This window comes from Muscardinus avellanarius (assembly GCF_963383645.1).
Source record: "Muscardinus avellanarius genome assembly, chromosome: 7".
Taxonomy (NCBI): domain Eukaryota; kingdom Metazoa; phylum Chordata; class Mammalia; order Rodentia; family Gliridae; genus Muscardinus; species Muscardinus avellanarius.
Window position 1 is genome coordinate 32,572,005 of NC_137793.1, and position 118,830 is coordinate 32,690,834.

General features: G+C 44.6%; 3 protein-coding genes across 6 annotated transcripts; 2 read left to right on the plus strand and 1 right to left on the minus strand.

Moving 5' to 3' along the window:
* Window positions 1-2,145: 2,145 nt before the first annotated feature.
* On the plus strand, window positions 2,146-6,837 carry SLC26A2 (solute carrier family 26 member 2; the record flags this gene model as incomplete). The annotated part of the gene is made up of 2 exons (XM_080699223.1): window positions 2,146-2,826; window positions 5,317-6,837. 2 exons carry the CDS (start codon window positions 2,146-2,148, stop codon window positions 6,835-6,837), a joined length of 2,202 nt encoding a protein of 733 aa, XP_080555349.1.
* Window positions 6,838-33,789: 26,952 nt separating this feature from the next.
* HMGXB3 (HMG-box containing 3) lies at window positions 33,790-86,286 on the plus strand (the record flags this gene model as incomplete). Of its 4 annotated transcripts, XM_080698285.1 has the most annotated exons (20): window positions 33,790-33,926; window positions 35,288-35,462; window positions 38,945-39,442; window positions 41,196-41,294; window positions 46,239-46,370; window positions 53,645-53,791; window positions 53,888-54,063; window positions 56,129-56,301; window positions 56,439-56,536; window positions 60,227-60,325; window positions 62,755-62,904; window positions 67,844-68,145; window positions 68,617-68,744; window positions 74,511-74,642; window positions 75,557-75,741; window positions 78,032-78,251; window positions 80,130-80,263; window positions 81,647-81,763; window positions 83,690-83,899; window positions 85,819-86,286. In XM_080698285.1, the coding sequence occupies 20 exons, from the start codon at window positions 33,790-33,792 to the stop codon at window positions 86,284-86,286; spliced, it is 3,780 nt and encodes a 1,259-aa protein (XP_080554411.1). The 4 variants fall into 4 exon arrangements, with proteins under 4 accessions (XP_080554411.1, XP_080554409.1, XP_080554410.1 ...); XM_080698283.1 differs by having other exon boundaries at window positions 53,645-54,063; window positions 56,129-56,304; XM_080698284.1 differs by having other exon boundaries at window positions 53,645-54,063.
* Window positions 86,287-88,115: 1,829 nt separating this feature from the next.
* CSF1R (colony stimulating factor 1 receptor) lies at window positions 88,116-117,640 on the minus strand (the record flags this gene model as incomplete). Its single annotated transcript, XM_080699134.1, has 21 exons — window positions 88,116-88,247; window positions 88,319-88,427; window positions 88,958-89,057; window positions 89,696-89,807; window positions 89,886-90,008; window positions 91,151-91,248; window positions 91,353-91,444; window positions 93,335-93,497; window positions 94,404-94,514; window positions 94,927-95,031; window positions 95,145-95,271; window positions 100,434-100,549; window positions 102,088-102,278; window positions 102,378-102,498; window positions 102,651-102,766; window positions 106,526-106,712; window positions 109,135-109,294; window positions 110,150-110,286; window positions 111,603-111,887; window positions 112,289-112,546; window positions 117,592-117,640. The coding sequence occupies 21 exons, from the start codon at window positions 117,638-117,640 to the stop codon at window positions 88,116-88,118; spliced, it is 2,892 nt and encodes a 963-aa protein (XP_080555260.1).
* Between the last annotated feature and the right edge of the window lie 1,190 nt (window positions 117,641-118,830).

The following is a 118,830-nucleotide window of genomic DNA, read 5'->3' on the forward strand; positions in this document are numbered from 1 at the left end:
TTTTTATCTGTCTTTGATTCTTTAACTCTGTCAAATTTACTAGTGAGCCTTATGAAGGTATTCATCTCTATTATTTTATGTTTCACTTATAGCATTTGTATGACTCTTAGTTTATATTTCTCTGTTATACTTTTCTAGTATTAGGTTTTATCTTTTTCTTCTCAGATAACAACCCCATAGAAGGCAACATTTGGATTTGGTTAGTTTTGTTGAATGTTTCTTTTTTTTTTAATCTTAGGTTTGGAAAAGCCTGTTGACCCAAGAGTCCTCAAGAGCTGCTCCAAAGTAGGACATAAGAAGTACACTCAAGCTAGCTCAAGAAAGCTGGAAGCAAGAAGACTTGCTCAGGGTCAGTACTAATCTAAATCTACTCATTTTAGCCAGGTGGGGTGGTGCACACTTGTAATCCTGATTATACAGGAGGATCGCAGGTTCAAGGACAGCCACAACAATTTATTGAGGCCCTGTTTTCAAGCAAAAAATAAATAGGCTTAGGTATAGTCCTGAGGTAGAAGGCCCCAGGGACACACACACATACACACACACACACACACACACACACACACACACACACACTAAATCTATTCATCTTTTTTTCTTTCACTATTTCAAAAAGCCATCAAAATCACTGTCATTTTACCTTTTTCAATCTAAATAAATTAAAAAAGGGTTACTTATATATTTGTATTCTTGAATAGGTCATGGGTTCCTAGATTGGTACTCTTTGGCACTTTGGTAATATTAGGTTTATAGAACCTCATTAAAGGTCTATTTTTCTGTCAGTTACAACACAGGAAATTCTCTTTGAGTCTCCATCTGTTTTCATATGGCCACAGTTTACTCATCTTTCATTCATTTTGTGAACCTGCTATCTCAGGTTGCTGTGTTATGCTCAGTGAAGATGCAGAATGCCATGGGACACAGAGGACATACTAATTCACTTGGTCGAGGGGAGACTAGGTAATGCTTTTTAGCAAAGCACTGGGTTTTTAGAAATAAGATTTTGATAGGTAGAGAGATGGTCATGGTAAGCTAAGCACATAGCTTATACAAAAGTACTGATTTGTAAAATATTTGCTAAACAATTTAGTCCTTTGAGAGCCTGTGTTTTAGAGTACTCAGAGTAGTCAAGTGAGTCTCTTTTTATATGAGTGTAGGCTCTGCCCACAAGGCAAATGACTCCATACTAGAATCCAGTGGACTGGAGCAAAGCCTTCTATACAGCATATAATATATTAATCACTTGCCCCATTAGGCCTTTCCATGCTCTAAATGTTAAGATTCAGCACCTTTATCAGCTTTTATTTCTTCTTCCATCTAGGCATGGGAGTACTATCCAAAGATCCAAATGATTCTGCCCTACTGCTTTTTATGGTCAAAAAGACATATTTACTCTAGCCAGGTGTGGTGGTGCACGCTTGTAATCCCTGATTTGGGAGGCTGAGACAGGAGGATTGCACAGGTTCAAAGCCAGCCTCAGCTACTTAGTGAGGCTCTCAGCAACTTAGTGAGACCCTTTTTCAAAATAAAATATAAAATAGGTTGGAGGTGTAGCCCGGAGGTAGAGGCCCTTGAGTTCTATCCCCAGGACCACAAAAACAAAAAAACAAAACAAAACAAAAAACCCTTTACTCTGTCACATACTTTTTCTTTTATTATTCTCAGTAATAAGTGGGTTATTTAAAGAGGGACACATACCCAACGACCATCTTCCTTTTTTCAAGGGCTGGTAAGTAGAGGTAAGAATTTGAGACCAGATCCTATTTTGCAGTATACCTAGGAAATTAAATACCTGAGAAGATGACCATTGGTAGCATATGGAAAGAGGAGAAAGGTTGCCCTGCTACTGTTTCTGGAGAAAAAGCTACAGGGGGAGCCAGGCAAATATAGGAAGACTCCTTAGTGGTTTATACCATTATTTACGTAGACCTAACCTGTTGATGGTTTGGTTCTGGTCTTTTCCTTTATCCAAGACAAATGAAGCTTAATTAAGAAAAGAAGATATAACCACCCCCAAAATGAATGCCTCTTAACTCCCATGAAAGACAAATAGGACTGCTAGCATGTGTGAGCACTGAGAATTATTGTATCAGTTAACACTGATATTTTCTCTGGGGTAGGAAGCTGAACCATCTATCTTCAGAAATGTCTTCAGAAAGTCAAGAGCAGCATGACCTTTCGCCCAGAGACTCAGCTGAAGGAAATGACAATCTTCCATTTGGTGACCTTTTAAAGCCTCAAAAGGAATCAAGTAGTGACTTGAAGCAATCTAAGGCTAATGATAAATGCAGACCTTATACTAGGATCCATATGGACCTTCAAGAGAAATCAAATACTAACATCAAGCATTTTGTCATCAAGAAGCTACAGAAGAGTTGCCAGTGTAGCCCAACCAAATTAAAAAAATATATTTTTGATTTCTTTCCTGTTTTGCAGTGGCTCCCAAAATATGATCTAAAGAAAAACATTTTAGGAGACGTGATGTCTGGCTTGATTGTGGGCATTTTATTGGTGCCTCAGTCCATTGCTTATTCACTCTTGGCTGGCCAAGAACCTATTTATGGTCTGTACACCTCTTTTTTTGCCAGCATCATTTATTTCCTGTTTGGTACCTCCCGTCATATCTCGGTGGGCATTTTTGGAGTGTTGTGCCTTATGATTGGCGAGGTAGTTGACCGAGAACTACACAAAGCTGGCTATGACATTGCCCATATTCGTTCAAATGGAAGCACATTAGCAAACTGCACATCAGATGTATGTTGTGACCGAAGTTGCTATGCAATTAAAGTCGGCAGCACTGTAACCTTTGTGGCTGGAGTTTATCAGGTAAGAAATTATGTAATAATTGGTTGTTTTGGCAAAAGTAATCACTATACATGACATCTTAGTGATCATAGTAATAAAGCTATCATTTGCTAAGTGCTCAGGATAAATGAATGGTAACAACCAGAATTCAAGCCTTGGATTCCACAGGTAAGATAAGACTGGTTTTCTTTCTTGTTTGTAGGCTGTCCCTTAACCAATGATTTTCAGACACCAGACTTTAATTATTTGGTTGTAAAAAATTAGGTAAAAATGGGTTCTTAGACTACCCAGTACAACTCCTTAATATTCCATGGCAGGAAACATCAGGTTTTCTTTTTTTTAATTAATTAATTAATTTATTTATTTATTTATTTACTTTTTGCAGTACTGGAGATGGAACCCAGGGGCATTCTACCTCTGAGCTACACCCCCAGCCCTATTTTTAAAAATATTTTTATTTTTTGAAATAGGGTCTCATTGAGTTGCAAAGGACCTTGCTAAGTAGCTGAGGGTGTCCTCGAACCATGATCCTCTGGTCTCTGCCTCCTGAATGCTGGAATTAGAAGCATGCGCCACCACGCCTGGCTTCAGATTTTCTTGAGATTATATGTCTTTCAATTTTTGGCGGGGTCAGCATGAACAGTCAGAGAAGGAGGGTAACCATAACAGAATGAGGTAGATAAGGAGGAATACAGGAGATGTTCAACTTATAAATTCCCCCTACCCTCATTTAGAATCACTGGTCTAGTAAGTGACTCTTAACTCTAGTACTTATCTTGGATTGTTGGGGAAGGGGGGGAACAAGCTGAAGTAATACTACTATTTCATAGGATCAGCCAGGAAAAAGTATTAGAAATGAAGTCCTTCTTGAGTCTTCCATAGACTCCACCAGTCCGCCATTATATCTTGCTCCTACCTTTTTGACATTTAGGAATCAGCACCAACAGTAAACCTCTTATCTTGTAGGCATTTGAACCCATCAAAGGAAGGAGAAGAGCAGCTCATTTTATTTCATGCCTAGATGAGGTGGGGAGGAAGAGGGAAGGTGGTGTGCTAATGAACTTTGCAGAGTCCACTTATGATTTTTTTTAGTATGCCTCACCAAGAAGGAGGATGCTGTAATAGAATTCTGAAGAATTGGAGAGAGGAAAAAATAAAAAGGTGTAACTTTGAGGATAAAGATTTATTTATTTATTTATTCATTTATGCAATACTGGGGATTGAGCTCAGAGGTTTTCTACCTCTGGGCAACACTCCAGTTCTGCTTTACTCTTTTATTTTGAAGCAGGGTCTCATTAAGTTCCTGAGGGCCTTGCTAAGTTTCTGAGGCTGGCTTTGAACCTGTGATTGTCCTGTCAGCCTCCCAAGCACTGAGACTATAGGCATGCACCACCACACCTGGCTACAGAATTATTAATAATGAAGGCAGTATAGTATAAGTATATAAATAGTGAATGCGAACAGTTTATAGGTTAAAGAGAGTTCTACAATAGGGTTTTTTGTTTGTTTGTTTGTTTGTTTGTTTTGGTGGGGTTTTTTTGGTGGGGTTTTTTTGTTTTTTGTTTTTGATAGTACTGGGGAACCCTTCTATCTCTGGGGTACGGGCTGCACTCCCAGACCTATTTTGTATTTTACTTGAAAGGGTCTCTTAAGCCAGTGAGGCTGGTTTCAAACCTGCACAATCCTGTCTCCGCCTCCCAAGTGCAGGGATTACAAGCATGCACTACCACGCCTGGCTCTACAATAGTTTTATTAAATGTGATTCTATTTTGATGTGAATCTAATTTTTTCACCATTTAAAATTTTACTTACAGTAATGATTTAGAATTTAGAAAAAAATATGTAGCTTCTTAATTTGAAGAATCTTTTTGTGTTTGTGTTTGATGTGTTCTTATGGGTCCCTGAGAATTTTTTTTTAAAGAGGTCTGAACCTTATCCAAGTTTAAGAAACATTATATGAGAAGGTAGAAATCCTAAATTTCTTCCTCTTTCAGCTTAGCTAATGAGTTACAGTGTGACCTTTGGAAAGTATCCTTTCCTTATAAAATGTAAAGATTGATGTATGATTGCCTCTATTCTAGCTCTGACCTTCTGTGATGCTCTGATGGTTTGTTCCCATATAAAAAATGCTAGGGTAAGCTGGGTGTGGTGGCCCACACTTGTAATCCCAGCATTCGGGAAGCTGAGACAGGAGGATCACGGTTTGAGGACAGCCTCAGCTACTATTTAGTGAAGCCCTTTGCAACTCAGTAAGACCTTGTTTCAAAATAAAGAATAAAAAATAGGGCTGGGGGAATAACTCAGAGGTAGAATACTCCTGGGTTCCATTCCCAGTACCGCAATAAAATCAAATAAAGAATAAAAAATAGGACGGGGGTGTGTGTGTGTGGCTCTGAGATAGAATGCTCCTAAATTCAATGCCTAGTACCTCAAAAAAGAAATGCCAAAGTAATAGTAAATTTAGAAGCTCTTTACCATTTATAGCTAACACTTTTCTGTCCTTCCTTCCAGGTAGTGATGGGCTTCTTTCAAGTGGGCTTTGTTTCTGTCTACCTCTCAGATGCCTTGCTGAGTGGATTTGTAACAGGTGCCTCCTTCACTATTCTTACATCTCAAACCAAGTATCTCCTTGGACTCCGCCTTCCTCGGAGTAATGGTGTGGGCTCCCTCATCACCACCTGGACACATATCTTCAGAAACATCCATAAGACCAACATCTGTGATCTCATCACCAGCCTTTTGTGCCTTTTGTTCCTTTTGCCAACCAAAGAACTCAATGAACGCTACAAGTCCCGACTCAAGGCTCCGATTCCTACTGAACTCATTGTCGTTGTGGCAGCAACACTAGCCTCTCATTTTGGACAACTAAATGAAATTTATAATTCTAGTATTGCTGGAAATATTTCCATTGGGTTTAAGCAACCTGAAGCCCCAGATTGGAACCTCATTCCTAGTGTGGCTGTAGATGCAATAGCTATTTCTATCATTGGTTTTGCTATCACAGTATCTCTTTCTGAGATGTTTGCCAAGAAACATGGCTACACAGTCAAAGCAAATCAGGAAATGTATGCCATTGGCTTTTGCAATATCATCCCTTCCTTCTTCCACTGCATTACGACCAGCGCAGCTCTTGCCAAGACTTTGGTTAAAGAATCAACAGGCTGCCAAACTCAGCTTTCTGGTGTGGTGACAGCCCTGGTTATTTTGTTGGTCCTCCTGGTAATAGCTCCTCTATTTTTTTCCCTTCAGAAATGTGTTCTTGGTGTGATCACGATTGTAAATCTTCGTGGAGCCCTTTGTAAATTTAGAGATCTGCCCAAGATGTGGAGGGTTAGCAGAATGGATACAGTTATATGGTTTGTTACTATGTTATCCTCTGCACTGTTAAGCACAGAAATAGGCCTGCTTCTTGGAGTTTGTTTTTCTATGTTTTGTGTCATCCTCCGCACCCAAAAGCCAAAGACTTCATTGCTTGGCATGGTGGAAGAGTCTGAAATCTTTGAATCCATGTCTGCTTACAAGAACCTTCAGACTAAGCCAGGAATCAAGATTTTCCGTTTCATAGCTCCGCTCTACTACATAAACAAAGAATGCTTTAAATCTGTTTTATACAAAAAAACCTTAAACCCAGTTTTAGTAAAGGCAGCTCAGAAGAAGGCAGCAAAGAGAAAGCTCAAAGAGGAAGCAATGAATCTCAAGAGAATCCAGGATGAAGTTTCAATGCAACTTTCCCATGAGTCCTTGGAGCTGCATACTATAGTGATTGACTGCAGTGCAATACAATTTTTAGATACGGCAGGGATCCATACACTGAAAGAAGTTCGCAGAGATTATGAAGCCATTGGCATCCAGGTTCTGTTGGCTGAGTGCAATCCTTCTGTGAGGGATTCCCTGGCTAGAGGAGAATACTGTAAGAAGGAAGAGGAAAACCTTCTCTTCTATAGTGTGTATGAAGCAGTGGCTTTTGCAGAAGACTCTCAAAACCAGAAAGGAGTATGTGTTCTCAATGGTCTGAGCCCAGCAATTGATTGAGAAAGTAGATGGAAGGATGAATGTCTAGCTAATAGGTTAAAATTTCAAGTGTGCAACAGTTTTTCCACTGTGGAACTAGACAGTGTTGCACACTTGAAATTATTCTTTTGAAGCTTCTGGCTTTTGATATTGTCAAGTGCAGCAGAGTTCATAGTTTGGCAGAAGCAAAAAGGAAAATGTTACAGTTTCCAGCTGTCATGTAGATGTGAAGTAGTCTAGGGATGCACTAATATCTGCTGAAGTGTACTTTAAAGTAGCCCAGACTTGATTATCACCTTGCTTTAGGGGGTATACATCTGGACTCTTTTCCTCCAGGAGGGAACAGGGGTGAAATTGGTATTTGCATTAGAAATGCCTGAGCCTTCTCATGGCTCTGTAGAGGAGATAAGAGGGCAGGGAAAGAATGTAGCAGGTCCAGAGGCTTAGAAAGCACAGGCCCTCACCAGACACGTTTGTCTTATTTGTGCTTCTCTGTTCCCAGTCTTTGCACCGCATATAGCAATAGGATCTTTGGCTTTTAGTAGGAAAGCACCATCCCTCCCTCCTTAAGAAACTATAGGCACAGTATCATTAGGAGTCTGAAGGCCAGCAAGTTGGTCACATCCTGACGGCCAGTCTGAAATCATACAAAACACTTTTGGTACATTTGATGTTTTGTTCACAACTCTATTTAGGGTAAGGAGTTAAGAAAAGTTCTTCAAAAGCAGAAAAAACATTGAGGGTCCTCTCTCTGATCTCTGTCTGACCCTACCATTAAGCTGTGTTGTAGCATTAAGTTATCCTAGTGTATTTTCTCATGGAATATGTCCTAAACTGACATTTCTGATTTATCAATGATAGTCTTGCCAGACAAAGTAGGATGCAGCCTCAGCAATTTCTTATAGCATTTTTGCAAAGTGTGAGGCAAACTGTCAAGGACAGATTGTAAAAAGGGATGACTGGTAGTTCCTTTTAGGAACTAGTTTATTTGGTAGAAAATTGTAAATCCCACCCCCATGGCATTTTAGCAAGGGTCTTCTAGGGACTAGACAGTCTTCTTAAATAGGAGCTGCTGTTCAAGGAGAAGAGTGCACATAAGTGATAAAAGTACTGCCCAAAAGGACATCAATAAACACTTTTTTACGCCTGTAATTCCAGTACCTGGGAGACTGAGACAAGAGGATTGCAGGTTCATGGCCAGCCTCAGCTACTTAGGCCCTCTGCAACTCAGTGAGAACCTGTTTCAAAATAAAGAATAAAAAATAGGGCTGGGGTGTAGCTTGGAGGTAGAATGCCCCTTGGCTCCATTCCCAGTACTGCAAAATAAATAAATAAGATACATACATACATAAATACTTTGTTGATGTAATTATAGTGAAAATAATGGTGCTTAATGCCATGCACTCTAGTGATCTACAATAAACATTACTGACCATGACAGCTCTTATTCTTCAGGTGACCTAAAATTATTAGTACAAGAGGACTTGGGAGCATCACATTTATAAAACCAAGTTATATGGGTGTATTATTTATGGTCAGAGTTTGTGAAACGAAGAATGGTTTCTTTGGTAAAGCAAGAATATCTGAAAATAAAAGCTTTAGTTCTGTCTGGACCTTGACGGGCAACAAAAAGAAGGTTCTCCAAAGTTAGGAATAGGGAACTAATTTATATGAGATTAGAACTTTTAGCCAAATCTTTTTTTTTTTTTTTTTTTTTTTTTTTTTTGGTACTGGGGTTCCTGGAAGCCCTTCTACCTCCGGGCTACACTCCCAGACCTATTTTTATATTTTTTTTATTTGGAAACAGGGTCTCCTAAGCCAGCGAGCGCAGCTGGCTTTGAACCTGCGCGATCCTCCTGTCTCTGCCTCCCAAGTGCGGGGATTACAAGCGTGTGCCACCACGCCCGGCTTTTAGCCAAATCTTCAAAAAAAAAAAAAATGATTGCTATAGTGCAGAATAATTTTTTAGCCTGTTCCTATGTTCTAAACAATTTTAAGTATTTGTCAAAACCCCTGTATATAGGGCATCTACTGAAGTGCGATGCTTTTAAACATATTGCATATGTGCTTATTTAATATATATATATGTATTTCTTTTAGCTTTTTTGTTAGCTCCATAAACTACCAGTGTTGCTTTTTATTGGGAGAGCCTTCCAATTTGTTTATGTAAAAATTTCTTTTCATTTTCCCAACAAAGTAGTTTCTGAGTAGAAAATTTGGATTTCTGTCTTCTTGGTGGTTGATAATATGATGGAATGTAACTCTGTCATAAATTTGACATCCTTTTAGAAATTAGGTCTAGAATTTCAGAAAGCTTAATGCTGCTTCTTGTTGTGCTTTTTAAAGTGTTTTTTCTAATGTTTACATGTTCTATCCAGCCTTATGAATAATAATTGTAAAATCACAGTATGTTGGTCATTTATTTTTCTCTCTCTTGTCCTTTCCCCATGCTAGGTTTGGACTGAAATTGTTACAGATGTCTAATACTCTGTGACAGAGTAATAAGTATATGTTTACAATAACTGTATAATCTATCCAACACAGCATAGCAAAAGTTAGTCAGAATTTGGAAAGTCCCTTAGAAGGATGTATGACAGGATTTTTCCTTTGTTTGACATTTTAGTCCACATATAGATATAAATAGATGGTTCTGGAGCTTTATGCATGCTGTTATGTTCAGGTTTTTACCTGTCTCGCCCACATGAACAAGAGATTCTGCTTTTAACCATTTGAAAAAAAAATTTAAGATTTTAGTAGAGGTTACATTTAATCCTGCTTGGGTTGAGGTCTGCTTATGTTTGCACCTTGTTAAAATTTTTGATTGTTAATATTTAAAAAGAATCGGTCCTGGAATCAAAGCCTACTTCACCAAAACCACTAAAAAAGTAATGTTTTCATATGCTTTCTTAATTTTTAAACACTATACTGATCCAAAAAGATAATTCACTCTAAGTGTGAGTCTAAATACTTAAGCTTATAACCTTATTAATTTTTTAAGTGTTACAGCAGAGAGGTGCAGTATGCTCCTGTACAAGTAGAAATGCTGTTGAAAGGAGCGAAGGGAATAGATCACTGCAAAAACAGTGATCTGAACGTCAAGGGAGAAGAGAAAGGGACCCAGCTGAAAAAAAATCCAATTCTTGTAAGGCCCACACAATAGTAAGACCAGGATTATGAAGCATACTTCTGAAAACAAAGTCAGCACTGGGCTCTTCGTTGAGAATGGGAGAGTCACAGATTCATCAGAGCTGAGAGGACTGAGAAGTGCATGATCAAGTGTCAAAAGCCTGCATTGACCTATTGTGGAGCTCTGTGTCTGTGTCCTCCTTCTAAACGAAGTGATTCTAAGTGCTCTCTGTGCCTCTGATACAGTAGTAAGACTGACAAATGTCGGAGTGATCTTTTTCAAGTAGGACCAAAGGAAAGCAAAATATGACTTAAATAGTTTTAGCTTATAAACTGTAGTAGACATTGATGTTAAAATTTGTTACATTTATAGTATCAAAAGTGGTGAACTTAAAAATGTATGTGGAAGCTGGGCGAGGTGACATACACTTGTAATCCCAGCATTTGGGAGGCTGAGACAGGAGGATCGCAGTTTGCGGTCAGCCTCAGCTACTTAGTGAGGACTTTGCAACTCGGTGAGACCTTGTTTCAAAATAAACAATAAAAAATAGAGTTGGGGTGTAGCTTGGAGATAGAATGTCCCTGGGCTTCATCCCCAGTACAGAAAAAAAAAAAGTATGTGGGTGTTAGATGAGTTCATCAGGCTTTTGATGACTCTATTTTAACAACAACAGTAATTCTCTGTAGGATTATTCTTTTTGTAATGTGTCATATAAAACCGTATTGTCGAGCCGGGCATGGTAGCACACTCTTGTAATCCCAGCACTTGGGAGGCTGAGACAGGAGGATTGTACAGGTTCAAAGCCAGCCTCAGCTACTTAGTTAGACTCTGAGCAACTTAATGAGACCCTGTTTCCAAATGAAATTAAAAAAAAAAAAAGGTATGGGAGTATAGCCCAGAGGTAGAAATCCCCTGGGTTCCACCCCCAGTACCACTAAATAAATAAATAAATAAACCACAATGTTAGGGTTAGCCCTGGTCCTTTTTTGGGGGTGGGGGTTGGATCCAACTGAGCTACACATCAACCCTTTTTATTTATTTACTCATTTTTTTAAATTTTGAAACAAGGTCTAGATAAGTTACCTGAGTTTAGCTGGCCTTTAACCTGGGATCCTCTTGCCTCAGCCTCCCAAGTACTGGGATTACAGGCATACACTACTGTACCAGACTATCCTTGATCTTAATACAAGAGTAAGAAAAGAGATGCAGTGCATTTCTTGAGAACTTAGGTTGAGTTTCTAAGTTATAGCAGTGAGATGTGATACCCTTATTAATGCTCTTAATGAGTTGCTTTCCTGTATGTATAGTGTTAGAGATGCTCTGTAGGTTTTCTTTGCATCAAAGACCTGTCTGGAAATGAGGGACCATGGGCGCTGCTACTGTAAAACTGCACAGCCTGCTGGGGAAGCTGACTTGTGCTTGACTGAGGGCTGTAGGCGCCAGTGATGCCCTGGCCTGCCCAGGGGAGAGTGACAAATGCCCAATCAATGGGATTTAGGTGTTGCTGAATTTTTCTGTTCTTTGGTGTTTTCCTCTCCTCTAGTGTTTTCTTTATTCTAGTAATGCCTTTATTTAAAATAGCTTTAAAACACTGCAAAAGGGATGAAATAGAATCTACACAACTGTTAGGCTCTAAACTAATTTGCCTCTTCCCCCTTTTTGTATAAATATTTTAGATAATCATGATTCATAAATATGGGTGCTGATTACAAGAATAAAAATAATAATGAAATATGACAAAATAATATACCAGCTGGTCTGTTTTAATAGCCTATAAAATACTATTGAAATACTATATGTTAAAAATTAATTTTTTGTGTGTGTGGTACTAGGAATAGAACCCAGGGCCCTTCTGAGGGCTGTAGGAGGCAGTAATGCCATGGCCTGTTTTCCCCTCCTCCAGTGTTTTCTTTATTCTAGTAGCTTGGGCTACATTCCTAGAAGTATTTTATATTATATTTGGAAACAGGGTCTCAGTTGTACAGAGCCCCACTAAGTAGCTGAGGCTGGCTTTGAACCTGTGCAATCCTCCTGTCTTGCCTCCCAAGTACTGGGATTACAAGCATGTACCACCATGCCCAGCAGAATAAAATTTTAAGGCTCTCCCTCCATGACCTCTCATGTCCCTCTCCCTACCTCATGGTGCCAAGAGTCAAACCCAGTGCCTTGAACATGCCAGCCAAGCACTCTACTTAACTGAGCTACGTCTGCAGCCCAATTTTTTTTTTTGGCTATACTCGCAAGCCTATTTTATATTTTATTTGAAAACAGGGTCTCACTGAGTTGATGAGAGCCTCACTAAGTAGCTGAGGCTGGCTTTGAACCTGAGCAATCCTGTCTCGGCCTGCTACGTACTGGGATTATAAGTGTGCTCCTGGCTCCAGCCCAATTTTTAAGGAGCAATCTAGCAATTGGTAATTTTAGATGTAGGAGTGAGGAAGATTTATAAGATATTTTTTATCCTGATTAGGACTATTTAAAAATATTTTGAAACTGGAATTTTAAAACATGTTTAAAGTAAACATGTTAAGTATGGTTGGAAAGTAAAGCATTATACTATTAAAGTGAATTCTTGGGTGTGTGCTTTATTTTTAACTTAGTGGTATAAACAGAAGAAGAATGCGCTGAAGACTGGATAATGAAAGATACCAAATGCATTTATTAGAGATGCTGTGTTTGTAAGTCTGCAGATAAGCAGCCTGGGCTAGAATGTATCTTTATCTGATTTTTTTTTTTTTTTTTTTGGTGGTACTGGGGTTCCTGGAAACCCTTCTACCTCTGGGCTACACTCCCAGACCTATTTTATATTTTTATTTGGAAACAGGGTCTCTTAAGCCAGCAAGGCTGGCTTAGAACCTGCGCAATCCTCCTGTCTCAGCCTCCAAAGCACGGGGATTATAAGTGTGCGCCACCATGCCTGGTGCTTATCTGAAGTTTTAATAAACTTAACGTTTGAGGATGGTCCTTTTCCTATTCTATATCCGATTCCTAAAATAAGATACTTGGAATAAAATAGCTCTTGCTTTTTCAATACAAATCAGTTGGGAAATTATAATTTGTGAGTCTTGATGCTGCCATGGCTTCTATTTCTCAGAAATGAGTATATATGAACATACCAAAAAGGGCTATACCCAAACCCTGCTTTGCAGTTTTGTATACAAATCAATACATTATCAGGTTGGTAGACTAATGAACTTAAATTCTCAATCTTGTCCATTCACCAAAAAATACACTGCCTTTTCCCCCTTAAGTATCAAGGGATGACTTTTGTTTTCTTTTTTCTTTCTTTCTTTCTTTTTTTTTTTTTTTTTTTTTTGGTGGTACTGGGAAAGGAACCCAGGGGCATTCTACCTCTGAGTTACACCCTGCACCCTATATTTTATTCTTTATTTTGAAACAGGGTCTTATTAAATTGCAGAGGCCTCACTAAATAAATAGCTGAGGCTGTGCACCAACCGCGATCCTCCCATCTCAGTCTCCCAAGTACTGGGATTACAAGCATGTGTCGCCACACCTGTCTCCTGATGACTTTTAAGAATGTTTTTATACTATAAAATTTTTAAATTAAGTGCCTTGATATTTCTCATAAATCATTCCTTAACCACCTATGGGGAAAGGATGAGTTACTAAAGGATTATTGCCTATTGGAGGGGAGGGCAGTGGTTAATAGCAGACCCCTTTCTTCTGAAAGGATTTGTTTGTGCTGTTGATTTTGTAAGAGCCTATATGTGTGTTGAGATCTAGAGGTATCATTTTTTTTGTCTGCCAATAAACTGTTACTCTAATAAAATATTATGTCTAAATTATTTTCGTGTGGGGAAGGGGAGATCTAAAACATTTAGATACCAGTGAGTTTTAAAATACCATCTCTACATTTACAGAATGATTTATTTTAGTATTTTTTTCCTAACTATAATGATATTATCTGTCAACATAGAAACATAAAGAAATCTAATTCATTTCCTTTGGAGACTTTGTTTTTAAGTCAGTAAAGGAAGAGGAGGACTAAGTTATTTGAGGATGCTTTCAGTTCCCACATTTCATGACTTCTGTTCCATACTATGCTAGACTCAGAAAACCGATATCCACCTCCTGTTTTACTACTATCCTAACTCTGGATTTGGGCAAGTGACCTTTGAGCTACATTTCCCCCATTGGTAAACTGAGGCTAATACAGAATCAAAGAACTGAGAGTGGCATTCCTAGCTTGAGCATAAATTGTGAAGAATAATCTATAGTGCCTTCTTTTCCAGTACCCTCTTAGCACAAGAATGGTTTTTAGTCTTCTTTTGTAATGAGTTGGACATTGTGTCTCCAGGCTCACTCCCATACCACAGAGTGAAGGAGTTAGACTGAACAGTCTTCCCATCCTGAGCCCTATCAGATGCACTCACACACTCGTTTGCTAGCATCTCCTTCAGCCAAAGGGCTCTGCTTCTGAGTTACTCCTTTCAATGCTTATGTCCTTGGCCTTTTCATTTAGAACCATTGATTATTTTAATTTCAGAGGTTGCAGACCTGTTATTTTCAGATCCAGTCAGGACTTGTCAAAATATGGCTCTTAGAGAAATAAATGTGCGGGTACACACACAATTATAAAAACATAAGGCTAGGGGGGTAGCTCAGAGGTAAAACATTTGCCTAGTATGCATGAGACACTGGGTTCAATTTCCAGGGCCACAAACTCCTACTCTCTAAAAAATAGTTATAAAAAAGTTGGTTGATAAATTGGGCATGGGGATTGTAATCTCATCAGAAGATAAATCCATTGTAATGGATTTACTGGGTGGTAACCTAGGTAGGTAGTGTGTGGCTGGAGGAGGTGAGTTCCTGGGGGTGTGGCCTTAGGGTTTATATATGGCCCCTCCTCCCCTTGTTCCCTCTTACTTCTGACCTCCATGATGTAAGAGTAAAGCCTTTATCTCTCCTTTCTGCTTCCTGCTGCCATGCCTTTTGCTTTACAGTCTGACATGGAGAAGTGTGAGCAAATGGATCTTCCCTCTAAATTGTATGGTCAGTTGTTTTGGACAGCTCAGCTTAGATGCCCAGAGGTATCTCACATACAGCTGATCTCTCAAATACACTGTCATCCCTTCTATTAACATCTTTTTTGTGTGACTATGTGGTGTTGGAAATCAGACCTCTGGCCATACACATGCTAGGCAAACCCTCTACCACTGAGCTATACTCCCAGCCCTGTTTACCTATGTACATGTCATGGTATGACCCAGCCATTTAAGGTGGAAACCTGGGAGTTTCTATGGTCTTCCTCTTTAGCTCCCACACTAAGCCCATCTACCTTGTAAGTATCAAGTCCAACATCTTGACATCTTGTACATGCCCTCAGTTTTCATTATTTTTCTTTGAAACTATTCCACAGCCTGTTTACTCCTCTACAATCCAGCCCCACAATTACTTTATTAAAAAAAAAACAACAACAAAACACTTGGTCCTTGCTACTTGTCAGTTTTCTCCACTGTTTTCAGGATAACTTACTATTAATGGTCTAGTTGACAAGCCCTTAAAATCTTTGCCTTTGCTTCTATCTCCAGCCTCTTGTTACATATCCTTGCTTGACATAGCAACCACTGACCTTAGAAACTCCCAAATGGGCTATTTATCCAACCCAGGGGTTGAATACTTTTGCTTTTCTTCTGCCAGGGGTTTCTTCTGGCATCATCTGCCTAATTCCATATTCCTCCTTCCAGATACTTCTCATCAATTGTCTTTTGCTCTTGTCAACATTTATTATGGAAATTCTTCTCAATCAGGGGGCTCCACCTCTATTTAGTCTACACATAGTCACTGAAATGACACTTACTACTCAATTTCCCCCTAATCTATCTCCTCTACTGAGTTGGTTCTTGTTTACTTTTTATTTTTTTTATTTTTTCAGTACTGAGGATTGAACCCAGGGCATTATACATGCAAGACAAGGGCTCTATCACTGATCTACATCCTGTTTAAGCCTCCCAAGTACCTAGGATTACTGGTGTGTGCTACCATTCCCTGCCTAACTAACCTTGAGGGTATGACCATGTACTTTATCCTTAGAACTTCTGTGGCCAGTTGTGGCTACATTATAAGGTCCAATTATTACTGAAAACGTGGATATATTTGAATAATTACTTCTCTAATGCTGGTTCATTTCTAAAGTACAACTCACTGTCCAGAGTCAATTACATGGTCTGTTGTATCAATAGACTGGAAACCATCTCCAGGGAAGAGATCTGTAAGGAGGTAGGTGGGTTTGGTGGTCTTAGGCAATTGGTTCCAGGGGAGCTGTTTAAACAAGTTGCAACATTCCACGCCTCTTCTGCCTTTCCTTGTCTTCCCTCTCAATCTCTAACTGGTCTCTCTAGATAACCCACATACGCCCTCTGGTGGCCACATCCCACTTTAAAGAAGTATGGCTTCTCCAAAGATTTTTTTTAACAAAGGTGCCTAAAACATGCTGAAGAAAAGATAACTTTTTCAACAAATGGTGTTGCAAAACTGGTTATCCATTTGTAAAAAATGAAATTAAACTCTATATTCTCACTCTGCACAAGAGACAACTCTAGATGGATCAAAGACCTGGAAATTAGACCAGAGATTTTGCAATTATTAAAAGAGGGCATAGGACCAATGCCCCAACATATCAGCACTGGTACAAACCTTCTCAACAAGATCCCCCAAAGCACAAGAAATTAAAATTAGGACTAATAAGTGGGATTGCATTAAATTAAGAAGCTTTGTGTAGCAAAGAAAACTATCAAGAACCTTTAGAAAAAGCCAAAAGAATGGGACAAGACCTTTGTCAGATACTCCTTGGAGAGAGAACTAATATTTAGAATATATGAAGAAAAAAGAACAATAAAAATGGGCAAGTGAACTCTTCTTCACAAAAGAAGAGATACAGATGGCCAATAAATACATGAAAAATGTAAGGTAGACATGGTGGTACATGCTTGTATTCCCAATACTTGGGAGGCTGAGACAGAAGGATCACAAGTTCGAGAACAGCCTCAGCAAGTAGTGAGACTCATCAACCTAGCAAGACCCTGTTTTAAAATAAAAGTAAAATTAGGGCTGGGGGTGTAGGTTGCAGGTAGTACCACACACACACACACAAAAAAAATGTTCAAAATTATTAGCAATTAGAGATGAAAATAAAAACTATGCAAGGCTCACCTAACCCCAATAAGAATGGCAATCATAAAAAATACAAACAACAAAGCTGGGCATGGTGGTGCATGCTTGTAATCCCAGGATTGGGGAGGCTGAGACAGGAGGATCTCAGTTTGCGACCAGCCTCAGCTACTTAGTGAGGTCTTTATTTCAAAATAAAGAAAAAATAGGGCTTGGGGTGTAGCTCAGAGGTAGAATGTCCCTGGGTTCCGTCCCTAGTACGGTAAAAAAAAAAATACAAATAATAAATGCTGCTGAGGATGTAGGGAAACAGGACCTCTGATACACTGCTTATGGGATTGTAAATTAGTACAGCCACTTTTTTTGGCGGGGGGAGGTACCAGCAACTGAAACCAGGGGCATTCTACCTCTGATCTATATCCCCAACTATATTTTATTTTTTTATTTTGAAACAAGTCTTGCTAAGTTGCACAGGGATTCACTAAATTTCTGAGGCTGGTCACAGATTTGCGATTCTCCTGTCTCAACCTCCCAAGTACTGGGATCACAAGCATGCGCCACCATGCCTGGCTTGATACAGCCACTTCAGAGATCAGTGTGGAGATTTCTTGGAAGATGTTTCCTGGGTATCTTCCTAAAGGCACTGAAATTAGACAATTATAGTAATGCATACATATCTATGTTCATAGAACCACAATTCAGAATAGCCAAATTATGGAACCAGCCTAGGTGTCCATAAATGGATGATGGATTACAAAATTATGAGATATAAACATAATGGAATTCTACTAAGCTATAAAGAACAAAACTATGTCATTTTCAGAAAAATGGGTGGAACTCAAGAATATTATACTGAGATTAGTCAGTCACAAAAGATGAAGGGTCAGATGTTTTCCCCCCATGTGGAAGCTAGGGAGAAATCGGGATACAAAAAGGACTCCAGACAAAGGAGGAGGAGAGCCCCTAGTGGTGTGATGGAGGGAGCTAAGGAAGGAAGGTGAGTCCCCCACTCAAAAGGGGGTTTGATAAAGGAGACACGTCAATGGACACGATGTACATATACAAAGTTATCAATGCCAATCTTAGTATTATGCATGGGGAGCGTTGCAGGTGGGCTCACCAAATGCCATGTGCATGTATGTTTCTATTGCTCTGAATTTCATCATGCTGTATGATTATACTGCATCAATTTTAAACAAAAAAGCCTGGCCTCAGGTGGCATGAACAGTTGTTTAAAAGGTGTGTAACCTTGGAATCAAATTTTTTGAGCCTATTTGTGTTTTTATGTTTGCTATAAAGTGTAAATGATAAGCTGGGCATGGTGGTGCATGCTTGTAATTCCAGTACTTGGGAGGCTGAGACGTGAAGATTGTGGTTCGCGGCCAGCCTCAGGTACTTAGTGAGGCACTCCATAATTTAGTGAGGCTCTGTTTCAAAATAAAGAATAAAAAATAAGGCCAAGGGTTTAGCTCGGAGGTAGAATGCCCCTAGGTTCAATCCCTAGCACCACACACACACACATACACACACACACACACACACACACACACACACACACACACACACAGAAAGAATAAATGACAAGTTAAATAGTGCCTGGCTTATGATAGGATATCAATCTTAGTTTTCTTCCTGTTGAGTGAAAGAGCCTATCTTAGTAACAGAGCAAAGAAAACTGGAATTATCATCTGGAGCACTGAACCACAAGATCTGTTAATGGAAGAAAGGATTGGTAAAGACAAGTCCCTAATTCTAGATGGAACTGGTTCAGTTCCAAATAGAAACCGACAGTATAGAAAGCATTTAAAGAACACTTGGTCTGTGCCGTGCACGTCTTTTAATCCTCACGACAATATAGTTGCCTAGTCCTTGTATATGGGCCTATGGGAAGGATTCGTTAACTAATCAGAAACATTAGTAGGAATTGGGAGTGACCACAAAGGGCCTGAGAATAGGCCAAGAAGGGATACTATCTAGCTCTTAATTTAAAAAAACAAAGTACCAAAGCAAAACACTAACATCCACTAGAATCAAAAGTTTAGCCAAAGCCACGAGTGTTTGGCACAAACACAGAATCTCAGTACTTGGGAGGCCAAGGTAAGAGCAGGCTCATGACCAGCCTCAGCAATTTAGTGAGGTCCTCTGCAATTTAGTGAGACACTGTTTCAAAATAAAAAATAAACTGGGTTTGGTGCATGTTTGTAATCCTAGCATTTGGGAGGCTGAGACAGGAGGATCATGGTTCACTGACAGCTTCAGCTACTTCATGAGGCCCTTTGCAACTAAGTGAGGCCCTGTTTCATCTTTCTTTCTTTCTTTCTTTCTTTCTTTCTTTCTTTCTTTCTTTCTTTCTTTTTTTTTTTTTTTTTGTGGTACTGGGGTTCCTGGAAGCCCTTCTACCTCCGGGCTACACTCCCAGACCTATTTTTGTATTTTTATTTGGAAACAGGGTCTCCTAAGCCAGCGCACACGGCTGGCTTCGAACCTGCGTGATCCTCCTGTCTCCGCCTCCCAAGTGCTGGGATTACAGGCATGCGCCACCACGCCCGGCCCTGTTTCAAAAATAAACAGCCTCAGCTACTTCATGAGGCCCTTTGCAACTCAGTGAGACCCTGTTTCAAAAATAAATAATTAAAAAAAACAGGGCTGGGGGTGTAAGCTCGGAGGTGGAATGCCCCTGGGTTCCATCTCCAGTATTGCAAAAATTAAAATAAATAAATAAAAATAACAAATAAAATAGGCATTGGGCATGGTGATGCACGCTTGTAATCCCGCTACTTGGGAGGCTGAAATAGGAGGTTCTGGGTTCAAGGTGAGCCTCAGCTACTTAGTAAGTCCCTCCGCAACTTAGTGAGACCCTGTTTCAAAATAAAGAATAAAAAACAGAGCTGGGGGTGTGCCTCGGAGGTAGAATGCCCCTGGTTTCAATCCCCACTGCTACCATCACCAAAAAAAAAAAAAAGAAAGAAAAAAAGCTTACCCAATGTAGACTGTAAAAGCTTTCTCTTTTGCTTATGATTTTCATCTCCCAGATCTAAATCATGATGTTATGTGAATCAGGAATGTTAATTTTTTAGAAAACGCAAATTTAAAAAAAAGGGGGAGCAAGTTTAAGCACAGCTTAAACTAAGTACAAGGCACTTAGCTAAAGCCTTCCTAACTAAAGTCCTGTGGGTGAAAAATAGAGGCAAGAAAGTCCTGAAATGACTTGTTAAGGATATGGGCTTACCTCCATACATGAGAACTCTTTATCATAAAGGAAGAGGCCATGGCCTGAATTGGGATTGTATTTGAGGTGGTGATGTGAATGGAAAATTTTTGAAAACCCTTTTATCTCATTTTATTTTTGTGGTACCAGGGATTGAACCCAGGGCATTCTACTTGTGAGATACACCCCAGCCCTATTTTATTTTTTATTTTGAAACAGAGCCTCTAAGTTGTTGAGGCTGGCTTCATGCCTGCAATCTTTCTGTCTCAGCCTCCCAAGTACTTGGAGTATAGGCATGTTCCACCATATGCGGCTTGCAGACTCTTTTAAATGGAATACTACCCTACTTTTTCCTCCAGCCATTCTCTTCTCTCCTTTCCCCTTCTTTCTCCTCCTCCCCTCCCCTCCCCTCCCCTCCCCTCCCCTCCCCTCCCCCCCCCCCCCTCTCTCTCTCTCTCTCTCTGGTACTGGGCTGACTACAAACCTGGATTCTCCTGTCTTAGCCTCCCAGATGCTGGGATTACAAGCATGTGCCACCACGCCCAGCTCCCCTAGCCATTTTCTAATAGAATCAGTGTTGCTTTAAAAGTAAGATGGCTTTGACATATTACATGTACATATCAATTTATAGTCTAATTAAAGAGCCACAGAAATCTGAGAAAACATTTAAGTACTTCATTGAGTGGCAGAGACAATGAGTCTCTACCACTGATAGATGAGGGATAAGAAGGATGCAGTAGGGGCAGAAGTCTTCAAGAGAGGCTGGAAGAAAGAGGACTCTAGTTAGGTCTGAAGATGTGCATGCCTGCCCTGGTAGAGGGCAAGGCGAGGCATTCGGCAAAAGCACATGAGCAGCATGAGGATGGGGTGAAAGAAGACAATGGTCTACAGAGGGACCACTGTGGACACTGAGTTGTGTTGAGATGTCAAGTTGGAAATACAGGTTGTAGTCAATTATATAGGTGCTAAAACTCAGCTGAATAATCTGCTCTTTTAGTTTTGTAGGCATCTGAGAACCACCATAGAACCCACTTGGGCAGGGGAAATGGCCTGATGCCAATGGACCAATGGCATGTGCAGAGTGGACTGCAGGAGAAAGGGAAGGGGAGGAAGTAGAAACTGCATCAGTAATCCTAACACAAGAAGATGGTAAGAGAAATCAAGGAGTTAACAATGAGACAGAACTACAGAATCCAGGTAGAAGATCCTGTTTATTTCCCCCAGGTGTTAAGAACTTAAAATACATATATTAGTTTTTTTGTATTTTTGGTAATGAGGATTGCACCCAGGGGTATTCTATCTCCAAGCTACACCCTGGCTAAAATATGTACATTACTTTTGTGTGTGTGAGTGTGAGATACTGGGAATTGAACCCAGGGATATTCTACCTCTGAACTATTTATTTATTTATTTATTTACTTTGAAACAGGGTCTTGCTAGGTTGGTGAGAGTCTCACTACTTGCTGAGGCTATCCTCAAACCTGCAATCCTGCTGTCTCAGCCTCCCAAATACTGGGATTACAAGCTTGCAACACCACATCCAGTTTCCATGTCTCTGATGTCTGAAGTACTAGAAACTGAATCAGTAATCCTGACACAAGAGGATGGTAAGAAAAATTAAGGAACCAACAATATTTTTAATAGACTAGGCAGCTTCTATTAATTCCTTGGGCAAAGACATGTACCTTTACTGAAAATTTGTCTAACTGCTGGGACATTCAAGAGGACAGCTAAGAAGGTTCTAAAGTTAGCGGAAAGGAGAAAGGAGCTAACAGCTCTAGAGTAAGAATAGCTAATCCTTGCTGGAAGCAGTGGCATGCACCTGTTCCAGTACTTGGGAAGCTGACAGAAGGAAAACAGGTTGGAGGCCAGCCTCAGCAACTTAGCAAGACCCTGTTTCAAAATAAAAAAGAGGGTATAACTCAGAGGTAAAATGGCACATGATTCAATCCCCAATACTTAAACAAAAACAAACTGAGCCTTTAAAAATTGTGATGAAGAATATCCAGAAGTATTCTGAAGAGGAAGTGCTAGAATCTAGCTATCAACTGGACCAATGGTTCTAAAAAGTATGGGCCCAGGACTATCAGGTGTGGATATATTTAAAATCCAAATTCTTGGGTTCTCCTGAGACTTAAGAATTAGAAACTCTGAGGGTGGAACTCAGCACTCTTGGGTTTTAACATGCCTTCCAAGTGATTCTAATGTGAGATTAGCTTTAAAAATCATTGAGCTAGACTTACTGGGAAGCAGCTGGCATCAAGTCCATGGTGTATTCGACTTTCCTGTGGTTAATCCAGTATTTTCCAAGCATATCTGTACAATGATACCTTCTGGACAGTTTTAAAACTAATGTCTGTGTCCCATCACTAGAGACCAATTTAACTGGTCTGGGATATGGTCTGGACTCTGGAATTATTAAAAGATCCTCAAGTGCTTCTAATATGTAGACAAGTTTGAAAGCCACTAATCAAAAGAGAACACCTTTATTAGTTAAATTCCATTGCCAAATTTTAAGGAAGTTTCCTGATTATCTATCCCTGAGTACTGGAATGCTGTCATAATAATTCCTTCCTTCCTTCCTTCCTTCCTTCCTTCCTTCCTTCCTTCCTTCCTTCCTTCCTTTCTATGATACTGGGGGTGGAAAACAGGGTCATTCTACCCCCATGCTACACCCCCAAACCTATATTTTATTTTTTATTTTGAAACAAGGTCTCACTAAGTTGCAGAAGGCCTAAGTAGCTGAGGCTGTCCATGAATTGCGATCTTCGGGCCTTCCAAGTACTAAGATTACAAACGTGTGCCAACACGCCCAGGTAATATTACTTTATTTAAATTAGCTCAATATCCTATATAAAGAAATCTTTGCCAGGTGTGGTGGCACATGCTTGTAATCTCAGTACTTGGGAGACTGAGACAGGAGGACTACAGGTTCACGGCCAGCCTCAGCTACTTAGGCCCTCCGAAACTTAGTGAGACTCTGTTTCAAAATAAGGACTACAACTAGGGCTGGGGTTGTAGCTCGGAGGTAGAATGCTTGAGTTCAATCCCTGGTACATAAAATAAATCAAATAAAATCAAATAATCTTTATTCTTGTAAGCTATGTTTTCTACAGTAAAGGAGGAAGTTAATTCCTACATTATTTTGCTTGGAGGAAATCGGTAATTTTGGAATCAGTAAGACTTTGTGTCACTCATTTCATTAAATATTCTCCTATAGCATTTAGCTGTCCAAAACCAGCATCAGGGACCCCTCACAAGTAGAAAGGAATTCTCTAAGTTTCTATACACTTGAGATGGCCTCTGTAAAACAAATACTGCTAGCTTCACCAGTACTTTTTTTTTTTTATCAGTTACTGTGCCCCAGATGATCTCTGTGTCCATTAGCTCCTGGAAGATGATGTGGCCATCATCTGCAGTTAACAAAGTCTTGGGAATTACTTCATTTGGGACATATGTGGCAATAGCTACCGAGTGCCATGTCTTTTCTGTAGCAATATCTGGTTCACTGGATGCTATTTCAGCATCAGAATCTGTAAATTCTGCCAATTTTTGACATAGCAAACTTAACTGACACTATGCTACAGCACTTGTGTTGATGGCCTGCTCGATGCCCACTTTTTCCTTGATCTTCACTGCTATGGAGCTTGAAGAGGATCTGTTTTAGAAGGTGGCTCCACTAGAGCCAGGGAGGAGGTCTAAGGGAAGGGGAGGGGGAAGAATGAGTTTCATCAATGGAAATACTATCAACTATGTATACATATTTGAAAATACCAATGTCAATCTCAGTACTCTGTGTTGAGATGGGGGGAGATGGGGAGGTGGGGATGCGTACCAACTTCTGGGTGTGTGATGTTACCGTCAATATGATTTGCATTAAGATGTGAGATTATAATGTACCAATAAAAGCATATTTAAAAAATAAGGTGGCCCCACTATAGCATTTTTATGGTGTAAATTATGCTGAGATTCAGTGGCTACAGGACAATTTGAGGGCAGATACCCAACCTGAATCCTCTCCAAGTATGGGAACATATTGTGAACAGAGCAACTGTCGATGAGCAGGAGGACTCAGCATTCTGCCTGCTTCATCCTGGCATCCACTTGCGTTAGCCACTCATTAAATAGGTCCTGAGTCATCGTGCTCCTTGATTGGCTCAGTTATCACCAAGAAGGGACTGTGTATTCTTGAGGAAGTGTGGGCTGGGTGACCTAATAACAATCAGTGGTCCCTGAAGCATTGCAACAAGAGTGCTGTCTGCTGCTGCTCTGCTTTCTTGCCCCCTCTACAATGATCCCCTTTAGCAGAAAGTGTGTGCTGAAGAAGCAACTGGAAAAACACTCCTGCCTCAACAGCATTAAAGATATCATCTGTGCTATAGGCAGCAGTAAGTCTTATAATTTCCCGGCATGCCCCTCATTAATCTTATCTATTGACATGCCATTCATTAACCTGTCACCATTCTCTCTACAGACTGCTTTCAAGGCAATTCCATGGTAATCTCTAAATCTGTTCAGCCAACCCACACTTGCTTAAAAATTGTTATAACCAAGCATGCTGGCCAGGTTCAGTGCTTTTTTTCCGAATCACAGAACCAGTCACGAGAGTTTTTGGCACCAATTTCTTAAAACCAAGAAAAAACAGCTCATCATAGACAGCATTCCTCCTTCTCTTTTGCTGGGATCCACAGATGCCTCTCTTTTGCATTTTTCTTCAAATTTGGCTCAATCGTTTAAGAATGTAGACAGCATAGAAGGAGTGATATCAAATTCTTCTGCCACACTGCCTTTTCTTTTGCCTGAGTTTACAGCTTTCACAACCTCCATTTTCTCCTCCAGTGAGAACTGCCAATGCTTCTTGGTCCCCCCCCCCTTTTTTTTTTTTTGCCATTTCCAGAGAGTAAGGGCTGGGCCACAACTAACAGGATTGTGTCTGTTCCTCCTTCAGCTTGTTTTGCCACAAGTGGAAAACTGAGAAGACAAAATGAGTATTATCAAGAACCAAAGATAATAAGTTCCCCCTAAAAAATGGATTCAGATTTTTTTTTTAGGAGCCAGACATACCTGCCCCAGTATTGGGAGGCTGAGAGGAGGATCACAGGTTTAAGGACAGCCTCAGCGAATAATGAGACTCTCACCAACCTATCCGACCCTGTTTCAAAATAAAATAGGGTGCTGGGCGTGGTGATGCACGCTTGTAATCCCCACGCTTGGGAGGCAGAGACAGGAGGATCGTGCAGGTTCGAAGCCAGCCGCGTGCGCTGGCTTAGGAGACCCTGTTTCCAAATAAAAATGTAAAAATAGGTCTGGGAGTGTAGCCCGGAGGTAGAAGGGCTTCTAGGAACCCCAGTACCACCAAATATATATAATAGGGCTGGAGATATAGCTTGAAAGTAAAATGCCCTTGGGTTCAGGCCCTAGTACCAGTCACACATATACACACACAAAATCCTATTAAGAAATGATAATGTAAGGCCAAAGTTGAGAGAAGACAGGATTCATGTTACTTATGTTTTGTCAATAGTAGATTACTTATATAAACTCATAGAATGTTTGAAAAAGAAGGGATCTCACAGATCATCCAGTTTATTTAAATATTCTGAGTCTCAGTAAAAACAGGACTAACGATGTCAGCCTTACTTACTATGAGAATAGACTGAAACAGGTGGTGGAAGAACTTTGCAAATAACAGTGCAGTGTATAAATTAAAGGAGTTATTTATACAGCTTGTTTTATGGATATGAAAATTGAGGCCTGGAAAAGGGGCTGACTGAGGTTCATGGAGTTTAGATTTCTTGACTCAGATTAAGTACTGTATCTGCCACTCTATATTCCTAATTGAAATTCTAGTAATAGATCTTCAAAGCTCTCTCACCATCTAGCTTGGAAAGATTTTCACTGTCAGGAATATGTTTCTGGTACCATACATTCATTTAATGAATATATGCTGGGAGTGGTGGCACATGCCTATAATTCTGCTACTTGGGAGGCCAAGAAAGAAGGATCACAGATTCGAGACCAGCCTCAGCAACTTAGCAAAACTCTCAGGAATCCAATGTGATAATTTCAAAACAAAAAATAAAGGGGGCTGAAAATGTAGTTTGGAGGTAGGATACCTCTGGGTTCAAACCCAGTACAAAAAAAAAAAAAAACATTTTGTTTGGTGCTGGGGGTTGAACCAGGACATTCTACCTCTGACTTATACCCTATCCTTTTTATTTTTTATTTTGAAACATGGACCACAGAACCAGATATGTGGGACATATCAAATATATATTTTCAAAAATATGCATTTTCGTAGAGATTTTCATTCAGTAGGTGCTAGGTCAGGCCTGGATATCATATTGTGATATACCATCCCTGATTGAGTCTAAACTTTTCATTGTACAGTATGCAAAGAGGCCCAGAGAGGGTCTATACTATAATTTGCCCATCACTTGTGCTATCCTCTCTTACCCAAATAGACAACAATAGCATCCCAATATCCTAATTGGTCTCTTTGCCTCTTTGATCAATTTCTACAAAAGATCTAGAATGATTATTTTAAAAATGCAAAACAGAAACCGGGCATGGTGGCACATGCTTGTAATCCCCGCATTTGGGAGGCAGAGACAGGAGAATCGCGCAGGTTTGAAGCCAGCTGCACTGGCTTAGAAGGTCCCTTCTAAATTGAAGTACTGGACCCGAGATAGTGCTCCAAAGTCAAAGGCCTTTACAGGCCAAGATGAGGCATGAGTGAGTGAAACTGGTATCACTCGTTCTCTAAAGGTATTTAGAGAATGTTGTGGTCTGTGTGCCTTGTCTAGAACTTTCAAGAATTTAAAATGAACATTTCCTCTGCCAAGACTGAGCAAACAAAACATGACCCAGTGGCAGTATTTTTGGTAATTGCCTGTTTAGGCATTTTATCAATAGAAGACGCTGTGACTTTATGTTGTACCCTTTACCGAAAAACAATTTTTACCATCACCTCCACACTTCTACCCTTCAATTCATGTCATCCTGTATGTGTCAAACACTGCTCAGTACCAGCCATACAAAGGAGGAGTGTACTGCCCACCACTGAGGAGCTTGCCAGGGAAGCAGGGAAGAGAAACACCGGAGTGTGTGAAGTACTGTAATAGAGGATATAGAGTACTGTAGGCACATAAAATGGGGATCATCAACTGGGATGGGGAATGAATGGGCAGAACACTCAAAGAGAAAACAATATGCTGGGCCTTGAAGACTATCCACACTGGAATTCCTGAGAGATGAGGAAATATTTGTTAAGGCAATGAATTACTAGAGAAAATAAATATTATGGTTATGCAAAAAGAAGTCTTTAGAAATAAGGACTAAATCACTGTGACAGTAAGAAACTGGGACAGTAAGAAGCCTTTAGATGGGCATGGTGGTGTATATCTGAAATCCAGCTACTTGGGAGGCTGAGGCAGGAGGATAAGATGTTTGAGGCCAGTCACAGCAACTTAGGGAGATGCTGTCTTGAAACAAAAACACCTGACACTTTTAGAGGGTTTTATAGAGTGACATGACCACATTTGCACTTTAGAAAATGAGTTTGTTGGGTCAGATGTTGTGGTGCACACCTATAATCCCAGTACTTGGAAGGCTGAACCAGGAGGACCACAATTTGAGGCCAGGCTCAGCAACTTAGCAAGGCCCTCAGCAATTTAGTAAGACCCTGTTTTAAGATAAAACAAAATAGGGCCAGGGGTATACCTCAGAGGTGGAACCTCCCTGGGTTCAATTCCCATTACCACAAAATAAATAATTAAATAAAAATAGAAAAAAATAAGAATCCTTTGGTTGTAGGTGGAAAACTTAATGGGTAAAGTCAATTTTCTAAGAGGTGGTCCTAAATCTGAAGGTAAAAGTGAAGCTAACTTAGTGGGCTGTATCATTTGGATGTTAATTTAAGTGTAACAGGAAGCTACTGAATGACTTTTTTTTTTTTTTTTTTTTTTTTTTTAAGGAGAGATGGCTGCTTTGTGAAGAATGGAATTAAATAAAGGGTGTCAGAATGTCGGGCGTTGTGGTGCACGCTTGTAATCCCTGCACTTGGGAGGCTGAGACAGGAGGATCGTGTAGGTTCGAAGCCAGCGTCAGCTGGTTTAAGAGACTCTGTTTCCAAATAAAATATAAAATTGGTCTGGGAGTATAGCCCGGAGGTAGAAGGCCCCTGGGTTCTATTCCCAGTACTACAAAAAAAAAAAAAAAAAAAAAAAAAAAAAAAAAAAAGGGTGTCAGAGAAAAAGAGTCCTGGGGTTTGGAGTGTAGCTCAGCTGTACAGTGCATATGCAAGAGATGATGGTGCCTTGACGTAGAGTAGTAATATAGGAAATGGTGAGGGGTGGTCAGTCTGGGGCTTTGTTTCTACAAGCCTTGCTGACAGACTGGAAGTTAGGTGAAGAGGAGTAAAGGATAACTCTCAGATTGCTGGTTTGAACACTGAACAATCCAGCAGATGGAAGTGCCATTTTCTGGGATGGGAATCAATTATGAAGACTCTACTGCTTCAGCATAATTTACTGCTTATCTGTGGTAGGGCTGGGATTCAAACTCAGGGAGGCTCATGACAAAACTCTGAACCAAACACAGAATGTCATATGGCATGTTCTGAGAATTACCAATATTGACAAGAGACATGGAATAAGAATGAAATAGGAGCCAAATCAAAGCCTTAGTCAACCTACTTAGTTTTATTTATTTCTTCCTTTCTTCCTTCTTTCCCTCTTTTCCCCTTCCTTCCCTCTCTTTCTTTCCTGTGCTGAGGATTGAACCCAGAGCCTTGTTCATGTTAGACAAATACTCTACCACTGAGACACACCCCCAAGTATTTATTTTTATTTATTTTTGTAGTACTGGAGGTGGAACCCAGGAGCTTTCTACCTCCAGGCTGTATTCCCAGACCTATTTTATACTTTATTTGAAAACAGGGTCTCACTAAGTTGCTGAGAGCCTCACTCAGTAGCTGAGGCTGGCTTCGAACCTGTGCGATTCTCCTGTCTCAGCCTCCCAAACGCTGGGATTACAAGCGTGTGCCACCACGCCCGGCTGAATTGTATTTTAGAGCAAGAGAAGACACTGGAGCATTTTTAAAAGGGGGTCTTATCTGGTAAGACTTACAAAAGGCCAATCTGGCTGTTTACTATGTGGATAATAGACCTTAAAGACTAGAGTAGTGGTCAGTAGAACTGCATCAGCCTGGAAAAAGATGATAGTGGCTGGGAGATTGTTAACAGTGGTAGAAAGTAGGTAAACTAGAAATACATTTGCAAGATAGCGAGAACTTGTTAAAATGTGGCAAAATCCGTGACATCGGCGACAATCCGAATCACAATCCCTGATTCCTGGAGTCAGGAATTAGGATTAAGTTACTCCAGGAATTCACTATCATTGCTATAATGTGAAATAGTGGGCGATGGATTGAGGGGGGTTCGATGCGGCACCAAGATGAATCAACCCTAACCTGAATGACCCGGGGCCAAGAGGAGGACTGGGGTCAGTCCCGCACGTCGCGGTGCGGAGAGAGCGGTGAGACGGGTTCTTCAGGGCCCCTGGAGGCACCAAGAGGCGCTCAGCTCCGCCCGGGTTACTAGGACGCTCCACGGCAAGGATTGTGAGCCGCCCCGGCGTCCTACGGCTCGCAGCCACAACTTCCCCATTCCGGGACCTCTGGCCGGAAGCAGTTCGTCCGCTTTAGCCGTCCGGCTCGGAGCTTCCAAATGGCTTCCAAGGGTCCGCCCCCAACTCGGGCTGGGCTGCTGCGCTTGCGCGAGGGTTCGCACGTAGTCACGCGCCGCCGGCCACTTCCGGTGCGCCGTGAGGGCCGCCGGGACGGGTCTCCCTGGCGATCCGTGGTGTGCGGCTGCTGCTGCAACTGCTGCTGCTGCTGCCACCGCTACCGGGCGGGCTCCGCAGCGACGCTTGTGTCCTTGCTGCTTTTCTCGGGATCCCCGGGGCTTGATCCCCGGGGCCCTCAGCAGGCGTCGGTGAGGAGCCTGCGGAGCGAACCCGTGTTCCGACACTCGCCCTCCAAGACCCCCATATCGCGACTCCGAGAAGGGAGCGGGAAGGGCTGTCGCGACTCCGCGCCGAGTGTCGCCGGGCGGGGCCGCAGGGCCGGGGCTCCTCCAGTCCCCGGGATGCGCGCGCGAGCCCTAGCCTCCTCTTCCTCGTTGCCGCTGTCACGACTGGAGCCGCCTCTCGCCCACCGCGGGGAGCGCGAGTGTGCGGGCAAGCCCCCTCGTCCAGCCCCTGGGCCAGGCGCCCCGGGGAATGTGAGCCGCGTGGCTAGCCTGCCCCTCCGGGTAAGTCCCGCCCTCGAGGGTCACGCCGCGCTGCCAACCTGCTGGGCGACTGGGAACCGGTTGCCGCGGCTTTCTGAGTTTCTGTGCCCTCTTGAACAAAGTAGGACCAGTGAGTTTTAGTTTCCTCTTTCCCCGATCCGTATCTTTGGAAAAAAACAAAACCTAGTCCAGAGGTAAACCTTGGGCCGCGGCTGAGCGGTCAAAGACCATCTCGGGTGGTTCAGGTGGGGGACTGTGAAGGTGTCTCGTGTTTAAAATGCTTCCCTTCGGTTTTGCACCTGAGACACCTAAAGCATAGAGAGGGTTGGTAGATTGCTTAAGATCATAGGGGTCCATGCTTTAATTCAAATCAATACCCAAATCTTAAGTTTTCTAGAGCCCTTGACTTTAACCTTCACGTTATCCCGCCTTTCTTTGCATTGCTGCACTGAGGCCTAGGGTTTGGAAACAAATTTGGACCCAGGCTTAGAACAGGCAGTAAAACAGACCAAGGTATTCCCTTCCTCCCATCCCAAAGGCGGCTGTAATGATTGTGTTCTTTAACTTGTTTTGCTCTGGGTGCTAACATCTTACCATTCTTTACAGATGCTTTCTTGGAGTTACTGCTTTTAGCCACAAGGCTTTCAAGGATTAGGAAGTCAGTTATAAAGGACAAGAAACAGTCTCCACAAATGCTTGATTTTGAAGTCCAGTTTTCCTTTTTTTTTTTTTTCTTTCTGTATTGGGGGTTGAACCCAGGGCATTCTACCACCGATGGGGCTACACCTCTAGTCCTATTTTCTTGTTGTTGCGGGTCTGGGGATGGAACCCAGAGGCATTTGACCTCCGAGCTACACCCCCTGCCCTATTTTTTTTTTAATTATTCTTTATTTTGAAACCGGGTCTCACTGAGTTTCAGAGGGCATCACTAAGTAGCTGTGGCTGTGTGGGAACCGCGATCCTACGGGCTCCCAAATGCTGGGATTACGGGTGTGCGCCACCGTGCTGGCTTCTAGTCCTATTTTTTTGAAACAAGGTCTCACTAAGTTGTAGAAAGCCTCACTAAGTAGCTGAGACTGGCCGAGAACCTGCGATCCTCCTGTCTCAGCCTACCAAGTACTGGGATCATAAGCCTGCGCCACCACACCCCTTTGCCTTTGTTTACCCAGCCGAGTTGTTTTCTCTTTCTGGGTTGCATTATGGCAGAGTGCAAGTTTTTATTTTTGTTTTGTCTTTGTTTATGAGGTTTTAGGGGCAGAGAAAAGAGGAATGATTTGGAGATGATACAAAACTATAAAGGACCCTAGGATATAAATGTTTCTAGCCTGGGGTATATATATTTTTAAAATTATAGGTGAAACATTGTCTAGGAGAAGGTTTTTAGCTTTCACAAAATTTGTCAAAAGGAGTCTTGTCTCCCAAAAGTTTAGAAGCCCACTAAGTTCATTCTCCTAAATCTCACAGTAGAAACATCTGAAATTAAGGGTGTGGAATACCCTCGTCAACAATCATATGGTGAGTCAGACTTGAATCCAGGCCTCTTGACTCCACATAAAGTTCTTTTTCATCATATTTATCAGATACATTATCATTTGTGGAGTGTGATCTAAATGAGATGCAAATGGATTTTTTTTTCCCAGTCCTGTTTCCTACTACAACTCTCTCTTTTCAGAATCCTAAACTTCCTTCTGATTTTCAGAACTATGATGTTTCTCTTTCATAAAATTTAAGTGGTTTTTGGGATCCTTTTTCCTCCAAGGATTGAATTGTTAAAACTTCAACTTAAAATTTGACCACAAGTACATTAACTCTTATTGAACTAGTCATTCAGATTGGTTTTTTCTTTTCTTTTCTTTTATGCCTTCCTTTTCCTAGTAAATTGTCTGTTCCCTAGGCCAGCACCAGAGCGGTAATGTTGGTCTGTCAGATTGCTGTTTAGCTCTATGCTATACAGTACTATACCACGACACTAGCCATGTGTATTTATTTATTTTACAGTATGGAATTGAACTCAGAGGCATTCATCTCTGAGCTACACCTATAGCCCCTAATTTTTATTCTTGAACCCACAGGCATTCTACCTCCAGGCTACACCTCCAGCCCCTAATTTTTATTCTTTATTTTGAAACAGGGTCTCAGTAAATAGCGGAGGGCCATACTAAGTAGCTGAAGCCATCTGCGAACCTGTGATCCTCCTGTCTCAGCCTCTCAAGTACTGGGATTACAAGAATGTACCACTACACCCTATCATATTTAGTATTTAAATTCATTGTACAGTACTATACCACTACACTACCCATGTGTAGTATAGCCATGTTATATGTAGTAACAAAATTAATCTAGTTCTTCAGTATCACCAGCATATTTCAAGTGTTTAATAGCCATATGCAGCTAGTGGCTACTGTATTGGGCGGCGCTGATGTAAAACATTTCCATCAGTTTATTGATCAGTTCTGGGATAGAAGATTGCCAGTAAAGATGGGTAGATGAAAGAAGGATGAGGGAGTTGGAGCTCTGTCAAGTTCGTATTTGCACCTGGTAGCCTTTGGGCAGATTGTTAAGCATCTTAGTAACAGGTAATAGTCTTTAAGAATGAACTATTTCATTTTATAGCACTTAACTCTTTTCAGGTAGTTATGTCTATTGTGCTTTTTGAGTCTCCTAGATCTGTGGGAATATGAATAGAACATCCCTTTTGATATATGTGTGAGAGAAAATGGAACCTGAAACATGTTAAAAAAAAAACCTATCCCCAAATCATACAAGATGGCAGAGTACAAAAAAATGTTTTGCATATAGGTCCTTATGGCATGTTGGATGAATTATTGAAGCTGTTTAAGCTAGTGAAGCATATGAGGGAGGGGTCAGAACTTTTGACTCCTGGCCAGGTGTTCATTTTACTTGTCCTCAAATGGAATTCTTGAAACATGGGAATAATACGTCTTCGAGTTGAAAGATTACTATATCCTGTGAGTGAATATAAATACCTAGTCAAAGGAATATAAATACCTACTGAAAGGAATTACTTGAGATATTTGTTAAATATATAGATTAACATACCTTTGTGATTCATAAATATTGGAGCCCTGAAATATGTACATCAAACAAGTACCCTGTATGCTTCTTAGGATCTGTTGAGTTTGGGAAATAGTTAAGCCTTTAGCTCCTTTTAGGGTAGATTCTTAAAACTTTGTGTTTGACTTTCCTGTCTAGCCATGGATGCATCATATGATGGTACTGAGGTAACTGTCGTGATGGAGGAAATTGAGGAAGCCTATTGTTATACCTCCCCTGGGCCACCCAAGAAGAAGAAAAAGTATAAAATACATGGAGAAAAGGCCAAGAAACCCAGGTTAGCCATTATGTTGGGTTGCTGCTAACATTTACAGACAAGCTGGTTGGACAGCTATGTTGAGGAAAACTTTAGAATTAATTGAAAAGGAGTGTAGTTGTTGAAGTTGCTGAATGGGCACTGGGGTGGGGGAAAGGGGACATGATGCGTTGAAAGTGGTCATAAATTTATCAGCATTTGCCATACCTGGCCAGACTTAGCTTTTTTCTAGGCTGTCATAGACAATTGCACCATAAGATGGAAGAAACTATGAAAAGAGCTACATAATTTTTTTTATACCATTGTTGTTTAAAATATTTAAAATAAGGAGGGTGTGGTGGCATATGCTTGTAATCCCAGCATTTGGGAGGCAGAAACCGGAGGATCATGGGTCGTGGACAGCCTCAGCTACTTAGCGAGGCCCTTTGCAACTCAGACCCTATTTCAAAAAATAAAAAGACTAAAAAATAGGGCTGGGAGTGTAGCTTGGAGGTAGAATGCCCCTGGGTTCCATCCCTAGTACCACAAAAAAAAAAAAAAAAAAAGCATTAATAAACTTACAGAATTATAAATAGTACCAATGACATCTACAGAGACTATCCAGATTGTAGCTCTGTAATCTCCCTCTTAATTGTGAACATCGGATTTTTAGTTGAGGCTATCAGCCCTGGGCCACTTTGATAATTCTACTTGCTTTCCTCTCTCAGCTTTGAAGAGGTTCTTTTGACCAATTAGATGACCAAAGGCTGTGTGTAGAAGATTAAAGAATGTGATTGATAACCAGCCTGGGCAATCAGCCCCTGAATAACTTTTCCTTAGAGTAGAATGACAGGACACGTGTATCTTTCTTTGGGTGTATTATTTTTTTAAAGCCAATCATCTGCAGAGCAGGCAGGTCATGGAAAAGTAAATAAAATGAAACTTCACTTCCAGGCTTCTGAAGGAAGAATAGCCACTTGGACTTTACCATTTCATTTTGTCCACCTGCCAAACACCATCTGATTGTGTAAAAAATATTTAGCTGAGCGTGATGGTGCATGCTTGTAATCCTAGTTCTTGGGAAACTGAGCCTTGAGGATCGCAGGTTTGAGGACAGCCTCAGCAATTTGGTGACGCTTTCAGTCACCTAGTGAGTCCCTGTTTTTAAATAAGAAATACAGTCGGTCTGGGGATGTAGCTCAGAGGTAGAATGCCTCTAGGTTCAATTTCCAGTACCGTAAAAAAAAAAAAGGAAAAAAGTTTCTTTGATTAACTTTTCAATTCCTATTTACATCAGTGCCTTGAATTGAGAAGCCAGCTTTTATGTCTACCTACCAGCCCCTAACATTGTATTATGTGCGGGTTAGATAAAGGAAAGCCTTAAGAAGTCATTGCTTCCTCAGGTCTGCTTACCTTCTGTACTATTACGACATCTACCTGAAAGTACAGCAGGAGCTCCCCCACCTCCCTCAATCTGAGATCAATAAGAAGATTAGTGAGAGTTGGAGGCTTCTCAGCGTGGCCGAGAGGAGTTACTACTTGGAGAAAGCCAAACTAGAGAAAGAAGGTTTGGATCCTGTAAGTAGCTTTCTTGTTTTTTCCCAGCTGATTTCTCCATTGGTTCAATGGGGGGGCCTTTGGAGAGACACCCTCTTCCCCCGTTTTCCTGTTTTGTTTTTTCCCTTTGGAAAATTTTTAACCTTTTTATCTTGAGTTTTGTTGCTTCCATTTTGGTTATTTCCTGTAGTCTTTTGTCTTTGGTTGCAGTAGTAGATGCAGCTGACATTTTCTGAGTTCTCTATAGTGAGCCTTAGCTTCCTTTCCTGAATTCCTTATCCTCATGGATATTTTCCTTTAATATAAAAGCTTATAAAGGTGTCTCTCCTGTCTCATATTGAAAATTGAGCATACTACAATTTATTTGTGTTATACTGACTGCCGTGACTTAGAACAAACAGGAATTAAGCTTGCATTTTAAAATGTTGCTGCATTGTGTAAAATGGAGTTCTTTTATTACTACTGGTGGTTATGAAGTATGCAAGGTTAAAGCCAAAGATGATTGAGGCTGAGGATTTGAGTGCCTAAAGGAATTGTAAGGAAATGTTTAAGTTTAGGAGGTCAAGTCTGGAGAAGAGTATGCCTATTCCCTTTGACTTTTTCAGTATAAAATTGGCAATCATAGGAGCTGGGGCTTTAGTTCAGTGGCACAGCACATGCTTAGCATGTGTGACCCTGTACCCCCCAAATTAGCAATCTTTTTGTTCATGACGATTATTTTATCTAATCCTGGATGGTTTGTTTTTTTAAAACTAGACATTGATGTAGACAATTTTTAAGTCATCTACAATGATTCTTTTTTTTATCAATATGCTTATTTACCCCATTTTACTACTCCTGTCAAAGCCATACTAATTAGCTGAGTGACCTTGGAAAGACCATTTAACCTAATGCATCTTAGTTTTCTTATCTGGAAAATAGAACATGAGTGTCTATTCATAATGTTTAAAATTGATACGTAAATCACCCTAACTGAGTCCTTGGCCCATTCCATCTATTGGCTAGTGGCCAGCCTTTGCAGCTTGGTGTGGTTGGTACATCACTTAGCAACTTGGTATGGCCACCCTCTGCAACTTCGTGAGACCCTGTTTCAAAATTTCATCTATTGACTGAAATGTATAAGACTAGGCGAAGCTTTATGTTCTTTTTGTACTCTCTCAAATTGCCTGTTGTGAAGGGGAGACATTTCTGCTTACATATCTTGGGAGCCTTGTGGTAGGCTGCCCTGTCAGCAGATCTTCAGGTCTCCACCCAAATGCGGGGCTCCTGGTTTTAGTGTCTTTTTTTTTTTTTTAAGGCAGGGGCAGTACTGGGGTTGGAATCCAGGGACATTCTACCTCTGAGTTACGACCCTAGCCCTATTTTTTATTTTATTTTTGGTACTGGGGATGGAACCCAGGGGCATTCTACCTCCACACACCCAACCCTATTTTTTTATTCTTTGTTTTTTGAAACAGGGTCTCATTGAGTTGCAAAGAGCCTCACTAAGTAGTTGAGGCTGTCCGCGGACCGCGATCCTCCTGTCTCAGCCTCCCAAATTCTGGGATTACAAGTGTGTACCACCACAGCTTTTTTTTTTTTTTTTGGTTCTAGGGATTGAACCAGGGGCAGTCTACTGCTTAGCTATACCCTCATTTTTTATTCTTTATTTTGAAGCAGGGTCTCACTAAGTTGCAGAGGGCCTCACTAAGTAGCTGAGGCTGGCAGTGAACCTGCAATCCTCCTGTCTCAGCCTCCCAAGTACTGGAATTTTAAGTGTGCACCACCACACCCAGCCTTAGTGTTGTGACCTGGTTCTTTTTAAAGATACTTCTGAAATTATTTTTTTGTTCCATCTAATTTTAATTCCCAATCACTTAGTTTGAACTTCTTTTTCCTTAACTTGGCCTTGAATCTAGGCCTTACTTACTAATTTCATAATTTGGAAGTTTAATGACCTGAGCTTCAGTCTCAATTTCTTCATTTGTAAAATGGGAATAATAATAATAATAGTATCTAACTTAATATTGTTGTTTTTAAGACTGAGTTTAAAAGCATTTTCTAAACAAAAGGTACTAGGTCAATTTTTTTTTTTTTTTAAGTACTGGAGATGGAAACCAGGGGTTTTCTACCTCCAAGCTATACTCCCAGCCCTATTTTTTATTCTTTATTTTGAAACAGGGTCTCACTGACTTGCAGAGAGCCTCTAAGTAGCTGAGGTTGTCCATAAACCACAATTCTCCTGTCTCAGCCTACCAAATGCTGGTATTACAAGTGTGTGCCGCCAAGCCTGGCTGTCAATGTTATTTTTTTTATCCCCTTAATATATTCTTGATCTTGTTAGATAGCCCCTGCTATATGAACTTTCAATCACAAAGCTTTCTCAGTTTTGTGAACTGTTCATATACCTCTCTGTAAAGCTGGGAGAAACCAGTGAGGTCAGAGTTCTGATTGGCTATGTTGAGTTCCAGCCTGGCCTGTTAACTTGTATATTATGCTTTGGGGTTTTTATTGGAGTATTACTTTTTTTTTTTTTTTTTTTTTGCAGTAACTGAAGATGGAACCCAGGGACATTCTACCTCTGAGCTACACCCCAGCCCTATTTTTAAAATAATTTTTATTTTAACTGGGCGTAGTGGCACACGCTTGTAATCCCCATGCTTGAGAGGCTGAGACAGGAGGATCGCACAGGTTCAAAGCCAGCCTCAGCTACTAAATGAGGCTCTCAGCAACTTAGTGAGACCCTGTTTCCAAATAAAATATAAAATAGGTCTGGGAGTGTAGCTCAGAGGTAGGAAGGCCCCTGGGTTCTACCCTCAGTCCCACCAAAAAGAAATAAATAAACAAACAAACAAACAATTTTTGTTTTGAAACAGAGTCTCACTGAGTTGCAAAAGGCCTCACTAAGTAGCTGAAGCTTATGCTACTTTGAAATTCTCAAGTTTCAAACCTCAAAAGGAGCTCTTAAATTGCCAGATTTAACTCTCTTACACATGGGGCAGCTGAGGCCTTATGAGGGGAAAGTATTTTTTCAAGATCATGCCAGATCGGAGTTCAAGCTCATAGTTTGTTTGGGTTTTTTTTGGTGGTACTGGGTTTCCTGGAAGCCCTTCTACCTCCGGGCTACACTCCCCAGACCTATTTTTACATTTTTATTTGGAAACAGGGTCTCCTAAGCCGGCGCGCGCGGCTGGCTTCAAACCTGTGTGATCCTCCTGTCTCTGCCTCCCAAGCGCGGGGATTACAAGCGTGCGCCACCACGCCCGGCTCAGCTCATAGTTTTAGATGCTAAGATTAGTGCTCTGTTCAGAGTTCAATCCATGTTATCTGTGTCCTGTGTGATTGAGCAAGTAAGCTACATTTATTCAAATGAAGACAACTTTGTTGGCCCTACCTAAGTTAGATCAAGAGAAGAGTCTTTTAGATCCCTTTCACAGGAAAAAAGAGCTAATATATATGTATTTATGAAGTCTTAGTCTATTTATCTCTGCTTTTCTTCCTCTTTCTGGCCTCTTCATTCTCAGAACTCTAAGCTCTCAGCACTGACTGCTGTGGTTCCGGACATCCCAGGTTTCCGCAAGATCCTTCCCCGCTCAGATTACATCATCATCCCCAAGAGCAGCCTGCAGGAGGACCGGAGCGGCCCTCAGCTAGAGCTGTGTGTGGCTCAGAACCAGATGTCCCCTAAAGGACCTCCTCTTGTGTCCAACCCTGCCTCGGAGACAGTACCCAGCCATGCGGGCATGGCAGAACAATGCCTGGCTGTGGAGGCACTGGCTGAGGAGGTGGGAACCCTTGCTCAGCCAGGTGCTGTCCAGGAAATTGCCACCTCAGAGATGCTCAGCCAGGATGTGCTCCTGGAGGAGGCTTCCTTAGAGGTAGGAGAGAGCCACCAGCCTTATCAGACAAGCCTGGTAGTTGAAGAGACCTTAGTGAATGGCTCACTTGACCTCCCCACTGGAAGCCTGGCTGTGTCCCACCCCCAGGTTGGGGAGACTTTTTCAGTGGTGACAGTTGTGAGGGTAAGTTACTTGGTACTGATGTCTTTTGCTTTATCTTGGAGTTACTAAAAATGCAGCCAGCACCATGTAGTGTGATTTTGGAGCAGTGAAAATCAGGATGCTTATATGGCACTTCTGATGGGGAAATGGTTCTCTTAAATGTTTCTCACCTCTGAGCATGCTCCAAAGCCTCTTTAGTTTCTCAGGCACTCCTACCAACACTTCTTTGAATTTTCTTTACATAAGATGATTTATGAGGTACTTTTAGTAGAGAGCTGGAAATGGTATTTAGGCTATATATGAGTCAAATTCAGCTATTACTACCAGCCATGACTTTGTGTTTATAAAAACTGTTCAACAAACTATGGTACCTTACATTGTATATGAGAATTGTTGAAAAGTCTTCTTGGACACAGGACACAGATGGGATAGGAAGAAATACGTTCTTTGTGGTCAGGTTGATGGGACTAAAGAGAAAGAAGAAGCAAGTCTTTTCATTGGTCTGTCATGCTCAGTTGAGAAAGTAGTAGTTTCACTGCTTTCACCAACCTGACCTGGAAGTGGGGGAACGGCCACCATGCCCTGATGTATAGCTTTCCTCTTTTGCCCTGAATAGGATAGCCTCTGCAAAAGATGAGAATCCTACTCAGCCTAAGAGGCCCAACATGCTATAACTTATATGGCCCTGTTAGAAGAAAGCAGGTACCTCTCCAAAGAAATCTAAGGCCCAATTAATCCTTATTAATTACTTACTGCCTCCCTGCTATTTATGATCATGAAGCATGCCACTAGCCTTAAAAAAAGCAGATGAATAGGGTGCTTTAAGAAAACTTGACAGAGTCAGGCATGGTGGTGCACACCTCCAGTTCCAGCTGCTTGGGAGGCTACGGTGAAGCAGGAGAATCTCAGGTTCAAGGCTAACCTGGGTACTTTAGCTTGATCCTGTCTCAGACATCAAGTTTTTTATTTATTCTTTTTATTTTTTATTTTTTGCAGTACTGGGAATGGAACCCAGGGACAGTCTACCTCTGAGCTATACCTCCAGCCCTATTCTTTTTTTTTTTTTTTTGGTGGTACTGGGGTTCCTGGAAGCCCTTCTTCCTCCGGGCTACACTCCCAGACCTATTTTATATTTTTGAAACAGGGTCTCTTACGCCAGCGCGGCTGGTTTCGAACCTGCGCGATCCTCCTGTCTCCGCCTCCCAAGCGCGGGGATTACAAGCGTGTGCCACCACGCCTGGCATTTTATTCTTAATTTTGAAATAGAGTCTCACTAAGTTGTGGAGGACCTCACTAAGTAGCTGAGGCTGGTCGTGAACCTGGATCCTCCTGTCTCAGCTTCCCAAATGCTGGGATTAGAAGCGTGCACCACCTACCTGGCTTAAAAAAAAAATCAAGTTTTTTAAAAAAGGGTGAGGATGTATTACAGTAGCAGATCGCTTGTGTACCACAAGAAAAAAAAAAAAAGACAAGATCAGACCAATTGTATTCTTTTACTGACTCATACTTATATGATCTTGGGAATCTGAGTTTCTTAAAACCTTTTTTTCCATCTGTAAAATGAGGATCGTATTTTTTTTTTTTTTTTTTTTGTGGTGGTAGTTTTTCTTTGTTCCTAATTAAATGTTTTATTTTTAGGTAATGCTAGGTTCATTTTTCATGCATGTGTTGAATAAGCACATTGTCTTCTGGACTTCTAGTCTTACAGTATTGTGGCTGGTCATGGTTGATCTCCACTGTATTTCAGTGAAACTGTTTTCTCTATTTCCCACAGGACTCCAATGAGAGTAGCGCCTCTGCACCAGCCACACAGTTCATCATGGTGCCTCTGCCTACCTACTCAGTAGTGGAGAACCCTACCTCCATCAAATTGGTCAGTATGTGTGGAGTTGATGGCAATTAAGACTCATGAGCGTTCTCTTCCAAGTAGTTTTCTAATGGTTTTAGACCCTTAGGACACTTGGGACAGGCAGAGATCTTGGGAATTATCTGGCCCATATGTTATTAATTTGGGGTTTCTGTGGATAGATTTCCACTGGATCTATGAACTCTCCCCAAGTTATATATAAACTTCTGGAGAACATTTTCTTGGGGTAGATCCCATGGCTTTTGTAACATTTTCTTTCTTTCTTTTTCTTTTTGGTGGTACTGGGGTTCCTGGAAGCCCTTCTTCCTCCAGGCTACACTCCCAGACCTATTTTATATTTTTGAAACAGGGTCTCTTACGCCAGCGCGGCTGGCTTTGAACCTGCGCGATCCTCCTGTCTCCGCCTCCCAAGCGCGGGGATTACAAGCGTGCGCCACCACGCCCGGCTTTTTGTAACATTTTCAGATTTATATTTTCAAGGCACGCTTGTAATCCCCGTGCTTGGGAGGCTGAGACAGGAGGATCACACGGGTTCGAAGCCAGCCTCAGCTACTTAGGCTTTCAGCAACTTAGTAAGACCCTGTTTCCAAATAAAATATAAAAAAGGTCTGGGAGTGTAGCCCGGAGGTAGAAAGCCTCTGGGTTCCACCTTCAGTACCACCAAAAAAAAAATGTATTTATATTTTCAAAAAATTGAGAAGCCCCTTAATTAGTTAAGTACTATTAATGTACAAGTTAGGAAAAAGTCCCAGAGTCAAGAAAGAACTTCAAGTTAAGGACGTTACAAATAAGTCAGAATCAGTATTCTGGTTTCTTGATTCTCAGTTTTTTTTTTTTTTTTTTTTTTTCATGCACTACAATATGTGAGCTTTACCCCTAAATATTTTCCTCCCTCCCTTTCTTTCTTTCTTTCTTTCTTTCTTTCTTTCTTTCTTTCTTTCTTTCTTTCTAGTACTGGGAATGGAACCCAGGGGCATTCTAACTCCGAGCTACACCCCAACCCTATTTTATATTCTTTATTTTGAAACAGGGTTTCACTGAGTTGCAGGGGGCCTCAGTAAGTAGTTGAGGGAGGCTGTGAACTGGGATCCTCCTGTCTCAGCTTCCCAAATGTGCTGGGATTACGAGTGTGTGCCACCACATCTGGCTTTATTTTCATATTTTTGATGTTATTATAAATGGTATTTAAAACATTTCACATCTGATTGTTCCTGTCTAGTGTATAGTAATACAATTGATTTTTTTGTTTTGTTTTTTACATGGAGATATGGCCTGCAGTTTTGCTAAAGTCACTTATTCTGGTAGCATTTTTGTGGATTCAGTTGCATTTTACTTAGACAATCATGTTGGGTTAAGTTTAGTTTTATCTTTTTGTGTGTATGTGTGGCAGTGGGGATTTGAATCCAAGGGCATTCTACCTCCAAACTATACTCTCAGCCCTATTTTTTTTTTATTGGTGCATTATATTCATGCATCATATTGGGTAAAAAAAACTTGTGTGGATATACTTGTACACATCACCCATTTAGCCCCTACGCAGTTCCCACCCCATTCCCTCCACATCCCTCCTTCCCATGCTTGGATTCATTGTTGACTTTGATATGTTTAAGTACATTGTGTGTTCATCCCTATTTTTTATTCTTTATTTTGAAACAGGGTCTCATTAAGTTGCAGAGTGGTTGAGGCTGTCCTCAAACCTGCGATCCTCCTGTCTCAGCTTCCCAAGTACTAGGGTTTTAAGCATGTACCACCATGCCCAGCTTTTTTTATTTATTTATTTTTTAATCAGGAATAGATGTTGGATTTTGTCAAATGGTTTTCTTTGTTTATTGAGATGATTATATGGATTTTCTTTTCTAGTTGGTTAATATGGTGAACTTTATTGTTTTTCAAATGTTAAACCAACCCAGCATTCCTAAAATAAATCCCACTTGGCAATGATTTATCCCTTATGTTGTTGGATTTGGTGTGTGTGTGTGTGTGTGTGTGTGTGTGTGTGTGTGTGTGTGTGTCTGTGTGTGTGTTTCTGCCTCCCATTTCTTGGGAATACAGGCATGTGCCACTGTGCCCAGTTTGATTTTTTTTTTTTTTTTTTTTTTTTTTGGTACTGGGGATGGAACCCAGGGGCATTTTACCTCTGAACTATACCCTCAGCCCTATTTGTTATTTTGAAACAGGGTCTCACTGAGTTGCAAAGTACCTCACTAAGTAGCTGAGGCTGGCCACGAATCACGATCCTCTTATTTCAGCCACCTGAATGCTGAGATTACAAGTGTGCATCACCACACCCAGCTCCCAGTTTGCTTTAATAGAATTCTGTTCAAAATTTTTGCGTCTGTGTTCATGAGGCATATTGGTCTGTAATGTTCTTGTCTGGTCTGTCTGGCTTTTTCTTTCTTTTTCTTTTCTTTTCTTTTCTTTTTTTTTTTTTCAGGCCTGGGGATGGAACCCAGGGGCATTTGACCTCCAAGCTACATTCTCTGTCCTATTTTGTATTTTTATTCTGAAACAGAGTCTCACTAAGTTCAGAGGGCCTCACTAAGTAGCTGAGGCTGTCCGTGAACCGTGATCCTCTGGTCTTAACCTCCCAAATGCTGGGATTACAAGCATCCGCCACTATGCCTGGCCCTATTTTTATTCTTCATTTTGAAACAGGGTCTCACTTATTTGCAGAGTGCCTCACTAAGTTGCTCAGGCTGGCTGAGAATCTACAATACCCCTGTCTCAGCCTCCGAAATCCTGGGATTACAAGTGTCATTTCTTTAGACTACTATTTAGGAGTATTCCAGAGTAATTCATTTATAGAACTAATTTATCTCAAATTTTTATTCTGCTTTCTAGGGGCATTCAGTTTAAAGATTCTGTTATTAGATCATGGTCTGAAAAAGATGAGAGATTTTACATCTCAGTAATAATAGTTCCTTGCAGATCTAAGGAATTTTTTTAATTGGTGCATTATATTCATACATCATATTGGAGTAAAAAACTTGTGTGGACATGCATATGCACATCACCCATTTAGCCCCTACCCGGCTCCCACCCCATTCCCTTCCCATCCCTCCTTCCCATGCTTGGTCTAGAATCTTTTAAGTGAATGTTTTCTCATTCTTTACCTTATGTGTTCTTGAGACACACCTGTGAACTAGGAAGTGCAGGTGATTTTACAGAGGAGGAAACCCAGGGCCCAAGAGAAAAGGTGACTTACTCCCAGGATGTTCAGTATGTCAGTGGCAGGGCTGGTGGTCTTTGCACTCATCCTTGACTTAGTAGTACTGCGATAATCAGCTATTTATTAGGCTTTCTGGTAGAGGTTTAGTGACAGTTTGATGTTTCCCCAAGGGAGGTTTTTGCTTTGGGGCCAGACTAGGGAAGATGGGATTATAAGTAACAGAACAAATTTGATGGGGAAATAATTTCTTTTCAGCATTAATCTAGAAAATGGAGCATGACAGATGAATAATTTATCTTTGTAGCTAAAATATGATAACCCATTGTAATATATTTTGCTGCTGAAATAATAACCCATTGTAATGTAATTTGCTCAAAGAGAGATCAGAGATGGTGAGAACCAGTGGCTAAATATATTCATATGCAAAAAACTAAATTGCAGTAAAATAGCAAAAGACCTGATTTCTTTTCTTTTCTTTTCTTTTCTTTTCTTTTCTTTTCTTTTCTTTCTTTCTTTCTTTCTTTCTTTCTTTTTTTTTTTTTTGTGTGTGTGTGTGTGTGTGTGTGTGTGTGTGTGTGTGTGTTACTGGGGGTGGAACCCAGAGACTTTCTACCTCCGGGCTATACTTCCAGACCTATTTTATGTTTTATTTGAAAACAGGGTCTCACCAAGTTGCTGAGAACCTCACTAAGCAGCTGAAGCTGGCTTCAAACCTGTGCAATCCTGTCTCAGCCTCCGAATCGCGGGGATTACAAGCATGTGCCACCACGCCCGGCCGAAAGACCTGATTTTTACTCCTGAATTTTTTCTCAGTGACCATAGTTCTATTTTTATATCTTTGTGTCTTAGTCATAGTTTCTCTGATTTTTAACTAACAATAAAAATGAAGCACTGTTTTTTGAAGTGGACAGAGCCAGAAGGTACAACTAGGTACTTAGAATCCTGCATCAAGAATCAGAGATCTGAATTCTAGGTTTAGCTCTGTCATTGAATCACTATGATTTGAGGCAATGCATTTAACTACTCTGAACCTCACTAGTATTAATGCCTACCTAATAGCATTGCTGAGAGTATTAAATGAGATATTGGGCCGGGCGTGGTGGCGCACGCTTTGTAATCCCCACGCTTGGGAGGCGGAGACCAGAGGATCTAGCAGGTTCAAAGCCAGCCGTGCTGGCATAAGAGACCCTGTTTCCAAATAAAAGTATATTTTAAAAAAATAGGTCTGGGAGTGTAGCCTGGAGGTAGAAGGGTTTCCAGGAACCGCAGTACCCCCCCACCCCAAAAAAATGAGGTATTGGTAAAGTGTTTAGCACCCTGTGGTACCTTGCACAGTTATCATTGTCTTAGGTATTCATTGTTGTTTGTTTGGTACTAGGGATTGAACCTAGGGGCATTTATTTTTTATATCTTATTATTTTGAAACAGGGTCTCGCTAGGTTACTGAGAATCTCACTACTTGCTGAGGCTGTCCTCAAACTTGCTATCCTTCTGTCTCAGCCTCCCAAGGACTGAGATTACAGACGTGTACCACCATGTCTGGTTCTTAGATATCCCTGTGTAACCTTGGACCGCTGTCTATCCCCATTTTCATTTCTAAAAAGTAAACTTGTACTTTAGGACCTTTCCAACTCTACCCTTTTATGATGCCATGAATGGCTGTCCTGCAAGCTGGTATCCTCCTTGTGTTGCTGTGGTTTTAGTGGCCAATGATCTTAGAGAGGTTGGATTATGGTCTTGATTCTGATATACTCTTTTTGTTTATTTTTTATTTTAAACAGACTACTACATATACCCGCCGGGGCCATGGGACATGTACCAGTCCAGGTTGCTCCTTTACATACGTTACCAGGCACAAACCCCCTAAGTGCCCTACCTGTGGTAACTTCCTCGGAGGAAAGTGGATCCCAAAGGTAAGGTCCATTGACCACTGCTGCTTTAGAAGCCCAATGGAGAAAGCTTCCTGTTGCCCTTAGCAGCAAATAACATTTTAAAAATTTATACTCCCTTTTAACTAGGCACAGTGGTATACACCTTATAATCCCAGTACTTGGGAGACTTCGAGGACCACCAGTTTAAAGCCAGCCTCAGAAACTTTATCAAGACCCTGTTTTGAGATTAAAAAATAATAATAATAAAAAGTGTTGGTGTAGCTCAGAGGAATAATGTCTGGGTTCAGTCTCCAGTACCCAAGAAAAGATAATACTCATTTTTATTTTGACTGTCACTTTCATTGTAAACATTTTGGTTTTTTAGAGAAGAATACCTACCTTTCTTTCCTTCCTTTCTTTCTCCCTCCCTCCATCCCTCCTTTCACTGGGGATTGAACCCAGGGCCTTAGGCCTATAAGACAAGTACTGTACCACTGAGCTATACTTCGATTCCTTATACATAATTTTTTTGTCATCCAAAGAAAAGCCATGATTAGTTAACATTTTAATGTAGTCTTTTTCTGTAAGTTCTGTATCTTTTCCTTTACCATGCTATTAAATATTCTTTAAAATATTGTCTTAATTGCTTCATACCATGAATGCCTATAGCATGTTAATTTGCTCACTTCCTGTTAGACCTGAATTTTTACAATCCAATTTTCAAACTTCTTAGTTGTTATGCTATATCTTTTTACCCTTTGCTCAAAATTCTTTTATTCTTCTCTCTCTCCTCTTAAAAGTGGAAATATTTAACCTGACATTAAGTCTTCCATTGCCTCTTAATTTTATAATGTACACCCCTTCTTCCATTCTTTCCACTCTTCTTACTTCTTTCTGCCCCCTCTATGTGGTCAAACTAGTTGGTTCTTTTGTCTGAAATGAATGCATAATGACGGGTCATGACTCACTGTAAATGTTAGTTCATCCATGAAACATCCCTTAGGTTTTCTTAGGAAAGAAAGAATGACTTTGTATGTATGTCTTCAACACTTTATTCTGTGGGTGTGTGTGTGTTTTACTGGGGATAGAACCCAGGGGCATTCTACCTCTGGGCTACACCCCCAGCCCTATATTTCATACTTTATTTTGAAACAGAGACTCCTAAGTAGCTGAGGCTGGCTGCAAACCTACGATCCTCCTGTCTCGGCCTCCCAAGTACTGGGATTACAAGTGTGCACCACCACACCCAGCTCAACACTCTTATTTAGCAGTCATCACCATTTAACTGTTTTTATTTATGTTATGTCATGAGCTTTTTAATGACTGTTGCTGCCCTCATAGCTTGTACCCATAGAAGACGCTCAGTAAAGAAATGAGAGTCACAGTTATGCCCCTGTGCATTTCAGTTCCGCATGTTTTGTTAACTTCTTATACATTTGGCACTGATTAGGTAAAACATGCATACTTCCTATGATTATTATATGAGAAAATTTTAGGGCCAGAGTGAGTAGAGTAGACAATATATTCTCAGTTCAGAGAGGAGAGACACAAGTAGTAGAATAGACAAGGAAAGTTTTATAATAAAAGAAATGGTTTTGAAGGATCGAAATCACTTGAATAGGTAGAAAAGGAAAGGGAGCCAGGCATGATGGCGCACATTTGTAATCCCCGTCCTTGGGAAGCTGAGACAGGAGGACTGCAGGCTTGTGGCCAGCCTCATCCACCTAGTAAGGTTTTCTGCAACTTAGTCAACCCCTATTTCAAAATAAATAATAAAAAATAGGGCTGAGAGTGTAGCTCAGATGTAGATTGCCCCTGGACTTTACCCCCAGCACCAAAAATAATAAAAAGGAAAGGAAAGGAAAGGCATTGTCTTTTGAAGCTTGCTGAGGCTATGATTGTGATTGTCATGTGCTTCACTTAGCATGGTCCACCAAGATATTCAGCTTATAAACAGGAGGGCTTTTTGACTTCTAATTTAGGTTTCAGCCCATGATCAACTGGCCCTGCTGGTTTGGGGACCAAGGCAAGGCAATATATCTTGGTGGGAGCACATGGTGGCACAAAACTTCTGACTCATGGATAGGAGCAGGTGGAGTGGGAAAGCAGGGAGAGGCGGAGGGCGGGGGAGGAGGCTGGGGACCCCACAGCTCCATTCAAGGCCATGTCTCCAATGACCTAAAGCCTACTGGGCTCCCCATCTCCTGGTAGTGTCATCCCAGGGAGCAAGCCTTTACCCCGTGGACCTCTGGGATACACCTGTGATCCAAACAATAGCAATAGTTAAAATAATCTTGGAGGTAGCTTCTTTAGTTCAAACCCTGGCTTCATGAGTTTTTAGCTGTGTAACCTTGAGAAAGTCACTTCTCTATTTCTTGATTTAGGTTTCTTCTCATATTTAAAAGGAAAGTTAATGATAAACACCTATTTCATTAGGGTTGTTGGAGGGGTCAGATTTGATTATCATGTTGTGTGTGAATGGCACAGTTTCTTGAACATACTAAAATAAATCCTTAGTAAATGTACCTGTTGTCAGGGTTGACAATATAACTATTGTCTTTCTTATTGCTATTTATGTCATTATTTGTAGAGTTAAGAAAGGACCTACTGCTAGTGTTTCAGGAAGTTTTGTTGAGTTTCTTATGCTGTATTTCTCTGGTGTGTCTCTCTGAAGCCATCAATTTATTTCTTTATCCTTCCCCAAAATGTACTTTGCCACCTGCAGTAAGGATATTGAGACGATAGCAGTTAAAATTCTTTCCTTAAGCCGGTCGTGGTAGTGCACGCTTGTAATCCCCACGCTTGGGAGGTGGAGACAGGAGGATTGCGCAGGTTTGAAGCCAGCCATGCTGGCTTAAGAGACCCTGTTTCCAAATAAAAAGTATAAAATAGGTCTGGGAGTGTAGCCTGGAGGTAGAAGGGTTTCCAGGAACCGCAGTACCACCAAAAAAAAAAAAAAAAAAAAAAAAAAAATCTCTCCTTGACCACTCTTCATCAGTGCAAAAGCCACTCTGAAATGATTCTACTTCTTGAGCTTGTGCATAAAGGGTAGAAGTGGTTCTGGTGGGCTTTTCTCTCTTCAGGCTGTTTTTACTTTGGCCTTTTCATTTTGTGTATATGTGTGTTCTTTTGAATTGAAATAACTTGAGTCATGGTGCCCTTAGGAAGATCAAGCTCATGGCATGAAAGCACTTTTTTTCTTAACTACTTGGCTCCCCTGTTGACTTGATAAATCAGTATTTTTTTTTCCCAGTGTGAGAGCATGAGTGTGAGAAGGAAAAAAAAGGTAGTATTTTGAGTATCGATACACTTTTGAGTTTTAGAGATAAAAATGATTTTGTTATCAGCTAGTTCTAGCTGAGGAAAAAATGATTAAAGAGAACTGACTTGCTAAATTATACAGCTAATTATGCCAGTGTCTTTTCTCCTGAACTGCCCTTTTTGGGAATTTCTATGATACTTAGATGTTGCATCTAAGATTTCTTGAGTTCTGATGTTTGAGGCAGCAAGTGTATATTGTTTCTACAGGCTCCAAATGTGTCCAAGCAGTCAGGAAATGACTCACCTTTTTTTGTATTGTTAAGGTCAAACTGGCTAACATTGGCCCAAGAAATGTGTGGCATAGCTCCTTATGAGTTGAATGGGACAGGAGATATTATATGCTTATTAGTAGTTCAAGGCTCATAGTTCAAGGCTTTATTCCTATGGGCTGATTGTGATAATTAAAGTCTCTCTGAATGGACAGAGAATTATATCTACCTTCAGTCTTGAAAGAAAGTAACCTCAAAAAAGGGTACTATAGTAGGACATGCTTGTAATCCCAGTACTTGGGAGACTGAGACAGGAATATCACAGGTTTGAAGCTAGCTTCTGCAACTTAGTGAAGCGCTCTGTAACTTAGTGAGACCTTGTTTCAAAATAAAAGAATAAAATAGGGCTGGGTATAGCTCAGAGATAGAATGGAGCCCTTGGATCCATTTCCAGTAACACACACACACACACACACACACACACACACACACACACACACACAAGGGTAAATTGACTTAAGGAAATGTGAGATTATCAGGTAGAATTTTGCTCAAATTGCTTACCTGATCCTTCCTGCAAATGATTTTTGTTTGAAATAGCCTATTTGGTATGCAGTGTTTTTCCTCAAAGATTGCATCTCAGGAGATGAGTTTAGTCAGCTGTTTTTCTGCTGACTTTTCCTTGTCATGTGCTAAGTAAGCTCTGTGCAAGTTTCCCGAGAATTTTCCCCCATATTTACTCCATCCTTGAGCTGAGTTAGAATCTGAAAATGCTTCACTGAAGAGCTCTTACAACTCATCTGCTGTTGGTCCTTAAGCAAGAGCAGCACACTGGTCTAATTGCTTTGGAAATGTGAGGGGTTTTGGTAGTCAGTAACTAGAATATATTACTGAATTTTAATGACTTTAGCTGCAGATGCTAAACTTCCTGCAACTTGCAGGGGGATCCTACATAGTGAAGAATTAGGCTTCTTAAAAATGCTACTTTATTTGCAAGAAAATGGAAGGACCTGCAGAACATTATTTTAAGTGAGATTAGCCAATCACAGAGAGTAAAGGATACAAGAGAGATTCCAGGTGCTGAGGAAAAACCTCAGGGGAGCCAGGGAAGAGAGATAAGGGTAGAGGTGGAGGAAGACTTAATAGAAATACTAATATAGACTATGTGTATATATATGAATATGTACCAACGTCAATCTGGGTACTCCGTATTGGGAGGGAGGGAGTTGCGAGGGGCATCAAGAACGTGTGCATGTATGTCATTGTCAGTATGATTTTCATTATGATGTGAGACTATCATGCACAAATAAAAGCACAAAAAAAGGAAAAATGCTCTATTAGCTGGTATAGTGGTGCATGCTTGTAATATCAATACTTAGGAGGCTAAGACAGGAGGGAGGATCACAGGCTTGCGACCAGCCTCAGCTACTTAAGTAGTAAGGCCCTATGCAGGCCTTGTGGCCCATTCTTGTAATCCTGGTACTTGAGAGACTGAGACAGGAGAGTCGTGGGTTCGCGGCCAGCCTCAGCTACTTAGTGAGGCCCTCTGCAATTTAGTGAGACCCTGTTTCAAAATAAAGAATAAAAAAATAGAGATGGGGGTATAGCTTGGAGGTATAAAAAATAAGGATAGGGTATACCTTGGGTTCAACCCCCACTACCGCGCCAAAAAAAAAAAAAAAAAGAAGAAGCGCTGTCTTTTTTTTTTTTTTTTTTCTGTGCTGGGGATTGAACCCAGGGGCATTCTACCTATAAGCTACACCCCTAGCCCTGTTTTTTATTCTTTATTTTGAAACAGGAACTCACTGAGTTGCAGAGGGTCTCACAAAGTAGCTGAGGCTGTCCTCCGACTGGATCCTCCTGTCTAAGCCTCCCAAATGCTGGGATTACAAGCGTGCATCGCCACGTCCAGCTGTCTTGCTCCTTTTGACACACATTGATAGCCCAACCCTTTGTTATTTCATAATGGGGAAATGAGGATTCAGATGAAACTTGCTTTGGATTGTGTAACTAATTAGAAGTGGAGCCAAGGTTAGAAGAATCCAGCTTTTATGTTTTATATCTCCTAGCTTATCTTTTATGATGCACATGAAAAGAAAACAAACCTTTCTAAAACTTATCCCAGTGATATTGACTTGACCTGTGTGTGTGTGTGTGTGTGTGTGTGTGTGTGTGTGCGTGCTACTAGGAATCCAATCCAGGGGTTTTCTCCCGTTGGGCTATTCCCTTAGTCTAGTTTTATTTTTTATTTTGAAGCGGGGTCTCACCAGGTCGTGAAGGCTGGTCTGGAAATCCTTCTGTCTTGGACTCTGAAGTGCGAGAAGTTCAAACATGCCGCTACGCAGGCTTAAAAACAGTTGTTTAAATGTATGTGTGTGTGTGGACAAATGCTGTTATTTCCATAGCAGTGCTGGAGGGATAAAAGCTAAAGGACCACAGACTTGAAAAGTAGGTCATTTGAGTGCGGTGTGGTGGAGCGTGCCTGTAATCACAGGACTTGGGAGACTGAGCCAGGAGGATCACAAGGTTGAGGCCAGCCTTCGCGTCTTAGCAAGACCCTGTTTCAAAATCGTAATACCCTTTGATTGAAATAACTTGAGTCATGATGCTCTTATTGAAGATCAAGCCCATGGCATGGAAACAGTTTGTTTTCTTAAAAGTAGATTTATCTGAGATAGAATTTGCAATTTTTAATGTGTTTGAATATTTTCTAACACACAAGTAATATGTATGACTTAATTTGACCCAATGTAAAGTATGTGGCATACGTGTAAGTCATTTTAAAGACTCATCTGAAAGATTCTGGTACTAAAAGGTAAGGTTTTCCGCAAGGGAGTGGAAACATGATATGAAACTGATTGTATTGGGACTAACTGAATCACATAAAAGTGTCACCAAGGTGAACGGATGAGGGCTTTGAAGCCCAGGATAGCGGTTATGTCAGCCTTTTGTAGATTTGGAGAGTGGATTTAAGTAATCAAATATCAAACTAAAAAAAAAAAATTGCTGACATTCATTTATTTGATGAAAAAGAGACAATCCAAGAAAAATTTTGTTAGGAAGAGAGTAGTGTATCCTAACTGAGGCATTTAATACTGTAATAAAAGGATTCTGGAGTCAGGAGACTTAGATTTAGCTGGGCATGGTGGAGCCCATTTGTAATCCCAGTACTTAGGAGGCTGAGACAGGAAGATTACAGGTTCAAAGCCAGCCTTGACACTTGACAATTTAGTGAGGCCCTCTGCAACTTAGTGAGACCCTGTTTCCAAATAAGAAATAAAATCGGGCTAGGGGTTTAGCTCAGAGGTAAAATGCCTCTGGGTTCAATCCTCAGTGCCACAAAAAAAAAAAAGAAAAGAAAAGAAAAGAAAAAGAAAAAGAAAAGAGGAAGACAACTTAGACTCAAGCCAGTATTATATTTGAGACCTTAAGTTAATCCTTTTTTCTGTTGGCCTCCATTTCTTTGTCTGTTGCCTAAACATTATTATTAAGAGGATCAAATGAACTGGGTGTGGTGACATACACTTGTAATTCCAGTCCTTGGGAGGCTGAGACAGGAGGATCTAGGTTCTTTGAGGTCAACCTCAGCAAGACCCTGTTTCCAAGTAAAAACAAAATAGGGCTGGGGTGTAGCTCAAAGGTTAGAATGCTCCTGATTTCAATCCCGAGTAAAACACACACACACACACACCCATACACACACACACTAAAATGAGAGAATTTTTGTATATGTTGTTGTCATTTTTTAAATACTTTATGTATACAATTTTTTTTTTTTTTTTCTAGGAAAAGCCAACCAAAGTCAAAGTGGAATTGGCTTCAGGCGTCTCCTCCAGAAGTTCTGTGGTTAAAAGAAATCATCAGCCTATCTCCACTGAGCAAAATTGCTCTAAGGAAAATGCCTCCAAATTGACTCTGGAGAACTCAGAAGCTGTAAGCCAGCTCTTAAATGTAGCTCCTTCAAAGGAAATGGGTGAGGAGAGTGAGTGGGAGGAAGTGGTCATCTCCGATGCCCATGTTTTGGTCAAGGAAGCTCCTGGGAATCGTGGTACAGCAATCACTAAGACACCGGTGGTCAAGAGTGGTGTGCAGCCTGAGGTCCTTCTGGGGACAACTGAGAATAACAGTCCTGGACCAGACATACCGCCACCAGCTGAAGGAACCAGCACATCCACTCTGTTCCCTGCTTCTAAAAAACCTACAGGGTAAATCATCGTGATTACATATTACTGGGACTATATTTAGAGTAGCAGCTTTGGAAGTGCGCCGATCCCGTGTCCTTACCACATTTCTGAGAGAGGCAGCAGAGCCTAGTTAATAGTTCCTCTTTTAGAGATAAACAGACCAATGGCTAGAAGCATATAATGCTTTGCTTTTCCCCCTACTCTTCCCTATATACTCTCTCAGATTCCTTGTATATCTTTTCTTGTCCATCTAAAGCAGCTGTCTTGATGATACAGGCTGTGAACAATGTTATAAACTATGGCTTATCAATCCTGGATATTTGATCTGAAAAGAAGAAGCCTTATTAAGGTACCCTGTAGAAACAGTCCTTATCTGGTGGTCAGAGAACTCAGTTCTAGTAATTGAGCATTCCTGACTTCTGTTTGACCTTGGACATAGTTACTTCATGGTTTTTTGTGTTTTTTGTTTTTTGGTGTTTTTTGGTGGTACTGGGGATTGCACCTAGATGCATTCTACCTCCAAGCTACACCTTCCAGCCATATTTTTTTATTCTTTATTTTGAAACAAGGTCTCACTGAGTTACAGAGGGCCTCAGTAGCTAAGGCTGGCCACAAACCTGTGTTCCTCCTCCTGTCTCAGTCTCCCAAGTACTGAGATTACAAACATGCACCACCATGCCTGGGTACTTCATGCCATTTTGATTTCACTTCTTCTGAAAAAAATCTTGAGTTGAGATATTAAAAGATTGTATCCTCATGGACTGATTGTGTAGAATGAGGTTTGGGCTTTTTCTCACCTTTTCCTTCTTTGTTAAAGGCTTAACTAGATTCACATGTAGCCCTTCCCAGAGGCTGTTTGTTCTTGTAACTGATGGCCTTTATTTGTTTGTATCAGTTGTTCTCAAGTGGGAACAGTGTTGTCCCCATGGGATATTTTGGCAATATTTAGAGATATTTTTGTTTGCCACAGCTGGGGAGGGCGTTTGCTGCTAGCATCTAAAAGGATGAAGAGGAATGCTAAGCATCTTAGAGTGTGCAGGATATCTTCCACAACAGGGAATTTATCTGCCTCTAAATGTGGCTAGTACTAGTATTCACATGGTTCAAACTCAAAAGGATTAAGAAATATATATTTTAAAAATTCTCTCTCTTGTTCTGTCATTTAGTCATCTGTTTTTCAGAGAAAGTCAATATTTTCAACTCTTGCTTCTAGAGGTATTAGACATATACAAATATGTGTGTGTGTGTGTATTTTTTCCTACTTTATTTGTGCAGATATAAACATACTTCTACATCTTATCCTTTTTTTAAGCTATATACTTTGGAGATGGTTTAATATCCTTTAGAATGAAGCTGTAACTTTTAGACAGTTTGTTTGGGACACATCACTTTCATAACTGTTTATTTAGGCCTTCTCTGGTTCAGGCCTTCTGCTTTTTGGTGCTACAAAGATGAAGAAAACATGGACTTAAAACTCTCCAGGGTCTCTAAGCTGCCTTCATGTGGAAGGCTGATATACTTTAAGTACTTGCTCTAATTAGAGGCAAATTGGATGTCATAACTGTAATACCTGATGGTGTTTAATACTACACTGTTTTATTTATTTATTTATTGTGGTTCTGGTGGTGGAACCCAGAGGCTTTCTACCTCCGGGCTATACTCTCAGACCTATTTTATATTTTATTTGGAAACAGGGTCTCACTAAGTTGCTGAGAGCCTCACTAAGTAGCTGAGGCTGGCTTCGAACCTGTGTGATCCTCCTGTCTCAGCCTCCCAAGTGCTGGGATTACAAGGGTGTGCCACCATGCCCGGCTTACTACACTGTTTTATATTTTTGTGTCTTTGTAATGACCCTGTGAAGTATAGGTATTTACTCTCCAATTTTAGATATCAGAAACTTGAAATTAATAGGAGAGGTTATTTGCTCAGAGCCACACAGCTGCATAATGATTGAATTTGAACTCAGTTTAAAGCCTGATAATTTAACCTCTAATTAAGTGCTATTTGGAGATTGCATTTTTGTTTTCTTTCCCTTGGTCCAGAATTTCCAGATTATCTGCTTGTTCTTTTTTTTTTTCCCCCCCAGAGGTGACCTACTTACCACTGGATCCAGAGCTCCAGAGCTTAAAGGCAGAGCACGGGGCAAGCCCTCATTACTGGCTGCAGCACGACCTATGAGAGCGATTCTGCCGGCTCCAACTCACATGGGGCGAGGTGGCAGCATGGGACTTCCCAGGGCCAGGCAGTCCTTTCCCCTGAGTGGTACGGGCTGAGATAGACCTGGGAGGAGGGGCTGTCTGATGGGAAGGGGGCTGGAGTGGGGATGGAGAATGGAGTTGAGAAACTTGGGGGACCAAATGCATATAAGTCACCAGTTTGGCTCCTGTTTCTCTCAGATAAGACTCCTTCTGTGAGAACTTGTGGCCTGAAACCAAGCACGCTGAAGCAACTGGGCCAGCCCATCCAACAGCCTTCTAGTACTGCTGATGTGAAGGTAAGACCCATTCCCCAGAAAGAGCTGTGTAGGGGTCTGGCCATCCTTCTGTTTAATGCATCAAAGCCCTTGAGCTCTTGAGCTAGTAGACTTCTGGGAGGAGGTTAATATGAATGATTTAAGTAATAACTTTTTAAAAGCAAATGCATGGTTTCAAACCTTTTATTTAGAAATACTTTATAATTTAGGGTAAAAATACCTAACATAAAAACAGTATTCTCTTTACTAAAGTCACCAGTTAACATAGGTTTAATACATTTTGCTTTATCATTTGTGTTTATGTGTTCATATGCATATGTATATATAAATTACACGTAATCTAAGAGTAAGTTACGTGGCCTTAATGTTTCTTTGTGTATTTGTTTCTTTGTGTATTCCTTAATGTTTCTTTGTGTATTTTCTAAGAATAGGGTTATTTTACTGAAAGCATTGATGTATTTTTTAAATCTCCTCTCAGTTTTGTCAGTTTTACAAGTTTTGGCCTTTCTATAGCATTTTTCCGAGACAGTCTAGGATCTAATATTGTTTAGTTGTCATGGCTCATTAGCTACTCTTTAAAAAATACATGGAGCCGGGCGTGGTGGCGCACGCTTGTAATCCCCACGCTTGGGAGGCAGAGACAGGAGGATCGAGCAGGTTCGAAGCCAGCCTCGAGCACTGGCTTAGGAGACCCTGTTTCCAAATAAAAATGTAAAAATAGGTCTGGGAGTGTAGCCCGGAGGTAGAAGGGCTTCCAGGAACCCCAGTACCACAAAAAAAAAAAAAATAAATAAAATAAAGAATAAAATATAGGGCAGGGGGCAAGGCTCGGAATGCATGGTTATTGTAAAAAATTAAGGTAAGGAACAAAGAAAGTAAATCCCTTATGATTTGCCACCTAGAACTAACCTGCTATTGGCAGAATTTGGTGTAGCCTCTTTCAGCTTTCAGGTCTTTTCCTGAATTTATGCGTGCTTACTTTTTAATATAATTTACCTAAAATATGGTTCTTACTCCATGACTAATTATTTGTGACCTATATCTTTCATTCAATATAATGAAGGTAGGTATTAAAGAGTTCCTAGGTGTCACAAGCTTCATGGTAACAAGCACAGTCTTAGATTTTTTTTTTTTACGCTTTTAAAATCCATATATGGTCAAAATAGTTATTACTATTACTTTTTTTTTTTTTTCAATACTGAAGATGGAATCCTGGGGTATTCTATTTCTGGGCTATACCCCCAGCCTGATCTTTTATTCTTTATTTTGAAACAGGCTTTCACTGAGTTTCAAAGGGTCTCACTAGCTGAGACTGTCTGCCAACTGGGATTCTCCTGTCTCAGCCTCCCAAATGCTGGGATTACAAGCATGCTCCACCATTCCTGGCTATTACTATTACTATTCTAATATCAACATTTTTAAACTTTACCATGACCCTCGGTAGCAAACACATTTGTGTGTGATTTTTTTTTTTCTTTTTCTTTTTTTGTTTTTGTAGTTCTGAGAATTTAGACAGGGCCTTGGTTGTGATAAGCACTATCAGGAGTCCCACCTGCAGCTCAGTTAACATGCTATATATTAAAAATTTAATGAAGCTCATATTATATGCAGTCATTTTAGTATTTTCTATTTTTATTTGCAAAATGCTGCTGGTTTCAGCCCTTAAATTTACTTAATAATTTTTTAGTGGATTATGCTAATGAGAAAGCTGTCATGGCCTGGCAGGGTGGCACACACTTGTAATCCCCATGCTTGGGAGGCCGAGACAGGAGGATCACACAGGTTTGAAGCCAGCCTCAGCTACTTAGTGAGGCTCTCAGCAACTTAGTGAGACCGTTTCCAAATAAAGTATAAAATAAATCTGGAAGTATAGCCCGGAGGTAGAAAAGCCCCTGGGTTCTACCCTCAGTACCACACACACACACAAAAGAAAAAGAATAAAAGAAAAAAAACTGTCATGGGCTAGGTTGGAATAAGAGAATTGGTTTATCATCTCCCTTGCCACTTGTTCTTTGTTTGACAGTTCTAAATTTGCCCTTGCAAAACTGTTTACTTGGAGGACTGTTCTGTTTGCTACCTACATGTGGTGGTAGCTCTGGATGTATGTGTGTGCTAGTTAGCATTTTGTTGCTGAGGCAAAATACCTGAGGAAATCAGTTTTAAAAAAGAAGAAAGATTTATTTTGGCTCACAGTCTCAGTCATGGTCACTTGGCTCTGTTATTTCTAGGCATGGTGAGGCAGAACATCATGGTGGGAAGCATGTGTGGAGTAGAGCTGCACTCATGATGGCCAGGGAACAGATAAACAGCAAGGGTCTGCAGACAAGATATGGTACCCAAGGGCATGTCCCCAAGATTCCTCTCCCTTCAACTAGGTCTCACCTTACACAGTTGCTACCACTTCCAGCAGTCCATTCATCTAAGATTAATGTATTGATGAGGCTAAAATCCTCAATATCCAATTACTTAAGACCCTCTTTTTTTTTTTTTTGCGGTACTGGGGATGGAACCCAGGGTCATTCTACCTCCCAGCTACATCTCCAGCCCTATATTTTCTTCTTATTTATTTTGAAACAGAGACACACTGAGTTGTAAAGTGCCTCACTAAGTAGCTGAGGCTGTCCTCAAACCAACATCCTTCTGTCTCAGCCTCCCGTATGCTGGGATTATGAGTGTGAGCCACTTTGCCCAGCTTCATAAGCCCCTCCTTTGATCATTGCTGTGTTGGAAACTAAGCCTTCATACATATTCTTTTGGAGGTTATTCCAGACTCAGACCATAATAATGTATGATCTTGTGGTACAGAAGGAAGGTACCTAGTCAAGAGATTCCACACCCTTGAATCTTTTCATGGTACTCTGTGATTTGAGTAATCCTTTTGACCAAAACACTGGGTATTAAAAAGCCACATGTGGTTTTGCTAGTCTTGAATTAACTAACAGATACATGAAATCATATATTTTGAAAATCAACTTAAATTTACTGTTAGAGAATTGTTTTAATTTAGAAAGCCTTTATCTTTTCCTGCTAATATAGTTACATAAGTAACACCTACGTGTATATATGTGTGTGTGTGTGTGTAAATATCATATATTGTGTGTGTTCTTTCCTTTTTTTTTTTTTTTTGGTGGTACTGGGGATGGAACCCTTCTACCTCTGGGCTACACTCCCAGACCTATTTTATATTTTTATTTGGAAATGGTCTCTTAAGCCAGCGAAGCTGGCCTCAAACCTGTGCGATCCTCCAGTCTCCGCCTCCCAAGCGCAGGGATTACAAGCGTGCACCACCATGCCTGGTGCATGTGTGTTTTTAATAGTGGTAAAGGCAGAAAACAACTGTCATCTTTCTCACCCCAGAACATGTTAGGGAGTAGTCTTTCAGACTTTCTTCTTTGCTAACATTATTCAGTTATATATTTGTGTGTATAACTATTATATGCTTTTACCACCTGATACCAGTTGTAAATCTGATTCATGGTGTTTCTAATACAGTGTTAGCTGCTATGTGGAGAAATATGGCAACCCCTGGCCTGGAACGTGACACTCAGTCTTTGGTGGGCCAGTAACTGCCATTTGGCAGTTTAGAGGGCTCATTTAGAGTATAGGTCTATAACTTCCCTGGAAACCCATTTCCTTGAGTTTAAAAATACAGGACCTCAGGAGTTTGCTGAGGTTTAAGATCAGTGCTAAATAACTTGTTTTGATTCACAGCTACCAAGCAGCCCACACAACAGGACGCCTCAGGTGAAAGTTGTAGAGGTCAAGCCAGATATGTTTCCTCCATATAAGTACAGCTGCACTGTCACGCTGGTAAGTGTGTGGTCAGGTGGTGGGTTGGCCTAGAGGATATGTGGGTTTTGTGATTGAAAGTACATAGGAAGCCGGGTGTGGTGGCACATGCTTGTAATCCTAGCATTTGGGAGGCTGAGACCAGAGGATCGCGGTTTGTGGACAGCCTCAGCTACTTAGGCCCTCTGCAATTCAGTGAGACCCGGTTTCAAAATAAAGAATAAAAAATAGGGTAGGGGGTGTAGCTCAGAGGTTGAATGCCCCTGGGTTCTATCCCCAGACCCCCCCCCCCCCCACACACACACACCAAAAAAAAGAAAGTACATAGGAGCATGAAGAAGAGGCTACCCTAGAGTGAGCACAGAGTCAGGGATAATTCATTGGTGCTGAAGAGCCCATGACTGATATAAATGATAGCTGCTGGGTGAAAGTAGCTGGTTGTTTGTTTGTTTTTCCAGGTATCTATAAAGCAAGTAGGCCAGTTGAGATCATGATATTTTTTATTGAGTTTAGTCAGAGAATTCAGTCCAGATATAGCATTCAGCAGTCTTTGAATTTTTTAGCCTAGAAAATATCTTCCACAAATAAGATTAAGTAATGTTGCATTTTTTTTTCCTTCCTAAAAGAGACATATTTAGCACTGACGTCTTAAAGAGTTTGAGAAGTGCTTTGGTAAATCAACTTACTTCTTTTAGGCTTAACAGTGCTCCTCTCCTTCCTCTTTTATTTTTAATATAACATATTAATATATGAATAAATGAGTATGTGAGTCTGAGGTCATCCTTTTGTAAGGTAAGCAGCACTGAGTTGTAGGCTAGACAACAGATAGTTTAAAGACCGAGTTCAGAGTAGTTCTGGTTCTCCTGCTGGCACACCATATGACCCTGGGCAAGGTCCTCAGTTTCACCATCCCCCAGTGCTGCACTGGTTAGGGCATCCTTGACCCTTTTATTGCTCTTAACATTCTCTAGGTCTGTTGATCCTTAACAGCTAGCCAGATACCCTTTGGCAGTTTCTCTGATTTGAGTAAAATGAAGCAATTTTGCAGGAGCAACTAACTTTAAAAATTCTCACTTGCCGGGTGTGGTGGCGCACACTTGTAATCCTCGTGCTTGGGAGGCGGAGACAGGAGGATCGTGCAGGTTCAAAGCCAGCCGCGATGGCTTAAGAGACCCCGTTTCCAAAAAAAAAAAAAGTATAAAGTAGGTCTGGGAGTATAGCCCGGAGGTCGAAGGGTTTCCAGGAACCCCAGTACCACCACCAAAAAAAAAAATTTCTCACTTGATAATGTCAGACAGGTTTAGAAAAGGTCTTTTATTCATTCACAAAATATTTCTTAACCAGATATTATGGTATGTGCCTGTAATTCCAGCTAATTGAGAGGATAAGACAGGAAGGAGGATTGCTTGCATCCAGGACTTTGAAGTCATCATAGGCAACATAGTGAGACCATTTCACCCTCCATGGTGTCACTGAACACCTGTTTCTTTGCTGGGCTTTGTGCTAGGGATTCAATAGTGAACAATACAGCACAGTGTGGTGGGTTGATGCCTAATTGGGCCTGATCTAAGATTATGAAGATCTGCTGCCCCCCCCCTCCCTTTAAACAGGGTATTGCTAAGTTGTTAAGGTTCTCATTAAGTCACTGAAGCTGACCTCAAACCTGCTATCTTCCTGTCTGAGCCCTGAGCCTCCCAAGTACAGGGATTATAGGCATATGTCATCATACCTGCTTTTCTTTTCACTTTATTTTTTTATTTTTTGGTACTGGGGATTGATTCCTGGGGCATTCTACCTCCAAGGTACTGGCCTTTTACCTTTTTATTTTATTTTATTTTTGAAACAGGGTCTTGCTACATTGCTGGGGGAGCAGTCTCACTAGGTTGCTGAGATGGCCTCAAACCTTGAGGTGTTTTTTCTAATGAACTCTACTACCTTCTCCATGCCCTCTATATTCTCAACTCCCTTTGACTACAGGAGGCCAATAGTTTTACCAACTAGTATGAACTGCCCAGGACTCTTGAATAGGAGCCTAGATGCTGAAGCTGTGCGTTCCTCCTGAGCCTAAGTCCAGAGGTCACAGCTTGTCTTTCGGTGGGGCATGAACAGATCTTCAGTTCACTATAGTTTCTAGCACTTCTAGTTCAAGCTGACTGCTTCCCTCTGCCAACGGCCTGGACCTTGACAGCATTTGAATTTCCAGACTTTAAGAGTCGGCTTACTTGTTTCACAGATAGGGAAGGACCAAATTATTCTGGCTGTGATACACTTAAAAGGGGTTAAACTGCAGAAAAGGGGTCTTGCTTCAATATGCTTTGGAAGTTAAGCTGAATCTAGTTTGTAATTGCTACTTTATTATTTGATTTTTCTGATATCTAGTCATTGGTTTTGGGATCTGCCTAGGTTCAAGCTAACTTTTATGGAATTGAATGTTGATGTTACTTTTTTAGGACTTGGGACTGGCTACATCAAGAGGTCGGGGAAAGTGCAAGAATCCCTCTTGTAGCTATGTCTACACCAACCGGCACAAACCTCGGATTTGTCCCAGCTGTGGTTTTAACCTTACCAAAGATCGAGTTGAGAAAACCACCAAGGCTCTTGTGAGTTCCTTTCCCAAATGCATATCCTCCTGGTCTTGGGTTGGGCTCTGTAGTGGATCTGTTTTAGTAGAAATAAAAGGATTTCTTAGTAACTAGAGCATCAGAACAGGAGTTGGGCTGTAAGTTCTGAACCAGAACAAGTGCCTTCCCCTCTGGGCCTTATCCAGATTGCCAAGATAAGGGGTCGATCAATGTCTTTGTCTATATTTTATTGCTGTCACAAAATACCTGAGTCTGAGTAATTTGTAAAGAACAGAGGTTTATTTGTTCCCTAGTTCTGGAGATCAAGAACATGGTGCTGGGAGGGCTTTCTTGGTATATCATAACATGGCAGAGGGCATCACATGATGAAACAGCAAGGAGCCAGAGAGAGAGCTCAAGTTTAAATAAAGCCACTCCTGCGCAATAATTCTAATCCCTTAATCCATTCATATTTATTCTTTCATGAAGGCTTGAGCCCTCATGACCTGATCACCTCCAAAGGTCTCATCTCCAGTTCCATTACTAAATGACTTTGGGTATTAAGTTTCCATTATATGAAATTTGGGAGACATTAGTACCATAGAAACCAGGTACACTGACGTCTGAGAACCAAGAGTTTGTTCACTGAACAGAATGATAGCATAGCTTTAAATTAAACATTTGAGTTCCAGTGTGGTGGTGCACGCTTGTAATCCCCACACTTGGGAGGCTGAGACAGGAGGATCGCACAGGTTCAAAGCCAGCCTTAGCTACTTAATGAGGCTCTCAGCAACTTAGTGAGATCCTGTTTCCAAATAAAATATAAAATAGGTCTTGGAGTATAGCCCAGAGGTAGAAAGCCCCTGGTTCCATCCCCAGTAGCACCAAAAATAAATCAAGCAAGGAAGGAAGCAAGCATTTGGGGGGAAAAAGATGGGAAGAAAAGTTTGCTTAATTTTGAGGCCTGGTGCTACAGGGCCTGTAATTTGTGTTATTCCTTCAGTAAATAGTAAATTCCAGGCCAAAGACTTTGTAGATTAGATGGCCACGTCTCACAAGGTTCCTTAGGAAGCTTCTGGCTAATCACAAAGCCTTACTTCTAGAGTTCTTAATAAACCTATTTTCTGAAGTTGAATAAAAAATTAGTAACATATATTTAACTTGGTTCCTTAGGGCTCCTTTTTTTTTTAAATTTTTTTTAGAACCAGGAAAAATGGGCATTTCCAAAGGTTGTCAGAATTTTCATGCATGAGTTTTTTGTTTTGTTTTGTTTTTGTGGTACTGGGGGTGGAATCAAGGGGCTTTTCTAGCTCCGGGCTATAATCCCAGACCTATTTTATACTTTTTTTTGGAAACAGGGTCTCACTAAGTTGCTGAGAGCCTCACTAAGCAGCTGAGGCTGGCTTTGAACCTGTGCGATCCTCCTGTCTCAGCCTCCCAAGCACAGGGATTACACGTGTGGACCACCATGCCTGGCCATGCATGAGTTTTTTAAAGTGAACAAAAGCGATTCAACACTTTATATGAATGCAGGTAAGAAGAGAACTGTCACTGATCTGCCTTGAGGAGAGGGGTACAGAGAGCAGGTAAAGATCCAAAGTGGCCACTCTAGGTCTGAGCTGGACCTCAAAAGATGGGTAAGATTTAGATAAAGGGGAAGGCATGCTCAAGAATGGGCATGAACAGAAATAGAGAGCATGTGTGTGTGGGGAGGGAAAATTAAGACCCTAAAACATGTTAGGACCCCATCATGAAAAGCCTTGAAGGCCAAATTGGAAAGTTTGTTTTGTAGGCAGAGGGTCCCACTGAATGTCCATGAGCCAGAAAAAGGCCTAAAAGAAGGTTATCTCAGGAGGGAAATATATATATGAGGATTGGAAGTGGACCAGGACTAAGATGGGAGGAACTGCTTCAAGCCTAAAGATTTCTTTGATATGGCCAGGGCCTTTTCTAGTGATGAATCTTGCCCCCTGGTCTCATGTCTGTTTCTGTTCTTGAGAAGTGACTGATTCCATTGTCCTTGTGAGAAAGGGAAGTGGAACTAAAATGTGTAGGCACTGATGACTTTATTTGAAAAGCACTGGGGCAAGGAAAGCAGAGACCCTGGGATGGAGGCTTCCCTCTTCTCAAAGCAAGCAAGCTAGATTGGATTATCGTTGGGCATTTTACTCTGAAAGCCAGCAGCCCTAGAGAAAACTCAGAGCTCAGATTCAAGGGGCATGTAAATCCCTGCAACTGTGTGCATAGTGGGTCCGTACCTTCTCTTGCCCTACCAGGTTGCCCTCTGCTGGAAGTGAGCTTTCTGCCTGGACTTGCCTTTCATTTTTCAGAGCGTTGATTATACCCTGCATTGACTGCTTCTCTCTTAACTCTTTAGAAAGCCATAATATATTTTAAGCAGGTATATCTATTTCCCCCTAACTCTGGAGCTCACATACATTTGTTTGGATCTGTAATTAGGAGATAGAATTGAATTCTGTGTCGTTAGGTACTCTAAGCATTTCTCTTTCTTACCATTTTCTTTTGGCTTTTGTGTGGTTTTCAGTACAGAAATGGATGTTGCTCTCTAGATCCAGAATGATGAAATCACTTAACTTCAGGTGAAGAAGGAATTGTTGAGGGACCTCTTGCCAGTTGATTTTAAATCTCACTCTTATTTATGTCCCTGTCTTTGGTTAAATGATAACTGCCCACCCTAGCATGGGCATCATCAGACTTCACTCTCCAGTCTCCTAGAATTTGGAGAAATAAAATGTAAAATGTTTTTTAAAAAATAAAAACTTAGAGCTGGATGTGGTGGCATATGCCTGTAATGCTAGTACTTGGGAAGCTGAAACAAGAGAATCACAGGTTAAAAGCAAGCTTTAGAAATTGTGAGAATAAACAATGTAGCAAGATCCTGTTTCAAAATAAAAAATAAAATAGTATTGGGAGCATAGTCCAGAGGTAGAAGGCCCCTGGATTCTATTATAATTAAAAAAAAAACAACTTTGGTCAGAACCCAGGCCTTCCTATGTGTTGCCCTTTGGAGCCCCCTGGTGGCTACACTTTTTCTTTGCAGTTTGTCTTCAGCTGCTGTAATAAAGACTACATCTCTGGGCTGGAATGGTCTTCAGGACTTTCCATATCCTTCATCTCTCGTTAGGAGTCAAAAGATAGTATTCCTGCCATGTATTCTTCCAGTTAATGGTTCAGTAGAGTCATGCCTTTGAACACAGTCTTCCAGGGCAACTTATTCTGGTGTCAGTCAACTCTTTTGAAGCCATTAATCCTTTCATTCTTTGAGCTAGCACATATTGAATGCCTACTATGGGCCAGAACTTCAGAGTTGAACAGGACATGAACCCTTCTCTCAAGGAGCTTACAGTCTAGTGGAGGAGAAGGATAAGTACGCAAACTTTACAGTGAGGAAAATTATTCCAGGGATGAAGTAAGTTTATTATCATCATCATTATTGTTGTTGTTCTGGCAGTTGAATCCAGGGGCATTCTACAAGTATGCCTCCAACCCTTTTCATTTTTTATTTTGAAACAAGAAATTAACAAGTTGCTGAGTCTGCACTTGAACCTGCCATTCTTCTGTCTCAAGCTCCCAAGTACTGGGATTATAGGCATGCTCCACCATGCCCAGCTGCAGAGTTAATTAAAATTTAAAAACCTCCTTATTAGTAAGCAACTAGCTTCTACAAAGCAATGTTAACGTATCCAAGTAGCGGCCGTGTGTGGTGGCGCACGCTTGGGAAGCAGAGACAGGAGGATCGCGCAGGTTCGAAGCCAGCCGCGCGCGCTGGCTTAGGAGACCCTGTTTCCAAATTTAAAAAGTATAAAAAATAGGTCCGGGAGTGTAGCCCGGAGGTAGAAGTGTTTCCAGGAACCCCAGTACCACCAAAAAATATATATATATATTCAAGTAGGAATCAGCATCTGTTTTGTGTCCTGAAACTCATGATTGTTTTGGAATTCAGTAAGTAGGAACCTATCCTTGCTGAAGAGGGGACAGTGGTTTAGCAACTATGAAATGATAAAGGAATATACTTGGGAAGCACGGAGGATGCAGTGATTTATGCTAAATTGGCAAAAAGGATCAAAGAGGAGCCTCCATTGAAGAGAGAGACACATGAGAATGACCTGATTTATTTATGTATTTAATTTGTGGTACTGGGGATTGAACCCAGGGGTATTCTACTTCCACACCATACCCCCAGCCCTGTTTTATTTTGAAACAAGATCTCACTATGTTTATGAGAGTCTCTTTGCTTGCTAAGGCTTCCTCAAACCTGCGATCCTCCTGTCTCAGCTCCCAAGTACTAGGATTATAAACATGGGCCACCATACCTGGCAAGAAGGACCTGATTTTAATGAGTAACTTAGAAACTTGTTCCTAGAAGTCTCTGACTAGTATGTAATGTTCCCCTGTACTCAGGAGCTACAAAGAATTCAAGGAAAATATGTTAAGCAGCTCAGATGCTTGTTTGTATATCATACCTTCTATTTATAGTCTTCATTGCATCACAGGTACTATGCTAAGTGCTTTACTTGCAGTATCTCATTTACTCTATACAATAGATCTAGAAGATTGCTATTATTTTTATCCTCCATTTCACAGATGAAATTGAGGCTCAAGAAAGTGAAATAAGTTGCCTTAGGTGCCACATGTATAGCCCTTAAATGGCATCTCCAGAACTGAAACCCAGGTCTGTGTGTTATCTTCTTGATGAATAGGAGCTAATGATTGGCTCCATTACCAAGAGATGTATATAATATTATTTTACTGACAGAAAAATTGAGTCCCAGAGAGAGAAGCAGCAGTCTTTAGTGACACAGCGAGTTATTAGCCAAGCTGTTCAGAAACCTATCCAGGTTTCCCACCTCTCAGGTATGGGCCCACCCCCCTCCTACTTGCAAACTTCCATGATCTCAGCCTGATGTTGGCTCATTCTGCCCTGGCTGCTTGGTGACGGATTCACTCTTGTTTCCAGGAGGCGAGCTCACCACTTCCAGATGGACTGAATACCACAGAGCCCCTGAGCACATCCCAGAGGGAGATCCAGCGCCAGTCCACGTTGCAGCTGCTGCGCAAAGTCCTGCAGATTCCAGAGAATGAGTCGGAGCTGGCCGAGGTCTTCTCCTTGATTCATGAACTCAATAGCTCTCGGCTTATCCTGTCCAACGTGAGTGAGGAGACAGTCACCATCGAGCAAACCTCTTGGTCGAATTATTATGAGTCTCCATCTACGCAGTGCCTTCTCTGCAGCAGCCCACTATTCAAAGGGGGACAAAAGTAAGCACCTCTTTATTCTGCCCTAGCTGCTTCAAACCTCTGGACATGCTGCCCGTTTCTTCAGATGGCTTTATAGCCTGTGAAAGTGTTATCCTCTGCTTTCCTTAGATTTCCTTCACTACTCTAATTGTTAGTGTAAAATCTTCATTAATGATTTCTATTATAAAAACCAACTTAGGATTTAAGATTGTATCTGGACTCCCCAGCATAATTTTTGGTTTGACAGTTAAGTGGGATTAGATAAATTATATAACAAAAATTGAGAATTACATTAATTTTAGGGGTGATTTTACAAATTAAGATTCCAACAGAGTAGAAAACCCATCTAGAAAACCATAAGTCCCAAATCCAGCACCTTTCTTTGTCTATTGCACTGAAGTCTTAAGGATTTTGCCACTGATCACTGAGCCCAAGAACTGCATCAAGAGACTGATTTCACTTCTGACTTCTGTTGATGTTTTTTTGTACCAGCTCCCTGGCCGGTCCCCAGGAGTGTTGGCTGCTGACAGCTAACCGGCTACAAGTGGTGACTGCCCAGGTGAAAATGTGTCTGAATCCTCACTGTTTGGCCTTGCACAGCTTCATGGACATCTACACAGGTGGGTGCCAACCTTCTCTTCTCAAGCACACCAAGCAGGCTTAATTAAGAACACTCCCGGCCAGGCGTGGTGGCGCACGCTTGTAATCCCCGCCCTTGGGAGGCGGAGACAGGAGGATCACATTGGTTCCAAATAAAAAAGAGACCCTGTTTCCAAATAAAAATAGGTCTGGGAGTGTAGCCCAAGGGTAGAAGGGCTTCCAGGAACCCCAGTACCACCAAAAAAAAAAGAACCACTCCCTTGGCAAGAGCTCTAGTCCTTCACACACTGGACCTGTTGACAAGGGTTTCTGAAGGAGAGAGGTCTCCCTCCTCAATGTCTCAGTCCCAGGATATGACACCTTTCTAGTATTAGAATCCTTGGGATAACAACTAAGTTATTCTAAAAATAACTTAGCTGATAGTGGATGCAGGTAATGTATGTTATATATGTATATAAAAATGTTACACAGAAATTTATTGTTTTGTACAGCAAATCATGCTAATAATTATAATTAAAAAAAAATAACAGATCTTAGCCAGGTACATGCCTGTAATTCCAGCTACTTGGGAGGCTAAGGCAAGAGGATCACAAGTTCCAGGCCAGCCTTGGCAACCTAGCAAGAGCCTGACTCAAAATAAAAAGGGCTGGGGATATATGTAGCTCAATGGTAGAGAACCCCAGGGCTCAATCTCCAGAACTGCAAACCTAAATAAATTTTAAAAGGCTAAAGGTGTGTAGCTCAGTGGTAGAGTGTGTGACTAGTTTTCTCAAGGCTCTGTATTCAGGATCTTCATTATGGAAAAGCTGACAGGCAATGCAGACAGGTAATAAGAAGAAACTGAAAATCAGCAATCTTTCTGCCATGAGATAAACACTTAACATTGTACTTTCTAATCTTTTAAATTTGTTTATTCATTTGTGCAGAATATTAGAAATTATGAGAACCAGGCGTGGTGGCTCACACTTGCAATCCCGGTATTTGGGAGGCTGAGAGGAGGATCGCAGTTCAAGGACAGCCTCAGCTACTTAGTGAGGCCCTTTGCAACTCATTGAGACCTTATTTCAAAATAAAGAATAAAAAAATAGGGCTGGGGGTATACCTCAGAGGTAGAATGGCCCTGGGTTCCATCCCCAGTACCACACACACAAAACACATACACACACACACACACACACACACACACACACACACAACACACACACACACACACAACACACACACACACACACACACACACACACACACACACACAAAAACCCTGAAATTATGGAACTATTTATACCCTTATGGTTTGTCTTTGCACAGGAATAGATTATGTTAGACATTGCTTTGGAACATACTTTCAAACTTCATAGTACATCATGGGACTCTTCCTGTTCCAATTAAGTAGAGAGGCATATTGTTTTTGTTTTGTTTCTTGAGGTACTGACAGTTGAACCCAGTACCTTGCTTTTACTAGGCAAGCTACATTTCTATACCTACATGAGAACCCCCTTTTTTTTTTATGGTACTGGAGATTAAATTCAGGGACATTCTACCTCCATGCTACACCCCTAGTCCTTTATTTTGAAGCAGTGTCTCACTGAGTTGAAGAGGTTAGCCTTCAACCTAAGATCCTCCTATATCAGCCTGTCAATTACTAAAATGATAGGTGTGCACCACTACATCTGACTCCCACATGACTATTTTAAAAGGGGTGTTTGGTGCTTCATTTTTACAGTCCTGCTTATGATTAAGTCTTATGTACATCCTTAATTATTTCCTTTGTACAAACTCTTGAAAGTAGAATTGCTGCATATTTATGCCCTTCCCATTTTTATCAACATCATTCATTTATTGAATACTCACTGTGTAGTAACCATTGAGAGTCTGGTTGAATCCTGAGTTTTATATGTAGAATGCAGTACTAAAGATTACAGAGTATTTGTTGTTTATTTTCTTTGTCTTAAGAACATTTTATTGCCTTATTGGAATTCACACTTTTTTTGTTTTTGTTTTTTTATGGTACCAGGGTGGAAGCTAGGGGCATTCTACCTCTGAGCTCCATTCCCAGCCCTATTTTATTCTTATAATTTGAAACACTAAATTGGGGAGGGCGCTACCAAGTTGCTGAGGCTGGCCACGAACCTGCCATCCTCCTGTCTCAGCCTCCCAAGTACTGGGATTACAAGTATGCACCACCACTCCTGGCTTTGAATTCACACTTTTAATGAGATTGGCAGTTTGAGTTTAGTATTTTATGTTTTTGCCCACAGTTAATGGGAATGTTCATTTCCCTGTAAGCCAGTACTCAAGATTTTATAATTTTTAAATTAAAATTAAATTTTAGATTTCCATAGAGTAAAATTTGCTTTGTTGTATAGTTCTGAGTTCTGATATATGCTGTGAGTGAGTAACTGCCACCAGTCAGTATATTGAACGGCTCTGTTTTGCTCCTTTGTAGCCATCCCCACTCCCTGACCCCAGCCTTTGGCAGCCGTTTGGTTTCTTTGTCCCTGCAGTATTCTCTCCAGAATGTTCTGTGCATACAGCAGAGCACGTAGCTATAGCTGTTTGAGTCGGCACCATCATTTGAGAGTCATCCATGTTCGCATCGGTGGCTTCTCACTTTTTACTGTTGTTTAATTTCCCATTGTGTGAATATGTCACAGTTTATCTGTTCACCTATTGAAGAATATTTGTGTTGCTACCAGATTTTGGTAATTATAAGTAGAGCTGCTACAATCATGAACAGGCTTTTGTGTGAACATAAGTTTTATTTCTCTTGAGTAAATAAATACCTAGGAGTCAGCTTGCTGGGTAATGTGGTAAGTATGTGTTTAATTTTATAAGAAACTGCTAAACATTTATGAAAAGTGGCTGCACCATTTTGTATTCCCTTCAGCAGTGTGAGAGTTCTATGTAGCTCTGCATGCAGGCATTTGGTATGTCTTTGTTGTTGCTTTTTAACCATACTATTGTTATGTGGAAAAATACTTAAGAGTTTTAATTTTTAATTCCAGTAACTAATAGTGTATCTTCTTTGGTAAAGTATCTGTTCACATCTTTGGTCCACTGAATTATGTTGAATTTTGAGAAATCTTTATATATTATATACACAAGCCCTTCTAAAAGTCTAAGAATTTTTTTTTTTTTTTTTTTGGTGGTGGTACTGGGGTTCCTGGAAGCCTTTCTACCTCTGGGCTACACTCCCAGACCTACTTTTACATTTTTATTTGGAAACAGTCTCCTAAGCTGCTGGCTTCGAACCTGCCTGATCCTCCTGTCTCTGCCTCCCAAGCGCGGGGATTACAAGCGTGCGCCACCACGCCCGGCAAGTCTAATAATTTTTAATAGCCCCCCCATCCCCGGTACTGGGGATTAAACTCAGGGACATTCTACCTCTGAGCTACACCTCCAATTATTTTTTTTTGTTTTTTAATTTTGAAACATTTTAGCTCAGTAATATGAGGTAAGTTGCTAAGGCTGGCCTAGAATCTACAATCCTCCAGTCTTTGCCTCCCAAATCCTCCAGTCTTTGCCTCCCAAGTGCTGGAATTACAAGTGTGCATTATCATGCCTGGCTAAAAGACTTATAATTCTATAGTTCACATTTAGATTTAGAATCCATTTTAAGTTTTTATATGAAGTATGACATCCAGACATACATGTGTACAGTTTTAACACTGTGGAAGAGACAGTCCTTTTTCTATTGACTTGTTTTTTTCTCCTTTGTTGAAATCAGTTGAGCAAATATGTGTCAGTCTGTTTCTGGACACCATTTTATTTCATTGATTTATAAGTTTATCCTTTTGTCAATACTACACTGTCTTGGTTATTATAGCTTAGTATGAGTTCTCCAGCCTTGTTCTTTTGCTAGTATTATAGTTCTTTTGTTAAACTTTAGAGTCAGTTTATTAAAGATCTGCAAAATCCTGCTAGAATTTTAGTTGGTATTTTGTTGAATTTATAGATCAATTTGGAGAAATTTGACATGCTTTAAAATATTGAGTCTTCAGCCCATAAATATGATCCATTTTATTAGATTTTCTTTCATCAGGGTATTATTTTGTTTTTGTTTTTAAGTATCATATACTTTTATCTTTAAGAATTTATAGTTTTCAGCATGTAGGTCCTACATTATTTTGTTATATTTATATATGAGTGTTATTTTTTCCCCCCCAGTACTGGGGATGGAACCCAGGGGCATTCTGCCTCCAAGCTACATCCCCGGTCCTACTTTTTATTTTTTTTTATTTATTTATTTATTTATTTATTTATTTATTTATTTATTTATTTATTTTGGTGGTACTGGGGTTCCTGGAAGCCCTCCTACCTCCGGGCTACACTCCCAGACCTATTTTTACATTTTTTATTTGGAAACAGGGTCTCCTAAGCCAGCGCGCGTGGCTGGCTTTGAACCTACACGATCCTCCTGTCTCTGCCTCCCAAGCGCGGGGATTACAAGCGTGCGCCACCACGCCTGGCTTCTTTTTATTTTTTGAAAAAAGGTCTTACTGAGTTGTGACGGGCCTCGCTAAGTAGCTGAGGCTTTCCATGAACTGCGATCCTCTGGTCTTAGCCTCCCAAGTGCTGGGATTACAAGCGTGCGCCACCACCCCCACTCCTATTTTTTATTTTTTATTTTGAAACAGGGTCTCACTGAGTTACAAAGGGCCTCATTAAGTAGCTGAGGCTGTTCTTGAACCACGATCCTCCTGTCTCAGCCTCCCAAATGCTGGGATTACAAGCATGCGCCACTACACTCGACTTATATGAGTGTTTTTTTTTCCTCTGCTTCCATAAAGGACATGGTTCATTTTCTGTCTGTTTATTGCTAGTATGTAGAGATTAAATTTCATCTGTTGACTTTGTATCCAAGTGACATTGCTAAACTTACTCTAGGTTTTTATAGATTAGGAGTATAATTTTAGTGTCTGTCAATTTTATAGGTAAGAACTGGTATCATGTATTAATTTGCTATTTTGATTACTAAGAAGAGTATATACCTTTTTCATAGTTCTTAGTGGGGTTTTTATCCTCTTTTGTGCCTGTTCCTGTTATTTTGGCTTTTTCTTTTATTTTTGACAGTTTTCTAGATCAGTCATCTTTTGAATTTATGTATGGTGATTTTGGAGGACACCAAAGTTTATTTTTACTTTCTGTTTTTGTTTTAATTTTTGTGTAACCAGAGCTTTGACCTCATGGTTTCCGCCTTTGCTACCATGCTTAGAAAGGCCTTTTATATTCCTTTACCTGTCTTCACTGGGAACATGTATTCCAGAATTTGCATTTGTGTGCTTTATTTTGTACAAATGTAAAATCACCCTCTTTTGTCTTAAATACTGCATTTAAATTCCTCTGGTTCTTTTATTCCAGGATTTGGTGTAGGGGTGATTTTATAGCCTTTGTTACATCCCCTATACATCCCTGGGCTAAAGGATGCTCCTGACCCTTCCCCATGGTGCAGTCGTGTGAGGTGTAAAGGAAGAGTGACACCTTTATTCCTGAGGACTGGCCTGGGGGGTAGGGAAATGTTTTCTTTTTTTATTGGAAAAAATAACCCCCCAAACAATATATTATGCATATTATTTTATTACTTGCTTTTTTCATTTAATGATGTATTGTGGGCAACTTCATGTTGGAACAGTTAGGTTTCCTTTATTCTTTTTAAAGATAAATTTATTTTATACGTGCACCATAATTTCACTGTTCTTCAGTTGATAAGCATTTGGTTTGTGTCCTATTTTCTTTCCTTATGTATGATGTAATAGTGAATTCTTTGTTGCCCTTTTAACCCGCAGGTCTCTTTAATGTGGGTAATAAGCTGCTAGTAAGCCTGGATTTGCTTTTTGCAATCCGAAACCAGATCAAGCTGGGAGAGGACCCCAGAGTGTTCATCAGTGTGGTGCTGAAGTCAGTGCAGGAGCAGACAGGTAAAAGTTGTCTTCCTCCCTTTCCCAAGGTTAGTTCTAAACACCCTGGGAATTTTCAGTGACAGGCTTTGGTTGAAAAGTCATTAGAGAAGAGTCTGGTATTTTGAAAAGGAGTTCTTGACTTCTTAATGCATTCTTTTTGAATTTCATAAATTTATTTTTGAATTTCCAAACTACCTTTGGAAAGCATAGATCTTTCCATGCATCAGGAACTTTTAGCAAAGGCATCAGACTGACTTTTAAAAGCACATTCTTTGTCATAGGTAGACTTGGCCTCCCAGCATTTTACTTACTCTGAATGGGTGGCTCCTGGATGTCTGTTACCAGTCCTAGGCCTCATGCTAAGACCCAGGGGTAGAGAGCATCCTCCCTCCTGTCTGGATACTCTTGGCCCCTTTGCTCTCCTTACTTCTGTTTGTGCTTTCCCCATCCCATTCCTACAGTTTCCAGTCCTCCTATACTTTGCCTGCTGTGAGGACAGATGGAGTGGAGCAAGGTACCAGAACCACCCACACTTAGTGTGAGACTTGGCTCTTCCACTTAGTAGCAGTGTGATTTTGAGCCAGTTTTCTGTGTCTCTGTTTCTTCAGTTATAAAATGAAGACAGTAATAGCTCCTGGTTTGTAAAGAATTTAATTCACATGAGAATTAAATAGATAATGTATTCAAAGCTTTCAACACAACATTTAGTGCTTAGTAGGTGCTTAGAATAAGGCAGCTCTATTGCTCTTTGGGTTGCCCCTGTGCCCCAGTACTTGCAAGTCAAGTGCCTGACCCTTGAGATAGGTAGAACTCTAGACTATTTCTAGGGGAGAATCGGTCTTACAGGATTACAGTTCTTGCTGGCCACTGGCTATCTCTGGTGTTCAGAGTCTTTTTCTGTGACCTTCTCAGTGCTCTTGCTGTCCTTCCAGAGAAGACTCTGACCTCAGAGGAGCTGAGTCAGCTGCAGGAACTGCTGTGCAATGGCTATTGGGCTTTTGAATGCCTCACTGTTCGAGACTACAATGATATGATCTGTGGCATCTGTGGCGTGGCGCCCAAAGTGGAAATGGCTCAGAGGAGTGAAGAGAATGTGCTGGCCCTGAAGAGCGTGGAGGTGAGTGCCTCTCCATCCTCTCAGAGTGAGAGCTGTCTTCTCACTCTGGCAGCCACGCTCCTGCATGATGTCCCCGTGGTAGTTGGCTTCAGTCCTGTCTGGGTGAAGACAACAGCTTTTTCCTCCTACAGCCTGGTGGGCTCATCTGAGGAAAGCTTGAGGAAATAGACATTTGTTTATTCATATTTTGAGCATGGACTAGAGGCCCCTTTAAATTTTTGATCCTTTAAGTATCTTTTTTTTCCTTTGGTACTGAGGATTAAATCCAGAGCCTCATGCATGCCAAGCACCCTCTAAGAGTCTTAAAATTTTATGGTTCACATTTAGATTTGTGATTCATTTTAAATTTTATTTTTACTGTGGTGCTAAGGATTAAAGCTAGTGATACTTGCACAACTGCCCCTGTGTGGAGGCAGGAGGCTAGGCTGTACCTAAAGCTCCTTGTACACCACAGATGTTAAAGTCAAATGCAGGGAAATAGAGCTTCTTCAGAGCCAGCCTTGAGGGAAGATGAGGAAACTGTTATGTTTAAATCACTTTGTTCAGAGACTCAGGGGCACAGATTGCATTCATAAGAGGAGTCAGCAGAGTCGATGAAGGCAGGAGGTGTACATGTATAGATTCCCATTGCCCGGGACCCTAGCAGGGCAGCGGCCCTTTAGCCTTTACTCCAGTATGAGAAAGTTACAGAAAAAGGAATTCAGATATTGAAAAAATTTGCAGCTGTAATTCTTAGTATGAGGAAGTTGTTCTTAATTTCAGAAAGTGTCTGTTTCACTAGGGCCTTTGGCATGCTAGACAAGGGTTCTACCACTGAATGAACCCAGAACTACATGGGACCAGTGATTCTCAAACCTTGTAGTGTTAAGGGCGTGCTATTCACAGGGTTTATGATTCAGTAGGTTTGAAGTGGTGGCCAAGAATTTGCATTTTTAGCAAGTTTGCAGGTAATGATGACTTTTTGTGTGTGAGTGTGTGTCTGTATGGTATTGGAGATTGAACCCAGAGGCATTCTAACTTCAAGCTATACTCATAGCCCAAATTTATTTTTTATTTGGAAACAGGGTCTCACTACATTGGCGCAAGTTTTACTACTTGCTAACGCTGTCCTCATACCTGCTATCCTTCTGTCTCAGCCCATGCCCAGCATTAGGGGAACTTTTAAAATGCATAATTGAGGCCAGGCATGGTGGCACATGCTTGTAATCCTTAGCACTTGGGAGGCTGAGACAGGACAATTGCAGGTCTGCCTCAGCCACTTAATGAGGCCTTCTGCAACTTAGTGAGACCATTTCAAAATAAAGAATAAAAATAGGGTTGGGGGTATAGCTCAGAGTGGAATACCTCTGAGTTCAATCTACATTACCACTAATAAAATAAGATACACTGTGGGATTATAGTACACCAGTAAAAAATAAGATATACAATGAGGGTCATAGTCCATATACGTTGAGATGAGGCCTAGGTCTTTTTTGGGGGAGGGAGCAGTGTTGCTGATTGCACCCAAGGCAAAGCAGCATGCTAGGCAAGCACTGTACCACTGACTACACCCCAGCCTCTACATATCTAATAGTAACTCGTATGGGTTTGATTAAGATAGTGGGATCAGGGTCATTCGTGAAGAACCATATAAGAGTGCATATAAGAAAAAAAATTGTCTTGGGGGTATACCTTAGTGATAGAGTTCTTGCCAGGCTTGTGTGAGGCTCTGGGTTCCCCACCATTGAAAAAAAAGAACTGCATTTTAGGTGCATATATAAACAAGTAAATATTGCCTGCAGTAGAGAAAATAGCTGTATACTGGAGACCCTCCAAAGGTCTGGGAGGGCCTTCTAAAGGAGGCAAGGAATACCCTGGCCCTTAGAAGATGAGTGGAGATTCACTAGGACTGTGGTTATTCTTTTCAGCCAGGCATAGGAGTTGAGGCTTAGAATTTGAAATTAGACATGCATTCACATTCTTTTCTGTTCCCAACTGTAATAGTCTCAATTCAGATATCCCTCAGACTTAGTAATATCAGATACATAACAGGCACTCAGGTGATAGAAATGTGGGTAAATGATGTGAATAAGATACAGAAGCAAAGAGACTTGGGGATTACTTTGGTCTAGTAGAGTACAATGGAATGGGAGAAAGAAGAGGCAGTTGAGTACTGCATTATCAATTTCAGGGATGCCCAGCAGTGCATGCCTGTCAAACCCCTGCCCTTTGCTGAGCCTTGGTTTCCTGTATGTATAGTGGATAGACACTAGTGGTTGATAGACTGACCTTCTTTATCTTGACCTTTTAGTTCACCTGGCCTGAATTCTTGGGCTCCAGTGAAGTGAATGTGGAAGACTTTTGGGCCACAATGGAGACAGAGGTGATTGAGCAGGTGGCATTCCCTGCCAGCATCCCTATCACTAAATTCGATGCCTCTGTTATTGCCCCCTTCTTCCCACCACTCATGAGAGGAGCTGTGGTTGTCAACACTGAGAAAGACAAAAACCTGGATGTGCAGCCAGTACCTGGTAAGGCCAAGTGGTGGCTGACTGGGGTCAGCGAAAGGTTTAGTCAAGAATCTGGGACGTTGTCTGTAGCAAGACATCATGGTGGTAGAGAGAGGGTCAGGTCCATCTAGAAGACTCTAGAAAATAATCACAGCCTGAGATAAAATGCCCTAGTGGTTAAAGTCATGAAGCAGAGTTTTGAGGAGCTACCAGCCATATTATATAGGATAAACAAATAGCTCACTGTCAGCCTTCTGAGATGTACTTCATATTAGTGGAAATTAATGATAAGGCTCCAACCCCAAAGATTTTCATTGAGATTATAGAGGGAGGTGAAAGAATGTACCTTCAAAACTGATTATTCAAACATTTTTGCAGATGGGTGTGGATTGTACATTGAGCCTAAGTTTCTGACAGCTTGATTTTGATTCCTACCAATGCCACTTAGCAGTTGTATGACCTGTGGCAGGTCCAAGGCCCTCAACCTCTGTTGATGGATTTGCACAGAGGGCATAATAATGTTACCTACCTATACTACAGAGTGATTGCTTTGTACTTTCTTCTTTTTTTTTTTTTTTGCGTGTCTGGGGATGGAACCCAGAGGCATTTGACCTTCGAACTATACCCCCTGCTCTATTTTTTATTCTTTATTTTGAAGGAGGAGCTCACTAAGTAGCTGAGGCTGTCCGTGAGCTGAGATCCTCCGGTCTCAGCCTCCCGAATGCTGAGATTACAAGCATGTGCCACTACGCCTGGCTCTGTACTTTCTTTTTAACTGCACCTTTTAAGAAATGTTTTGTATCATGACCCAGAACGATAGCCATATATATGTACAATGTATATAAAACTGAAACAAAACTTTGACAAAATAGTTTTTTTATCAAATGCAATATACTTTACTCCATCTTAAAAATTCCAGATATGACCTGTTAAATTGATTTCACAAATACTTAGTATGCTGTGATATACTAGTTCTCAAATACTGTTTCTTCACATTAAATATGAGTTCCCCACCCCCATATTTGCTATTTTGTGTTTGGATTTTTTTATAGTACTAGGGACTAAATCCAGGGGTATTCTACCTCTGAGCTGCACACCTAGCCCTATTTTTTTTTTTAAACAGGGTCTCACTAAGTTGCAGAGGGCCTCATAAGTTGCTAAGGCTGGCTGTGAACCTCTCTGATCCTCTCGTCTCAGCCTCCCAAGCATGTACCCCACCACTCCTGGCTCATATTTGCTATTTTAAAGCAAAGAGGTTAATTTTTTTAAGGTTCCCATTAGTTTCCTTGACTAGCCAGGTTCAGGAGTCTAGCATATAGAGAGCACTTTTTAAATGACAGCTACTTTTCTTAATGCTGCAAATACAGCAAGCACCTGTACTATTGGTTCTGAAAAACAGAAGACTTTGGATTAAAAGCTGACCCATTTTAAGCCGGGCGTGGTGGCACACACTTGTAATCCCCGCGCTTGGGAGGCAGAGACAGGTGGATCACGAAAGGTCGAAGCCAGCCGTGCTAGCTTAAGAGACCCTGTTTCCAAATTAAAAAGTATAAAAATGGGTCTGGGAGTGTAGCCCAGAGGTAGAAGGGTTTCCAGGAACCCCAGTACCACAAAAAAAAAAAAAAAAAAGCTGACCCATTTTAGGGTTCTTTGCAATGGCTCTTTGCCAGATATCTTGCTTAGCTGTTCCAAGGTATGTCTCAGTTCTGAGAGACTTAGATATTACATTGGATCCCACTTCTCCCAGCACCCTGGAAAGTACTCAGTATATAGCTGGCTTCCACTGCTTGCCATTCTTCAGACCTAGCCTCCTTGATCTCATCCTCCAGCACGAGGGACTAGCCCTGACCTTTGCAGACCGGTGGCAGGATCGCCCACTGATACTGTCATCTCTTATAGGCAATGGCAGTGCCTTGGTGAGGCTGCTCCAGGAGGGTACCTGCAAGCTTGAGGAGATTGGCTCCTATAGCGAGGAGGAGCTCCGGCACCTGCTGGGGCAATGTGACATCCCCTTCGAGGCAGAAGACTCCAGGGTGAGTGTCAAGTGCAGCAGTGGAGATCGGGGCTTTGGGAACAGGCTGGTTGGGCCACTCTTCTGAGCAGGATATGAACATCCAATGACTGGGCACCTGCGTTAGATGGAGGCTGCTGGCCAGGGAGACGACAGCAGCCAGACCATGACATACATGTGAGGCTATATTAGCATTTTCACAGCTAAAATCCAAAGACTGTACAGCTGGAGAAAGGAGATTCATTTGTTCACAGTTTTTCTTGGAGATACTGAGGTTCAGTCCTTGTGAGGTCGGGGACTATGCCTCTCGGGGCATGGATGTAGGAAGTAGAGCAGGCGAGCACAGGGTCTCTGCTAATCCCATCACTGAGCCTGGAAGTGAGAGGGAGACAAGGGATGAGGAACCACATATAACCGCAGGGACCCGCTTTCTCCAGCCACACCCCACGGCCTAGGCAAAGCCAGCAGAGTGGACTTATCCAGTGCTGGGATAACAGCCCTCAGGACTCAGCTATACCAACCCTGAATATTAATAAGTGAGCTCTGTAGAGAACATTTTATATCCAACTGTAACAGAGGTCATGGTCTCCAGTTGGCCCCTTGTGTTGAAAGCAGTGGGCCTAGATGCTGGGGTCAGGAATCCTTACTCTTACATGTGTGACCTTGGATAGGCCATCGTACATTTTGAGCTTTATTTTCCTCACTTGTAAAATTGAAATAACTAAAATACTGACCTCACAAAGCTGTTATAAGAAACGTACTTGACACAATGTCTGGTTTTCACATTTTAGAAAGCAGTTGCTAGCCAGGCGTGGTGGCGCACACTTGTAATCCCTGTGCTTGGGAGGCTACGACAGGAGGATCACACAAGTTCGAAGCCAGCTTCAGCTACTTAGTGAGGCTCTCAGCAACTTAGTGAGACCCTGTTTCCAAATGAAATATAAAATAGGTCTAGGAGTATAGCTTGGAGGTAGAAAAGACCCTGGGTTCCACCCCCGTTACCATACACACACAAAAAACCAGCTGCTATTATATATGTAGACTATGTATGTATACGTATTTGTTTTACCTACATTATTTATTTTCTTTTGTAATGATGTGCTGTTGGAAATATTATTCTTTCAAATTTAGACTCAAATGTTAGATTCTCTTTGAAAGTTTGTCTTACTTCAAAAAAATAAAAGAACCTTGGCCCCATAGTGTGGCAGCTGGGTCCGTCTGTTACGCAGTCCTTGTGAGACTGCTACCCACCTTCCCTAGGGAAGGTTGGGCTGGCGATGCTCCAAGGTGCACTGGCCTGACAGTTGACCCTTTTTCTTTGGGTATGCAGCGAGCATTTGATGCTAAGCACCACTGGTCCCTTAGCATTCACTCCTGTGTTTTTAATCTTGTTCTTCCTCTTCAGGACCAGCTCTGCTTCTCCTTATTGTCCCTCTATGAATCTGTACAGAATGGAGCCAGAACTAGACAGCCCCCACCGCACCTCACAGGGGGTAAAGTCTATAAGGTGTGCCCCCATCAGGTAAGAGGATAACCTGCGGAACTCGGTGACGTTAAACTGCCCGCACAGTCTGATTGACCAATCTCGTCCTTTGGGAGTAGGAACTTTGGTTACTCTGAAGCCTGTGGAGTAGCTGCCCCTGGTCAAGGACCACCTTTTGGGCAGGGAGGAGAGCCTAAGTCATTCATGAATGTATTTATTAAGCAACCTACTGTGTGCTTAGTGCTGAATCACCTGTTAGGAGTGTAAGAGTAAGCAACAAAGATTGTCATTTCTTCCTAACTGACCTCATATTTTAGTGGGGAAATTAAATTGCCACAGCTCATTGATATCTGGTAACTCTAAAAGAACTAGATAAAGGCTTGAGGTAGAAATTAGCAGGGAAAAACCTGTTGTCTTCTAGGCAGCCAGAGAAGACTGAAGTATGAAGGATGGGGGAAGGAGGATCCCCAGTCATGAGCCAGGGAGGCTCATTCCCCAGCAGAAGGGACCAGCAGAATCCAGATCGCCTAGCACTAACGGCAGAATGAGCATTGGGATTTAATTCTAAGAGCTTAGATACTTTGGGTTAGTGGTGAGTGTTCAGGAGGGCGGCGACCTGATCTGATTGTGGTTTGAGGAAAATAATTCTGTGTGTTTGTGGAAGGCCCTTGTCTCAGCAATCTCGCTGCTTTGACCCAGTGAACCTGGCCACACAGCTCAGAGGAAGGGAGATTTATTAGCGCACAGTTCTGGAGACTTGAGAGGGTGTAGTCTGTGTGAGGCCATTCATGGGTGGAACTCAGGGCATGACGGCAGGAAGGCGAGAGAGCACACCCGTGCAAGTGCTCTGCTCTCACATCATGGGAGCCAGAAGCAAGAGAGGTGAGCAAGGCCCTTAAAGGACACAAGCACAGTCCCCAAGGCCTCTCCCAGGGACCCACCTCCTCCAGCCCCGTCTGCCCAGGTCACCACCCAGTAAATCCATCATAATGGACTATTAACTGATGAGATTATAGCCCTCATGACTTAATTATATCAAGTCTGAACGTTAATACATGAGCTCGTCAGGGGACATTGTATATCCAAACCAGGATAGGTATGAACAGGATGGGCACCAGGACAGTTCTGAAGTAGGTTGTGTACCTGATGAGGAATGGGCTCAGGAAAATACTGGAACAGAAAACCAAGTACTGAATGTGGTGGTGGTGGTGGGGGGGGGTGTCTTAGAAGAGCCTCAGTTCACTCAGGTGTGAGAGTCAGGTGAGCAGCTTGGCTAGAAAAACAGAATGAAGTTCTCGGCCAGTGCAACAAAAGCAGTGTTGGAGGGAGACTTGATGCCTCCACCTGGCAGCTCAGAGCCTGCTCAGAAGAAGGTGTTCATGTGACAGGGGTCATCTCATGAGAAACAGTGGGCTAGCACAGGTACTCGAAAGCTCTGTTGGGGGAGGTTGGTAGAGGGCAGAGTAAAAGGCAGAATTCTCCAGACTACCCAGAGCTGTCCAGCAATGGTGCTGGGGCAGGGCAAGGAATTTGTGGGGATGTTTACTACACTGTATTGGGGGCTTCAAAAACAGATGCTTTAGACCCACCCAGACCCTAATTCCTTAGGTTTGGGCTGGCATCCAGTGATCTCCATCTTTAACCAGCTCTTAGCTGTGGGTGGTGCTATGTAGCTAGGGTGGGGAGCACTAGATGGTGTTTGGCAGGATGACATGGAGGAGTAGAGGTTAGAGGAAACGTCCTGAGTTATCTTCCAGTCTAAGTTGAGGACAGGGTGTCCTCTTCTTTCAGGAGAACAGGAAAGGACAAAATTAGGAGGGAAGCAGAATGTCTCTGGCTCAGGCAGAATGGACCTGGCTGTAGTCTTGAAACTGATGAATCTTCGTAGAAAGAATGAGTAAGAGCCCTGCTTGGGCTGCGTGCGAATTGGCTCCTAACCTGGGCTGGACCCTCCATCTCCCTTAGGTGGTCTGCGGCTCCAAGTACCTTGTTCGAGGTGAAAGTGCTCGCGATCACGTGGATCTGCTTGCCTCTTCCCGCCACTGGCCGCCTGTCTACGTGGTAGATACGGCCACACAAGTGGCCCTGTGTGCTGACCTCTGCTACCCAGAGTTGACCAGCCAGATGTGGGGGAGGAACCAGGGCTGTTTCTCTAGCCCCACAGAGCCACCCGTGGTGAGTTACCTCCCTCAGGCCAGCCATGTCCCATCTGAACAGTCTCCAGCATCCTTTTTCTTCAGAAGTATTTTGTCTTGATGTACAGGAACCAGCACTTACCCCACCCATTTTTACTGGCTAACTACAGTGTTCGTGACCATAGCATGTCTTTGGTGTGCTTGAGGTATTCCGAACATGGATCCCTGTGCTGAAAGAGGCTGCCTTCCAGATAAGCTAGGAAATTGTCATTTTGAGAGTCTTTGTGCCCGCTAAGCAGCCCTGGGGTACATTGTTTAATTCCCAAATCTTAGCTAGGACTGTGAATATATTATACAGTTTGCCTCTTGTGATCTAGAAACAAATGGTTTTAGGAAGCATTGGTTTCTACAACCATGAGCTAAATAAATCTCTTTCTTTAAAAGTTAAAAAAAAAAAGATATTGTGATTGTAGCTCAGTGAGGTGCTGGGTTCAATCCCCAGCATCAATAGTCTCTGGCTCTCCTTTTATTAAAACTAGCAACTAGCTGGGCATGGTGGCTTACAACTGTAATCCCAGTACTTGGGAGGATGAGATGGGAGGATTGTAGGTTTGAGGACAGTCTAAGCAATGTAGCAAGACTTTTTGCAATTTAATGAGACCCTGACTCAAAATAAAAAATAAAATAGGGCCAGTGGTCTCACTCAGAGGTAGAATGCCCCTTGGTTCAATGCCCAGTACATGTATACACATGCGCACGCGTGCACACACCCTTACCCTCACCCTCACCCTACCCCACCCCTCAATGCCGAGGGCAGATTACTAGTAGGCCCTTGTCTCTGTTTCTTGGTATATTTTACCAGGCAGTGGTTCTTACCAGGGGCATGTACTTTTCTTCTTTGCTGAGACATTAGGACTGATATCAGGTAGAATAAGGGAGGCAACAGCCAGGTATGATGGTGTACACCTGTAATCTTGGCACTTGAGAGGCTAAGACAGGAGAAACAGGTTTGAGGGGTAACTCACCAATACCCTGTTTCAAAATAAAAGCAAAGGTGTAGCTCAAAGGTAGAAGCCCCTGTCCCCCAGGGTTTATTCCTAGTACCATGAAAAATAAAAGAGAAGGGAGGTGAGTACTCCTGCCAGGGTGCAGTATGGGACGTGAAGGCCTCTGGCTTTGCCTCAGAGGATACCTCATTGTCACCACTCCCTGGGGCTCCCAGGCTCCGAGAGCTTGTGCTGAGGACACCAGAAAGGTGTTGCAGCCTCCCTCAGAGCCAGCTGCTCCCACTCCCTTCAGCCTGAATTGATGAGGTATAGTGAAAAGAGCAGTTCAGCAGTCCAGCTGCACTGAAGCGTGGCCGCTGTTCTGTCCTGTGCTCATGTGAGGAACTGGAAGCACAGAGGGAGAGGAGAGGGGCTTGGCTCAGGAGCTACAGTCTGGGTGATGCTGGGGTTTATAGCGGTACTGTGGATTGAACCCAGGGGCACTGTCACTGAGCTACATTCACAGCCCTTCTTATTTTAAGATGGCATCTCACTAAGCTGTCCAGGCTGGCCTTGAACTTGGCAGTTCTCTTCCCTCCGCCTCCAGTCTCTGGGATTACAAGTTTGTGCCACCACATCTGGCCTGATGCTAGTGTTTGACAGGGCCGGTTTACCCCAGGGCCATTGCTGTCACCCACCATAGTAATGCCATTCCCTCTTTTTTTTTTTTTTTTTTTAAGTACTGGGGGTGGAGCCCAGGGACATTCTACCTCCGAGATGCACTCCCAGTTCTATTATTATTCTTCATTTTGAAACAGGGTCTCACTAAGTTGCAAGGGCCTCACTAAGTAGCTGAGGCTACTTAGTCTGCGACCCTCCTGTCTCAGCCTCCCAAGTACTGAGATTACGAGCCTGCACCACCACACCCGGCTCTGTCCTCTCTTTTCAAAATGCCATCTCACCTCTCTTTTAGAGTGTGTCCTGCCCAGAGCTCTTGGACCAGCACTATTCCGTGGATGTGACAGAGGCGGAGCACTCTGTCCAGCACCCAGTCACCAAGACCGCTACTCGGCGCATTGTCCATGCAGGCACACAGCCCAGTCCTGGTGACCCCAGTGCTGGGCACCACGCCTTGTCCCTGTGCCCTGAGTTGGCACCCTACACAGCCATTCTGGCCTCCATTGTGGACAGCAAACCAAACAGTGTCCGCCAGCGGCCCATTGCCTTTGACAATGCCACCCACTATTACCTCTACAACCGCCTGATGGACTTCCTCACCAGCCGAGAGATCGTCAACCGGCAGATCCACGACATAGTGCAGAGCTGTCAGCCTGGCGAGGTGGTTATTCGTGATACTCTCTACCGCCTTGGGGTTGCTCAGATTAAGACAGAGACAGAGGAAGAGGGTGAAGAAGAGGAGGTGGCTGCAGTGGCCGAATAAGCCAGGCTTTTGTACAGGGACTGGACTGCACCATCTCTCTCAAGCCATAATACGGCCCTCGCCTGAGGCAGATCTGCAGGGAATCTGCAGAAGCAGTTACCTGTGGGGAGGGCCTCTGACTACTGGGACTGACCAAAGATCTTCCATTTCCTGAGCATGATGCGGCCCAGGGTCCTCACTTCTCAACCCTTTGGAGCTAAGGAGAGGTGCCAGGAAACTGAGAGAGCACTTGGGGACATAGTATGTTTAAGGTAGGGGAGGGAGGCTGAGGGAAAGGCTGGTAGCTGGTCCCTCGGGGCCTGCGGGGGTTGGGTGTGGGTCCCAGGGCAGGTTAAGGTGGGTGTGCATTCTCTAGGAAGGCTGCTAAGGTGCCTCTTCCCGCTTGGGAGGAACCCTGGTTCCAGCCCTACAGCCACACGAGCTCCTTAGCCCATTGCCTTTGACTCGGGGCCTCTGTGGCCTCCTATGGGTTCTTGATTCTCCCAAAAGGAGTGATGCATTTTTCTCCAGCTCTTCCCATACCCACATCTGGGGGAAGCTGAGGAAGGAGGAACAGTCAGCCACAGGTCTCTCTTCCGGGACTGTCCTCTGCCCTGGGCTTTGCGGAAGAGAACCTCCTTCCTCCTTTCCCTGGCCACTGCTGCTGCAGCCTACATCCCCTCTGGGTCCTGGGACCCTCACCACAGAGGGGATGTGGCCCACGGTCATGACAACCTGGCAACAGTAGGAAAGTTCCCTTCTGTGAAGGGGAAGCAGACTGGGCCACACGGAAGCAGCAGGACTGGCTCAAGTGCCCACCGTTTGCTTAGGGCCCGGGAGTTGGCCAAGTGTTACTTAATTTATTGAGAGGAGTGGAGTAGGTGGCTTTTTCCCCTCTCTCTTCCCCATCAAGAATAAAGTTTATTAAATTATCTGGTTTTGATGAAGCAAGAGCCAGTGCCATGCTCATTGTGTAGAACACAGCGTGGTTGAGCTCTGGGGGTGCAAAGCTTGTCACTTCACATGAACAAGGCACAGAGGAAGTCCTGCAGAGTGTGCAGGCACTGGGTGGTGCAAAGAACCGGAGGCTGGCTGCGTTAATGCTGTTAGTTTAATGTTGACAAAGACATCCCGCTGTGTGACTGTTAGTGACGAGGAGTCAGCCTGGCGCACATGCGTCTTGCCTCGTGTGGCCAGCCACACGCCAAGGGCCCTGCCTTTCAGCCCAGAACAACAGAGGACTGGGCAGAACGTCCCACATTTAGCTGCCACTGGGCTCATTACAGCAGTGTCAGGTGCGAGTGAGGCAGACTGTGGACTGAAGAAGGCTGTTGAGACTGAAAGGTCCTGTTAGATTCTTAAAAGGAGCCGCCTGCTCCAGGGGCCTGCTTCTGAGCACCTGTCCATTCCGGCCGCTGCCGCCCTCGGTCAAAGGGTTGTCCCGCCCCTCACAGGGCTCCAGCCCCAGTGAGCTTCACCTCAACATCTGGTGCTTTATAGGCACAGAATTGGTCCATCCCCATAGAGGCATGAGGGATTGGGGGACAGAGGGTCTTGAAAGTGGGAACGAGGTTAAGAGGGTATGCTGGGGTTCTACCAGTTGGCAGAGAACAAGAGGCTACCATGAGAACGGTTCAGGAGGGAGGAGGCTCAGCCCCCAGCCCCTTACTGGCAGTGATGGCCTAGGCTCTGGGAATGGAGGCCTCTCTGGCCTCCCCAGATCCCTCACATTTCCATTTCAGAGCTGAGCTGAGCTGTTGAGAGAAATGGCCAGAGGCAGAGTTTGTGTGGTCTCCCACATGGCCCCTCTGTGGAGCAGGGCGCAGGCGGTGCTTGCTGTGGGTGCCACCTTAGCAGAACTGGTAGTTGTTGGGCTGCAGCAGAGGCTGGGCACTCTCCCCTGGCTCACAGCAGCCCAGGTGCTCACTGGAGCTCTCTTCCTCTGGCTCGCTGCTGCTACTGCTGGGCAGGTTGGCATAGTCCTGAGGGTAGGGGAGGCAGGACAATCAGTCTGGATTCCTCCAGCCCAGCCTCCCCACCCAGAATCACTCACCTGCTCTCTCTTGTCCACCTGTGCCTGCTCCTGAAGGAGGGAGCATATCTGCTGGAAGGTGGGTCTGCGGGTGGGCTCTAGGTCCCAGCAGGCCTGCATGATGCTGTATCTGGAAACCGGAGAGAGAGCCCATGTGAAGCTCCTCAGGGTCTGAGACCGTTATACACACATCCCTAAAGACCAACACAACAGAGGTCCCCAAGCCTAGTCAAAAGTGAGCTGGGGTGGGGGTGTAGCTCAGTGGTAGAGTGATTGCCGAGCACACATGAAGCCCTGTGCTAATAAGTCCTTTGCAGTTTTTGTCTAATCCTCATGGTAACTTGAATAAGAGTATTTTCATTGCCTCCATTTTGACAGATGAGGTTATATGGTATCCTTAAGGACACTAATAATAGTTTGAGTTAAAAGTCCCTCATCTGAGGGGAAGAACGGCCCAAATTTAGAGCCTTCTCTGAGAACATCCTCCTTGCTGCCTGCAAACCAGTGAAAACCCCAAGCTTGGTAAAGGGGCTGTTTTAGTGTTCGCGGTGGAGGAGATGAATCCTGTTCCTGGAGCATTCTGGACAGGGAGACCAGAGCCATCAGCCCTTCCAGCAAAGCCTGGGTGTCCTCTTCCCTCCCTGGGACCCCTTCACATACATGTTCTTTGGGGCAAATGCAGGCTGGGCCATTTGGTATCCATCTTTCACCAGTTTGTAGAACTTGCTGTTGACCAGGATGCCAGGGTAAGGGTTCAGCCCTGTAAAGGCCAATATTGCATAAGAGGCGGTACACATTGCTTCCCTTCCCCTTCCCCACTCATGCATCTTGGTAAGGTGGAATGTGAAGGTCCCACCTGACCTGTAGACCTAGAGTCCGCAGACTTCTGCCCAGAGCTTAACTACTGTGTGTCCCACACTGGGCAACAGTCTTAGGCTTTGGGAGGTGAGAGCCTTTGGCCAGGCCTTTGTGCACCACAGTTCATACACACACTTTGAATCGGGTGGATCACTGTGTTTCGATGAGGTGGGGACAGTCCTGAGTGGTTATAAGTTTGGCAGAGCAGTATGCTGGAGAACTTAGCACAAGCCCCTATGCGTAGTCCTTGGGAAACAGGAGCCAGTAAATAACCCAAGCTGCATCTTTCAAGGGAATGTGGGGTTTGGAGAAAGTCTAGGCAGCGGCAGAGGCACTAGCAGAGACAAGTGAGGCACAGGCCAGGGGTGTGCTTATCAGGGATGGAGGGCCTGCCACACCCACACAGGAGCTGTTAAGCAGGGCTTTGAAGCACTTGCCCGCTCTTGCTGTCCTATGCACAAAGCATCTTTGGCTAGATTCCTCAAAGTACAAGACATTGGTAGGGTAACCAGAGAGGGCGTACACTGGGCAGTGGCTCACCGAGTGAGAAGATCTCCCAGAGGAGGATGCCGTAGGACCAGACATCACTCTGAACCGTGTAGACACAGTCGAAGATGCTCTCGGGGGCCATCCACTTCACAGGCAGACGGGCCTGGCACGACAGTCCCAGTCACTTGGGGTCCTGGCTCCCGCTCTTCCCTTCCTTGGCTCACCCTTTCCCAGAACTCACGTTGCCCTTGACAATGTAGTTGGAGTCATTCATGATGTCCCTTGCCAGCCCAAAGTCCCCAATCTTGGCCACGTGCCCACTGGTCAGTAGCACATTTCGAGCTGCCACGTCTCGGTGGATACACTGGGGAGAGTGCCGTAGAGTTAGTGTTAGCCCCATCCCTACCTGAGCCCAAGGTGAGAGGTACAGAGAGCCCCACAGGCCTTGGGGTCCCTATGAAAAAATGGACATTGGTTTTGGTCCTCTGGCCTGAACAACTGTCCAAACCTACCAGGGCCTAGGGTTTGAGAGAATTAAATGTGGTCACTTTTATGTACAGATACCTCCACCATCCTGCCTCTGTGCACTTCCAGCTCTTTCTTTGAGCAGCTGGAACCACCTTCAAGCTCAACTGCTAGCACGCCCCAAACACTGCAGGCTGCTCATTACCCTCTTGGCTGCTCATTACCAGCAGCTGTTGCTACCTTCGGGGCCTGGCCATTCAAGGCTCTCTAAACATTTGTACATATAACATCCTTGTTTTACCTCAAAGGGTTCTGTGATTGAGCCCATTTCCACAGGTATAGACACTGAGGCTCAATTTAAATACTTGCTCAAAGGCATGCAGCAACTGGCACAACCAGCCATCAAACCTCTCCTAAGTAGAGGAGGACAATGGCAGGAGCCTTGTTTCTGGGCACCATTTCCACACTGGTGCCATCTGACACCATCACAACCGTCAGGAAGGTTTGGGGTTTTTTTGTTTGTTTTGATTTGGTTTTTGGTGGTACTGGGGTTCCTGGAAACCCTTCTACCTCCAGGCTACACTCCCAGACCTATTTTTTATGTTTTTCTTAATTTGGAAACAGGATCTCCTCTCGCTGGCTTCGAACCTGCACGATTCTCCTGTCTCCGCCTCCCAAGCGTGGGGATTACAAGCATGTGCCACCACACCTGGCAGGAAGGTTGTTTTTAACACGTGACTGCTTTATGAGGGGAGATGGATGCTGAGTCAAATGAGTGAATAAGACCTGTTCTTGAAAGCAGCCCCTTTGCTGGCCACACCTAGGAAACAGGACTGCCCAGGCTGGGCCCACCTCTGCTGAAGGAAAGAGCCCTGAGTATTGCCTTCTCCCACAAATTCCCCACTGCCCACTTGCTCTCTCCCTCTCCTCCTCTACCCCTTGCCATCTCCCTTTCCTCTCCATCATTTTCACACATTCGGCCTCACAGGGGTTCCACTCTTGGGGACTGAGATGCCACATGTCCTCCTGGTTCTTACTCACATTCTTAGAAGCAAGGAAAGCCATGCCCTGGGCCACTTGGCTGGAGAAGTGGAGCAGGTCCCGGAGCTCCAAAGGCCGGCCGGCCTCCTTGTCCAGGTCTGGGGTGAGAAGAGGCATCAGGGCAGCCCCACCACACCCTGCCCCTCCCTAGCCCAGCCCTCAGCAGCCTTTTCTTTCTCCCCTGGCCCTGGTACCTCCTCACCTTGCTCAGAAAAGGAGTCATTGGAAGAAGAAGTAGAGACGGGCCTCATCTCCACGTAGGTATCTACACCCTGGCTGGAGAAACCACTGTCCCTACATCAGAGAGAGAGTTGGGGTATTCAGTTTCCATCACTGCACCATCTAGCTCAGGCCTTGACTATTGGCTTCCCCATGACCTCTCCAGGCCATTAAGCAGAGAAAGAAAGGAGCCACGAGGTCAACCTGACCATCCCTTTCTGATAAGGAGCCCCCTGCCATTTTGAACCATCATTGAGCTTGGCTTGGCCATCCCTGGTGCCTGAGCTATACAGTCCATGATATCTTTGGGCAGCTTTGCCTGTTAGAAATTCTTCACTACACCTCATACCAAAACCACCCTCTTCCCACTATTAACATAGCCCAGGGGCCTATTGGCAGGATTGGTTTCTATGTCATTTGGCCTTAGAATTTCCCCACTCTGGAGCCGGGCGTGGTGGCGCATGCTTGTAATCCCAGCATTCCGGAGGCTGAGACTGGAGGATTGCGGTTTGCAGACAGCCTCAGCTACTTAGTGAGGCCCTCCGCAACTCAGTGAGACCCTGTTTCAAAATAAAGAATAAAAAGTTGGGCAGGGGGTGTAGCTCAGGTCAAATGCCTCTGGGTTCCATCCCCAGACCCGCAAAAAAAAAAAAAAAAAAAAAAAAAAAAAAGAATTTCCCCACTCTGGGAATACTTTCCCTGTCTGTAGACTTAAAGATGGAAGCTAAAATTTTCTTTGCCACTCAGCTTTATTTGGTCTGGCCTCTGCAGAGGGCCAGTGTGTGCTAGCCTCTTAAAGGGGTATCAGAATCAGAAGAGGAAGCGGACCCCCATTTCTGAGGAGCCTGGCTAAAGAGTGATGGCCGCCTCCTTTTGCTACCCTGGGCCCGGCGCTGCCAGCACCTAACGTAAGGGCACACTGTGTTCTTCTGGTTCTGTTCCTGTGCTGGCCACGGCAGTCTGGCTCTGGGTGCTCGCTGAGCCCCTCAAGACTGAGACCTCCAGAACAGCAGTGCGGCTCAGATGAAAACTGGACCCAAAGCCAGGAGAGCAGAACTTCAGCCCGGAGTCTGCCTCGGCCCACGTGTGCAGCATGAAACTAGCCACTTCCTCTCTCTGGTTCCCCATGTGGCTCTGACCATCTGCCTCTGCGTGGCCTCCAGCAATCACAGCATTCGAGAACAGCGGAGCCAGAAAGACCCAGAGAGTCAACACTCTGATGGCTCACCTGGGGAAACGGAGGCTCGAGCTGACCAGGGACCTGGCCACAGTCATGTCATTTTTGCCTCATCTCGCCCAACAACTAACAGACTCAGTCCCCACTTCCCTGTGGTGATACAGGGACAGAAGTTGGCCAGTCCTGCATGGCATGGTGCTCCGCGGCCCACAGCACATGAAGTAAGGAACGGTGTGAGGACTCCCCACCTTCCCATCTCTGGCCAGGGCTCCAGGCCTGGATTTTTTTTTTTTTTTTTTTTTTTTTTTTTTGGTGTGGCACTGGGGGTGGAACCAGGGGCTTTTTACCTCCGGGCTATCCTCCCAGACCTATTTTATACTTTATTTGGAAACAGAGTCTCACTAAGTTTCTGAGAGCTTCACTAAGTAGCGAGGCTGGCTTCGAACCTGTGTAATCCTCCTGTCTCAGCCTCCCAAGCGCTGGGATTACAAGCGTGCGCCACCACGCCCGGCCAAGGCCTGGATCTTGATTGATCAAATTTTACATACATTAAGGTGATGATTTCATTAACATGCTCTACACCAGACTCAGCTGCCCATCTCTGCCCTCCACACACCCAGGATGTGATAGGGACTCAAATGTTTGCTGAATGATGGAGCTACATAGTAGCAAAACAGAGTTACCCTAAAGCCTGAGGTGCCACCACCCATGGCAGAGCTGGCTTGGCACACAGACCTGGGCCCACCTCCCCATCCCAGCCTCCTTCCTGCCCTTTCCCAGGGTACTACCTTCGAACATATTTCTTCTCCAGGTGGATGTTCTTGTAGCCGGGGTCCCCCTCGGGGTCCTGCCCTGGATTCAGACTGGGTCCCAGCATGGCCTCCGCCTTTCTTCTCAGGAAGTTGAGCAAGTCGCCATAGCAGCAGTACTCGGTAATGACCAGAACGGGGCCTAGAGCAGGGGTGTAAGGAGAAGGATGAGGGGTGTGCCCCTTAGCACTGCCTCCCAGCGTGAGACTCAGGCAACGAGGCCCTGGCCTGGGACCGCACGTACCCGAGTTCTAATCCTGGTTCTGTGATCAGATTTCCTTAGTAATGTCATCTCTAAAAAATGGAACTCCAAAAAGCCACTTTAGCCCAAGAATTCTTCCTTCAAAGGCAATCTATGGCAGCTCAACAGAGGGCAAGGCTGATGGGTTGATGGAGTGAAGACAATTGGGTGGCTTAGGGCCCTAGGGCATCTCCATAGCACCTGGGGTGGGTGTCCAAGCATCTTTGGGTGAGGACTTCTTTTTATTTATTTATTTATTTTGGTGGTGGTACTGGGGGTGGAACCCAGAGGCTTTCTACTTCCGGGTTATACTCCCAGACCTATTTTATATTTTATTTGGAAACAGGGCCTCACTAAGTTGCCGAGAGCCTCGCTAAGTAGCTGAGGCTGGCTTCGAACCTGCGCGATCTTCCTGTCTCAGACTCCCAAGCATGGGGATTACAAGCATGTGCCACCACGCCCGGCTGGGTGAGGACTTCTTAAAAAGTAGATTTGGGGCTTCACTCCAGACCCTCAGAATTAGATGCCCTGGAAGCAGGGCCCAGAAACTTGCACTTTGATCTCCTTCCTCTGTTGTTCTAATGCTCAACCATGACTGCGAACCACAGACCAGAGCTCCACAGAGCTGGCCGCAGCACCCTGGGGGAGCTCGTGCCTGGCCTAGGAACTTCAGGGATGCTGCGGCATGGATCCTACTGACACTTGGAGCAAATGAGAGGGGGAAGATGGAGCCAGGTGGTGCTGGGGCTCTCAAGGCCCCCGAGAGACCTGAGACCATGGGCCCCCACTCCTGCCCTGGCCCCTCACCTCCATGGGTGCAGGCTCCCAGGAGGTTCACTATGTTCTCGTGCTGGCCCAGGTGACTCATGATCTTCAGTTCCGACATGAGGGCCTCCTTCTCGTCTGCATGGGCTGTGGCTGGGAGATGGGGGCCACAGGTCAAAGCAAACAAGGGGTACTAAGAAACCCAGAGTCATCAGAGACAAAAGATAAGAAGGAGAAATGCAGACAAAGATGGGAGAGGTGGGGAGAGGAGGGATGGGCCTGTGGCCCAGGTGGTCTCAGGTGGCAAGAAGCCAAGCCATGACCAGGCCGTGGCCCTACATGGCCTCTGGAGACTCAGCTTCTCAGGGCCTCTCAAAAGCACCTCCCCATCCAAAGGTCAATGGAGACCTCCTCAGATATAGGAGTCACAGGGAGCCTTGAACCTAGAGCTCACATAAAAGCCAAGCCCTCACCCCCAACCCCAGGCTCTGCCCCCAGGTTCCAGCAGGCTGAAAGTATGAATGATTCTGTCGTGACAATAGGGCCATCCCAGACCCCCACTCACACTTGAGCATCTTCACAGCCACCTTCAGGACAGCGTCTTCCTTGCCCAGGCCAAAGGCCGTGGCCTCCACCACCCTTCCAAAGGCACCGGCTCCGAGGATCTTACCTGTCATACACACAGGCTCCTTAGGTCCCTGGGTACCGAAAGGCCTCTCTCCCAGGCTCCCTGCAGCTCCACTAGCCCCATGGGAGATCGGGGGTGCAGAGACCCCATCTCACCAAACTGCAGGTTGTTACGGGGGAACTCCCACTTCTCATTGTAGGGCAACTGCGTGGGGTCGATGAAGGTGTAGCTGTTGCCCTCGTAGCTCTCAATGATCTTCCAGCGCACCTGGTACTTGGGTTTCTGTAGGAGAGACAGGAGGTGAATGGCAGCTGTGTCCGGGCAGACAGACCTTGAGTCTCACCCAACAAGGACTGTTGGCAGCCCTGAAGCACTCCAGGGAAGGGTGAGGCCTGCTCTTGCTGGGGTCCTGCCACCTCACGTGGCACCAATGACTAGTTCCTGCTTGACTCTGCCTTACTATGTGATCCCTGTTGAAGCCTGTTTCCCTAGTCTACCTACTAAAAGACTTAGATAAGATATCCTCTGCGAGCCTTTACTGGCTCTAATAATTTGGTAAAGCTTGGGCCAGGAGGGAGGATAGAAATTTAGATTTAGCCATTTACCCACCTATCTGCCAATTCTTTCATCTAAATATTTATTTTTAAAACTTTTAGTGATGTGGATAGAACCCAGGGGCTCAGGTCTTCTAAGCAGGTGCTTACCACTGAGCTACTGAAGAGCCCTGTTTTCTTTCTTTCTTTCTTTCTTTCTTTCTTTCTTTTTCTTTCTTTCTTTCTTTTTTTTTTTTTTTTTTTTTTTTTTGCAGTACTGGAGATGGAACCCAGGGGCATTCTACCTCAAGATACACTCCCCATCCTATTTTTATTCTTTATTTTGAAACAGGATCTCACTGAATTGCGGAGGGCCTCACTAAGTAGTAGCTGAGGCTGTCCTCGAACCAAGATCCTCTTCTCTCAGCCTCCCAAATGCTGGGATTACAAGCTAGCACCACCACGCCTGGATCCTGTTTTATTTCTAATTGTGGTTTTAAAAAAAAAAAACATAAAATTTACCACTGCAACCATTTTTAAGTGTGCAGTTCAACAGTATTAAGTACATTCACATTGTGCAACCAATTTCCAGAACTCTTTGCATCTTACAAAACTGAAACACAGCACCTATTAAAGAACAATTCCCCATTCTTTCCTCCTCCAACGCCTGGCACTGGCACCCAAGTTTCTACTTTCTGTTTTATGAATTTGGCTGTTCTAGGTATTTCATATAAGTGGGATCATATAGCATTTGTCTGTGACTGGCTTATTTCCTCTGCATAATGTCCTCAAGGTTCGCCAATGTTGTAACATGTCAAACTCCCCTTCTTTTTAAGGCTGAATAATAGTCCCTTCCAAATATGTCACTGAGTATCTATTTGCGTCAGGCACCAATGATCCAGCATGGAACAGGAAAACTCTTGGCCACCATGGAATTTGTTTCAGTGGCTAAGAGAGGCATTCAACTCACATATATATGTAGGACATTTCCACATAGTGCTACGAAGGATGTAAAGCAGGGTAAGGGGACGGAGCGTTGGGTGTAACGTGAGCCGAGGAGGCCCCTGAAGACGGCTGGAAGGATTTCTAGGCAAAATTCACACAAATGCTGTAGCCTAGAGGTAGAAAGATCCTGGCAGGTTGAAGGGACAGGAAGGTGCTGGTGTGGACGGGAAGGTGGGTGAAAGTTGAAGATCCAGGGAGGCCTTGGAGGGTGTGACAGGGCAGGGGGTCCCCCAAGCCCACAGCGAGCCCCTGAGGGTCTGGGCAGGGAGGGAGCCATCCGGCTGCAAAACTGAGGCAGACAGAGGGTTTCCCAAGCATTCAACGTGAGCTTCCAGCACACAGGGCCAGGGCGGGGGTCTGGGGAGGAGGAGCGGCCGCCTCTCCCTTTCCTGCCCTGGGGGCAGCTGCACAAGGGCATCATGCCAAGGGCTGCCCACGAGAAGTGCTGAGGAAAGACCAAGCTTGGGGAAATTAGAAGCTGGGCTGTTTCGGAGGACACTGAGGTTTTGGGTCAGTACCAGCTGTCTTTTCTGTGCGGCCCTGGGGATCAGGACCGATGCAGCTCTGCTTAGCAGCCTGGATCCTTCCCTGGGCAACCCAGCTAGGGAACTTGAAGGTATGGCTGCAAATCTTGTCAGGTCCATTCCAGATAGCCATAGGGAAGAACTTCAGTAGGTAATTTGGGAGAAAAGACTGCAGTTATAAGGAGAAACGTCCAGGCTCTGATTGGGGAGGAAAGGCTACAGGTGAACTTCAGAACTCCCATGGCTTGGGAGAAGAGTCCGAAATGGGACATAGGAAGGAAGGTCCTGAGTCTCCGAGGGTACAGCCCCTCCGCGTCGGTACCTTCCTCGCCCAAAGACACAAGAGCTGGGAGGGGTTCTGACCTTTCCCGGCCACTTCCATCGCGAGGTGTCTCTGCAGCCAGGGCTGCTTTTCCTCCTCACCACTTCTCCTTTCTCTGTGCCCTGCAGCTGGGCTGAGTCAGCCCCTCCCCCTCCCATGCTGGTCACGGCCAGTGTTGGAATGGAGAGGCCAAGGGAAGAGGGGTGAAATCTCCCATCTCTGAATCCTCCACTGAGCTCTCCTGTCTCCCTGGGGAACCCTCCCTGTCCTCCCTGCTGGGCACAAACTCCTCCCAGGGAGCCTGTGCCATCCCTGGGAAGGGCTCCTGCATGGCTCCAGGGGCTTCTGCCCAGGGGGAGCCCCTCTGAAGGGGCAGCACTGGTGAGGGGGGAGAGGTCAGGCCAGCTGTCTTCTCCAGTTTTCTAATAGCAGCAGTACTGATGGTGCTGTCGGCAGCGGTGCTTCTGAGCACTTCCAGTGAACCAGGCCTGGGTCAGATACTCGCTGCGCGTGGTCACATCTATTCCCCATGCTGGGCCCCGGCCCCGTGCCTGCCCATGACTTCCCTTCTGGTATGAAAGTAGGCAGGGGGACATCAAAGTCCCAGCTGCCCTCCCCATCCTGGCCTGTTGGTTCTGCCGCAGATGTTTTCCCTTCTGGAAGTGGGGACCCAAAGCTCTGGGGGATCCTTCTGTCCTCCTCCAAGCTCAGCTCTGGCCACCAGAATCCTAGTCTCTCCAGAAGCCTCTCCATGTCGCCGCTCCTTGGCGCACTATCCCTGCCTCCTCGGGGCCTGCTGACTCCAGCCCTTTCTCTTCCCCTGTGGCTCCCCTGGTGTCTCTGGTGACAGAAGACTGATGACTCAGCCCTGAGGCGGAAACACCCCTTCCACAGATGGGCCACTCCTCATCCCAGGCCTGGCGCAAGGGGACAGCCCAGGCTGAGTCCCCAACGAAGGGGCAAGGCAGAAGAGAACAGGGTGGTATTCCTGAGATAGGGGGATGACTGGCTTGACCCCTCCAGGTTTTGTCGTCTGGAGGCACCTCGGATGAGGGAATGAAAGGGTATGTGAATGGGTCCTGGGAAAGAGGGCAGCCTGAGGCTGCAGGTCTTCTTCAGGCCTTGGGTGGGCTCAGGGGCAGTTGAATTTCCTAGATGGAAGAGAGGAGGTGACGAGAAGTCCATGTTTTAAGAATGGCCCTAAACCATAGCCAAGGAAGGCAGAAAGCGCTGCAGGAGGTACTGGAGCCTTGTCTGTAATCTCTGCAGGGCTGACCTGGGCGAGGCAGCAGCTCCATGGAGCATTGGGGGGTAGTTTTCAGTTCCATATAAAGAAGAACTCCATGCCAGTCAGAGATGCTCAGAAAAGGAACCCGCAGCCACCAGAGTGAGTAAGGTCTGGAGGTGGTGAACAGGGCCCAACAACTACTTTAAGGCTGTGGTCAAGGAGATGTGCAGCCTCAGACCCGCTCCAACCCCAAGATGCATGAGCTAACTCAGGTTCCCCAATGGACTTCCTCCCTCTGCATCTCGCACCCTGCCAGGTCCTTCTGCCATGATTAACCCTTTACAGATGGAGGAACCGAGGCTTAGAGACACCAGATCATCCACTCCATGACCCCCAGCTCAAAAAGCAGACCACCAGGAGGGTCCTAATATTAGAGGATGAGGGACTGGCACAGCCACCTGAGCCCATGGTATGAGAGGGGAAACTGAGGCCAGAGAGGATAGAGAGTCAGCCAAACCTGGCAAAACAGCGCCAGAGCTGGGCTGAGCCCCTGGACTGCTGACCCTGAGCCCTGATTGCTCGGGGCTGCATTCAGAGCCACTTTTTTGGTCATTAACACAGAAAGCCTGATCCGTGACTCCTCACGTCCTCCCTTCCTGCTCATCCAGGTCCTCTTCTCACAGATCCTAAGGAGGGACAACCATGAGAAATCAGGCAGGGCACCATGGGGTACGGCCCTCAGCCCCACCCTCTGCCCACTCCTCCTTTCCAGGCTCACTTTGGTCGTCCCTTCAGGAGCCCTTTTACGCATGCTGCCATCTTCCTAGGATACCTCTTCCCTGAGCCTCGTCACCCAGGTATAACCACACATCCAATCCCCAGCCTCCTGTGCCCCGCTGAGGGACTCCCACTCCAGGTCTGGCCTTTCTGCATCTGATCACACTGGACATCATATTTTGTGTGAGGATGCAAACAGGCTGGTGGTGGAGGCCTGGATTCTGGGATGGGGTGCCTGGCTCCAGTACCGACAGCCTACTGGCCCCTGGGCAGCTTTTCTGTCCTAATGTACAACATGCTGATCTATGTACCCCTGCCTCAGGGTCGTTGTAAAGGTAAAACAAAATGATCTCTTATTTCACATAATGGCTAAACCCCTTCTGGGTTAAAAGCCAGGCTCGGCCATTGACCAGCCATAAACTAGGGTAACCATCTCACCTTCCCAGAATCTCAGCTTCTAATTCTAAAGTGGGAATAGTGACATCACTCACATCCCTCACCTGCTGAGGGCATTTGCTGAGACACAGGTAACACACTTCACAAAGTGCCTCTAGAAATGTCTGTACTTATGGAGCAGCCAGCCAGGCAGGCAGTAAATGACAGCAATACTAAGTAAGGGAGAGTGAACAGGCCTCCTGAGGGCGGGACTCAGGCCCGGCCCAGGGATAACCCTGTGTGCTCAACTCACCTGCTGGGCTGAAGTCCTGGGCCCTGGGTGGGGACAGGGTCCCACACTTACACTCTCCTAAGATCCCAGTGCCCAAACTCACAGCATCTTTGGCTCTGTAAATTATGCCCTTACTTCCCGGGGTATTTGACTATTACCCATCCCTTGTCCTGACAGTAAAGCCTCCAGGGCTGAGAGCCAGGAGCTACCCAGCACCTAACCCATGTTGACACACAGTAAGCACCTTCTAAAGAGCTGCTAGCTGCGTGGCCGACTGATGGCATGAGGGAGCTAACGGAGGAGGGAGGGTGGATCTGTGCAGCCTGGTGGTGCTTGTGCATCTGCTTCCCTCTGCACCGGGTCACCCCGCTCCCGCCACCTGGCTCACCTGCTTGTACTTGTACAAGAGCAGCAGCAACAGCAGCAGCAGCACAGCCATGACGGACATGCAGGCGACCACCACCGGCGTGAAGAAGGACTCGTCTAGGTGCTGTGTGTGGGCTACTGAAGAGGTGAGAAGAGGAGTGAGCAGGCGGAGGGACCTCGGGGGCCCTCCCTGCACTAAGACCAGGCCAGTGCACTGCCTAGAACACAGCAGGTGCTCAATAGATGCTTGTTGATTGAGACACTGTCAGAGGATCACTGGTGAGTTTCTCCTGCAGACCGTCCTCCAGACAGAGGCAGGGAGGACAGCTTCTCTACCTCTGTCGTGTTCAGCCTCAAACTCTTTCCAGAATCACAACCTCTTGTGGCTTGGGGGGACCGCCGGGGTCATGCAGTCCTATCCCCTGCCAGTGCAAAAAACCCCTAATGACCTAGTGCCCAGCCATGAGAGGCTCACCACCTGCGACTCTGGGCAGCTCAGCCCCAAAGACCCAGTGGTTACACTGACATCCGTCCGCCGGCATCTCCCCAGCAGCTGGGGAGGGTCTAAGAGCTGGGCATAGGGCCCAGGGCCTCCTCTTCCCCAGACCTATAACCCTAGTATTCTCAGTGTATTTTGAAGGACATCATTTCATTTCCTGGCTGGAGCAGAAGCTCGGGTCTGAGATCAAAGCCACTTAGGAGACAGGCAACACTGAACCTGGGCTCTTCCCAAGCCTCAGGCTTATCACACTCAAGTGGGAAGGGAAGAGAGACTTCCTCCCTCCGCTCTGAGAGTAAAGTGACATATACACTGTGTGCTGGCACTCTCTCCGTGAAGGGGACCAGCCCCCATGCAAAGATCAGTCACACATGCAAAGAGCTCAGTACAGCTCCCAGCACCATGCAAGCAGCACAACCTGGCTTCCTTACTTAAAACACAGCTGCCAGCAGACAGGCCAAGGGCAGCCTTGGCAGCACAGCTCCAAGGCCGTGGCTGGGTCACACGAGCCACATAATCTCTGTGGCCAGCAGAGGCCAGAGCCCAGAGTCCCACCCATGTCTGGTACCCAGCAGGTGCTGAAACCTGGCTGTTAAGGGCCTGAGGGTGCTGTGGACCTCGGAGAAGCAGAAAACTAGCCCACACCGGGCCTTTGTGCAAAGCAGAAAAGGGCAGCTTGGCTCAGCACCCAGGGCCAGACACAGCTCCGTATGGCTCTAGCACGGTGGCCCTGATGGACGGGATTGATTCCTGGGGCAAGAGGGGAGTTGAGAGAGACGGAAGAGGTTTCCAGGTGGCCCTGGGCTCAGTAGGGGCTGTGTTTCTTTGCCCATCTCCCTCAGCTGACTCCAACCTCCTTGGGAGTTGGTCCCCTTTACGGAGCGAGTGCCAGCACACAGTGTATATGTCACACGCATGCTTGTGAATGAGGGAAGGAGATGACGTGAGCAGAGGGTCTGGGTTAGGGGCTGGCTCGCTTCAGTCTGACGCCTCTCTGGACCTTGTTCCACCCCTCCCTCTTCCCCCAACTTCAGTCCCGCAGGGTTCAAGCCTTCCCATCTGGCTGCCTCGGGAGGATCCGGTGCTGTCCCACAGAGGGGGACCTCAGGAGTGCTGGCCCTGGCTCCCTGGAGTGTGTGGATCCCAGGACCTGGGCTGAGGCGGGGCAGAGGCTCACCTACAGAGACGGCCCTGAAGGTCTGGGAGCTGTTCCCCACGCCGTTGTGGGCCCTGCACTCGTACGTCATGTTGTGCTCTAAGGTCCCAATGGTCAGCCGGCTCTGGACAGTCACTTTGTGGAAGGGCTCCTGGCTCAGGACCTCAGGGTGTGAGTCCTTCCAGACCTGCAGCACCTGGGTCTCATCACATCTGTGTAGAGTGGGACATGGCTCAGAGACTCCGGGTCCCCAGCCCTTGCCCCTGCCCAGCCCTTACTCCCAGCCAGGGCTGTGAGGGGAGCCCACTTACCTGTCGGTGTGGCCCCTGCACTTCAGCCATGTCACATTGGGCTGGGGGTACCCAGAGGCCTCACAGAACAGGGTGTCCGAGCTGTTAATGGGGGCCCATGTGATGCTGACCTCTGGGGGGTCTGAGGAGTTAAGGAGAGGTGGAAGAGCCAGAGGTCAACCCCAGCTGGAGGCCTGGCCCCTCTCCTGAACCTCCGCACTGAACCTGCTCTCCCCACGCTCCCCAGCCCTGGGCAGCCCCAGGGGGCCCCCTGCCAGCCCACGCAGCACTCACATTGCAGGGTGAGCTTGAAGGTCAGCGCTTTCCAGCCTCCTGTGTTCCGGGCCAGGAAAGAGTAGAGGCCAGCCTCAGAGGGCTTCAGGCGAGGCAGGAAGAGGGTGGAGGTGTACCTGCAGGGCAGGGGCAGGCAGTGAGCCCCCACCTGCATGGCCCCTGCCAGGCTCAGACAACATCCTTAAAGGCACTCATTTTCATTTCGACAAAGTGTCCAAGAAGCAAAGCCCTAGGCTGGGCCTGGTACTGAGGTGGGTGCTATTGAGGGTGGGGAACCAGTGGTTCTATTTCCTTCCCTGTCTTCTCATGAGAAAGTACTTTTTTTTTTTTTTTTTTTTTGAGGCTTAGTTGAGATGATGTCTGTAAGGTGCTGGGCGGGGGGTGGGGGGAGTCATATCACACGCTGCCTACTTTTACCACTGTGGCTTTCACAAGCACAGAAATCCCTGCTGAAAATCCCTAAAGTGCCAGCCCTGCCAAGAGGAGCTGACTGTAAGAGAGACAGGAGCCAAGCTGTAGTGCCCTGGCTCTAAGCTGTGCTGCTACAGGCCAGGGATCGAGTCCTGATGTCCCCATTTCTGGACAATGTGGCCTGAGACAGGTACACAATCTCTCTGACCCACTTCTTTTGCTGTGAGGGTGATATCGATCAATTCTCAGCTTTGGCCAGAGGATTAAAGGGATATGTGGTCAGGGTGCTTGCCACTGAAACCTGAGTCACCGTAAGCATTCAATTTCAACGGGTACCCTTTATTATAGAAACTTCGTGAAAAAAATGCTAATGATAAAAGTCAGCTTTGGCTGATTCCAGATATAATGTTTTGCTTTATTCTTTTCTTAGTCTCTACTTTATAATTTGTCCATAATAAATGTATTGTTTAGGTAACAAATACATTTGCTAAACCAGGCATGGTGGCACATGCCTGTAATCCCAGTACCTAGGAGGCGAATACATGAGGATTGCAGGATTACAGGACAGCTTTGCCAGTTTAAGAAAACCTTGTTTTAAAATAAAAAGGGCTTGGGGTGTAGCTCAGGGGTAAAACACCTCTGGGTTTAATCCCTAGCACCAAAAAAAAAAAAAAGTTAAAAATAAATGATAGCAGGGCTGGGGGTGTAGCTCAGTAGTATAGCATTTGCCTGGCTTGTATGAGGCCCTGGACTCAATTCCCAGCAGCCACATACACACAAAAAAACAAGAATAATAACATTTAAAAATAATAAATAATAATAGGGCTTGGTGTGGTGGCACACACTTGTAATTCCAGAATTCAGGAGGCAGAGAGACTGGAAGGTTGTGGTTCGTGGACAGCCTCAGATATTTAGTGAGGCCCTTTGCAACTCAGTGAAATCCTGTTTCAAAAATAATAAAAAGGAGTTGGGCGTGGTGGTGCATGCTTGTAATCCCAGCTTTTGGGAGGCTGAGACAGGAGAATCGCAGTTCACAGACAGCCTCAGCTACTTAGTGAGGTCCTTTGCAACTCAGTGATATCCTGTCTCAAAAAGAAAGAATGAGCCGGGCGTGGTGGCGCACGCTTGTAATTCCCGTGCTTGGGAGGCGGAGACAGGAGAATCGCGCAGGTTCGAAGCCAGCCATGCTGGCTTAAGAAACCCTGTTTCCAAATATAAAAAAGTAAAAAATAGGTCTGGGAGCATAGCCTGGAGGTAGAAGGGCTTCCAGGAACCCCAGTACCACCAAAAAAAAAAAAGAATGAAAAATAGGGCTGGGGATATAGGGGGTATAGCTAGAAGGTAGAATGCTCCTGGGTTCTATACCCAGTATCTTAAAAAAAAAAAAAAAGACAGAAAAATAAGGCTGGGGATGTAGCTCAGAGGTACAAGGCCCCTGGGTTCCATCCCCAGTACTGCAAATAAATAAATAAATATAATAATAAATGATAGCACATTACCAGTTCTTTCTTGGAAAATGTCCACAGCCACTACTAGACTAAAATCCATGATACTAAAACAGCAATCTCATCCTGTCAGACCGTTAGCATATAGAACCCTCTCCACATGTCAACTCTTCTTTCAACATGGAAGGCTTTATGAATTTTCATGTTGTCCTTGGGCAATGCCATGTAATCTCTGTATTATTTCAATTTTTGTGTATATGTTGCTAATGTGAGGGCATAAATTGTCCGTTCTTGAGATAACTGACATCCACCCTTCAGCTTAATTCTTTGGGGTGACTCAAATACATCATCATGAGCACACCCATCCCATGAGCTCAAACTCTGGCCGTTTGGTGTCCACACTTGTCTGTCCTGTGTCGGGTGGTTCCAGACCACTGCGCTCCAGGGAATCTCATGGTTCCTTTCTACAATGCCTCTGCTGCTTATGGACCCTTGAAACCTATCCATGGACCAGCCCTGCCCAGAGTTCTCCAGACTCCAGGTCTGCCTTAACCAGGTCAGAGGGATCAAGGGGAACCGAAAGGAGGAAGAAGGTGACCAGGAGGTGTCTTGTTGCTTCTGCAAGTTGACAAGCAAGATTCTAGGAATGAGTGCGATTGAAGCTTCAGGAAACAGAACACAATCCCCAGAGTTTTGAAGTCTGTAGATGGCTAGCGCGTTAGCTAGTCCAGGGATGGCAAGCAGTTCTCTCCTCAAAAGTCAGCTATGCTGAGTAGTACCCATGTTGAGAAGGACTCTGAGGCTGAATATAGACCACAGGAAAGAGTTGCAGAGGGCAGTCCGCCATGAGTGGAGGTAGGAGGTGTGATAAGCAGGCCATTGATTACAGGCCCTAAATAGATCTGTACTTTCTCTCTCATCTGATAGAACAAGGTAAGAGACTTATTTTAATACCCAGCATTGGTGTTTCTCTTGGCGAGGAAACACTCTTGTTTACAAACTGCCTGGTTAGACCATTTTGGATGGGAAGGTGAGGGGACCCCAAGGACATTGACCATAGGAGACAGAAAAGAGAGATGTATAAAGTGGGGGCATACTACCCAAGATTCTGGGAGTGGTGAGGTTGAAGAAAAGAGGGTGCAGAGTGGGCCTGTACTTTATGAAAGAGTTCTGAGCCTATGGAGAAGGGTAGCCAGAGAAAGAATCTCAGGAGGGCGGGGACTTACCATGCACCTTTGAAGAACTTTTGAAGCACCTGGGTTTGTGACTTTGTTCTCTATGCCACCCACACACACCTGGGCGTGTGGCAGAAACTTTGTGTGTATGTGTGGTACTGGGAATTGAACCTAAGAGGCATTCTACCTCTGAGCTAACCCCAGCCCTATCTTATTTTTTAATTTTGAAACAGGGTCTCACTAAGTTGCTGAGGGCCTCACTAAGTCGTTGAGGCTGGTTTCAAACCTGTAATCCTCCTTTCTCAGCCTCCCAAATACTGGAGTTACTGGTGCGGGCCACCATGCCTGGTTTGTGGCAGAGACTTTCAGAACACATTGTTGGAGTGTCTTTGGGTGAAATTCATGGGCTTGTCTTCTACATCTGGATTGGCCATGAAGGAGGGGAAGGAATGAGGCGAGAGTTCCAGAAGGACCATGGATAAGCACACTTTCAAGAAGCAGTAGAATTATTGAGGAGGGCGTTGAGTTTCCCAAGGAAGTGGGACAGAGGGGTAAGTGAACATGATCCAAGTCTCAAACACACATGATTGATGCTCTGTATTTCTTACAAGGAGGAAGGATGTCTTAGCCTCCCAAGAAGATGAAATTATAGGTGTGTACCACCACATACCCCTGGATGACGGGTGTCAGGGTCTCACAGAGTCAGGGAAAGTGAGAGCCAGAAAGAAGGGATTTGCCCAAGGTCATACAGCAAGGTCAAGACATGGCCCAAGTATCCTGATTTTTGGCTGAGGCCTCCCCCATCTGACTACGGGTTGCTCAGATGGAAGCTGACAGGTGGTACCTGTATGTTTCCTTATTGGTGGTAAAATCAAGTGCAGGATGGTGATCAGAGAAAGGCCCCAGGTAGGTCCAGTTATAAGCTTGTAGGTCAGGGTAGGCTTCCACCTGGACTCTGAGTTGGAGACTCTTGCCTACAGTCACCTCCTGGAAGAGGTTCTGCTCAGAGGTCAAATTCAAGTAGGCGCTCTCTGGAAAGCAGAATGCATGGAGATATGGGGTTAGTGGAAAGATGTCCAATTATCTGTTCACTGGGTCATCCGCCCATTGATCTAGCCCTGAGCACCTGCTGTGGGCCAGGCTCACGGTCTCCAGCCCCAGCCAAGACTTGCCTCTGATATCTGTCTTCCTACCATCTATCCATCTACCCATTCATTCATCACAACTCCAGCCACTTCCAACTCCCTCTGTTATACTCTAGTCAGACCATCATTGCCCCTGGCTTGGATCATTGCAATAATCACCTAACTTGTCCCCCTCTGCCTACCCTTGTCTCCCTACAGACCAGCCCAGCAAAGCACCAGAAAACTGTTACATCCTGTCACATGCAAGTCTGATCATGTCACTCATCTACTTAAACCCTCCCACCACTACCCATCCCTTCTGGAGAAAAAAGCCCAAGTCCTTACCTTGGCCCCAAGGGCCTTGTGGAACTGCCACCTCCTCACCCCTCTGACCTCAGCTTGTACCCACCTCCTCTCGCAAACGGCACCCTGGCCAACTCATTCCTTGAATGTGGCAGGCACAGTCCTGCCCTAATGTTGTTGCCTGGAGTTCTCTTCTCCAACGTGTCTGCTTGGCCTGCTCCCTTGCCAACACTGAATCCTTGCTCAAACTTGCTCAGCTTCCCAGTGACACCTCCCTCGATGACAGCCCATTTGAAATCACAATTGCTGCATGACTTTTTTCTTTTTAAATTCATTTCGCTCATTGCTTTTCTTCTCCAGCTAGAGCACCGGACATCCTCATCTGAACAGGCATTTTATATTTGTTTCGCTTGCAGCCATACCAGTGGCATCTGGAATGATGGCCAGCCGAAAGTGCAAATGAACACAAACATTTATTGAGTGACTACTGTATGCCTGCACTAGAAAACAGGATTAGAAGGCATGATTGGGGACAAGTCTACATGCTCTTGCTCCGTGGGACAATTCTGCATGCTCTCTCTCCTCTTCCCATCTGTCCTACAGAGCTCCCAGCACAGGGTGGACCACAGCAGGGCTCTTGGCCATGCAAGTCTAGTGCAGTGCACGTGTTCCAATAACAGTGATTCAAGCTTCCTGTGTCCTCTTCCTCTCTGATGCTCCTAGTACTCAACACATGAGCCACAGTCAGAGCCAGAGCGAGATGACTCAGGCCTGTGCCACCCTAGCAACTCCTGCTTCACTTGGAGTTCCCAGCCTCTGCCCTGCCAACACCCAGGCCAGAGACCTGGAGGTGTCTCAGCCCTTCTCCTCTCTCTCTCTCTCTCTCTCTCTCTCTCTCTCTCTCTCTCTCATCTCAGCGCCAGCAAGTCTTGCCAATGACCCCTTCTAAATTGCTCTGATAAGACTCCTACACACCCACACTGTGCTCCGGCACCCTTACCTGCCTGCCATCTCCAGCCTCCGCCAGCACAGCCACTGCCCTGACCGCCCCCCTCCTCGCCTCTGCTCTCCATCCCGCCCGCCTAGGACCAGACTGAGCCTGCGCAGAGAACATCCCCTCAAGCACTCATGGGCAGCCTGTACTCTGCCATGGGCCCTCAACTAACTTTTATAAATATGCAGATTGAGTTCTCCTAATAAATATATGAAGCAGTCACCGTTCCTGTTCCCATTTTGCAGGGAGAGCAGCTGAGGCACAGAGAGGTCAAGCAACCCACTGGTTAAGCCAGGCGGGACGCTGGCCAGAAGTGCGTGCTCCTGACTGCCACAGTGTCCCCTTCACTCCGAACTCATCACTTTCCTCTTTAAAAAGTGCAGTGACTTTTCTGCAGGTGAGATGCAAATGATCCTTTCATTGAAGGCTCCTTTACATCTGCCTTCTGCCTCCTTCCCCACGCCATGTCCCCACTGCTGACAGCTTCCTCCGGGGGCGCAGTGCTCCAGCCTCTCTTTGCCTCTGAGCTGTTTCTTTCCATCCCCAGGCCCAGCGAACCCACCTCCATTCCTCCTGCTCCACCTTAGAGCCCACTTTCTCCAGTCCCAAGTTGGGGGAACCATTGGTGTTCCAAGGTCACCCTGTGCTCCCCCACGATCACACTGGGGGACCATTGCCTGTTTATGTATCTTGTGATGAGACCGTCCCAGGTATGAAGGAATAAAGAAATGAGTGAGTGAACAAATAGCTTTGTAGGCAGCCATGGTGGCTCCAAGCCCCAAACAGAAAACTAAGATGCTAAATCAAAATACAACAAAGCCTCATAAAAGGGCCAAGGAGGGATCCTGGGAGAGCTTCCTGTCATGTGGCTCCCTGGCTGGGCCCAGGATCGAGGCGGCATCCTCTCTGCCATCAGCTGCCTCCTCCTCCAACCCTGTTGCCCCTCAGGAGCCTTCCCCAGGGCTCCTACTTCCCCCCCAGGACCCCTGTTGTCCTCCCCCAAGATATCTGCCACCTGCACTTGATGCTCACCTACCACCCGGAAGATCATGGAAGCAGAGTGGGTGCCACGGGCATTGGTGGCCATGCAGGAGTAATTGCCGGCATCTTGGAAGCTTACGTTGTTAAGGTTGAGAGTCAGGACTTTCTGGTAATGGTTACTCTGGAAGTCAGTATCTTGAGAGATTCTGAGCTGCAGCCAGAGGAATGAAGATAATATACCAAGATTGTTTAGAAAGATCTGAGCTCAATCCTCAGCCTTTAAGATTAGTATTTGCCTGTCCTTGATAAGTGACTGAATTCTGAGCCTCAGATTCTTCATCTATAAAATGGGATGGATACTGGCCCCTGCCCTTGGCGTTGCAGTAAGGGGTGAAAGAAACATGTATGCAGAGGGCTTAGGGCTGCACCTGGCACGCTGTGTGCACAGAGGAAAGGGAAAGGGAATAGAGCAGCCTCCTGCTATTCGCTCCTGGGAAAATTCTCTCCCTCTCTCCTGAAGCCTTTCTTTTCTTTCTTTCTTTCTTTCTTTCTTTCTTTCTTTCTTTCTTCCTTCCTTCCTTCCTTCCTTCCTTCCTTCCTTCCTCCCTCCCTCCCTCCCTCTCTTTCTTTCTTTCCTTTTTTTCCTTCAGTGCTGGTGACCAAACCTAGAAGCTTGTACATTCTGGGCACTCTATCACTGATCTACATCACCAGCCCCCAAAGTCTTTCTGAAATGGTCCTTATGTTCCTGGGCTGTGAAGGTAGCTGAGGAATACCTTGGTAAGTCAAGGGAGCTCACATCTGGCTCTGTCTAGAGGCTGGGGCAAAGCCCAAGTGTGCACTGAGTACACCCCCCCCCCACACACACACACACAAGCAGCACGAGCCTGCCTCTAGATCAGCTCTGCACTGGTGGCAAGACCTTGGGCAAGTCCCTTCCCTCTGCTGGGCCAGGCTGTGTTGTCAGCTCGGAGAGCCATTCTGAGGAGGGTGGAGGCTGTGCCCCTCAGGGGCTGTGTGCTGGGAGGATGAACAGACTTCCCCTCTTCCCCCCTGGAGGCCTAACCTTGGTGTCTCCATGTTTGAGGAAGACACTGAAGGCTGAGTCCAAGTTTCTGGCTGAGCACCGGATCTGGGAGCTCTCCCCGCGAATCAGCACCAGCTCTGCAGGCTCCAGTTTCAAGGCTGGGGGCCCTGGGAGGACTAAGACCAAGACGAAGCCGCTGAAGAGGCCCAAGCGGTCGCTCTGCTCCTGGCTTCTATTCTCCATCCCAGATTCTGGAAGGCAGGCTCAATGCCAAGCTTTCTCCCACAGCAGGTCCTGACTCCTAAACAGACCTTGCAAAGCTCCCTCCTTCCATCACCCCACCCTGGTTCCCCCATTTCAGGTGTTCTGGACTTCTGCCAGAGCCACCTCAAAGGCCTCCCTGCCTCCCTTCTGGTCCCTTACAACCTGGACTCCTCCTAGCAGCCAAAGCAATCGCTGAAAAATATAAGCTGGATCTTGCTCTCAGAACATTCAATATTCTCATCACTTTCAGAATAAAAGCCGGGGTCCATCACACCCCCACCTGTGACAGACCCTGCTAGCTCCTGCCTCCACCCTTCGTGCACTGCAGCCGCTGGCCTTCCCACCACAGGGCTCTTGCCTTTCCCTCCTGGAATCCTTTTCTTCCCTGCACTTGAAGGGTGGTTGATTGCATCCTGCAGATCTTTAGCTCAAGCATTCCTCAGAGAAGCCTGTGACCAGCGTGGAGGAGTTAGCGTCACTCCACGCCTTACCCCAGGTTCCTCTAGGGCGTTTCTCCTGGCTTCTCATTCATCATAATCCCTATGGACTTTCTCTCCAGTCTGACTCTCCAGTACAATGCCCAGTTTGTCAGGCAACAGCTTGGCCTCCAGCAAGCGCAGTGCCTGGCTCGCAGTAGGTTTGGAATTGATCTCCACGCCCATGGCTGTGGTTGAAAGATGCTCTCGTCCACTTTCCCGAGGCCCAGAGACACTCACGAATGCGTGGAGGCTGGGCGTGGTGGCGCACGCTTGTAATCCCAGCACTTGGGAGGCTGAGACAAGAGGATCGCACAGGTTCGAAGCCAGCCTCAGCTACTTAGTGAGGCTCTCAGCAACTTAGTGAGACCCTGTTTCCAAATAAAATATAAAATAGGTCTGGGAGTATAGCCCGAAGGTAGAAGGAAGGAAAGAAAGAAAGGAAGAAAGAAAGAAAGGGAAAGAATGTGTGGAGGTTCCTCCATGAGGCTCCCTCACCCACACACTCTTTTGTCAACTGTCAGGTTGTTTGTTAGTACTACCCACTGACTTAGTATACTTGAAGGCAGTCTGCATCTCACCTTGCCCCTCTTGCCCCACAGATGGCTGTGGAATGACTGGAAGGGAGAAGCAGCAGGAGGGAGTTATCTGTTACTCCCAACAGCCCCAGCCCCAGCCCCCGCCACAGGGCTTCGGGCTCGCTGTCCCAGCCTCTCCACCCCACCTGGCCGGTTCCTTGCTGCCCCACACACCATTCTTCACTTTAAGCTGGATGCCGAGAGTTGTCACCGTCCTGCCGTCCACCAGGGCACTGCACTGGTAGTCCTGGCCATCCAGCAGCTGGGCCTTGTGGATGGTGAAGCCATACCAGGGCGAGAATGTGTAGTTGGTTTGGCGCCGGACGGGCCGGCCACGCACGCGCACCAGTGAGACACCGGCCTCCAGCCTGGGGTCCGTGAGCAGGCAGGGCAGGAGGGCATCTTCACCCTCAAATACGGTCACCTCCTGTGCCAGCAGGTTCCAGGGCCGAGCAGGGTCTGTGGTAGAGACCACAAGTTACAGCCGCTTTCCCTCCCTCCCTGGACATCAGTGACAGGGAGGCTCAGAAGGCTGAGCATCTGCCTGAGGTCATATCATACCAGGGTCTTTTGACTGAGGCTTTAGAGTGAGCTTCTGGGTTGGATTCACCTGGGCTAATTGATGCTGTGGGCCTTGGGAAAATGATTCAACTCCTCTGAGCCTCTGGAAACTGGGCATAACAGAATTTATCTAACAGGGTTACTGTGAGGATGACAATAAATTAGAGGCACTGTCATAGGTCCTTACTCTTGATCAGTGCTCAATACACGTGGGACCAGTTTACTGAATGGAACTAAGAGGGGCTGCCCCTTCTGCTCTGTACAGTGAGGCCTCCTGGGAGAGGGCTCAGAGTCCTCACCTTTGACGAACAGGTGGATGGTGGCGCTGCCCCCCAGGGGGTCTCCAAGCTCCGTGCAGCGATAGGTCCCAGTGTTTTGGAAGGTGGCATTGTTTGTGGTCAGGACACTGCTGGGGGCGCCGGGGTGCAGGTTCCAGCGAGGGGAGATGGGGCCGTCCCATCCAACACTGCCATTGCCCACACATCGCAGGGTCACCGTTGCACCTGGCTCTACGACCAGTTCAGGACCGCTGGGCTCGATCACCGGGACTCCCTGACCTGGTGGGGTGGCAGACAGAGGCTGGGATGCACCTCCTGGGCCCTTCCCTGACCCAGGTGGCTGGGACTTTGGCAAGGCTGCTGCTAGGGTCTCCTTGAATAAGTCTGGGTCCCTCTGATCATTTGCTCAACTCCCAAACCTGTGGAGATGGACTCGCAGCTCTGATGTCCAGGAGGCCCCTCATCTGAGAAGGAGGGGATCCCCTGGCCTCGCACCCAGGCCTCTGTCCCTTTGGGTCCCCAGACTTCTGCTTTGCCTTCCCTCTTGGATAGACAGTGTCATTCTTCCCAGGTGTAGACTCCATCAACCCTGAATACAACGTGGGCCATGGAGGAATGAATGAATGGAATATTCATGGACACCTCTTCTGACTTAGTTCACGCAATGAAGGAGAAAAGGGGTGTCAGATCTCAGCCCCGCAGAGTGGAAGAGGTCCTAAAAGTCCCCTGACCTGCCATTCCCACTACTGGATCCACGGTGCGTAGCACAGTGGGATGGCCCAGAGGCTCTGCGTCTCAGTTCTCCTTTCTGTTAAATGGTGACAATAATTGTACCCATTCACTGGCATGTTAGGTGTTTAAAATGCACAGAAACCAACCAGGCGTGACGGCGTATGCTCATAATTATAGTAAGTGGGAGGCTGAAACAGGAAGATGGCAGGTTAAGTAAATAAATAAATGCATGGAAACCTTAGAACATCACCTGTCTTTGAATAAAGACTCAGAAACATGTAGGCACTGTGTTTGTGTTGTAGGCTACCCCTCTCCCAGCACTGCTGTGCTTACTGGGGAATCAATCTCTTTTAAGGAAAATTTTCTTGAAGGAGAAAAGAGAACTTGAAACTCCTATCTGGCCTTCGGGGAAGGAGGCCCGTTGTTGGCTCTGCAGTGTCAGCATTTTTCCAGGTCCTAAAATAGGGGTGAAGGAGGGAAGTGAGAGCTGATTCACGGCTCCGAGGGGCTGCCAGGCGCCCCGGCCTGCATGGGCGGAAACACACTGCTGGCCTCCTGCTTGGCCTGGTTTCCGCTCAGCCTGCAGCCCTTCTACCAGGACATCTCACTTCTGCTTCCTGTCCGGCACTCCTGGCCATCCTGCCTGGCCATCCTTCCTGGCCATCCCGCCTCTCCAGGACTCCAGGAGGGGTGGGTGTGTGGGATCTGGGTGCACAGGGCTGTGAGGCCTGGTTCCACCACTGCCCCACTGGCTGGCTGGAGGAGCGGCCCTTCTGCTCTAGCCCTTCTGTTTTTTGTTTTGTTTTGGGGGTGTTTTTTGTTTTGGGTTTTTTTTTTGTTGTTGTTGTTGTACTGGGGATGGAACTCAGGGGCATTCTACCTCTGAGATACACCTTCCAGCCATATTTTTTATTCTTTATTTTGAAACAGGGTCTCACTGAGTTTCAAAGGGCCTAAGTAGCTGAGGCTGTCTGTGAACTATAAATCCTCCTGTCTCAGCCTCCCAAATGCTGGGATTACAGGCGTGCGCCACCATGCCCGGCTCCTTTTGTTTGTTTGTTTGTTTGTTTGTTTGTTTTTTATGGGGAACAGCAACACATCAGCCTGAGGACCTCAGCTGAATTCACTATTCTTGGGAAACATTTTTTTTTTTTTTTTGGCAATACTGAGGATTGGAACCAGGGTGCTATACAACTGAGCTACATCCATAGCCCTTTTTATTTTTTGTTTTGAGTCAGGGTCTTGCTAAATTATCCAGGCTGGCTCAGACTTGTAAACCATCCTGCCTAATTCCCAAGCCTGCCATGATTCTAGGTATGTGTACCACCACATGGGATACTGACACTCTGTGTGTGTGTGTGTGTGTGTGTGTGTGTGTGTGTGTGTGTAGGAGGGGTTACTGGGGCCTGAACCCAGGGGCATTCTACATCTGAGCTATACCCTTAGCCTTACTTTTAAATTTTTTATTTTGAAACAGGGTCTTGCTGAGTTGCTGAGAACCTCACCAAGCTGCTGAGGCTGGCCTTGAACCTGTGATCCTTCCAAATACGGGGATTACAGGTGTGTGCCACCATGTCAGACTACAAACACTCTTTAAATGGGTGTTCCCCCAACCCCTGACCTCTCCTGAGAGCCCAAAATTGGAAAGGTGAATTTCAGGATGTTTTAACTATGTTCCGATTTAGAGCCCATCAGTAATGTACAGCCTTCTGCCAGAGCTCCTAGTTAGCAAAAAGGATGTATAAACTAGGTATAGTAGTGCACGCCTATAATCCCAGTGCTTGGGAGGCTGACACAGGAAGATTGCAGGTTTGAGGTTGTTGTTGCTTAGCAACAGAAACTCTGTTTCAAAATAAAAAGTAAAAAGGGCTGGGGCATAGCTCCAAGGTAGAATGTCCCTGGGTTCAATATCTAAAACCATAAAACAAAAACAAAAACAAAAATGGGTGTGGTGGCGCATGCTTGTAATCCTGACATTGGGAAGCTGAGACAGGAGGCTCACAGGTTTGCAGCCAGCCTCAACAACTTAATGAAACCCTATTTCAAAATCAAAGAATAAAATAGGAATAGGCATGTAGCTTGGATATAGAATGCCCCAAGATTCCATTCTTAGTCTCTCTCTCTCTCTCTCTCTCTCTCTCTCTCTCTCTCTCTCTCTCTCTCACACACACACACACACACACACACACACACACACACACTGGATGAACTTCATACTGCCATGGCCGATACCTGTAGTTATGGCCTTTTGGTGACCACAAGGAAGAGGGACAAATGCCATTTCTTACAGACTTTTGGCAAATCTCAGTACTGCCCTATTACCACAGCAACACTCCAGGGCCCCAGGCTGGACTAACTGCAGGAAGTAGCTTGGGGTTTGGTTCCCATGGCTTCCCCCTTTATAGCTGGGAGGCTGCTTATCCTCTGTGCCCCAGGTACCCCTTTTTCTGATGGGAAGGATCCCAGTCCCTCTTTAGACAGAGCTCTGCTGGGGAGGAGATGAAGGTACCCTCAGCTGCGCCTGCCCCGAGCTTCTACTTCCATTGCTATATTTCTAATGCCTTCTCTGGGTCTGATACTGATATTTAAATATTTTTAACCTTTAATAGCCACAGGCCATGAGCAAAACCTCCCGCTGTCTTGGGTTCTGTGATTCAGCACTCCTTCCTGTTTCTGCATCTGCCTCTTCTCGCAGGCAGCTTCTCCTTCCCCCTCCCCCAGCCTATCCCTCTAACCCATCGCTGGTCTCTTGGAAATGTGGTCCGGGAAAGGTATCTGTCTTGTTTTGTTCTATCCTGTGGTCCCCGATATTCATGCAGGACAGGGCTGGTGCCCTTTACTTCCGCCACCCACTTTCCCTGCTGGCCTCTAGGTGGGGAGGGAGGCTTGCTCAGCCCCATCACCTTTGGGTGGGGGGCGCGGGGCTTGATTAACACTGACCTAGGTCTCCTCTGCACCTGTCCAGTCTTTGCCTCTCTCATCTCAGCCCCCAAATTCTTCCTAGGCCCCCAGGTTTCCACCTCTGCTCCTTTCCATTTGTCTGACGAAGGCCTCCATCAGCAGCTCCCAGGAGGCTCCCCAGTCTCCTTCTCCCCTCCCCCAACACTCAAGCACTGCCCCCTGGACATAGCCCCTCCTCAGCCCTGAGCTCCTCACCTGGTGGAGAAGAGAGCATCTCCCCGTCTTCGGGTGCTCCGGCACCATTCCCTGCACGCCTCCTCTCCAGCCCCACTCACTCACTACCAGTCTGCTGAGTGTAAACTAAGGTTTCCAGCCCCCTGCCCCCATCTCCTTTCCCTCGGAGCTGGACATTGGACAGCCCATCACATGTGTGTTCACACACACATACACACACACACTAACCCACAGACACTTCCTTGGGTGGGAACAAGACAAGACAGTGAAATCAAACCCACAGAACTTTCTGGGAAAGAGGAATAGTCCCTACGTTACTTGAGACAGTGGCTACACAAGCATGAGCATTTTTCAATCCTCACCACATTGCACACTTAAAGAAGACAAACATGCTTTCTGATGCATGAAAAACACATCCCAATAAAAGAGAACAAACACACAAGCCAAGGAGATTGGCTGGGCCAGCAAAAGGCCTTCAGTGGGACATTATATCTCAAGGACCAGATATACCAACTCCTCCTGTAGGGAGGCCAGAGTGAGAGCACCCTTCCTCCCCACCAAACCCACCTCCCCTGGACCCCTCCAGATGAACAGGCACTGCGACATGAAGCACGTCTGCTGGGCCAACAGCCCCGATACACCGGCCCCTTCTCTGTAGTTGGGCAGTCTCCTAGATGGGAATTCTGCAAATGGAAACACCTGGAGGGTGGAGGTGGGTGGGATGCCCATGCAGCTCCCTTCCTGAGACCTCAAGCCTGTGTCTGGGAAAGTTCTGTCTGGGGAGACCCTCACTGGCCTTCCCCGGGGCCCCTCTAGCCTTATAGCTCTCTCTCACCAAATCCCCCATTCTTGAGTCCTGGGCTAAAAAGGCCAACCTCCTGTCTTTTCCTAGCCCCTTACCCAAGCCTTCCAAGGAAAGACCACTGCCCCATTGGACCTTCTGAGACAGGCCCTGTCAGGAGGAACTGCAGCTGGTAGAGCATTGAGGGCTCTCTAGGGCCTCTGCTCAGAGCAGCCTCAGCCCCTCCTAGGAGCTTGCCAGAGTGCAGAATCTCATGTCACCTATGAGACCTATGGAGTCAGAATCTGCCTTGTAACAAGGGCCCCAGGCGATTTCCTGTATGCACAGGAAAGTTCCAAATCATTGCATTAGCTGAGCTCCACCTCCACCGTTGAGTGGACGTGGAGGCCAAAGTCCCGAGAGTGTCAGGGGTTTGCTCAGGACTCACAGCAAGTCAACAGGCTGCGACAGACCCTCGGCCTTGGCCCAGCCGATTCCAGCCCACCTTACCCCCTTTCCCTCCACTGACTTTCTAAAGTAGATAATTGCAAACCTGCATTCCAGTGCTGGGAGACCCAGCAGAGAGTGGGGACACCCAGTGGGAGAGGGGCTCTCAAGTCCCTTGACAGGGTTATCTCTGTCACACTCCCACAAAAGTGCCCACTTCTGCTCTTACCATGCCGAGCTGCAGCCACGAGCAGGACCAGCAGAGCCCCCAGGCCCATGGCCTCCACGGGGAAGCAGCAGGTTGAGGCAGGCTGAAAGGTGGCAGGGCTCACAGCTGCTAGTCCCAGGCACAGGGACCACCAGACACACACTCCTTTCTCCTGCACTGGCTGTTTGTCTTGTTTTCCTCTTCCTCCTCCTCCTTGGGCTGATCCTCTCCTTCCCCTTTTAGCTAGGCAAGGCAACCACAGGGTTTGGAAATATAGAAGAAAACAAAGCTATGACCCCCAGGGGGCAGGGATAGATTCTAGAGCAGGGCCAGACTGATCCTGGGGGGAGCTGGCTAAGTGCAGGGACTCTGTGAGCCCACCTCCAAGGGACCCCCAGAGAAGACCATGCCCAAGAGCCAGCCAGTAAAATGGGGGTCTCCCCAGTAATCAGTTGGCTCTGGCTGAGCCCAAAGAGAAGTTAGGTTGGTCTGGGAGAATCTAATAATAACGGCAAAAGCACCCATTCACTCAACACTCACCAGTCGAGCTCTTCACATTCTCAGTCTTCTTCAGTGGTGTGATAATGTGAAATACGTATTTTTCTTCATCGCTGTTTTCTGATATTCAACTCCTAAGATTCTTGGAATCTTCAAAATGATAAGTATCCTTTTGTGAGCTAATGAGTAGACTGGTAAGCAGCAGTACCTAACTAACTTCAGCATGGGCACTGGTCACCAGAAAGACCAAGGCAGGATTAGAAGGCTGGGATTTCAGCACCACCCAACCAGGTGGAGGTTCCGAGAGGCTGGCATGGCCATCTCTTCATCTGATAGTCACTAGTATCCCTTGTCATAGCCTTTATAACCAACTACTAAGTGTAAATAAATGTTTTCCTGAGTTCTGGAACCACTCTAGCAAATTACTCATATCTGATAAGGGGATTGTGAAAGCCCTAATTTACTGTCTTCTAAAGGAGGGGATAGCAAAGGGATTGATCCTTCAACCTCTGAGATCTGAGCTCTTTCCAGTTAGATAGAGTCAGGATTTAATTGAATTAGAAGACACTCGGCTGGTGTCTACTATTTGTTTGACGTGTAGAGACCCCCCCACACACACACACAGAGGGCTTCTGCACTGATTGAAGAGAATTTAGAAGAAATTAAATTTGTTTATTCCTACATTCTCACTCTCATTTTGCAAATGGAAAAACTGGAGCTCAACGAGGTCAAAAACCTCGAACTCCCCCATGATTCCATAAT